General features: G+C 40.5%; 3 protein-coding genes, 1 pseudogene and 3 gene segments (V, D, J or C); 6 read left to right on the top strand and 1 right to left on the bottom strand.

The window, feature by feature from the left end:
* Positions 1-12,767: 12,767 nt before the first annotated feature.
* Positions 12,768-20,899, top strand: LOC128511941 (immunoglobulin lambda variable 3-21-like). The segment is given in 3 exon segments: positions 12,768-12,810; positions 20,263-20,469; positions 20,562-20,899. Coding segments are annotated over 3 exon segments (588 nt in total).
* A 5,417-nt stretch (positions 20,900-26,316) lies between these two features.
* On the top strand, positions 26,317-27,748 carry LOC128512260 (immunoglobulin lambda variable 3-21-like). The segment is given in 3 exon segments: positions 26,317-26,357; positions 26,448-26,769; positions 27,012-27,748. Coding segments are annotated over 3 exon segments (375 nt in total).
* Positions 27,749-32,198: 4,450 nt separating this feature from the next.
* On the top strand, positions 32,199-40,443 carry LOC128512262 (immunoglobulin lambda variable 3-25-like; annotated as a pseudogene).
* Positions 39,951-45,958, top strand: LOC128511940 (uncharacterized). The gene is made up of 4 exons (XM_053484988.1): positions 39,951-39,993; positions 41,251-41,354; positions 45,315-45,528; positions 45,621-45,958. Exons 1-4 carry the CDS (start codon positions 39,951-39,953, stop codon positions 45,956-45,958), a joined length of 699 nt encoding a protein of 232 aa, XP_053340963.1.
* Positions 45,959-46,863: 905 nt separating this feature from the next.
* On the bottom strand, positions 46,864-49,308 carry LOC128512256 (uncharacterized). The gene is made up of 4 exons (XM_053485449.1): positions 48,918-49,308; positions 48,553-48,708; positions 48,380-48,472; positions 46,864-47,890 (listed from the first exon to the last, which is right to left on the bottom strand). The coding sequence occupies exons 1-4, from the start codon at positions 49,257-49,259 to the stop codon at positions 47,573-47,575; spliced, it is 909 nt and encodes a 302-aa protein (XP_053341424.1). The 5' UTR covers positions 49,260-49,308; the 3' UTR covers positions 46,864-47,572.
* A 15,935-nt stretch (positions 49,309-65,243) lies between these two features.
* On the top strand, positions 65,244-125,433 carry LOC128512255 (immunoglobulin lambda-1 light chain-like). The gene is made up of 6 exons (XM_053485448.1): positions 65,244-65,283; positions 65,376-65,520; positions 67,245-67,369; positions 67,462-67,791; positions 124,487-124,516; positions 124,934-125,433. The coding sequence occupies exons 1-6, from the start codon at positions 65,244-65,246 to the stop codon at positions 125,254-125,256; spliced, it is 993 nt and encodes a 330-aa protein (XP_053341423.1). The 3' UTR covers positions 125,257-125,433.
* A 999-nt stretch (positions 125,434-126,432) lies between these two features.
* On the top strand, positions 126,433-126,902 carry LOC128511939 (immunoglobulin lambda variable 3-21-like). The segment is given in 2 exon segments: positions 126,433-126,472; positions 126,565-126,902. Coding segments are annotated over 2 exon segments (378 nt in total).
* Positions 126,903-138,485: the final 11,583 nt, after the last annotated feature.

Here is a 138,485-nt window from a genome sequence, read left to right as displayed (position 1 = left end):
GTCCTGCACACATTGCTCAATTTTAGTAAGCTGTTTTTTCTCATCAGGTTTTGCTGAGACATATAACTGTGTATCGTCAGCATAACAATGAAAACTAATACCATGCTTACGGATTATGTTGCCCAGAGGAAGCATGTAAAGGGAAAAAAGCAGTGGACCTAAAACTGAACCCTGCGGAACGCCAAACTCCACTAGAGAACATGCAGAATAATCACCATTTAAGTCTACATACTGATAACGATGGGTCAGATAGGATCTGAGCCAGGAGAGGGCTGTACCCTTAATTCCCACTACATTTTCTAATCTGTGAAGAAGAATAGCGTGATCAACAGTGTCAAAAGCTGCACTGAGGTCAAGTAATACAAGCATAGTTACACAACCCTGATCAGAGGCCAATAGAATGTCATTTACTACTTTAACGAGCGCTGTCTCTGTACTGTGATGAGGCCTAAATCCTGACTGATACAGTTCATGTATGCCATTTCTATGTATATATGAGCATAGCTGCTCCGCTACTATCTTTTCCAGGATCTTAGAGATAAAGGGGAGGTTTGATATTGGTCTGTAACTGGACAGCTGACAGGGGTCGAGGTCAGGTTTCTTAATTATTGGTTTGATAACTGCTAATTTAAAAGATTTTGGAACATATCCAATGCTGAGTGAAGAATTAATTATTCTCAACAGGGGTTCTATTATTGCTGGTACTATCTGTTTAAGAAAATGTGTCGGTACAGGATCTAATATACAGGTTGATGAATTTGAAGAAGAGATGAGTGAAATTAGTTCATTCTCTTCAAGGGGAGTAAAGTATTCTAGGTTCTGGTCTGACATGGCTAGATTAACATCTGCATCAATTACATTGTTCGGTTTCAAAACCTCAATTTTATGCCTAATATTTACAATTTTATTATTAAAAAAGTTCATGAAGTCCTCACTATTGCATGATGTTGTTGTGGAGATTTCTGCAGTGGTCTTATTTCTGGTTAATTTGGCTACAGCATTAAATAAAAATCTAGGATTATTTTTGTTATTTTCTATAAGAGTGGAGAGATATGTTGATCTAGCTACACTAAGAGCTTTTCTATAGTTCAGGATGCTCTCCTTCCATGCTATTTGAAATACTAGTAATTTAGTTTGACGCCATTTACGTTCTAATTTCCGAGCGGTCTGTTTTAGAGTGCGCGTGTGATCGTTATATCAGGGAGCAAGTTTTTTATCTCTAATAATTTTTCTCTTGACTGGAGCTACATTATCTAGGGTATAGCGAAATGTCGACTCTAAATATTCAGTCGCCTGATCGAGTTCTGTGGGGTCAGACGGTGATCTAATCGTAGTTGGGAACTCTGGGAGATTACTGATAAAACTCTGTTTGGTAGTTAATGTGAATGTACGTTTTTTACGGTAGCGCGGCGCTGTGTGTACATTATTATTGTGACACACTTGAATTGAGACAAGATAGTGATCTGAGATAACTTCAGATAGTGGTATTGTGAATAAATTGTTTATACTTAATCCAAATAATATTATTAAATCTAAAGTGTGACCTGCTTTATGAGTGGGTCCTACTACACACTGATTTACTCCTACCGAGTCCAGTATAGACATAAATGCAGTTCTCAGAGGGTCTTCTGGGTTTTCAAAATGAATATTAAAATCTCCAGCAATTAACATTTTGTCTACAGAAACGACTAGGTTTGAGAGGAAATCTGCAAATTCACTAAGAAATTCCGAGTACGGCCCTGGAGGTCTGTAAATGACAATTAGCGGGATCGACTGAGCTGACTTAATATAGTTAAATACACTTATGTTACTATAAAGAATTTCAAATGAATTAAATTTGTGTCCGTGTTTTTGTACAATAGTCAAATTATCATTGTGAATAACTGCGACGCCTCCTCCTCTACCAGTTAACCGAGGCTGGTGTATGTAGCTGTATCCAGGAGGACTAGCTTCATTTAGAGCTACATACTCGTCCTGTTTAATCCAGGTTTCTGTTAAACAGAGTATATCAAACTCCTGATCTGTGATAATTTCATTAACTATAACTGCTTTAGATGCGAGAGATCTAATATTTAACAGTCCTAGCTTCAGATCAGAGGTGCCGGCTGCGCATTCAGTCTGATCCAAGTTTGTGGTCTTTATGTTAATTAAATTACTAAAACAGACTTTCTGAGTCTTTCTAAATTTGATTTTAGCTCGGGGAACAGACACAGTCTCAATAGAGTGAACCCCGAGTGACGACTCTATGCAGCTAGCAGACGGTTGGTTTAGCCTGTCTGTCTGCTCCCTGGCCTGGGCTCTGGATTGTCACCGATTAACTAGGCCTTTTCTAAGACTATGAGCTATACTACAAGAAATGAGAGCAGCACCTTCCCGAGTGGGATGGACACCGTCCCGCCCTAACAGGCCAGCTTTGCCCTCAAAGGTCTTCCAATTATCTATGAAGCCCACGTTGTTTTCGGAGCACCACCTGGACATCCAGCGGTTCAGCGACCATAACCTGCTGTAAGTTATGTCACCACGTCTCATTGGGATGGGACCAGAGCATACTACTCCATCGGACATCGCCTTCGCTAATTTAAACACCTCTATAAAGTTATTCTTACTAACCTCTGACTGACGAAGGCGTATATCATTAGCTCCAGCATGTACCACTATCTTGGAGAACCTGTGCTGTCCTAGAGCCCTAAGATTACCTGCTATGTCCGGTGCTCTGGCTCCCGGGATACACCTAACCACTGCCGCTGGTGCCCCTAAAGGTCTAGCTAATTTCACGTGTCTCAGTATAGAGTCTCCTATAACCAGAGCTCTTTCAGGTTTCTCAGTGGGTGCATCACTGAGGAGAGCAAACCTGTTGGACACGTGAAGCGCAGAAGAGGTGTGCTCCGGTGGGCTAGCCTTAGCGTTAGCTTTGGCTGAACGAGTATGCCGCCGAGTCGTCACCCACTCGCCCCGCTGTGAGGGCTCTAATGCCGGAGTCGGGGGCTGGTTATCTCCGCCTGTGGCACCCAGACTGTCCGCTACAGGAATAACACTGCTCTTACACTCTCTAACCCTCTCTAAAGTCTGGATGCGCTCCTCTAACGCTGATATCTTCTCCGTCAGAGTGCTCACTAACACACACCTATCACAAATAAAATTACCGCTAACGACGGTCATCCTGCACTCTACACACTGAACGAGCTGAATATTGGACATGATAACGTACCTGAGTCGGAGTTGTAGTTGTTTGGAGCTGAATTCCGTTTGTTGTTTTTAGAAAAAGAAACTCGCGCGTTCTCCAAAAAGCGCAGAAAAAGGCGAAGCCAAATAGTGAGAGATGTAAAAACTAGTTGCTATTAATATTATTATTGTATAAATGAAAAAAAGTATGTAATTTAAATGCTAACACAAACGCAAACTTTCGCGGCAACGATACGAAAACAGGAAGCTACGTCATGAATGAACTGTGATTAACCACATGTTTTGAAAAGCTAATTTAAATTTCACTTCCAGGCCTGATTACTGCCAGACCTGTTGAATCAAGAAATTAACTGAAGCATCAGGCGTGATCTAAAGAAATTCAAGATGAGATGAAAAACAGGGGAATTGGCATTTATTAGTCTGGAAAGTGTTACAAAGCCATTTCTAAAGTTTTAGGACTCCAGTGAACCAAGGAGAGGGCCATTATCCACACATGGCGAACACTTGGAACAGTGGTGAACCTTCCCAGGAGTGGTCGGCCTAACAAAATTACTCCAGGAGCACAATGACAACTCCTTCAGGAAATGATAAAAGGACCCATAACAACATCTAAAGATTTGTAGGCCTCACGAAAACCTGAGTGTTTATGATTCGACAATAAGAAAAAGACTGGCGAAATGGCATCCAGGGAGAGTTCCAAGGTGGCAGCTACTGATGACCAAAAAGAACACAAAGGCTCGTCTTACATTTGCCAAAACATACCTTGAATATTCTGTGGATTCATGAAACAGAAGTTGACCATTTTGGAGTCATCGCATTAAATCTGGTGTAAAACTAACACCGCATTTCTAAAAAAAAAAAAAAAAAACATCCAGCTTTAGGGCCCGAATGAATTGCCATAATGTATGGAACCATGAATTCTGTGCTCTAAAGGAGAATGTCTGGCCATCAGTTTATGACCTCAAGCTCAAGCAGCAGCACAATAATCTGAAACACACCAGCAAGTCTATCTCTGACTGTCTCAAAAAAAACATGAATTAATATTTTGGAATGGGCAAAATTTGTTTTCAAAAAGTCCCAACATGTACACAACTTCACATAATGTAAATTCTTAAATAGATGCTTTCTTTAATAACCGGTGGAGGTTTTGAGCTGTACACACATACATTCTTAGCTAAACAACTTTTAAAACTACACTTTGTAACACAATAACATTAATATTTTAAACATTTTGCTGGCCGCCATTTGAGAAACCAGAAAATAAAGAATAAACCAGTTGTTGGGTCAAAATAACTCAAGCAGATGTTCATTTGTAAATAACCCACTACATCTCATTAGACTCAGCATTATTTAACCCAACAATGTGTTTAAAGTACCTGACATATTCTAGAATTTTGACCATGTGTTAATATAATAATAATAAAATAAAATAAAAATAATAATAAAATTCATTAAAATATGAATGTTCCGTATTTTTTTTTCAATAATGTTGCAAAGAATTGTTGGACATTAAAATAAATAAACAAAATAAGACCCCAGTTCCCTTTTATGTGTCATAGATTAGGGGTGTGCAATACAGGTGGGCTGTGTTTCTCCCACCTGTTATCATCATGAAGCAAAACTTTACTTGGCCTTGAACAGGTTAATAAATATCTTTAAGATAACAGACATCGTCACATTCACTGGTCAACAGACATGTAACAGCACATAAGAAAATGTAGTTTGCATTAATAACTTTAAATGTCTCTTTTAGACAAATAAACTGGTCAGGCTATCTGTAATGAGCGCAGCACATTAGAAAATGTGTGTCAGTAAGTTTATCAGAAGGTCGTCCATGTTAGCTTTCATAGTTTCACACTGACTTATCGTACATCACGATGGAGAAACACACTCAGGATACACCTGCTGGTCCTCACACTGACATTTCAGCTTCATGTAAATGATGAACTTTTCTCTGAACTTCTCTAGAGTCTGTGTTCAGTATGTAGTGCACCACTGTCAGCTGTGGTGTGTGTTGTTGAGCGTCTCCTCCCTCTGTCCCTCCTCCTGTCTCTCTTATAGCACGTCCCTGCAGTCTCTCCTTTATCTGCTCCTCACGCTGCTCATCTCTTCACTCAGCACGAGAGTCCCATCACACACAGACACCATGCTGCCAGCGCTCTGCTCTCTCTTCACTGCTCTCTCATGTAAGATTTCACAACTCTGGAGCTCATCAGCATTTGGGCTCCATCTAATGTGAGCATGAAGTGATGTAACATGTGTGCTGTTTTTATTCCAGGTGTCAGTGGTGTGACTGTGGTGACGCAGAAGCCTCCTGTTCTCACACTGACTCAAGGACAGACGGCCACCATGGACTGTAACCTGGGGACTGTTACTGATAGTGATGCACGTTGGTACAAACAGGTTCCTGGAGGGGTTCCTCAGTATGTGATAAGACATTATCATGAGTGGAGTTCTCCTAAATATGGATCTGGTTTCTCATCTCCTAAATTCACATCAACACACTCCTCTAAATCAGATTATAAACTGATTATCAGTAATGTGGAGGTGGGAGACTCAGCAGTGTATTACTGTCACACATGGGACAGCTCTGCTAATGAGGTTGTAACACAGTGATGTACACCGTGCAAAAACCTCCTCACTGCTCACACTCACTTCTGCTTTCACACAACACTAGAAATAACAAAAACCTGACTCTCATACTGTAGTGGAAACTTAATGATGTTCACTGAAGACATAATTTTCCAGAGTAAAAGATCACAGATACAGTGTGACATTTCATTCCACATTAATTTGAAGTGATCAAATTTTTGTGTGTTTATCTCTATTAGGTAATGGTTATAAATATGAACTAGAGTAAAAATTAATTTTAACAAACTTTTAAGTCTGTGTTAAAAACTGATGTGTGTTTTTACGGTGTGGCAATAATGTGGAACTGGACTGTACAGAACAATGTGATCAGGAATCCGAGTCAGAGAAAATACTGTAAATTTTACTTACTAGAGCCTGATATCATTTCATTGTGAAATACAAAAACATTTCCGCAGATCAGAGTAATCTGGTCTGTTCAATTTCCAGCTTTCTAGGAATTAAAACATATAGAATATACAGTAGCAGTGCTTGTTTCTGCAGATCATAAAGAAAATGTACTGAAACTATAAACATAACATCTGATTTAATGTTTATACACCTAATACGGAGAAAAGTGCTGATGCTACATCATAACATCCATTAATTTAATTACATTTTTATTTTAATATTAACACTGTACATTTCACATTAAAAGTGGAACTCATTGCTCATTCATTTCTTTAGCTTTCTTTATTCCAGTTGCTCTAAAGGTGTAAAACGTTTCTCCTGAAATAAAAACACTGACAGAACACTTGGATCCACACTCACTGAATATCCCAGCGAAGGCAGGGGACGCCACCAGTGAGCTAGCAGCTAATCCAGAGTCAGAGAGGGTGGCTTACATGGTCAGTGTAAAACAACAGGTAGCTTCAGTATAGAAGAAACAGGAAAATCAGGACAGATCAGCGCAGTGTCGAGGGGGAAAGCACAGAAGGAATGAGGGAACTCGGTTTTACCATCTCACAGGGAAGACATGCTCCACAGCTCCCTTCTATATTGGAGCTTAGACAAAATGTCTCACACAGGAAGTGCAAAAACAAGACGCCCACTGAGCCGGAAATGCAAATCATGACACCCTCCAACACATCAACTCCATGCTGTATCCTATCACTACCTTATTGTTCTCCTGAATAAACTAACGTGAGCACTTACAGAACAGTGAGAAGGAAATTGAGAACCTACTATATAATTTACTTTAAAGTAATGTTCTTAGGCGACACGGTGGTGTAGTGGTTCGCATTGTCGCCTTGCACCTCCTGGGTTCGGGTTTGATTTCACGGCCGGGCGTAATTTCCATCTCTGTGTGCATGGAGTTTGCATGTTCTCCCCGTGCTTGATAGGTTTTCTCCAGGTACTCTGGTTTCCTCCCACAGTCCAAAGACCTGCAGATTAGGCTACTTGGTGTTCCTAAATTGCCTTTAGTGTGTAAATAAGTGTGTGTGTGTGTGTGTGTGTGTGTGCAATGGATTGGCACCCTGTCCAAGGTGTACCCTCTCCTCCACTTTCTCTTTTAGCCATTGCTTCGCATTGCAATCGTTCCAAGCTCGGGAACAAATCCCTGGACCGATTGCAGAGGTCGTCTCGGGAACGATTCACAAGCACAGATGAGGGTACATGTGTAAGCACTCATGCTCAAACGAGAAAGAGACGTAATTACAAAAACAGAGCGCAATGCGATACTAAAGTGAGAGAAAGATAAATAATAGGATGAAAACTATCCCGTGTGATTGAGTCGGAATCCCTCTGTCCCACGACATCATCTTCTTTCAACATCCGAACCATACGGCGTGGAGCCTGGTCCAGCAGAGAGCCCGCGAGCAAGCGGTAAGTTAATATTAAATACTAACGTCATTAACACTTTTGAAGAGAGTCTCATGTTATCACGGCATCTCCTGGTAATTTTCTGTGGATCTTGTGATGATCCTTCACATTAGCTCACAACAAAGTAAACTTTGAATGCTCCTCATGACTACTTACTTTAAAGTCCCAGATCATTTCCCTGTTTAAAAGAAAGGAATGTGATGAACTCAAGTGTTGTGCGTATGTAGTTATTAGAGTTACAGGTACCTGTGATTGCTTTGTGATTGCTGTGACAAAATGTGAATGTTGGAAAAAAGTAATTTGTACCAGCTGTTATGGTTGCAACCTTCAGCTAATTTTTTGCTTTTTTACTTTCTTGCAGGCAGGCACTGGAGAAAACACAGACTGAAACATCTAACAGTAGCACAGGACCAGCTAACAACCGAAGAACGAGGCAAAGTGAGATGGACAAAAGCAAGAACAAGAGACTCATGGTGCCTGGATGAAATCTCAAATTTAGACGAAGGAGCCCTGACTACAGATATACAGAGGAAGGAATGTCAAGAGGTTGAATAGGATGTTTATGCCAATGATGGACCTACTGTTTAAAGTCATGGTGCCAGTGTTTTTATTTCAGTAACACACCCTCTTGCTATGCAAGTACAAGTACAGTAAATATAGGAAACGCCACATCCTAATGTTTACATTTTTCTCATATTTGCCAGCTACTTTTCTGTTAGAACACATACATAAATTATATTTCACTTGAATAATTTTTAAGAAAACATTTTGCACTCTAACCAGTACATTTATTAATACATTTATAAAAAAAAAAAATACAATATAAACAAATTGCACACAAAACATGTTATTGATTGATGCATGGTGAGGTTTCAAATTCAACAGTTCTAGCACCTTAGCTTTAAAAAGCCTAAGTTTGAAAAGCTATATGTAACAAGGTAAGGAAAACAATGCACAAGTGTCTCTCTTATAGGAATGGTGTCTTCTTGATAGGAGAATTTGGCAGCCATTCCTGGTCTCTCCAGGTCACAGGGACATGCTGCCATCACACACCTGACCTCTTGTGAACCCAGATGGCTCCTAGGGAGAAGAGAAGTACATGATTTGATATTTATTATATATATCTGTGTCGCGTGCGCGTGGCTCGTGGGCTGTGGAGATGGACCCAGGTGCAGGTGCGGGTCATGAGCCCTCCAGTCCTTCTGTGTACTTAGAGGGCAGTTTACGATGCGTCGTAGCTGGGATACGTGGAAGGTGGGGTGGATGCGTCGCATGGACGAGGGAAGTAACAGCCGGACGGCACACGGGTTGATTAGCTTGGTTATAGTAAATGGGCTGATGAAGCTTGCGGGAGAGTGTCTTTAGGGGGATGTCCCTGGTGGCGAGCATGACTCTGTCTCCTACAAGATGCCTGCCTCTTGTATGACCTGGATGCCTGCAGAAGGGATCGTCTGGCTCGTACCCATGTACGCTTACAGCGGCGGACGAAATGTTGCGCCGAGGGGACCTCTACTTCCTCTTCTTAAGTTGGAAACAGCGGAGGTTGGTAACCCAGACAGCACTGAAAGGGAGAGAGCCCTGTGGAGGCAGAAGGTAAGGAGTTGTGAGCATATTCGACCCATGGGAGGAACTTACTCCAGGTGGTAGCATCACGAGTGGACATGCACCGGAGGGCGACCTCCATTGCTTGAGTCTTTCGTTCCGTCTGACCGTTGGATTGGGGATAAAAGCCAGAAGACAGGCTAGGAGAGGCTCCGATGAGTTTGCAAAAGGCCCTCCAAAATCGCAAGGTGAATTGAGGCCCACGATCTGAGACTATGTCAGTAGGAAGACCATGGAGACGGAAGACATGGAGGATCAACTGCTCTGCAGTCTCTTTGGCGGAAGGAAGTTTGGACAGTGGAACCAGGTGGACAGATTTGGAGAAGCGGTCAACGATGGTCATGATGCAGGTATTCCCGTCAGATGAGGGTAGGCCTGTTACGAAATCCAGCAAGATGTGTGACCATGGGCGATGAGGTATGGGTAGGGGTCTGAGGAGACCAGCTGGAGGGCGGTTGTTGGGTTTACAGCGGGTGCAGATGTTGCAGGCTGCCACAAAACTGGAAACGTCCTTCCCCATCGTGGGCCACCAGAAGCGCTGTTGAATGATAAAGAGTGTTCGGGCAGAGCCTGGGTGACAGGACAGCTTGGATCCATGACCCTATTCCAGGACCTGTGAGCGCAGACAAAGGGGAACAAAGAGACGATCCGGAGGGACATTGCTTGGGCCGGGCTCTTGAGTCGACGCCTGCTTGACTTTAGTCTCGATGTCTAGTTCTATGGCGGCAAGGAGACAATGCGATGGCAAAATGGAGCTGCATGGTGCGGGATCCTGTGGGGGGGAGAACTGACGGGAAAGGGAATCGGGCTTAGTGTTTTTAGAGCCTGGGCGGTAGGACAGGGTGAAGTTGAACCTGGAGAAGAATAATGACCACCGAGCTTGACAGGCATTGAGCCTTTTGGCGGAGCGTAGGTACTCCAGGTTCCGATGATCGGTCCATACTATGAAGGGGAGCTCGGTCCCCTCCAGCCAATGTCTCCATTCCTCCAGGGCTAGCTTGATGGCAAGGAGCTCTCGGTCACCTACATCATAGTTCCTCTCGGCCGGAGAAAGACGGCGGGAATAGAATGAACAGGGGTGCAGCTTGTTGTCTTGTGGGGACCTCTGGGAGAGGATTCCTCCAACGCCAGTGTTGGAGGCGTCCACTTCTACCACAAACTGGCGAGATGGGTCGGGTATGGTGAGAATGGGGGCTGAGGTGAACCGTCCCTTGAGGTCTGCGAATGCCTTGTCTGCCTCCTCGTTCCAGCAGAACCACGTCTTCTGGGAAGTCAGGGAGGTTAGAGGAGCGGCGACGGAACTGTAACCCCGAATGAAGCGGCGATAGAAGTTCGCGAACCCCAGGAACCGTTGGAGATCACGTCGGGAGGCTGGCGTGGGCCAGTGGGAAACGGCCTGGACGTTGGCTGGCTCCATTTCCAGTCTGGAGGGAGAGATGACAAAGCCTAGGAATGTTGTGGAGGTCGTATGGAACTCACACTTCTCAGCTTTCACAAAGAGATTGTTTTCTAGGAGCCTCTGCAGAACCTTGCGAACGTGGTGCCGGTGCTCCTCCAGTCCTTGAGAGAAAATTAAAATGTCGTCCAGATACACGAACACAAAGGAATTCAAGAAGTCACGGAGGACGTCATTGATGAGGGCCTGAAACACGGCAGGGGCGTTGGTCAGTCCGAACGGAACCACCAGATATTCGTAGTGCCCAGTGGGTGTGTTGAAGGCAGTTTTCCACTCGTCGCCCTCCCGGATGCGGACGACGTGATAGGCGTTCTGTAAGTCAAGTTTTGTGAAGATGTCCGCCCCTTGGAGAAGTTCAAAGGCGGTGGTCATCAGTGGTAACGGGTAGCGGTTCCTGACGGTTATCTTATTAAGCCCTCTGTAATCAATGCATGGGCAAAGGGACTGGTCTTTTTTCTTGACGAAGAAAAACCCCGCCCCAGCGGGCGAGGACGATGGACGGATAATTCCCGCAGCGAGGGAGTCCGCAATGTATTTATTCATGGCCTCTCTTTCTTGGCGTGCCAGAGAGTAAAGTCTGCCTTTAGGTGGAGAGGTGCCTGGGAGGAGGTCAATAGGACAGTCATATGGTCGGTGCGGTGGGAGTGACATGGCTCTGGTCTTATTGAAGACCTGCCTGAGGTCATAGTACTCGGTGGGGACATTGGAGATGTCCGGGATCTCATCGGGCGTGGCCGGAACGGAAGCCGGAGGAAGTGCTGAGTGCAGGCATTTCGTGGAGCATGAGGGACTCCAACCCGTGATGATGTGCTTGTTCCAGTCAATTTGGGGGCCATGGAGGGTTAGCCAGGGAAGTCCAAGGACCAAAGCGGCGTGTGATTTGTTCATGACGAAGAGGCAGATCTCCTCTAAGTGATTTCCTGACGTCCTTAAAGTTAGCGGATGGGTCGTGAGAGTGATGGGTGGAAGCTGGGTCCCGTCCAAGGCCTGAACGGCTAGCGGAGGGTCCAGCGGTACACAAGGGATCCTTAATGCCTTGACCGTGGAGGCGCTGACCAGGTTCCGGTCAGAGCCAGAGTCAATGAGCGCCTGAATAGGGTGGACCTGGCCGCCGACGATTAGGTTTACAGGGAGTAAAGGATGTGTTTGTGAGAGTCTGTCGGAAGAGGAAACCTCTAGTGCCCCCAGTCTGACTAGAGGCCGCCTCCCCTTTACTGGACAGTCTTTTAGCCTGTGTCCTGAAGCTCCACAGTAAAAACACGCCCCTTGCAGACGGCGTCGGCGTCTCTCCTCGTCTGAGATGCGGGTCCTGCGCAGCTGCATGGGCTCCTCCTGAGTCGTCTGTTTCGGAGTAGGAGATATGTGGTCCCATCTGGGTTGGGGGGGCCTTTTAGCGCAGGGCGCCCCCCTGGATCTCCTTCTTAACCGGAGGCGTGAGTCAATCCGCCCGGCGAGGTCCATGAGCTCGTGGAGGTCTGTGGGAAGTTCACGAGAGGTGAGCTCATCCTTGAGAGCTTCTGACAGCCCCTCCAGGAAGACATCCGCTAGGGCTCTGTCGTTCGACCCACTAGAAGCGGCTAGAGTGCGGAACTCAATGGCATAGTCGTAGGCAGAGCGGGATCCTTGACAGAGTCTCAATAACCTAGTTCCGGCCTCCCTGCCGACAAAAGAGCGATCAAAGACTCGCTTCATCTCCTTGGAGAAGTCCTCAAAGTTCTCACAGTGTGGGTCGTGTGCTTCCCAGAGGGCCGTGCTCCACTCCCGGGCTCTACCGGTTAGTAATGTGATGCCGTAGACCACCCGAGAACGTTCTGACGAGAAGGAGGAAGCTTGTAGCTCGAAAATCAGTGAGCACTGCGAGAGGAATGACCTACAAGTTCCTGGTTCTCCTCCATAAGTAGGGGGGGCTGGTAGGCATGGCTCTCGCAGTGTTCTGAAGCTCTCGCTGTGCTGAGAGCGAAGGCGCTGGAGCCAAGATGCGGGATCCGTAGCGTCGTATTGCCGGCGGGGCGTGAGGCAGAGCCGTGGTCGTGAAGGCGGTAGTGTTAGGTCGAAGCCGTGAAGTCCGTCCGCCATGTCGTCGTGCCAAAACGTGAAGCTGAGCCATAGTCGAGGACGTGAGAGCGGCAGTTCAGAGCCGTGTGATCAGTCAGCGAGGGCGTAGGGTTAAAACTGACGTGAAGCAAGGTCGTGGTCGAGAAACGAAAGTGAAAGTCCAGAGCCGTTAAATCCAAGCGTGGCGATAAATCCAAATCGTGAGGCAAGGGGCAAAAACGAGGAACAAAGCGAAATCGGCAACGTGAAAAACCATGAACGTTAATGCAAGAAAACTGCAGCGAAACAACACACAATAATCCAGCGGCGAGACAGCGCGCTGCGCTTCCTTATAAGCTGGATGAAATCAGCGCCAGATGAGAAACCGGTGTGCCGGAGGGGCGGTGCAGGGGCGTGTTGGGAGCAATGACAGCGTGGGAAAACATGGCCGCGTGATGAGAAGTCTGACAGCGTGAGAGAGGAAGTGTCAAAGGACAAGAGTGGTCTTTGATCAGCGCGAGACGCTGAGAGCATGACAATCTGTGCTATTTGTTAAACTTTATTATAGCAAGCATTATATTTATTTGTAGCATTTCTTGTATTTCTTGTATTATACTTAACTGTATTTCTTGCATTTATTTATTCATTGTATGATTAACCCACGGTGTACATAAACACTATATTTTGCGATAAAAAAGTAAATACTTGCAATAAATAAAAAACGCTTATGTGCTATGACCAAAGAAATTGAATGTTTAATAAGCACTTCTTTTCAATGTCACTGTAGAAATCAGAAGAGAATGTAGACAGCACCTGGTTCCTCACCTTACAGAGTCGAGTTGTAAAGTCATTCCTCAGTGCCTCGTGTCTGCCAGGCATGTGCACGCAAACCTGCGGGAGGGGGAGAGATCGTGCTCGGGAACAGAACGAAACAATTGTACCCAGTGAGAAAAGAGGCCTAAAAGTCTGGACCAATCAAGGAGACACATATGATAATTATAAAGCTTCACATGCCTTTTTAATTATTGACATGATAGTTAAATTATAATCAGTGAATTAAGCAAATTTACTTTTGCCTAAACTATATTCAGAGTCAGAATAAACACTGCTATTTGCAGACATTACAAAATATTAACTAAACTGTTGTCTACAGTTTATTCAGTTGTGTTTAGCTAGCTATCAGAGGTGGGTAGAGTAGCCAAAAATTGTACTTACTGTAAGTAAGAGGAGCTGTGCATCAAAATTATATTACTCAAGTGGAAGTAAAAGTATGTGTGTGTGCCCTGTATGTGATATGTGGATTGGCACCCTGTCCAGGGTGTACCCTGCCTCGTGCCCTAAGCCTCCTGGGATAGGCTCCAGGCCCACACGACCCTGAATACAGGATAAAGCGATATAGAAGATGAGTGAGTGAGTGAGAGTGAGTGAAGTAGATAATAGTAATAAAGTAGTAATCCAAAATATTATGTCAGTAAAAGTAAAAATGTTATTGGTAAAAAAATTACTCAAGTACTGAGTAAATGTTTCATTGTAATGTCTCTTCTTCTTCTTCTTTGTCTTTCGGCTGTTCCCTTTCAGGGGTCGCCACAGCGAATCATTTGCCTCCATCTAACCCTATCCTCTGCATCCTCTTCTCTCACACCAACTAACTTCATGTCCTCTCTCACTGCATCCATAAATCTCCTCTTTGGTCTTCCTCTAGACCTCCTGCCTGGCAGTTCCAACCTCAGCATCCTTCTACCGATATATTCACCATCTCTCCTCTGAACATGTCCAAACCACCTCAATCTGGCCTCTCTGACCTTATCTCCAAAACATCTAACGTGGGTTGTCCCTCTTATAAACTCATTCTTGATCCTATCCATCCTTGTCACTCCCAAAGAGAACCTCAACATCTTCAGCTCTGCTACCTCCAACTCTGCCTCCTGTCTTTTCTTCAGCGCCACTGTCTCTAAGCCGTAGAGCATCCCTGGTCTCACTACTGTCCTGTACACCTTTCCTTTCATTCTCGCTGATACTCTTTTATCGCACAACACACCTGACACTTTTCTCCACCCATTCCAATCTGCCTGTACCCGCCTCTTCACCTCCTTTCCACACTCTCCGTTGCTCTGGACCGTTGACCCTAAGTACTTAAAATCCTGCACCTTCTTTACCTCTGCTCCCTGTAGCCTCACCGATCCTCCTGGGTCCCTCTCATTCACACACATGTATTCCGTCTTGCTGCGGCTAACCTTCATTCCTCTGCTTTCCAGAGCATACCTCCACCTCTCCAAATTTTCCTCCACCTGTTCCCTGCGCTCGCTACAGAGCACAATGTCATCTGCAAACATCATAGTCCATGGGGACTCCTGTCTTACCTCATCTGTCATCCTGTCCATCACCAGAGCAAACAAAAAGGGGCTTAGAGCCGATCCTTGATGCAGACCCACCTCCACCTTGAACTCTTCTGTCACACCTACAGTACATCTTACCACTGTCTTACAGCTCTCATACATGTCCTGCACCACTCTAACATACTTCTCTGCCACTCCAGACTTCCTCATACAATACCACAGCTCCTCTCATGGCACCCTGTCATACGCCTTCTCTAAATCTAAAAAGACACAATGCAACTCCCTGTTACCTTCTCTGTACTTCTCCGCCAGCATCCTCAAAGCAAATACTGCGTCTGATGTACTCTTTCTCGGCATAAAACCATATTGCTGCTCACAAATGCTCACCTCTGCCCTTAACCTAGCTTCCACTACTCTTTCCCACAGCTTCATTGTCTGGCTCATTAGCTTTATACCTCTATAATTGCCACAGCTTTGCACATCTCCCTTGTTCTTAAAAATTGGCACCAATACACTTCTCCTCCATTCCTCTGGAATCCTCTCACTCTCCAAGATCTTGTTAAACAAACTTGTCAAAAACTCTACTGCCACCTCTCCTAAGCACTTCCATACCTCCACAGGTATGTCATCAGGAACAACAGCCTTTCCACTCTCCATCCTCTTCAACGCCCTTCTCACCTCACTTCTACCAATATTTGCAACTTCCTGTTCCACAACAGTCACCTCTTCTACTCTTTGTTCTCTTTCGTTTTCCTCATTCATCAACTCCTTAAAGTACTCCTTCCATCTTCCCATCACCCTCCTGGCGTCTGTCAGTACATTTCCATCTCTATCTTTAATCACTCTAACCTGCTGCACATCCTTCCCATCTCTATCTCTCTGCCTTGCCAACCTGTACAGATCCCCCTCTCCCTCCTTACTGTCTAGCCTAGCATACAAGTCCTCATATGCTCTTTGTTTGGCCTTTGCCACCTCTACCTTCACCTTATTCTGCATCTCCCTGTACTCCTGTCTACTCTCTTCAGTCCTCTCAGTGTCCCACTTCTTCTTAGCTAGCCTCTTTCCCTGTATACACACCTGGACTTCCTCATTCCACCACCAAGTCTCCTTGTCCACTTTCCCCTTACCTGATGATACACCAAGTACCCTCCTACCTGTCTCCCTGATCACATTGCCTGTAGTTTCATTGTAATGTCTAATTTATTAATTTTTTTAGAACAAAAAAAAAAAAATGTACAAATTCTGACATTTACAAGTAATAAAATAAATGAAATATATAATAAAATAAATAAAATAAATATCTTTACAAAATCGCAAATTAAGAAACACGAAACACAAATTTACTAATTTCACTTTTTTTTACAAAATTAAACTTTTGAAACAAATACTTAATTGTAGGTAACATATGTATGTTTGAGCAGAGTAAACTATTTCAAGTGTAAGATATACACTGTATAGTGGAACTTTGGATTGTGAGCATAATTTGTTCCAGTTTGTATATCAAAACGATCGGAATTCAAGGCGAATTTCCCAATAAGAAATAATAAAAACTTAGATGTTTTTGTTCCACAACCCAAAAAAATAAATACATAAAAATAATGAATACAAAATATAAAGTAAAAATAAAACAAATTAGCCTGCACTTTACTTTTGAAAAAAGTAAAAATAGATTCCGACAGATAAGTGTTTTCGTTAGTGTTTGTGCGCCCATGCGCTGTGTATATGTGTGTATGTGTGTATGTATGCGCTGTATACACTCACCTAAAGGATTATTAGGAACACCATACTAATACGGTGTTTGACCCCCTATCGCCTTCAGAACTGCCTTAATTCTACGTGGCATTGATTCAACAAGGTCCGGAAAGCATTCTTTAGAAATGTTGGCCCATATTGATAGGATAGCATCTTGCAGTTGATGGAGATTTGTGGGATGCACATCCAGGGCACGAAGCTCCCGTTCCACCACATTCCAAAGATGCTCTATTGGGTTGAGATCTGGTGACTGTGGGGGCCATTTTAGTACAGTGAACTCATTGTCATGTTCAAGAAACCAATTTGAAATGATTCGAGCTTTGTGACATGATGCATTATCCTGCTGGAAGTAGCCATCAGAGGATGGGTACATGGTGGTCATAAAGGGATGGACATGGTCAGAAACAATGCTCAGGTAGCCTGTGGCATTTAAACGATGCCCAATTAGCACTAAGGGGCCTAAAGTGTGCCAAGAAAACATCCCCACACCATTACACCACCACCACCAGCCTGCACAGTGGTAAAAAGGCATGATGGATCCATGTTCTCATTCTGTTTACGCCAAATTCTGACTCTACCATTTGAGTGTCTCAACAGAAATTGAGACTCATCAGACCAGGCAACATTTTTCCCAGTCTTCAACTGTCCAATTTTGGTGAGCTCGTGCAAATTGTAGCCTCTTTTTCCTATTTGTAGTGGAGATGAGTGGTACCCGGTGGAGTCTTCTGCTGTTGTAGCCCATCCGCCTCAAGGTTGTGCGTGTTGTGGCTTCACAAATGCTTTGCTGCATACCTCGGTTGTAACGAGTGGGTATTTCAGTCAAAGTTGCTCTTCTATCAGCTTGAATCAGTCGGCCCATTCTCCTCTGACCTCTAGCATCAACAAGGCATTTTCGCCCACCGGACTGCCGCATACTGGATGTTTTTCACTTTTCACACCATTATTTGTAAACCCTAGAAATGGTTGTGCGTGAAAATCCCAGTAACTGAGCAGATTGTGAAATACTCAGACCGTCTGGCACCAACAACCATGCCACGCTCAAAATTGCTTAAATCACCTTTCTTTCCCATTCTGACATTCACTTTGGAGTTCAGGAGATTGTCTTGACCAGGACCACACCCCTAAATGCATGGAAACTACTGCCATGTGATTGGTTGATTAGATAATTGCATTAATGAAAAATTGAACAGGTGTTCCTAATAATCCTTTAGGTGAGTGTATGTAAGTGTGTGTGTGTGGGTTTGTGTGTGTGTGTGTGTTTGTGGGGAAAGATGAAGTAAAAGGAGAGGAGGAGTGACACCTCCCCCTCTCCTTCCTCTCATCTTCCAAAGTAATCCTTCTTTCTCTTTTATTTGAGAGGGTGGAGGACTACTGTGTGGTACGACTTAACAAGTAATCTCTCTAATGACACTCGAGTGTGCATACATTTTAATGAAATCACTGCTGTAAAGTAAAAATAAAACAAATTAACCTGCACTTTACTTTTGAAAAGAATAGCAACAGAGCAGTGTTTCCGTTAGTGTGTGTGTGTGTGTGTGTGTGTGTGTGTGAAGGCAAGAGGAGGAGGGAAAGGGCATGCTGTCCAATGATGCGCCCACACACACACACACACACACACAGTGCAGGCTGACAGACAGAGAGAAAGAAAATAGATCTTTAACCTCTCTAATAACACTTGTTTTTGCTTTACATATGCGCACACGTTTTATAATAAAAAGTACACATGCAGCAAAGAATGACTTTAACACATAGACATACAAACACAAAATAAAAAATTGGTTTACACGCGCACACATAGTCACAGTGTTATAGTAAACACGCGTGCAGGGATGATGAGTATACAAGTGACAGACACACACTAAGATTGAGTAGGGGAGACGATAAGACCAACAATAGACCCACAATTCTGCAGCACAAGGGAGAGAAAAACCATTGGCTCAGTTGTAATCACGTGATGCTTGGCGTCAAAATAAGAAGCGCATGCGTGATACATGATGCTCTGTACTCGTAAACCAAGACTTGTTCATTTTTCAAGTCAAAATATATAAAAAATTATTTGCTTATCTTGTGGAACACTCGCAAACCACGTTATTTGCAATCTGAGGTTTCACTGTATATTCAGTTGCCCTCGAAATGGCTCAACAAATAGAAATTACATAACAGGTGTCAGTTTAACATAAACTGGGTCCAGCAGAACAAATGTAAAAATATGTTTTTAGCCTCTAGCTTATTTGCTAATTATATATGTTAACATTGCAACATTAAAGAAAACAGCAAACAAACCGTGAATGTTTCCTTTGCTGTCCACGGCTGAAAATATGGTTATTGTTATAGTGACTGATTAGTCAAACAGATTTATCTGATTATTGTTGCAACGTCTAATTGGTGAAACACAGTCATGTGGTAGATCCACCCGCTGGCAAAAATAAAGAATGGTTGATGTGTAGAATAAATGATTAGAAAAGTAACGAGTCGAGTGTAGCCGAAATGTATCAGAGTAAGAGTAGCGTTTCTTCTTCACAAATCCACATAAGTAAAAGTAAAAAGAATGGTGCAGTAAAACTACTCATAGAAGTAATTTTTTGGAGTAAATGTAACGGAGTAAATGTAACTCATTGCTACGCACCTCTGGTAGTTATAGATGTGCCCAATCCATCAGTTACATTCACTACATGATTCCAGCATTCACAGTGATATCTGCATGTTAGATTTGGGTGGTTTTGAGTGGTTGGTGAAACTAAATGAGGTGCAAGTAAAAAAGTAGAATTTTCCCAAAAGTTGTTGCAATACATGTTTTAAAGCAATTATACGTGTTATGGAAAACTGGTGTAAAGTTTGTTTATTTCCCCTTCTGTTATCAACATGAAGCTATACTTTGCTAATACCCGACCAAATTGAAAAATACCTGTTGCAGACTGTCCTTCATCCTGATCACTGGTCTGACGAAGAGATTTGATGTAACAGCACATGATGCAGTTAATGTGTACACCTCTATGTCTGATTTTGTCCTTCTCTAACACACAAGCAATCAGGTGAGACATTTCTGTATGAGTGTAGCACGTGGTCAAGTGTGTTGCAGTAACACACTAAAGACACTGAAGTGGACATCCAGAACAACATTAATCTGTTAATCTGAGTTTACTTAGGAATGTTTTACACAGTCAGTTTCACACTGACTCATCGTACATCACAGATGGAGAAACACACTCAGGATACACCTGCCGGTCCCCACACTGACATTTTAGCTTCATGTAAATGATGAACTTCTCTGAATTCTACAGGACACATTCTACATGTAACTGACTTAAATTATCTGCAGGAACAATTACTTTGTAATCAGCACACAAGAATGAAGAGTGCATTAATATGTGCACTCTTTATTCAGGCTTATACTCTAATATGAAAGGTGTGTTAATAATAACAGTGCAGTGTGTGTTCAGTATGTAGTACACCACTGTGGAGATCATCAGCTTTGGTGTGTGTTGTTGAGCGTCTCCTCCCTCTGCCCCTCCTCCTGTCTCTCTTATAGCACGTCCCTGCAGTCTCTCCTTTATCTGCTCCTCACGCTGCTCATCTCTTCACTCAGCACGAGAGTCCCATCACACACAGACACCATGCTGCCAGCGCTCTGCTCTCTCTTCACTGCTCTCTCATGTAAGATTTCACAACTCTGGAGCTCATCAGCATTTGGGCTCCATCTAATGTGAGCATGAAGTGATGTAACATGTGTGCTGTTTTTATTCCAGGTGTCAGTGGTGTGACTGTGGTGACGCAGAAGCCTCCTGTTCTCACACTGACTCAAGGACAGACGGCCACCATGGACTGTAACCTGGGGATTGTTACAAAAAGTGGTGCACGCTGGTACAAACAGGTTCCTGAAGGAGTTCCTCAGTTTTTGCTACATAACTATCATGAATGGAGCTCTCCTCGATATGGATCTGGTTTCTCATCACCTAAATTCACATCAACACACTCCTCTAAATCAGATTATAAACTGATTATTAGTAATGTGGAGGTTGGAGACTCAGCAGTGTATTACTGTAACACATGGGACGACTCTGCTAAAGAGCATGTATCACAGTGATGTACACCGTGACAAAAACCTCCTCACTGCTCACACTCACTTCTGCTTTTACACATCATGAGAAACAACAAAAACCTGAATTTCATATCACTGATGTTGAAACGTACTAATTTTCACTGAAGACACAGAATTTGTCACAGTAGAAGATCACAAATACAGCTTGACCTTTTATTTCACATTCATGAAAAGTGATGTAATTGTCTATATGATCTTTATTACCTTATGGTTATAATCCTGAAGAACACAAAAAGAAAAGAAACACGGACTCGTAAGTCTTTGGACAAACTGATGCAGTGTATTTACAGTAATGTGGAACTGGAGGGGTCCGAACAATGTGATCAGGAATGTGAGTTAGAGATGGCATTGTAAATTCAACTTTTTATTTTACTTACCAGAGCCTGTCTGGTATCATTTCATGGAGAAACAATACAAATCTGGTAATCTGGTTTGTTCGATTTCCAGCGTCTTGAACACATCCAGCAGGGTAAAAGTGTGTGTGTAATGTATTATGTGAAGCAAAATATAGCTGTGCTTATTATGGCTCATACGTTTAAGGCTGGGTTACAGGGTGGCTGTACATAAGGTTGGGGTTCGAGCCCCAGCACTGCCAATTTGCCACTGTTGAACCCTTAAGCAAGGCCCTTAACCCTATCTGCTCCTGGGGTGCTGTATTCTGGCTAAAAATCTCACACTGAAAACCTGTAAAATGGATAATTACTTACACTAATGAGTAAAAACACTGAAAGAACACTTTGCAAAGTTTATTACTTTGAGGTTAAGGACAGATGTTGACGGCTCTTTCCTCCATGCAGTATCCTGTCACTACCTTATGCTTCTCCTGAACGAACTAACAGGATCACATACAGAACAGTGAGAAAGAAACTGAGAACTTTAATACAATTTGCTTTACAATAATGTTCATCCCAGGCCAGAAATATGTGTTTATACAGTTTACTATACATATCCTGATTCAAATGTAAGAAGAAAAAAAAGAAAAGAAATCCACAATGTGACAAATTTTTTACAGTCTCTTTGGTACATTGGGGCACATATCCACCAGTCCCCTGGCAGGTATATCTTTGTATCAATCTGTGCAGGTATTAAGGAAGTGAATGGATTTAGCTTAAAGAATAATGGTGTCAGGAACGGTGGTGACCAGAAGACGTAGCGGTTAGCGGTTAGGCCTTTGTAGCGTGGATGGTAAACCCAAACGCGGAAGCAACGCGAGTAGGCAGGATAACCATGCAAGTTATTCTAAGGACTCTCTCAGGTGGAGAGCAAGGGAAAAACACAAATTTAACCTTTTAACACACACTCGAATCAGAAAGCAAACCCAAGAAAGTGAGTACTCACAAAATGGCTGGCAAACCGTCAGATACGACATGGGCGAACTCAATGACTGAGCGATGTGAAGCGGCATCTTGTCTCTTTTTATGCTTCCTGTTTTGCGACCGTACTACTTCCGGGTCCTAGTGCCGGTCGCGGAGCGGGTGTGTTTGACAAATGGCTGGAATCAGTTATTGCATTTCAGCAGAATTAAAAGTAAAAGGTTTATGTAGTAATCTAATTCCATGCTTTTATCAATAAACTGCTCTTACCTGTATTTCTGCAACCAGTTTCAGAATGTAGAGGTCTGAGTCCTGCAGTTTGGACTGGGACTAGAACTGGGATTTTAGTCTGATTCATGCTGGAATCTGTCCACAGAGAGCTGAGACGCCAGAGCTAAATATTCAGTATAATCTGTGCTAAACTCCACAATACTGAATTAGACCACTGTTTCTTTCTCTCCCTGCTGATGTCACTAGGCTGAAAGTGGTTCACAAATCATGAACAACTAAAGAGACACCATCAGTGCATAACTGCAGTATGAGGCTTTCATACACACCTTCATCAGTGGTGGCAATGTAAATGAATTATAAACAATTCATTAAGAAAGTCCACTTTTGCCTTAACTATTGTTAGAATCAGAATGAACACATTACACAATATCATCTGAACGGCTGTCCACACGGTTATTCAGCTTCATCCAGTCGACTTATATTCACTACATTTGTTACATGTTCAGTTTTTATACAGACAGATAGTTTCAGCATTTATTTGGGAATGTTTAACATTCATATGGACATTAGATAAGGACAATGAATGTTATGGTCCTGTCACCCTCTACAGTTTAACACTGGCTTATCTTAAATCCCAGATGGGAACGACACTCAGGATACACCTGCTGATCCTTAAACTGACATGTTATTTTTGTGTAAATGATAAAGTGCTTTGAAATGTAGAGGAACACATTCTGCATATTAGTGATTTTACAAAAAAAAAAAATTTTTTTTTTGATGATGAGATATATAAATGGAGTATTTTTAAGTAGAGTGTGTGTATCAACAGTTTTAATAATGACTATGCAGTGTGTGTTCAGTATGTAATACACCACTGTGGAGAACATCAGCTGTAGTGTGTGTACCATGGACTGTAATCTGGGCATGGACAGTGGTGCCCGCTGGCACAAGCACATTCCTGGTGGAGCTCCTCAGTATGTGTTAAGAAATTATCATGACTGGACCTCACCGACATATGGATCTGGTTTCTTATCAACACACTCCTCTAAATCAGATTATAAACTGATTATCAGTAATGTGGAGGTGGGAGACTCAGCAGTGTATTACTGTTGCACATACTGTACGACACCCCTGCCAAAGAGTGGGTATCACAGTGGTACAGTATATACCATGACAAAAACCTCCTCACTGCTCACACTCACTTCTGCTTTCACACAACAGCACAAGAACAAAAACAACAAAAACCTAAACTAAAGTTAAAAGTCAGTGTTCACTGAACTTAATTACATTAAAGATTTCAGATACCTCTTTATTGCATATTTATGAAAAGAAAAACCGATTGTTGATTTACTTTTAGGCATTCGGCAGATCTTCTTATCCAAAGTGAATCCATGATTCCATGTAGGTTTTTAACTCAGTTTGTTGTTTGGCTGTAATGATCAGTATAATCTACACAGAAATGTAAACAAAGATTTCATACGATTTAGTGATTATCGACAGTTTAACTGACACTTTAATAGTGTAATAAATTTATTTGGGCTCCATCTAATGCGAGCATGAATTGTTGTAACATGTGTGGTGTTTTTATTCCAGGTGTCAGTTCTTACACTAACTTGAGGACAGATAGCCAACAAGGACTGTAATCTGGGGACTGTTACTTGTGAAAATGCACGCTGGCGTAAAACGTAAAACATTTATCTATTACAATCTATCTATTTTGTAATCGACTTTTGTCGTTACCAACCTACATACTTTATTAAACACATGGTGTATTAAAAGAGAAACTTCCTTGGGCACTTTATTTTTGCAATTCTTAAACAGAAAGTCCAAATAAGTTCCCACAGGTGTGAAATATACCTGCGGTGGTGGCGAAGCAATTTTTAGCCATTCTTTGCATTATTATGTTTTAATAAATATATAGGAGTCAGGATTGTGCAATATAGAGTGATATTTGTTTTTGGCACAACCTAGGTAATAGAATGAACTCAAGTTTATTTCATTTTAATTAACTACACACACATGACTAAGTAAAAAGTTTTGAAAGGTTCAAAGAATTTATTTGTAAATTATGGTGGAAAATAAGTATTTGGTCAATAACAAAATTTCTGTGTATTTGGGATCATTGTCATGCTGAAAGACCCAGCTACGTTTCATCTTCAATGCCCTTGCTGATGGAATGAGGTTTTCACTCGAAATCTCACGATACATGGCCCCATTCATTCTTTCCTTGGGGAAAGTCGTCCTGGTTCCAGCCCCAAACCATGATGTTTCCACCCCCATGCTTCACAGTAGGTAAGATGTTCTTTGGATGCAACTCAGCACTCTTTATCCTCCAAACACTTATTTTGGTTTTATCTGACCAAATGACATTCTCCCAGTCCTCTTCTGGATCATCCAAATGCTCTCTAGCAAACTTCAGACGGGCCTGGATATGTACTGGCTTAAGCAGGGGGACATGTCTGGCACTGCAGTATTTAAGTTCCTGGATGCGCAGTGTGTTACTGATGGTAGCCTTTGTTACTTTGGTCCAGTTGATTTCTTCACACCAAGCTGCTTACCTATTGCAGATTCAGTCTCTCCAGCCTGGTGCAGGTCTACTATTTTGTTTCTGGTGTCCTTTGACAGCTCTTTGGTCTTGGCCATAGTGGAGTTTGGAGTGTGACTGTTTGAGTTTGTGGACAGGACTGAATCAGCTCCACTAACACAGATACACAAAACATACACAGAAACATTGCCAATAAGAGAGCCCAAGTCAACACAACTAAAATCAAAACAAACTAAACATAGAAAACAGAACAAATTGCCCACACACATGACAGTGGTAAAAACAAAAATGCTCGACCCAGTTTCCCAGTCTAAACAGCTATTTATAGATGGATTGATGGCTACCTCGGTTCAGGTGTGCACTCGCATCACCTGACCGAGGTGCCTGCTGGGAAACTGGGTCAGCCAACAAAAACTACGAAATAAAAAACAGTGACCTCTGGTGGTGGACCCTTACACCCGTTGTATTATTTGTATTATTTTTCATTTTAATTCATTTATTTTTTACTCAGTAGTGTATATGATTTAAAATGTAGTGAAGTACAACACTTTAAACAAAACATACTTGAGTAAAAGTAAAATTACAGATTTTAAAAACTACTTTAAAAAGTAGAAGTAAACAAAAGATCTACTCAATTACAGTAATGCGAGTAAATGTAATTCACTACTTTCCACCTCTGGTGGCCGATACACTTTAATATAAACTGAACAATAAATATGGAATAACATTTTAAACACACAACTGTGTAGTTTGTGCTGCTGAAGTTTGAATGGTTCTGAGGCAGCAGACATTTACACGCAATGTGAGAGGAGCAGCATTACTGAAGGAGCTCAGGGACAGAGAGACAGGAGCACTGGTGTGGACATTTTCCCCAAGAGACGACTCCTAATCAGTGAGTGGACGTCCTCTCTCACTCAGGATACACCTGCTGGTCCCTGATCTGTCATTTCAGCTCCATGTAAATGATGTGGTTTCTCTCTTTAACTTCTCACAGAGTGGAAGAACAACAAACTCTGTACGTTTATGTGCTAAAAACTTCCATCTAAAATGTATTTGAGTAAAACTCAGTTAAGCAGTAGGATTCCACAAATGATGTAAAAACTGAAGTGAGAACGATTTCAGTGTAAAGATGTGTACTTTATAACACATGACAGTGATGTCGTGGGTCAGCTGTGGTGTGTGTTGTTGTGCGTCTCCTCCCTCTGTCCCTCCTCCTGTCTCTCTTATAGCACGTCCCTGCAGTCTCTCCTTTATCTGCTCCTCACGCTGCTCATCTCTTCACTCAGCACGAGAGTCCCATCACATACAGACACCATGCTGCCAGCGCTCTGCTCTCTCTTCACTGCTCTCTCATGTAAGATTTCACAACTCTGGAGCTCATCAGCGTTTGGGCTCCATCTAATGTGAGCATGAAGTGATGTAACGTGTGCTGTTTTTATTCCAGGTGTCAGTGGTGTGATTGTGGTGACGCAGAAGCCTCCTGTTCTCACACTGACTCAAGGACAGACGGCCACCATGGACTGTAACCTGGGGACTGTTACTGATCAAGGTGCACGCTGGTACAAACAGGTTCCTGGAGGAGTTCCTCAGCATGTGATAAGACATTATCATGAATGGAGTTCTCCTAAATATGGATCTGGTTTCTCATCACCTAAATTCACATCAACACACTCCTCTAAATCAGATTATAAACTGATTATCAGTAATGTGGAGGTGGGAGACTCAGCAGTGTATTACTGTAAGACATGGGACAGCTCTGCTAAAGAGTACGTATCACAGTGATGTACACCGTGACAAAAACCTCCTCACTGCTCACACTCACTTCTGCTTTCACACAACGTGAGAAACAACAAAAACCTAAATCTGGTATAATTTAAACTGAAGTGGAAACTTATTTGATGTTTACACAGTAGAAGATCGCAGAGACATAAAAAAGTTCTTTGTCTTTACTGATCAGATGATATACATTTTAGAGCTTTTTACATTCTTTCATTTCCTTTGGGTTTAGTGATGCTGCCTGACAGATCCCATCTATGGCCATAAACTGACAAAGAAAATCCAGAGATGTTTGAAGAGACTTAGACAACACCAGGACTCCTGGCCACACTGGAAAAGCAAGAGCCATTTGAACACTGTATAGTTTTTGAAATGAACTATTTTAAATTACAAATCTACCAGCGATGTGGATAACCAAACATACCCCTCACACACACGCTTTACCCTAATGCCATGTGGAAAAAGGTACCAAAACCTTCCTGCCACACAACGAAGCTACTTTCTACAAACCATCAGATTCTACAATAATAAACATCTGGACTGACACGTCTGACATCTGTAAGTCATGCTTGACTACGCCCGGCTGCCACATCACACATGGATGAATAATGATCCCACTCATGTTACTCATTGTACTTGAGCAATTCCTGGGGAGTCAGTACACCAGAGACATGATTGGACTGCCTGCTTCACGTCTGAAAAGTTGGCCTCCCGGGAACTCCTTTAACGGCCCAAACATGGGAAATGGCTTGGAATAAGGTGCAAGGACTGTGACAATAACTTCCAGCCGAGTTCCTGTAATGTGCAATGGTGAATGATTGTATGTACAGTTCCCGCAGACAGATCCATCTCTTCTGCAAGTTGGTGACAAGTTATCTGTAAATGTGAATCACTTCTACACATTAGTAAAATTTGGAGTAAGATATCTATGTAATACTGTATAATCATTATATTCATTAAAGCTTCACCTGCTCCTGTTTCTGACACCGGTTTCAAGATATAGAGGACTGAGTCCTGTTATTTGGACTGTGGCTTTGACTAGACCTTCACTCCAACTCCTGCTGAAATCAGTCTTTCTTTGCAATCTCTGATTAGACAGAACTGATGTTTAGGTTTTAAGGCTGTCAACCAAGGAGACGCAACGGAACATGATTAGGAACAACATCTTTTTCAGTGTTAGTTTAATTAGAATAAGTTAATTACAGTGCAGTGGAAAGGTATTTAAAAGGTATTTCTGATTTGTTCTTTTTTTATATTTGTTACACTTTAAGATTGAGATCATTAGACAAATTTTAACCCATTTAGCAATTTAAACCGGGCTAACAAAAATAACTTGCATAATTATAAATTGCAGTTTTTTAAATAAAAAAAAGCTGATAAATGTAGCAGGATGAGCTGTCTCACCATATTGATCGGTTATATTGCCATACTCCGGGTTGGAGGACTTCCGGGTTACCTGGTTCGTGTCGGAGATTATTCCAGGCGCTAGCCAATCCGTTTTGCCGGTGGGCTGTTATAAAGGTAGCGGAAGAGCCTTTCATGTAGCGCGCCCGCCTCCTTTTGGTTGTGTACCTGACTTCTGGTCTTGCCACAGGTAGGAATGCTCCTCGCAGTCGCTTAGCTATGCTTTCGGGCAGTGGTACTTACTTAAATGTTTTCCTTAGGTTTCCCCTGGACTCATTAACCGTGAGGTATTTCCCTATCAGCTCTGTTTGTAGAGTGCGCGCTGTTTTATGGTGCATCTGACTTTCGCTTTCATATAAGGTAGGAATGCTTCTTGCGATCTCTCTTTTATGCTTTGGGACGGAGGCACTTAGATCTGTTTGTAGGCTTGTTTTGGCTTCTTCTACAGTGATGTACTTTTCTGTGGACTCTCCTGTGTGTAGTGTGCGCATCGTTTCGTTGCGCGTCTGATTTCCGCTTCAGTCTCAGGTATGAGTACTTTTCCTCATTTACTATTTATATTTTGGGAGAGGGGTTTTCATTGAAGTGAAACTTTAGGTTTCTCCTGACTCTTCTGTAGTGAAATCTCCGCCTATTGACTGTCCATTGTGTAGAGCGCATGCCTTTCGCTGCACGCCCAATGTTCCGTTTTTTTTTGTTTTAGTTTTTACCTAGCCGGTTGTGTTCTTTTGTTCACAACATTGCCTGACTGGAGTCGGTAAGTGGCTCGTTTCCTGTACTTCCTGGTTGTACCTGGATGGCTAGGGGTTGGTCATTCAGCATCCGGGAACAGGTATGTATGTTTTATTAGTACATTTTTATTGTTCCCCGTGGTATGTGCATGTTCAATCTGTTTTATTTCAATTAGGAACTATAGGTTGGAGTGGGTGCTGTGGATGGGTGCATGAACGCTGCTGCTTTGCTTTTTGCTTTGCTTTTTGTTTTGCTTTTTGCTTGTTGCTTTGCTTCCTGCCTTGCTTCTTGCTTGCCTTTTTGCTTTCTTTCTTTTTTTATTTTGCTTTCTTTTTTTTGTTTTGCTTTGCCTGTTTTGCGTTGCCTGAATGCTGCTTCGCATGACTGCTGCTTTTGCCTAAATGATTTATTTTTGTTTATTTTGTTTGCTTTACTGTTACTGGATAAATATACACTATATACTTGCTTCACTGTTGTGTTGCATGATTGCTGCTTCATTGATGGGCTGCTTGGCTATTTTACGGCGGTGTATGCATTTTGTTGAGTTTATTTTTAAATTATAAATTGTCTCTTTTTGGTTTTTCTCTTCTCTGTTTTTAACTACATGTTTCAATTTTGTAGAGTTGTGAGTTGAAGGTGGTGGCAGTGTGATGCGTTGGGGTCTGTTTCCCCTCTTCGTGTGCGTGTTGGTCACTCCTCTGTGTCGATTGTCACAGTGAATTGTGTGTGGGTGTGATTCACGTGTGTTTGGGGTGATTCTGGCCTGGATTTTCATCCCTTCTTTGTCGTTTATAGTCTGCCATCCACTGGTAAGCTCCAGCTCTAGCTTGATAGTACATTTTAACGTTCGCTTTCTTAGCTTTGCATATCCCTGATGTTGCTAAATTAAAACTAGTTTTATTATTGTTGTACCTACTGTTGAACTGTGGAATTGTATATGATTGTGAGAAAATAAACATTTATGTACGAAAACCACGCTCTTTGCATTTTCAGTGAACGTACCTGGGTGCCTTAGTTAATTAAATAATTAGGGTTGTTTATTTCCTTGGGTGCAATTCCCAAGGTGGCGTAATTGGCTACAGTAATTAACAGTAGGGGAGCGGCGGAAGGTGAGATAGCGCCCCCTAGCGCTCGCCACATAAAGTAATAGCCCCTTGTTAAATCATGAATGAACTGTGATTAACCACATGTTTTAAAAAGCTGATTTAAATTTCACTTCCAGGCCTGATTACTGCCAGACCTGTTGAATCAAAAAGAAATTCAAGAAATTCAAGATGAGATGAAAAACAAGGGAATTGGCATTTATCAGTCTGGAAAGTGTTACAAAGCCATTTCTAAAGTTTTAGCATTTATTTTGAACAATACAATATGCTTCCTCCTACCACAACTTACTAGAAAATAAGTCAAAATCCACATTAACTTACCATAAAATACTGAGTGCTCTGAGCATGATCCAGTTAAAAGTGAAGAATCCAGAAAGAATAAACCAACTGCTGGGTCAAAATAACACAACCAGGTGTTTGGGTTTTTTCCCCCCAATGAAAATGATCCTGAATTAGACAGAAACAGAAGACATTTAAAGACTGTCATTAAACATAGTCTAATCGCTCCTTCTGACAACTACAAAATATTATAAAATATACCAACAGACCTTTCACATTTAACTTTAGTGCAGATTATTTAGTAATATACTTGAAATTACATAAAATTACATTTATTGAATTTAGGATTTTATTTATGTGCCAACGAAACTCACTTTTCTCACACATTATAGCTGACCATTGGCACAGAATATAAAAACGTGAACTCCCCACACCCCTATATCAAAGTGTGATTTGGGGAAAGTGAATGAACATAGAAATGATCTTGCTCCTACCACAACTTCAACATTTAAAATTTAGTTAAAAATTCATATTAACTTACCATAAAATACTGCCAGCTTTAATTGGCGTGAACCTCGCTTCAGAAGTGAAGAATCCAGAAAGTTCATCATCCCGTTCCTCATTTCCAAGAAGAACGAACTTGACCTGGAACGTGAACAAAAGTGCACACTCGAGTATAATGCAAAAGGAACGCAGAGTTCAGGATGCATCACACAGCCGTGATATATTATGCCATAACTGTTGTATACCAAAGATTGGCAGTTAGAAATACCCATAATAAAAAACATCCTCTGTTTTAACCACCACAGAGACATCACAGAGAATGTGGTAGTTTTCAGGAGTTTTTTTCTGAGGTGAGGAAGCGTTGGATGGGGTACATGAGCACAGAGCACCTGAGTATTGCCTGGGGCTCAAATCATCTCCGAAAACGCCAGGGCAATTTTTTAAATAGATGCTTTCTTTAATAATCGGTGGAGGTTTTGAGCTGTACACACATACATTCTTAGCTAAACAACTTTTAAAACTACACATTGTAACACAATAACATTAATATTTTAAACATTTTGCTGGCCGCCATTTGAGAAACCAGAAAATAAAGAATAAACCAGTTGTTGGGTCAAAATAACTCAACCAGATGTTCATTTGTAAATAACCCACTACATCTCATTTGACTCAGCATTATTCAACCCAACAATGTGTTTAAAGTACCTGAAATAATCCAGAATTTTGACCATGTGTTAATATAATAATAATAAAATAAAAATAATAAAATGTATTAAAATATGAATGTTCCATATTTTTTTTTATAATGTTGCAAAGAATTGTTGGACATTAAAATAAATAAACAAAATAAGACCCCAGTTCCTTTTTATGTGTCATAGATTAAGGGGTGTGCAATACAGGTGGGCTGTGTTTCTCCCACCTGTTATCATCATGAAGCAAAACTTTACTTGGCCTTGAACAGGTTAATAAATATCTTTAAGATAACGGACATCGTCCCATTCACTGGTCAACAGACATGTAACAGCACATAAGAAAATGTAGTTTGTATTCATAACTTTAAAGGTCTCTTTTAGACAAATAAACTGGTCAGGCTATCTGTAATGAGCGCAGCACATTGGAAAATGTGTGTCAGTAAGTTTTTTTAGAAGGTCGTCCATGTTAGCTTTCATAGTTTCACACTGACTCATCGTACATCACAGATGGAGAAACACACTCAGGATACACCTGCTGGTCCCCACACTGACATTTCAGCTTCATGTAAATGATGAACTTTTCTCTCAACTTCTCTAGAGTCTGTGTTCAGTATGTAGTGCACCACTGTCAGCTGTGGTGTGTGTTGTTGAGCGTCTCCTCCCTCTGCCCCTCCTCCTGTCTCTCTTATAGCACGTCCCTGCAGTCTCTCCTTTATCTGCTCCTCACGCTGCTCATCTCTTCACTCAGCACGAGAGTCCCATCACACACAGACACCATGCTGCCAGCGCTCTGCTCTCTCTTCACTGCTCTCTCATGTAAGATTTCACAACTCTGGAGCTCATCAGCATTTGGGCTCCATCTAATGTGAGCATGAAGTGATGTAACATGTGTGCTGTTTTTATTCCAGGTGTCAGTGGTGTGACTGTGGTGACGCAGAAGCCTCCTGTTCTCACACTGACTCAAGGACAGACGGCCACCATGGGCTGTAACCTGGGGATTGTTAGTGCTGCATGGTGGTATAAACAGGTTCCTGGAGGAGTTCCTCAGTATGTGTTAAGTCACCATCAGTCCTGGAGCGCTCCTAAATATGGATCTGGCTTTTCATCTCCTAAATTTACATCAACATGTTCATCTGCATCAGACTGTAATGTGGTAATCAGTAATGTGGAGGTTGGAGACTCAGCAGTGTATTACTGTAACACGTGGGACGGCTCTGTTACTGAGTACGTATCACAGTGATGTACACCATGACAAAAACCTCCTCACTGCTCACACTCACTTCTGCTTTCACACAACATGAGAAACAACAAAAACCTAAATCTGGTATAATTTAAACTGAAGTGGAAACTTATTTGATGTTTACACAGTAGAAGATCGCAGAAACATAAAAAAGTTCTTTGTCTTTACTGATCAGATGATATACATTTTAGAGCGTTTTACATTATTTCATTTCCTTTGGGTTTAGTGATGCTGCCTGACAGATCCCATCTATGGCCATAAACTGACAGAAAGAAAATCCAGAGATGTTTGAAGAGACTTAGACAACACCAGGACTCCTGGCCACACTGGAAAAGCAAGAACCATTTGAACACTGTCTAGTTTTTGAAATGAACCATTTTAAATTACAAATCTACCAGCGATGTGGATAACCAAACATACCCCTCACACACACGCTTTACCCTAATGCCATGTGGAAAAAGGTACCAAAACCTTCCTGCCACACAACCAAGCTACTTTCTGCAAGCCATCAGATTCTACAATAATAAACATCTGGACTGACACGTCTGACATCTGTAAGTCATGCTTGACTACGCCCGGCTGCCACATCACACATGGATGAATAATTATCCCACTCATGTTACTCATTGTACTTGAGCAATTCCTGGGGAGTCAGTACACCAGAGACATGATTGGACTGCCTGCTTCACGTCTGAAAAGTTGGCCTCCCGGGAACTCCTTTAACGGCCCAAACATGGGAAATGGCTTGGAATAAGGTGCAAGGACTGTGACAATAACTCCCAGCCGAGTTCCTGTAATGTGCAATGGTGAATGATTGTATGTACAGTTCCCACAGACAGATCCATCTCTTCTGCAAGTTGGTGACAAGTTATCTGTAAATGTGAATTACTTCTACACCTTAGTCAAATTTGGAGTAAGATATCTATGTAATACTGTATAATCATTATATTTATTTAAGCTTCACCTGCTCCTGATTCTGACACCGGTTTCAAGATATAGAGGACTGAGTCCTGTTATTTGGACTGTGGCTTTGACTGGACCTTCACTCTAACTCCTGCTGAAATCAGTCTTTCTTTGCAATCTCTGATTGGACAGAACTGATGTTTAGGTTTTAAGGCTGTCAACCAAGGAGACGCAACGGAACATGATTAGGAACAACATCTTTTTCAGTGTTAGTTTAATTAGAATAAGTTAATTACAGTGCGGTGGAAAGGTATTTAAAAGGTATTTCTGATTTGTTCTTTTTTTCATATTTGTTACACTTTAAGATTGAGATCATTGGACGAATTTTAACCCATTTAGCAATTTAAACCTGGCTAACAAAAATACCTTGCATAATTATAAATTGCAGTTTTTTAAATAATGATTTTAATTTGTAAGGGAAAAAAGCTGTTTAAACCTACACTGAAAAAAATGATTTTTTGGTGTGGTAAAATTTATTAAATTAACCATCATAATTTTTACATTGTAAAAATACATTTCGAGGAGAACTAGAATTTTCTAAGTAAAAGTTTAAATACCTACACATTTAATTCGTGTAATAAATTAACTAAGTGGAAAGAGTTAAATATTATTATGTATTTACTTGTAACATTTACATGTTTTATAGTCACTGCACATAAACCTAATAATATTAAGTAAATTTTACTTTTTAAGTTTAGTTTAAATTTCAAATTAAACCGCGCATGCGTGTTTGGAGACGCTGCACCCGCGCTGTGGATCAGTCGGTTGGGGATCATCACGGAGGTACAGCACGGCGTGGCTGGAGCTGAAGTTTGGCGTGTTCGAGGTAAGTTTACCTTTCTGTTTTGGATGTAATTCTCACTTTCATGACCCCCAATTAATGTTCATCTCAATCTCAGGACGTACAATTAGCAATATTTCAGTTTTTAATAGTGTGGAGATTCACAAAACACCGTTTTTCGTGTAAAAACCTGAACCTACGGAGCCCCACAGGAGTCCTGTGGTAAAAATAAAAATAAATAAATAAATAAAATAATAACGAACCGAGCGCGTGGTTTAATAGAACGAGATGCGTGTTTCTTACCCCCACCTCTCGTGAAAACGGCGTGTTCAGAGAAAGGTCCGCCAGTGAGATGTCCTTTCTGAACAAACTGAGTCAGGTGTGTTAAAGCATTAAATGGTAAAAGAGCATTAGCGATAAACGTTTTTTTTTTTTTTTTGAATCCGAATTTTATTAATAAGTTACAAGTTAAATTTCAACTGTAATGAACCCGTACATATGTTCATACAGTATTGACAGAAGCTCTAATTTGTCCAAATCACATTGCAGACAAGAAAAAGAAGTAGAGTCATCCTGTGACTTTGCATGCTTCATCTTTCCACACATGATTCTTGCTTCTCACTTTTTCCTTAATCCCTCACTATTCTATCTTGTATTTTTCTAACAATGTCAGAAACGTTGTGTTAGTAGCACTGCTTGACATGCTTGATGCCTTTCTCTTTTGTAATTTTCTTTGGATAAAGGCAAACTTACAAAAGATGAAGAAATGGCTAAATGTAGTTGTACTAATAAAAGATTATGTAATGATACAATGTAAATATTTTCACAGAAACAAAGCGTAGAGCTGAGACGTAAATCTGAAGAGGATCTCTGATGATTGCCTGGTAAAGCATTGTTTTCTTATTAATTATACAATTTAAAATGTTAAATTTACTATAAGATAAAGTTAGATGAAGGGGTGGACATTTCCTGCTTAGTGATGACCATCTACAGTTTATCTAGATCAAACAGTAGAGCATGGTGCTACCAAGGTCATGGGTTTGATTCCCAGGAAAAGCAAGTAATTGTAAATTACAAGTTATAAATAAAAACTTGTACCTTGAATATAGTGTTTGTTGCATTGGACAGAAGCATATACCAAATGCAAATGAATACATAAATCTGAGTAATGATTTGAAGAATTTTCATGTTTGGACTAACCCTTTAAATACAAACTCAGCATTCATCATAGGATTTCCTGACACTGTAAAGGTGCAGAGTAATCTATGGAGTGTAGCCATCTCATGCCATGTTTTAGAATGTTTTACTGATGCAAGATTATTGCTAAAGCAATTTAACCCAAGTTTAACAATCTGAAGTATATGAAGTGATGGTCATTTTTTATAATCAATCATTTTTATTATTATTTTTTCTCTGTGATAATGAAGTCATCACAGGTGATTGAAGCAATTCAGATTTTTTTTGTTTCTTAAAATATTTTTTTTTTTTAATTTACTTGTAAATTTTATGCAGGAGGACAGACGAAGTGATGCCAGTTTGCACATTCTTAAAATCCTTGTTGTCCGTGCTGTTGAAGGGGAGGAACCGGTTGGTGTATCCATAATATTTGAAGGAAAGGAAATTTTGCAAGAATGTGGCAATACTGCAAATGCATGTGCACTGCTTATGGGAATAATTTATGCCATAAACCTTGCAGACCCCCGAGCACTGCGCTACACATTTGAGCTATTTCAGAAAGTTCTTTTAGAACTTGGTGGGATTAAGCTATCACCAAAAGTGCAAGCTTTAAAGATAGTTATCATCTTAAAACATTTGATATGGCTTGACTACTTGTCTGAACATGTTCAGTGTTTACATGTTCAGCTTAAAATGTTTTAATGCGTTAAGTTTCAATGGCATACTTTTAAGTGCACTAGTCCAGAGTGCTGATTTGAATGTTGCAACTTCACTGCTACAGAGGGCTATTAAGTTTTAAAGTTTATTCTACAGTTTGTTTAATGTATTTTCTGCTGTATTTTATTTCTAAATGAATGCTGTATTTTATTAATTAATTTATTTATTATTATTATTTTACACAATTTTGTTTAAAACAAGTATTTCAGGCCCTGGTGCTGTGCAGATGTTCCTATGGATGCAAAATTTATCTGAATGCACATTTATTAAAAAGACAACCTGTATCTAGGCTGTGAATGTCAAAAATATTTGGTAATGTTGGTGAATAAACTGTTTAATTATATTTTAGTTGTGTGATTTATGAAAGATATAGATGAAACAATTACTTAAGTTTCTTTGCAAAACATAAATTAGCAATGTGTACATTATTATAGGGAGTAATATAAATTAATAAACCCAAGTAAGGGAAAATCTCATAAAACAAAATGATAGTAAGATTTACTTAATAATTTCATAAAATCAAGGTTCCTGCTGATACAACAATAAATTAACTTTACTAGATTATTTTAAATAAATCTAACTTGTGCATTAAATATAATTATGTAACTTTTACTTAATTTTTTTGATTGTTAATTTAATTGTTAATTTAATTGTTAAGTAGATTTTACCTGACAATTACGGGTGAGTTTTACTTAATATTGGAGCAATAAAATTTACTTAAAATTTATGTGTGCAAATTGTTACGAGGATTTTATTAAGTAAATCTTACAAGTTATTTTTTTCAGTGTACCTTACCCTATGTGATAAAGTAATAGCCCCTTATTAAATCATGAATGAACTGTGATTAACCACATGTTTTGAAAAGCTGATTTAAATTTCACTTCCAGGCCTGATTACTGCCAGACCTGTTGAATCAAGAAATCAACTGAAGCATCAGGCGTGATCTAAAGAAATTCAAGATGAGATGAAAAACAAGGGAATTGGCATTTATCAGTCTGGAAAGTGTTACAAAGCCATTTTCAAAGTTTTAGGACTCCAGTGAACCAAGGAGAGAGCCATTATCCACACATGGCGAACACTTGGAACAGTGGTGAACCTTCCCAGGAGTGGTCAGCCTAACAAAATTACTCCAGGAGCACAATGACAACTCCTTCAGGAAATTATAAAGGGACCCATAACAACATGTAAAGATTTGTAGGTCTCACGAAAACTTAAAGGTGAGTGTTTATGATTCGACAATAAGAAAGAGACTGGCGAAATGGCATCCAGGGAGAGTTCCAAGGTGGCAGCTACTGATGACCAAAAAGAACACAAAGGCTTGTCTTACATTTGCCAAAACATATTTTAAATATTCTGTGGATTCATGAAACAGAAGTTGACCATTTTGGAGTCATCGTATTAAATCTGGTGTAAAACTAACACCGCATTTCTAAAAAAATAAAAAAATCATCCAGCTTTAGGGCCTGGATGAATTGCCATAATGTATGGAACCATGAATTCTGTGCTCTAAAGGAGAATGTCTGGCCATCAGTTTGTGACCTCAAGCTCAAACAGCAGCACAATAATCTGAAACACACCAGCAAGTCTATATCTGACTGGCTCAAAAAAACATAAATTAATATTTTGGAATGGGCAAAATTTGTTTTCAAAAAAGTCCCAACATGTACACAACATGTACAGTACTAACCCTAACCCTAACCCTAGCCTAGCCTCTGAGTGTCCCCTAGCCTCTGAGTGTCCCCTAGCCTAGCCTCTGAGTGTCCCCTAGCCTAGCCTCTGAGTGTCCCCTAGCCTAGCCTCTGAGTGTCCAGTTTCAGCTCCACGCATAGTTGGTGTGTCCTGTTATGTGTTTGTCCTCCTCCTGCCGGTGTCTCGCCACAGGAAATGTAATTTGTCCCTCTGCCTGTGTCTCGCCACAGGGCGTGTTATGTCTCCCTCTGCCTGTGTCTCGTCACAGGGCGTGTGTTTGTCCCCCAGTCTGTGTCTTGCCAGAGAGCCCCTGTTAGCACAGAGTTAAGTATTGTTTGAGTTTGTTTTGTTCCTTTGTTTGTGTCTTTATTTGTACTTTGTGTTTAATGTTCATTAAAGACTCTTTTTTTTGATTACACACCCCTCTGCCTCTGTGCCTGTCCTCACTGCCCACGGCGATCAACACCTGCCTTAACACCCCGTTCGTGACAGACCCCAGTTCCTTTTTATGTGTCATAGATTAAGGGGTGTGCAATACAGGTGGGCTGTGTTTCTCCCACCTGTTATCATCATGAAGCAAAATTTACTTGGCCTTGAACAGGTTAATAAATATCTTTAAGATAACGGACATCGTCACATTCACTGGTCAACAGACATGTAACAGCACATAAGAAAATGTAGTTTGTATTAATAACTTTAAAGGTCTCTTTTAGACAAATAAACTGGTCAGGCTATCTGTAATGAGCGCAGCGTATTGGAAAAGGTGTGTCAGTAAGTTTATCAGAAGGTCGTCCATGTTAGCTTTCATAGTTTCACACTGACTCATCGTACATCACAGATGGAGAAACACACTCAGGATACACCTGCTGGTCCTCACACTGACATTTCAGCTTCATGTAAATGATGAAGTTTTCTCTCAACTTCTCTAGAGTCTGTGTTCAGTATGTAGTGCACCACTGTCAGTTGTGGTGTGTGTTGTTGAGCGTCTCCTCCCTCTGCCCCTCCTCCTGTCTCTCTTATAGCACGTCCCTGCAGTCTCTCCTTTATCTGCTCCTCACGCTGCTCATCTCTTCACTCAGCACGAGAGTCCCATCACACACAGACACCATGCTGCCAGCGCTCTGCTCTCTCTTCACTGCTCTCTCATGTAAGATTTCACAACTCTGGAGCTCATCAGCATTTGGGCTCCATGTAATGTGAGCATGAAGTGATGTAACATGTGTGCTGTTTTTATTCCAGGTGTCAGTGGTGTGACTGTGGTGACGCAGAAGCCTCCTGTTCTCACACTGACTTAGGGACAGACGGCCACCATGGACTGTAACCTGGGGACTGTTACTGATCAAAGTGCACGCTGGTACAAACAGGTTCCTGGAGGAGTTCCTCAGCATGTGATAAGACATTATCATGAATGGAGCTCTCCTCTATATGGATCTGGTTTCTCATCTCCTAAATTCACATCAACACACTCCTCTAAATCAGATTATAAACTGATTATCAGTAATGTGGAGGTGGGAGACTCAGCAGTGTATTACTGTCACACATGGGACGACTCTGCTAAAGAGCATGTATCACAGTGATGTACACCATGACAAAAACCTTCTTACTGCTCACACTCACTTCTGCTTTCACACAACACTAGAAATAACAAAAACCTGACTCTCATACTGTAGTGGAAACTCAATGATGTTCACTGAAGACATAATTTTCCAACGTAAAAGATCACAGATACAGTGTGACATTTTATTCCACATTAATTTGAAGGGATAAAATTTTTGCGTGTTTATCTTTATTAGTTAATGGTTATAAATATGAACTAGAGAAAAAAATTATTTTAACACAGACTCTTAAGTCTGTGTTAAAAACTAATGTGTGTTTTTACGGTGTGGCAATAATGTGGAACTGGACTGTACAGAACAATGTGATCAGGAATCCGAGTCAGAGAAAATACTGTAAATTTTACTTACTAGAGCCTGATATCATTTCATTGTGAAATACAAAAACATTTCCGCAGATCAGAGTAATCTGGTCTGTTCAATTCCCAGCTATCTAGGAATTAAAACATATACAGCAGTGTCAAAGTGTGTGTCTATTGTATAATTTGAGGCAATCACCTAAAGTTAGAATATACAGTAGCAGTGCTTGTTTCTGCAGATCATAAAGAAAATGTACTGAAACTATAGACATAACATTTGATTTAATGTTTATACTCAAAATACGGAGAAAAGTGCTGATGCTACATCATAACATCCATGAATTTAATTACATTTTCATTTTAATATTAACACTGTACATTTCACATTAAAAGTGGAACTCATTACTCATTCATTTCTTTAGCTTTCTTCATTCCAGTTGCTCTAAAGGTGATGCAGAAATAAAATGTAACCCTGCAAAACTGTAAAACCTTTCTCCTGAAATAAAAACACTGACAGAACACTTGGATCGACACTCACTGAATATCCCAGCGAAGGCAGGAGCTAGCAGCTAATCCAGAGTCAGAGAGGGTGGCTTACATGGTCAGTGTAAAACAACAGGTAGCTTCAGTATAGAAGAAACAGGGAAATCAGGACAGATCAGCGTTCTCAGAGGCGAGGGGGAAAGCACAGAAGGAATGAGGGAACTCGGTTTTACCATCTCACAGGGAAGACATGCTCCACAGCTCCCTTTTATATTGGAGCTTAGACAAAATGGCTCACACAGGAAGTGCTCCAAACAAGATGGACACTGAGCCGGAAACGCAAATCATGACACCCTCCAACACATCAACTCCATCCTGAGTCCTGTCACTACCTCATTGTTCTTCTGAATAAACTAACGTGAGCACTTACAGAACTGTGAGAAAGAAATTGAGAACCTACTATAGAATTTACTTTAAAGTAATGTTCTTAGGCGGCACGGTGGTGTAGTGGTTCGCATTGTTGCCTTGCACCTCCTGGGTTCGGGTTTGATTTCACGGCCGGGCGTAATTTCCATCTCTGTGTGCATGGAGTTTGCATGTTCTCCCCGTGCTTGATAGGTTTTCTCCAGGTACTCCGGTTTCCTCCCACAGTCCAAAGACCTGCAGATTAGGCTACTTGGTGTTCCTAAATTGCCTTTAGTGTGTGAATAAGTGTGTGTGTGTGTGTGTGTGTGTGTGTGTGCAATGGATTGGCACCCTGTCCAAGGTGTACCCTCTCCTCCACTTTCTCTTTTAGCCATTGCTTCGCATTGCAATCGTTCCAAGCTCGGGAACGAATCCCTGGACCGATTGCAGAGGTCGTCTCAGGAACGATTCACAAGCACGGATGAGGGTACATGTGTAAGCACTCATGCTCAAACGAGAAAGAGACGTAATTACAAAAACAGAGCGCAATGCCATACTAAAGTGAGAGACAGATAAATAATAGGATGAAAACTATCCCGTGTGATTGAGTCGGAATCCCTCTGTCCCACGACATCATCTTCTTTCAACATCCGAACCATACGACGTGGAGCCTGGTCCAGCAGAGAGCCCGCGAGCAAGCGGTAAGTTAATATTAAATACTAACGTCATTAACACTCTTGAAGAGAGTCTCATGTTATCACGGCATCTCCTGGTAATTGTCTGTGGATCTTGTGATGATCCTTCACATTAGCTCACAACAAAGTAAACTTTGAATGCTCCTCATGACTACTTACTTTAAAGTCCCAGAGCATTTCCCTGTTTAAAAGAGAAGAATGTGATGAACTCAAGTGTTGTGCGTATGTAGTTATTAGAGTTACAGGTACCTGTGATTGCTTTGTGATTGCTGTGACAAAGTGTGAATGATGGAAAAAGGTAATTTGTACCAGCTGTTATGGTTGCAACCTTCAGCAAATTTTGTGCTTTTTTACTTTAATGCTGGCAGGCACTGGAGAAAACACTGGAGAAACATCTAACAGTAGCACAGGACCAGCAGAAGAACGAGACAAAGTGGACAAAAACAAGAACAAGAGACTCATGGTGCCTGGATGAAATCTCAAATTTAGACGAAGGAACCCTGACTACAGATATACAGAGGAAGGAATGTCAAGAGGTTGAATAGGATGTTCATGCAGATGATGGACCTACTGTTTAAAGTCATGGTGCCATTGTTTTTATTTCAGTAACACACCTTCTTGCTATGCAAGTACAAGTACAGTAAATATAGGAAAACGCAGCCATTTGGCAGCCATTCCTGGTCTCTCCAGGTCACAGGGACATGCTGCCATCACACACCTGACCTCTCGTGAACCCAGATGGCTCCTAGGGAGAAGAGAAGTACATGATTTGATATTTATTATATGTATCTGTGCTATTTGTTAAACTTTATTATAGCAAGCATTATATTTATTTGTAGCATTTCTTGTATTTCACTGTACTTAACTGTATTTTTTAAATTTATTTATTCATTGTATGATTAACCCACGGTGTACATAAACACTATATTTTGCGATAAAAAAGTAAATACTTGCAATAAATAAAAAACGCTTATGTGCTATGACCAAAGAAATTGAATGTTTAATGAGCACTTCTTTTCAATGTCATTGTGGAAATCAGAAGAGAATGTAGACAGCACCTGGTTCCTCACCTTACAGAGTCGAGTTGTAAAGTCATTCCTCAGTGCCTCGTGTCTGCCAGGCATGTGCACGCAAACCTGCGGGAGGGGGAGAGATCGTGCTCGGGAACAGAACGAAACAAAAAAGTCTGGAACAATCAAGGAGACACATATGATAATTATAAAGCTTCACATGCCTTTTTAATTATTGACATGATAGTTAAATTATAATCAGTGAATTAAGCAAATTTACTTTTGCCTAAACTATATTCAGAGTCAGAATAAACACTGCTGTTTGCACACATTAAAAAATATTAACTAAACTGTTGTCTACAGTTTATTCAGTTTTGTTTAGCTAGCTGTCAGAGGTGGGTAGAGTAGACAAAAATTGTACTTAAGTAAGAGGAGCTGTGCATCAGGATAATATTACTTAAGTGGAAGTAAAAGTATGTGTGTGTGCCCTGCGATGGATTGGCACCCTGTCCAGGGTGTACCCCGCCTCGTGCCCTAAGTCTCCTGGGATAGGCTCCAGGCCCCCCGCGACCCTGAATACAGGATAAAGTGGTATAGAAGATGAGTGAGGAAGTGAGTGAGGAAGTGGTAAAAAGTAGTTATCAAAAATATTCCTTAAGTAAGAGTAATGTGTGTGTTTTTGGTGAAAAAAACTACTTAAGTACTGAGTAACTGTTTCATCTGACATTTACAAATAATAAAATAAATGAAATACATAATAAAAAATAAATAAAACGAAATCTCTTTACAAAATAGCTAATTAAGGAACACGAATTTCCCCATAAGAAATAATAAAAAATTAGATTTTTCGTTCCACAACCCCCCAAAAAAAACACTGCCTCATTGGGAAAATTAACAAAAAAACTCTCGAATGACACTCGAATGTGTGTGTGTGTGTGTGTGTGTGTGTGTGTGAATGCATGTGGAGGAGGGAAGGGTTCACTGTCCAATCATGCGCCCCCATACACACACAGTGCAGGCTGACAGAAAGAAAGAAAGAAAATTGATCTTTAAGCTCTCTAATGACACTTGCTTTTGATTTACACATGCGCAAACGTGTGTTATGATAAACAGTACATGCGCGTCAAAAGACACACACAAACAAACACAAAATAAAAGATGATTTATATGCACATACATGGTCACGGTGTTGTAGTAAACACGCGTGCACGGATGATGACTATACGAGTGAGAGATGCGCACTGAGACTAAACAGGGGAGACGATAAGAGCGTGATACATTATACTCAGTACTTGTAAATCAAGACTTGTTCATTTTTCAAGTCAAAATATAATAAAAATTATTTGTTCATCTTGTGGAACACTCACAAACCACGTTACTCACAATCTGAGGTTTCACTGTATATTCAGTTGCCTTCGAAATGCCTCCACAGATAGAAATTACATTACAGGTGTCACTTTACCATAAACTGGGTCCAACAGAACAAATGTAAAAAAAAGATATTTTTAGCCTCTAGCTTATTTGCTAATTATAGATGTTAACATTGCAACATTAAAGAAAACAGCTAAACTAACCGCAACGTTTCCTTCGCTGTCCACGGCTGAAGATATGACCACATGCAGTTATTGTTATTGTTATTGCGGCTGATTGGTCAAACGGAGTCATGTGATTATTGTTGCTACATCTGATTGGTGAAACACAGTCATGTGGTAGATCCACCCGCTGCATTTCTCTGGCAAAAATAAAGAATGGTTAATGTGTAGAATAAATGATTAGAAAAGTAACGAGTCGAGTGTAGCCGAAATGTATCAGAGTAAGAGTAGCGTTTCTTCTTCACAAATCCACATAAGTAAAAGTAAAAAGAATGGTGCAGTAAAACTACTTTTTATGGTGCAGTAAAACTAATTTTTTGGAGTAAATGTAACCGAGTAAATGTAACTCATTGCTACGCACCTCTGGTAGTTATAGATGTGCCCAATCCATCAGTTACATTCACTACATGATTCCAGCATTCACAGTGATATCTGCATGTTAGATTTGGGTGGTTTTGAGTGGTTGGTGAAACTAAATGAGGTGCAAGTAAAAAAGTAGAATTTTCCCAAAAGTTGTTGCAATACATGTTTTAAAGCAATTATACGTGTTATGGAAAACTGGTGTAAAGTTTGTTTATTTCCCCTTCTGTTATCAACATGAAGCTATACATTACTAATACCCGACCACATTAAAAAAATACCTGTTGCAGACTGTCCTTCATCCTGATCACTGGTCTGACGAAGAGATTTGATGTAACAGCACATGATGCAGTTAATGTGTACACCTGTATGTCTGATTTCGTCTTTTCTCTAACACACAAGCAATCAGGTGAGACATTTCTGTATGAGTGTAGCACGTGGTCAAGTGTGTTGCAGTAACACACTAAAGACACTGAAGTGGACATCCAGAACAACAATAATCTGTTAATCTGAGTTTACTTAGGAATGTTTTACAGAGTCAGTTTCACACTGACTCATCGTACATCACAGATGGAGAAACACACTCAGGATACACCTGCTGGTCCCCACACTGACATTTCAGCTTCATGTAAATGATGAACTTCTCTGAATTCTACAGGACACATTCTACATGTAACTGACTTAAATCATCCCTGGAAACCGTCAATGAATCAATTACTTTGTAATCAGCACACAAGAATGAAGAGTGCATTACTTTGTGAAAGGTGTGTTAATAATAACAGTGCAGTGTGTGTTCAGTATGTAGTACACCACTGTGGAGATCATCAGCTTTGGTGTGTGTTGTTGAGCGTCTCCTCCCTCTGTCCCTCCTCCTGTCTCTCTTATAGCACGTCCCTGCAGTCTCTCCTTTATCTGCTCCTCACGCTGCTCATCTCTTCACTCAGCACGAGAGTCCCATCACACACAGACACCATGCTGCCAGCGCTCTGCTCTCTCTTCACTGCTCTCTCATGTAAGATTTCACAACTCTGGAGCTCATCAGCATTTGGGCTCCATCTTATGTGAGCATGAAGTGATGTAACATGTGTGCTGTTTTTATTCCAGGTGTCAGTGGTGTGACTGTGGTGACGCAGAAGCCTCCTGTTCTCACACTGACTCAAGGACAGACGGCCACCATGGACTGTAATCTGGGGAATATTACTGATCAAAGTGTACGCTGGTACAAACAAGTTCCTGGAGGAGTTCCTCAGCATGTGATAAGACACCATCAGTCCTGGAGCTCTCCTGCCTATGGATCTGGTTTTTCATCTCCTAAATTTACATCAACATGTTCATCTGCATCAGACTGTAATGTGGTAATTAGTAATGTGGAGGTTGGAGACTCAGCAGTGTATTACTGTAACATATGGGACGACTCTGCTAAAGAGCATGTATCACAGTGATGTACACCGTGACAAAAACGTCCTCACTGCTCACACTCACTTCTGCTTTCACACAACATGAGAAACAACAAAAACCTGAATTTCATATCACTGATGTTGAAACTCACTCATCTTTACTGAAGACAAGGAATTTGTCACAGTAGAAGATCACAAATACAGCTTGACCTTTTATTTTACATTCATGAAAAGTGATGTAATTGTCTATATGATCTTTACTACCTTGCGGTTATAATCCTGAAGAACACAAAAAGAAAAGAAACACGGACTCGTAAGTCTTTGAACAAACTGATGCAGGGTATTTACAGTAATGTGGAACTGGAGGGGTCCGAACAATGTGATCAGGAATGTGAGTTAGAGATGCCATTGTAAATTCAACTTTTTATTTTACTTACCAGAGATTGTCTGGTATCATTTCATGGAGAAACAATACAAATCTGGTAATCTGGTTTGTTCGATTTCCAGCTTCTTGAACACATCCAGCAGGGTAAAAGTGTGTGTTTAATCTATTATTTGAAGCAAGATATACTGTAGCAGTGCTTATTATGGCTCATACACTTAAAAAAATGATTTGTTGGATTTACATAAAAAAGTAGTGTCAAGTGGTTCCACGCAAGGAAGTTAAGTAGTTTCTACAATTAACAATTTAGTTGTATGAACAATAGAAATTCAGGTAAAGTTGACAAAACTTTTTAAAGTAAATCCAAACAATTCAGATTTGTCACAATTACACATTAACTATATGTAAACTTAGCTTAATAATTGTTACATTTACAAACTGTTAATATGTAAGGTGAACACATGTTTTATAGATTTTATTTACTTCAAGGTTTCCACTTGTAGAGCTAATAGTTAAATAATCACAAGCATATTTCCAGAAACAAAACATGTTTATTTTATTTCTTGCAATAGACAACCAGGTCCTTGGAAACAATTAGACTACAACATAATCATTTAAATAGTAAACATTCTTTACAAGTTCTTTTAAAGTGCAACTGTCTTCAAGAAATTATAAAAATCTTACTTTGATCAAATGTCTGTTGAAATTAAACAGGATACCTCCAAATGCTGCACAACTCCCTGTCTGATATTTCAGATCCTTTGTGCCAACAATTAACACTGGACTCTATTTTTGTAAATGACCACAAACAGCTTAAATGTCACAGTTTGTTAAAAAAAAAAAAAAAATTCTATTCAACTGCCTACATTCTTCCCAAAGTCATACAATGTGCAACTGCCTTCAAATATAATAATAAATAATTTTAATTAGAAAAATAAAACAAAAGGAAATTTTGTTCAAGTCAGGGAGCACACCATAAAATGCTGCGACATTAAATTTTTTTATATTTAAAATGTTTGGAAGCTTTGGTAAAGGAAACATTAAAACTGGCCTCCATTTTTTTGTAAACAACTTGCAAACAATTTCAAGTTCACAGTTCCTAAAAACAATAAAACAAGTCTGCTTAAGATAGGCAGCATGCTCCAAAAAGTTGCAAAACTCCAAATGGCCATCAACAATGGTAACATTAAAACTGGCCCCTAATTTTTAAAACCACAGACAATTTAACCGTCACAGATCTCGGAAAAACAAAATGAAAGAAATAAAGATGTGATGATTCAATCAACAAGTTTGTTTTTGAGCACCTGTATTTTGTGTGAAAGTTTCTGTGCATCAAGTCCTAGTAACACTTTTTGAAAGAACTCAAAAGTGTACTTTAGGTCTGGTGGATAGCTGAGATTCAAGCTGTATATGACTCCCAAAAGAAGAGCACAAGCCTTGGTGACATCGGCAAGATTTTGAAGGACTTTCACTCCCTCAACAATGAGTCCAACATCTGATGGTAGGTCACAGACTTCTGCATCTTCAGGTCTGATGATGTAAATTCCAATGACTGTGTTGGCCATGTCTCTTTCTGCATTCTCAGAGTCTGCGTCCTATAAAACACAAAAACAGTAACACTGTTCAGTCATTTTAACTGCATCTTGCATCAAAAATGCAGGTTGCAAATTTAACATAGCTTAGCAGTGCATCCAGAAAAAGCAAATAATCAGAGAATTATATATCATTGTCCATTCCGTAATATTTACATCAATGAGTTGCCAAAAGAAGAAGGAAGAAAGAAGGGCAGAGCACACTAGATTTCAAAAGTTCTATAAAGCAATGATAAAGCACCACTGATGTTCCTGCAGCCGCACCAAAGTTACGTATGAACTATTCGGGTTAAGTTTTTCATTAATAGACTACTCAATTTGGTTGTTTTTGTTCTTGACCGAGTTAAATATACTTTGTGTATTTATATTTCTTGACTATATTATGTGAATTTGGCCCATATACTGTATGAGCACTTTATTGTATTGTCTAATGATTTTGGGGAATAATTTTTCACTTTAAATATGCACAAAAGATTGTCTGAGAATACTTACTGCATACTCCTTCATGAGGTTTTCATAGTCTTCATTTAGATACACAGAAAGTGCTCTGACAATGCACGCTCTCCGAGTTGAGATGGTATCATTCTGTAGACGAGTAGAGACATTAAGTAGAGGCTAATCACTATGTAAATTATACCCAAGCATCATAAATACAGATCACATACCTGGTCAATGGCAGCCATTAATTTGCTAATTTTACGTCCTGCAACTCCTCCTTTTCTTCGGTAGATGCTGGTCAGCTTGCTTGTGTAACAATCCAGTTTTGACATAAATGTTTGAATTAGTGGGATGGTGTTGATTCGAGTGAACTCAGCAGCAATCTATGGATTTAAGAGACATAAAATTATTGTAAGGACAGTTTTCTTGTTTAAAAATATATATCCTGGGTTATTCAATGACATCTGAACACAAAACAGCATTTATGCTAACTCTGCATGGACATGAATAAAGAATAATTTTACATAAGGGAATTTGTTGCACCATTTAAAACTACTAAAGAAATAAATACAGTTATATAATCATATTTTACCTCATATTCACAAAACAGAGCAGGCCATCTGCTTTGGAAGTCAACAATGAAGGGCACATCTTCAATTACTTCATGTCTTCTGTAAGCAAATGTTTTTTCCATTTTTTGTTTAATAATTTGATAGTTGTCATTTTTCTGAACCTCAGACAGCAATGCTAAACGTTCTTCTTCTAGGCTTCGTTTGTTCTCTCCAGCTGGATAATCAGGATAAAAATTGACTTCAGCCTTCCTGGGCTTTTTGACTTTCTTGGTATTTGTATTTTCACCATGTTTGTGTTTTAAAGAATTTATCTTTACTTCGGGACAACCTGCTGCTCGCAGAGTACGACGATAGTTCCCCATCTTCCACTGCAGACTGACCTTCCAGCCATAGAACCCACCAACAGAACCCCTTTCCTGAAGGCTTGGATGCTTTTTAATCAGAGCTTTTGCAACCTCTACATATTCTTCACACCTCGGGTACACTTTGTACTTCACTATTTCCGCAGCCAAGGATTTCAGAATTTCAGATTTTAGTTTAGGCTTTGAGTCTATGTTAAGTAAAGTACCAGCATTCAAGAATGCTTCATTGGCTTTCTGTAGTTCTAGCTCTACCTCATAGGGAAATGCAGGGATTGGAAAGTTAATTGGCCAGGTTTCACTCCTTAGCTTTGCAGATGAAGACATGGTCTCAGAACCTGCTGCAGAAGAATCATTTGATGGTGTTGGAGAAACTGACATGCTAGGTGTCTGAGATGAAGTTGATGAAAGAATATCAGTGTCTGCTGAAGAAACAGAACAGATATCATGTGCACTTGCTGCACATTGTGCTACCACTTTAACTGTTCCTTTGTCGTGGAGATCCACAGTTGAGGTAAGAATGAGGAAATCATCAAAGTCAGCATCAAGATACTGCAGCCTGAAATGTCCTGAGACACCACATTGCTTCTTAATCTCAGATTCAAGTTCTTCAACAGATTTGGGTATTCCAGAGGGCAGTGTCAATTTCATTGAGTCACCATCTCCTAGAACAATTTTTAACTTCGCTGGATCAGTCATTTTCTTTGTTTGATTCATCACTCTTGGGGGAAAAAAAAAAAAAAAAAAGGTTATGCAGCATGTATGTACCTTTTCGAGGTAACCGTGCGAACAGATTCAACTTTGTAATCAGAGAGAGGATAACGATCTGCCAATTTACCCAGCTCTATAAACATAACATCCCTTGGGTGTTGGTCCAATTCAAAGGATCGATAGTGTTCATTGTACCAGGAACATAACTTTTTTGCTATAAAAGCAATTCCATCTTTCAAAATACAAATCTGCACAATTTCTGCTAAATCAGGCAATCCACTAATTGTTTCATGCACAATGATCATGCCCTTTGTGTACTTTATGCCATCAGAAACTACTGTCTGAGCTAAATTAATAGCAAAAACATTCGGGTATTTCTGATTAAAGGTGTAAGCAATGTCTTCATGAAGAACATCGACAGGAACAGTTGAAATGCGAGTAACCTCTACAGGTGATTCATCACACTGGGATGACTGTATAAATTGACCAACCATGAGCTGATGTTTCCTGGCCAAAGTCTTAGTGATGTTTTTGAAGCAGTTTGTATGCCTAGCTACCTGTTTGAAAAAACTGTGCTTGGCTTCGAATCTCATTGTCCAGAAAAAAACAGGTGGACCAAAGAGAGAAATCATTGCTGGATAATGTTCCAGAAAGTGATGCTTTGGCAAAAGCTTTCTTTCTGGAAAAAGTAATTGAAACCTATTGCGGTGCTCAGAAATTTTGCTATCCAAGTATGCAAAAGACTCGCTAGTATGCACAGGACATACAAGAAGCTCAACAATGTCTTTTAAGAGAAGAATGAGCTCCCAAGCAGGTTCATCCTGAGGTATAAGTTTTCCAACAATTAATGGTATTAGCCGCAAGAGACACCAATTCTCATGTGCGTTTCCCCCAATAGTTTTTTTTCTCACAAAAGTGAGGGGAAGCACATGAGGGCGATTGGTCTTATCTCCCCATTTGAATGGAAATTCCTGAATCAGCTTATTAAGTTTGTCAAAGGTGAAATATTTCTTCTTTATACATATTTCAAAGTACCCTGCCAACTCAACAGGTACTATACCCTCTAAGAGATCATGGGCCACATCTGGGGGAAAACCTGCAGTGACTTTAAAGTATGAGAGGTTCACAGATAAAGGACAAGCATTTTTTACACCAAAACATGCTTCTCCTTTCTCACATGCATCTGCAACATGTACGTCATGCTGCTCTTCAGATCGGAGAGGGAAAACACCATCTCTGACCTCTTTTGACTGAATATCTGTGCGAGTGGCATTGCAAAACCTACAAAAATATTCCCCTGAAAAATTCTCAACAAAACCTGCCAAAGCATGTGCACCAAGACTGTCCGCAACCACGTATTGTACTGTGCCTTTGATAAATGTTTCCAGGTGATTGACAAACACACCTCGTTGCTCTAAAGTGATGAGGTCGTTCACAAGAGGCTCAAGAATTTTTTCATAGCCAAAGGCCTTCACATCATCACTTTTACATAATAGAGCGAGATTAATTGTGGACAATGATGAACTAGAGCCTGGTGGTAAGTTTCCTAAGATCCAATAAACTGTACAGATTTTATGCTTTTTGCGTGATGTTCCTAATGGATTACACACCTCAAAGTCATCTATGTACATACACAAGGAGAGTCTGAGCTCAGTCCCTGAGAAAAACTCATTATCTTTAAAGTGTTGACCATCTTTGAAAGATCTGTAAGATCCATCATGTATAATTTGTTGCCCTGTATGACCATTAACTACTTTATTAAGTATGTCTTTCTGATTAAGCAGCTGTTGTAATGATTTTATGATAGGTATATATTGGAAGGATCTATGTTTTTTAGACTGAAGAATCATTTCAACAGGATCAATTATATCAAAATTATCTCTGTAGTATTTCATGCGCTTGAAAGCAGTGGCTAAAGGACCATCTTTTGCAGTAGCTTTCAGCAGAGGATTGGATGATGAGAGTGAACTGATGAGTTCTTTTATGACCAGCTGATCTACACAAAGATTATGTTTCTGGAAGGTATCAAGAATGACTTGAGTTGATGAGGCTACTGAGGCAGAACTGATCATGTACTGCAAATCTGTGATAAGTTCATTAATGGCATTACTAGGAACATGAAAATTATTTTCAAGTTTTAGCAAAATGGATGCAAATTTCAGCTCTATGGTCTTGGACAAATCTTGTCCTTCTGTGACAATATCCTCATTATCTGAAACATCTGCATTCTCCTGTTCAGCTAGCAATGCATCATCATTGAATTTATCTGAGAAATTCTGAGTACCACTTTCTCTAACAACACCTGGTTTGAAGTCCTGAAGAGAATAAGTATTGTGCTTCCTATTTTTATGCGACTTGAATGTGCCACACACATTTGTCTGAAAAGAACAGTGCTCAAACATACAATGAACCGTTTCATTGCTTTTTAGGTGGTTATAGATGTGACTAAAATACTCCCGTTCTGATGCTATATTGCTGCAAGAACACACGTGACAACTGAATGTGGCTAACCTTACTGGTACTTCAGTGTTCTCTTTAGCATGATAACGATTAAGATGGCTGTGTAGCGCATTCCATGTTTTAAATCTACAGGGACAATCAGAATAAGTGCACGGGAAATGTTTACGGCGTCCATAATGTCCATGCATTAATCTATAGTGCTTCAACAACTGATATCTAGTTGACACTGTTATTTTGCAGTCCTTACACTGCCACATGCTTTCCTTGAAAAATTAGCATAAATGCCTAAATATTTTTTTTAAGCAAAACACAAAATAAATTAATAACGTAAGTTAATTACACTCTGTGTACACCTACATCACTTTTTCTTGACAGTATTTATCAGGATGGGCAAGAAATATTCATAAATATTAAATATTCATACCTGACATAATCACTATCGTCTTCTCCTTAAGGTGTTTCACGCTTTCGCTTGTCTTCCGTTCCGTTGCTCCGCCTCCAAGGTGAGCTGCTATGGTATCCGCAAAGGTCCAATTTTATGGAGTTTAGCGTTTTACTCAACCATGTTAAGTTGACCAAACAAACACTTGTTAAGTAAAACCGACAGTACTACAATTTTTTGTATAAATAACTTAGTTAACTTACGTTAATGTAGTTACTTGCACTATTTATGTACTGTGAACAAGGATGGGTTTAGTAAAACTAACTAAAGCGATAGTTCATTTTTTTGAGTGTATGTTTAAGGCTGGGTTACAGGGTGGCTGTACATAAGGTTGGGGTTCGAGCCCCAGCACTGCCAATTTGCCACTGTTGAGCCCTTGAGGAAGGCCCTTAACCCTATCTGCTCCTGGGGTGCTGTATCCTGGCTAAAAATCCCACACTGAAAACCTGTAAAATGGATAATTACTTACACTAATGAGTAAAAACACTGAAAGAACACTTTGCAAAGTTTAATGAGGTTATGGATTAATTTCTTTGAGGTTGAGGACAGATGTTGACGGCTCTTTCCTCCATGCAGTATCCTGTCACTACCTTATGCTTCTCCTGAACGAACTAACAGGATCACATACAGAACAGTGAGAAAGAAACTGAGAACTTTAATACAATTTCCTTTACAATAATGTTCATCCCAGGTCAGAAATATGTGTGTATACAGTTTACTATACTGTACATATCCTGATTCAAATGTAAGAAGAAAAAAAAAAATGAACTCCACAATGTGATCAGTTTTGTACAGTCTCTTTGGTTCATTGGGGCACATATTCACCAGTCCCCTGGCAGGTATATCTTTGTATCAATCTGTGCAGGTATTAAGGAAGTGAATGGATTTAGCTTAAAGAATAATGGTGTCAGGAACTAACCCGTGTTGACCAGAAGACGTAGCGCTTAGCGGTTAGGCCTTTGTAGCGTGGATGGTAAACCCAAACGCGGAAGCAACGCGAGTAGGCAGGATAACCATGCAAGTTATTCTAAGGACTCTCAGGTGGAGAGCAAGGGAAAAACACAAATTTAACCTTTTAACACACACTCAAATCAGAAAGCAAACCCAAGAAAGTGAGTACTCACAAAATGGCTGGCAAACCGTCAGATACGACATGGGCGAACTCAATGACTGAGCGATGTGAAGCGGCATCTTGTCTCTTTTTATGCTTCCTGTTTTGCGACCGTACTACTTCCGGGTCCTAGTGCCGGTCGCGGAGCGGGTGTGTTTGACAAATGGCTGGAATCAGTTATTGCATTTCAGCAGAATTAAAAGTGAAAGGTTTATGTAGTAATCTAATTCCATGCTTTTATCAATAAACTGCTCTTACCTGTATTTCTGCAACCAGTTTCAGAATGTAGAGGTCTGAGTCCTGCAGTTTGGACTGGGACTAGAACTGGGATTTTAGTCTGATTCATGCTGGAATCTGTCCACAGAGAGCTGAGACGCCAGAGCTAAATATTCAGTATAATCTGTGCTGAACTCCACAATACTGAATTAGATGACGGTTCCTTTCTCTCCCTGCTGATGTCACTAGGCTGAAAGTGGTTCACAAATCATGAACAACTAAAGAGACACCATCAGTGCAAAACTGCAGTATGAAGCTTTCATACACAATCTTCATCAGTGGTGGCAATGTTAATGAATTATAAACAGTTCATTGAGTAAGTCCACTTTTGCCTCAACTATTGTTAGAATCGGAATGAACACATTACACAATATCATCTGAACGGCTGTCCACACGGTTATTCAGCTTCATCCAGTCGACTTATATTCACTACATTTGTTACATGTTCAGTTTTTATACAGACAGATAGATTCAGCATTTATTTGGGAATGTTTAACATTCATATGGACATTAGATAAGGACAATGAATGTTATGGTCCTGTCACCCTCTACAAGTTTAACACTGGCTTATCTTAAATCCCAGATGGGAACGACACTTACAGTAGGATACACCTGCTGATCCTTAAACTGACATTTTATCTTTGTGTAAATGATAAAGTGCTTTGAAATGTAGAGGAACACATTCTGATTTTACAAAAGAAAAATGAAATTTTTTTTGATGATGAGATAATTAATTGGAGTATTTTTAAGTAGAGTGTGTGTATCAACAGTTTTAATAATGACTATGCAGTTTGTGTTCAGTATGTAATACACCACTGTGGAGAGCATCAGCTGTGGTGTGTGTACCACGGACTGTAATCTGGGCATGGACAGTGGTGCCCGCTGGCACAAGCACATTCCTGGTGGAGCTCCTCAGTATGTGTTAAGAAATTATCATGACTGGACCTCACCGACATATGGATCTGGTTTCTTATCAACACACTCCTCTAAATCAGATTATAAACTGATTATCAGTAATGTGGAGGTGGGAGACTCAGCAGTGTATTACTGTTGCACATACGACACCCCTGCCAAAGAGTGGGTATCACAGTGGTACAGTATATACCATGACAAAAACCTCCTCACTGCTCACACTCACTTCTGCTTTCACACAAGAGCAAAAACAACAAAAACCTAAAGTTAAAAGTCAGTGTTCACTGAACTTAATCACATTAAAGATTTCAGATACCTCTTTATTGCATATTTATGAAAAGAAACACCGATTGTTGATTTACTTTTACGCATTCGGCAGATCTTCTTATCCAAAGTGAATCCATGATTCCATGTAGGTTTTTAACTCAGTTGTTTGGCTGTAATGATCAGTATAATCTACACAGAAATGTAAACAAAGATTTCATCTGATTTAGTGATTATCGACAGTTTAACTGACACTTTAATAGTGTAATACATTTATTTGGGCTCCATCTAATGCAAGCATGAATTGTTGTAACATGTGGTGTTTTTATTCCAGGTGTCAGTTCTCACACTAACTTGAGGTCAGATAGCCAACAAGGACTGTAATCTGGGGACTGTTACTTGTGAAAATGCACGCTGGCGTAAAACATAAAACATTTATCTATTACAATCTATCTATTATATATTAAAATTTTGTAATTGACTTTAGTCGTTACCAACCTACATACTTTATTAAACACATGGTGTATTAAAAGAGAAACTTCCTTGGGTACTTTATTTTTGCAATTCTTAAACAGAAAGTCCAAATAAGTTCCCACAGGTGTGAAATATACCTGCGGTGGTGGCGAAGCATTTTTAGCCATTCTTTGCATTATTATGTTTTAATAAATATATAGGAGTCAGGATTGTGCAATATAGAGTGATATTTGTTTTTGGCACAACCTAGGTAATAGAATGAACTCAATTTTATTTCATTTTAATTAACTACACACACATGACTAAGTAAAAAGTTTTGAAAGGTTCAAAGAGTTTATTTGTAAATTATGGTGGAAAATAAGTATTTGGTCAATAACAAAATTTCTGTGTATTTGGGATCATTGTCATGCTGAAAGACCCAGCCACGTTTTATCTTCAATGCCCTTGGTGATGGAATGAGGTTTTTACTCGAAATCTCACGATACATGGCCCCATTCATTCTTTCCTTGGGGAAAGTCGTCCTGGTTCCAGCCCCAAACCATGATGTTTCCACCCCCATGCTTCACAGTAGGTATGATGTTCTTTGGATGCAACTCAGCACTCTTTATCCTCCAAACACTTATTTTGGTTTTATCTGACCAAATGACATTCTCCCAGTCCTCTTCTGGATCATCCAAATGCTCTCTAGCAAACTTCAGACGGGCCTGGATATGTACTGGCTTAAGCAGGGGGACATGTCTGGCACTGCAGTATTTAAGTCCCTGGATGCGCAGTGTGTTACTGATGGTAGTCTTTGTTACTTTGGTCCAGTTGATTTCTTCACACCAAGCTGCTTACCTATTGCAGATTCAGTCTCTCCAGCCTGGTGCAGGTCTACTATTTTGTTTCTGGTGTCCTTTGACAGCTCTTTGGTCTTGGCCATAGTGGAGTTTGGAGTGTGACTGTTTGAGTTTGTGGACAGGACTGAATCAGCTCCACTAACACAGATACACAAAACATACACAGAAACATTGCCAATAAGAGAGCCCAAGTCAACACAACTAAAATCAAAATAAACTAAACATAGAAAACAGAACAAAATGCCCACACACATGACAGTGGTAAAAACAAAAATGCTCGACCCAGTTTCCCAGTCTAAACAGCTATTTATAGATGGATTGATGGCTACCTCGGTTCAGGTGTGCACTCGCATCACCTGACCGAGGTGCCTGCTGGGAAACTGGGTCAGCCAACAAAAACTACGAAATAAAAAACAGTGACCTCTGGTGGTGGACCCTTACACCCGTTGTATTATTTGTATTATTTTTCATTTTAATTCATTTATTTTTTACTCAGTAGTGTATATGATTTAAAATGTAGTGAAGTACAACACTTTAAACAAAACATACTTGAGTAAAAGTAAAATTACAGATTTTAAAAACTACTTTAAAAAGTAGAAGTACACAAAAGATCTACTCAATTACAGTAATGCGAGTAAATGTAATTCACTACTTTCCACCTCTGGTGGCCGATACACTTTATTATAAACTGAACAACAAATATGGAATAACATTTTAAACACACAACTCTGTAGTTTGTGCTGCGGAAGTTTGAATGGTTCTGAGGCAGCAGACATTTACACACAATGTGAGAGGAGCAGCGATACTGAAGGAGCTCAGGGACAGAGAGACAGGAGCACTGGTGTGGACATTTTCCTCAAGAGACGACTCTGAGTCCTAATCAGTGTGTGGACGTCCTCTCTCACTCAGGATACACCTGCTGGTCCTCGATCTGTCATTTCAGCTCCATGTAAATGATGTGGTTTCTCTCTTTCACTTCTTACAGTGTGGAAGAACAACAAACTCTGTACGTTCATGTGTTAAAAACTTCCATCTAAAATGTATTTGAGTTAAACTCAGTTAAGCAGTAGGATTCCACAAATGATGTAAAAACTGAAGTGAGAACGATTTCAGTGTAAAGATGTGTACTTTATAACACATGGCAGTGATGTCATGGGTCAGCTGTGGTGTGTGTTGTTGAGCATCTCCTCCCTCTGTCCCTCCTCCTGTCTCTCTTATAGCACGTCCCTGCAGTCTCTCCTTTATCTGCTCCTCACGCTGCTCATCTCTTCACTCAGCACGAGAGTCCCATCACACACAGACACCATGCTGCCAGCGCTCTGCTCTCTCTTCACTGCTCTCTCATGTAAGATTTCACAACTCTGGAGCTCATCAGCATTTGGGCTCCATCTAATGTGAGCATGAAGTGATGTAACTTGTGTGCTGTTTTTATTCCAGGTGTCAGTGGTGTGACTGTGGTGACGCAGAAGCCTCCTGTTCTCACACTGACTCAAGGACAGACGGCCACCATGGACTGTAACCTGGGGACTGTTACTGATCAAAGTTCACGCTGGTACAAACAGGTTCCTGGAGGAGTTCCTCAGTTTTTGCTACATAACTATCATGAATGGAGCTCTCCTCGATATGGATCTGGTTTCTCATCTCCTAAATTCACATCAACACACTCCTCTAAATCAGATTATAAACTGATTATCAGTAATGTGGAGGTGGGAGACTCAGCAGTGTATTACTGTAAGACCTGGGACAGCTCTGCTAATGAGTGGGTCTCACAGTGATGTACACCATGACAAAAACCTCCTGACTGTCATACTCACTTCTGCTTTCACACATCACTAGAAATAACAAAAACCTGACTCTCATACTGTAGTGGAAACTCAATGATGTTCACTCAAGTAGATCACAGATACAGTGTGACCTTTTTATTCCTCATTAATAAAATTTTAACACGGACTCTTACAACTTTAAAGAACCTGATGTGTATCCATACAGTGTGGCAGTGATGTGGAACTGGACTGGATGGAATAATGTGATCAGGAATGTGAGTCAGACAGACCATTGTACATTTACTTACCAGAGCCTGTCTCAAAGTTAAGTTCCTGTCAGTAAGTTCCTGTTAGTCCTGTCTAGTGTCAATTTATTCTGAAAAAGTACATACCAGATGACATATCTGCAGATCAGAGCAGTCTGTTCTGTACACGTCTCAGCATCTTTCTTATAGGTTAATGACGTTATTGCTTTATTTCCTTGAGGTTGAGGGCAACCCACCCTACCCTTCCATTCTCTGATATATCGTCCATGACAGCTCTTTCCTCCTTGCAGTGTCCTGTCACTATCTTCTGGTTTTCCTGAATGAACTAACAGGAGCAAATACAGAACAGTGAGAAAGAAGCTGAGAACTTATAATATACAGTAATTCCCCTTGCAATAATGTTCATCCAAGGTCATGTTGTAGAGTTCAGATTACACAATTATTCAAATGTGAATAAGAAATGGAAATTTAATAGCCCACCACAGGACCAACCAAATAAACACATCACTACCCACTGCTTTCATGAAAAGATTGGAAGTTGAGTTATAATTAGCTAATTAAGCAAATGCACTCTTGCCTAAACTACATTCAGGATCAGAATAAACACTGCTGTCTACACAATTACACAACATTATCTAAACGATTATCTACACCGTTATTTTCTCTTGTTCGGCTACTTAACCAGCTGACGGATCTATCAGATACATTCACTTCATGGTTCCAGAGTTTACTAAGGAATGTTTTACAGTGATATCTGCACGTTAGATTTGGGTGGTTTGGGGCAGTTGGTGACACTGAATGACGTGCAAAGTAAAAAAATGTGTCTATGCCGTTATTTTTTAAAACAAAGTTTGTTTTTAAACCTGGTGGTCCTCACACTGACATTTCAGCTTTATGTAAATGATGAACTTCTCTGAATTCTACAGGACACATTCTGCATGTAACTGACTTAAATCATCTGCAGGAACAATAACTTCATAATCAGCACACAAGAATGAAGTTGAAAAAAAACAATGCTTGAGGTGACGTAGCTTCCTGTTTTTGCCGCAAAAGTTTTGCGTTTGTATTAGCATTTAAATTACATAACTTTTTCATTTGTACAATAATAATATTAATAGCAACTAGTTTTTACATCCTCATACTATTTAGCTTCGCCTTTTTTCTGCGCTTTTTGGAGAATGCGCGAGTTTCTTCGTCTAAAAACAACAAACGGAATTCAGCTCCAAACAACTAAACTCCGACTCAGGTACAATATCATGTCTAATATTCAGCTTGTTCAGTGTGTAGAGTGCAGGATGTTTAGACATTCTTCCTCCGTCGTTAGTGGTACTTTTATTTGTGATAGGTGTGTGTTAGTGAGCACTCTGACGGAGAAGATATCAGCGTTAGCGGAGCGCATCCAGACTTTAGAGAGGGTTAGAGAGTGTAAGAGCAGCGTTATTCATGTAGCGGACAGTCTGGGTGCCGCAGGCGTAGATAATCAGCCCCCCACTCCGGCATTAGAGCCCTCACAGCGGGGCGAGTGGGTGACGACTCGGCGGCATACTCGTTCAGCCAAAGCTAACGCTAAGGCTAGCCCACCGGAGCACACCTCTTCTGCGCTTCACGTGTCCAACAGGTTTGCTCTCCTCAGTGATGCACCCACTGAGAAACCTGAAAGAGCCCTGGTTATAGGAGACTCTATACTGAGACATGTGTAATTAGCTAGACCTTTAGGGGCGGCAGTGGTTAGGTGTATCCCGGGAGCCAGAGCACCGGACATAGCAGGTAATCTTAGGGCTCTAGGACAGCACAGGTTCGTCAAGATAGTGGTACATGCTGGAGCTAACGATATACGCCTTCGTCAATCAGAGGTTAGTAAGAATAACTTTATAGAGGTGTTTAAATTAGCGAAGGCGATGTCCGATGACTCAATATGCTCTTGTCCCATCCCAATAAGACGTGGTGACATAACTTACAGCAGGTTATGGTCGCTGAACCACTGGATGTCCAGGTGGTGCTCCAAAAACAACGTGGGCTTCATTGATAATTGGAAGACCTTTGAGGGCAAAGCTGGCCTGTTAGGGCGGGACGGTGTCCATCCCACTCGGGAAGGTGCTGCTCTTATTTCTTGCAGTATAGCTCATAGTCTCAGAAGAGGCCTAGTTAATCGGTGACAATCCAGAGCCCAGGCCAGGGAGCAGACAGACAGGCTAAACGAACCGTCTGCTAGCTGCATAGAGTCGTCACTCAGGGTTCACTCTATTGAGACTGTGTCTGTTCCCCGAGCTAAAAACAAATTTAGAAAGACTCAGAAAGTCTGTTTTTAGTAATTTAATTAACATAAAGACCACAAACTTGGATCAGACTGAATGTGCAGCCGGCACCTCTGATCTGAAGCTAGGACTGTTAAATATTAGATCTCTCGCATCTAAAGCAGTTATAGTTAATGAAATTATCACAGATCAGGAGTTTGATATACTCTGTTTAACAGAAACCTGGATTAAACAGGACGAGTATGTAGCTCTAAATGAAGCTAGTCCTCCTGGATACAGCTACATACACCAGCCTCGGTTAACTGGTAGAGGAGGAGGCGTCGCAGTTATTCACAATGATAATTTGACTATTGTACAAAAACACAGACACAAATTTAATTCATTTGAAATTCTTTATAGTAACATAAGTGTATTTAACTATATTAAGTCAGCTCAGTCGATCCCGCTAATTGTCATTTACAGTCCTCCAGGGCCGTACTCTGAATTTCTTAGTGAATTTGCAGATTTCCTCTCAAACCTAGTCGTTTCTGTAGACAAAGTGTTAATTGCTGGAGATTTTAATATTCATTTTGAAAACCCAGAAGACCCTCTGAGAACAGCATTTATGTCCATACTGGACTCGGTAGGAGTAAATCAGTGTGTAGTAGGACCCACTCATAAAGCAGGTCACACTTTAGATTAATAATATTATTCGGATTAAGTATAAGAAATTTATTCACAATTCCACTATCTGAAGTTATCTCAGATCACTATCTTGTCTCAATTCAAGTGTGTCACAGTAATAATGTACGCACAGCGCCGCGCTACCGTATGAAACGTACATTCACATCAACTACCAAACAGAGTTTTATCAGTAATCTCCCAGAGTTCCCAACTTCGATTAGATCACCGTCTGACCCCACAGAACTCGATCAGGCGACTGAATATTTAGAGTCGACATTTCGCTATACCTTAGATAATGTAGCTCCAGTTAAAAGAAAAATTATTAGAGATAAGAAACTTGCTCTCTGGTATAACGATCACACGCGCACTTTAAAACAGACCGCTCGGAAATTAGAACGTAAATGGCGTCAAACTAAATTGCTAGTATTTCAAATAGCATGGAAGGAGAGCATCCTGAACTATAGAAAAGCTCTTAGTGTAGCTAGATCAACATATCTCTCCACTCTTATAGAAAATAACAAAAATAATCCTAGATTCTTATTTAATGCTGTAGCCAAATTAACCAGAAATAAGACCACTGCAGAAATCTCCACAACAACATCATGCAATAGTGAGGACTTCATGAACTTTTTAAATAATAAAATTGTAAATATTAGGCATAAAATTGAGGTTTTGAAACCTAACAATGTAATTGATGCAGATGTTAATCTAGCCATGTCAGATCAGAACCTAGAATACTTTACTCCCCTTGAAGAGAATGAACTAATTTCACTCATCTCTTCTGCAAATTCATCACCCTGTATATTAGATCCTGTACCGACACATTTTTTTTAAACAGATAGTACCAGCAATAACAGAACCCCTGTTGAGAATAATTAATTCTTCACTCAGCATTGGTTATGTTCCAAAATCTTTTAAATTAGCAGTTATCAAACCAATAATTAAGAAACCTGACCTCGACCCCTGTCAGCTGTCCAGTTACAGGCCAATATCAAACCTCCCCTTTATCTGTAAGATTCTGGAAAAGATAGTAGCGGAGCAGCTATGCTTATATTTACATAGAAATGGCATACATGAACTGTATCAGTCAGGATTTAGGCCTCATCACAGTACAGAGACAGCACTCGTTGAAGTAGTAAATGACATCCTATTGGTCTCTGATCAGTAACTATGCTTGTATTACTCGACCTCAGTGCAGCTTTTGACACCGTTGATCACGCTATTCTTCTTCACAGATTAGAAAATGTAGTAGGAATTAAGGGTACAGCCCTCTCCTGGCTTAGATCCTATCTGACCCATCGTTATCAGTATGTAGACTTAAATGGTGATTATTCTGCAGGTTCTCTAGTGGAGTTTGGCGTTCCGCAGGGTTCAGTTTTAGGTCCACTGCTTTTTTCCCTTTACATGCTTCCTCTGGGCAACATAATCCGTAAGCATGGTCTCAGTTTTCATTGTTATGCTGACGATACACAGTTATATGTCTCAGCAAAACCTGATGAGAAAAAACAGCTTACCAAAATTGAGCAATGTGTGCAGGACATAAGAAATTGGATGCTAATTAACTTCCTTCTGCTAAATCCGGATAAGACAGAAGTTCTAGTCATAGGACCGCATACAGCTAGGAGTAAAATTTTAGATCACACCGTAACTTTAGATGGCCTTTCTGTTCCATCAAATGCAACAGTGAAAGACCTTGGTGTGATTATTGATTCCAGCCTTTCATTTGAAGCTCATGTAGATAATATTACCAGGATAGCATTCTTTCACCTTAGAAATATTGCCAGGATAAGAAATTTATTGTCGCTAAACGATGGAGAAAAACTAGTTCATGCTTTTATCACCTCTAGGTTGGACTATTGTAATGCCTTACTGTCTGGTTGTTCAGCTAGATGCATAAATAAGCTTCAGCTAGTCAAAAATGCAGCAGCGAGAGTCCTCACTAGAACCAGAAGATATGAGCACATCACCCCTATCTTATCTTCACTGCATTGGCTCCCTGTAAAATTTCGCATTGATTTTAAAATACTACTTTTGACATATAAAGCATTAAATGGTCTCGCGCCGCAGTACCTGAGCGAACTGCTAGTGTCTTACGATCCGCCACGCCTACTTCGATCACAGGATGCAGGCTGCTTATCAGTACCGCGTATTATGAAAAATACAGCTGGGGGCAGAGCTTTTTCTTACAAAGCCCCAAAATTATGGAATAGTCTTCCAAATAGTGTTCGGGACTCAGACACAGTCTCAGTGTTTAAGTCCAGGCTAAAAACCTATTTATTTAGTCAAGCATTTTTATAAATAGATTTGCCATAGGTAAAGGAGCAGATCTGGGGGACTCATGGACGTAGAGTAGAGTATTATGGTGAACTGGTATGTTTGGAAGCTGTCTTCCTCACTCTCATTGATCCCTCAGGTTTGCTGACGGTGAGGTGATTGTTTGCTTTACATCTCAGGAAGCCCTCATGTTTGTGTTTCCTTCTGGCTCTCCCTTTTAGTTATGCTGTCATAGTTAGTCCTGCCGGAGTCTCTGCTTGCACTCTACAGTTAATATACATTCACATTATACATTGTGTGACTGTGACCATACCTAACTGCCATCTCTCCTCTTCTTCTCTTCCCCCCCCCCTCTTTCTCTTTCCTCTCTCCTCCTGTCTCCCCCTTTCACTCTTTCTCTCTCTCTGTCAAGCTACACATGTCGTTCCCGAGCTGCCAGTGATCCAGACTCCCTCTGCCCTCCGGACCTGTCTGACCCATCCTGGTGCCTCGCTTCTGGCTGAAGATCTCGTCACATGGATGCCCCGTGTGTCTCTCTGGGATGCGTCTGGTGTCTGGGGATGATTATCTCTACCTAGAAAATGGTTCTGGCCTTGACTGGTGTTGGCAACTGTTTCTCTGGGGACTTGACAGTTCGATATTTCAAGACTGGAACTGCTTACAAGTCTACCTGGGTCTTCAATAACTACCTGGACTCCATATTAACATCAATTAACATCAGCTATTATAGCTGAACTGCCTCCCACCCTACACACTGTATAAATGCAGATCATTTACTGCTTTCTGTTTCACCCAAATGAGGATGGGTTCCCTGTTGAGTCTGGTTCCTCTCAAGGTTTCTTCCTATTACCATCTCAGGGAGTTTTTCCTTGCCACTGTCGCCCTCGGCTTGCTCACCAGGGACAAACTGACCATTTTGATTCATAAAAATTCACATTTCATACAAACTTAAATAATTCTTTTGATTGTGTAAAGCTGCTTTGCGGCAATGAAAATTGCTAAAAGCGCTATACAAATAAAATTGAATTGAATTGAATTAAATTTGTCACACATTAACGTGTGAAAGGTGAGTTAATAATAACAGTGCAGTGGAGTGTGTTTAGTATGTAGTACCCTACTACGGAGATCATCAGCTGTGGTGTGTGTTGTTAAGCGTCTCCTCCCTCTGTCCCTCCTCCTGTCTCTCTTATAGCACGTCCCTGCAGTCTCTCCTTTATCTGCTCCTCACGCTGCTCATCTCTTCACTTAGTACGAGAGTCCCATCACACACAGACACCATGCTGCCAGCGCTCTGCTCTCTCTTCACTGCTCTCTCATGTAAGATTTTACAACTCTGGAGCTCATCAGCATTTGGGCTCCATCTAATGTGAGCATGAAGTGATGTAACATGTGTGCTGTTTTTATTCTAGGTGTCAGTGGTGTGACTGGGGTGACGCAGAAGCCTCCTGTTCTCACACTGACTCAAGGACAGACGGCCACTATGGACTGTAACCTGGGGACTGTTACAAAAAGTGGTGCACGCTGGTACAAACAGGTTTTAGGAGGAGTTCCTCAGTTTTTGCTACATAACTATCATGAATGGAGCTCTCCTAAATATGGATCTGGTTTCTCATCACCTAAATTTACATCAACCACCTCCTCTACATCAGAATATAAATTGTTCATTATGAACGTGGAGGTTGGAGACTCAGCAGTGTATTACTGTCACACCTGGGACAATTCTGTTAGTGGAGTTGTATCACAGTGATGTACACCATGACAAAAACCTTCTCACTGCTCACACTCACTTCTGCTTCCACACACCATGAGAAACAACAAAAACCTGAACTTCACCTCAATGAAACTGAAGCAGATACTCACTTGATTTGCATTGAAGAGCCTTGAAGATTTTCATTGTTAATTTGTCTACATAGACTGGACAGTTATGCACAGTTAAAATGCACTGTATACGGTTCTAACCATATTTCCAGTTTTGTTTTTTTGGCTCTAAACATCTTACCATGTTCAGGTGATCTACATACAGTACGAAAGCTCTTATAATGATTTCCTCTGTTTAATTCTTGATATATTTTTGTAACAATATCATTTAGTATGAGATTCAATTTAAGCATTAACTAAGACAAACTGGTTCCAGATGTGATGATGGCTATTGTAAGCTTTGAGATTGTTATTATGCTAAAAAGTGAAACGTAGCCACTGTAAGAGGTTATTTAAACTCTGCGTTCATTTATTTACTACCCGTCCTTGCCAGCATTGCCATGGCATTATGCTCCCACCACCTTGCTTTATCATAAGAATATTATTAGCCAGTAGATTAGCTTGACCTGGGTTTACTCAATATAACGCTTGAGACTTCATCCTTTAAAGTTAAATTTTTGTCTCATTAAATAAAAGAATGATTTTGCTCATGCTCTAAGAGTATTACCATATGTCTTTAACTCAGGAGCAGTTTCTATTTAAAACACTCAACTCTAAATGGAGCATTTCAAAATTATACTTCCAGCAGGTTCTGTTCATTGTGTAGAGGACTTCTACAGTAGTTATTGTTCCATCCATCCATCTAGAAACCTCTGGAGGCCAAAGGTGACCATTATATTTATTCCTATTTCTACCACTGTGGTAGGACTTCTGGTCAATATACACAAGAGCATTCACACTATGAGAAATTTGGAAACGCCAGTAGCCTAATCTACATGTTTTTGGACTGTTGGAGGAAACCAGAGAACTGGTTATAATAATAACCAGAGTTATTATTCTGTAAGCACTTTCCTGAAAAAAAAAAAAAAAAAAAACTTCTAGCCAGATTACTGAGTTTGTTAAAGCAAGCAGCTTTTGGAAGAATCCTGCTAACTTCTATTTTATGAAATTCTTAAATAATGATGAGAGAGAGAAACAACTGTTCACCCTAATCACCCTAATCAGGACAATCCAAGTCCTAATCAGTGTGTGGACGTCCCCTGTCACTCAGGATACACCTGCTGGTCCTCGATCCATCATTTTAGCTCCATGTAAATGATGTGGTTTCTCTCTTTCACTTCTCTCTGAGTAGAAAAGCATCAAACTCTTTGAATCTTAAATCTTAAAAACTTCCATCTAAAATGTATTTGAGTTACCCTCAGTTAAGCAGTAGGATTCCACAGATGATATAAATATTGAAATAGGTAAAACATGTAAACTATAATTCAAAACAATTCAGTGTAAGGTAATGTCGTGGGTCAGCTGTGGTGTGTGTTGTTGAGCGTCTCCTCCCTCTGTCCCTCCTCCTGTCTCTCTTATAGCACGTCCCTGCAGTCTCTCCTTTATCTGCTCCTCACGCTGCTCATCTCTTCACTCAGCACGAGAGTCCCATCACACACAGACACCATGCTGCCAGCGCTCTGCTCTCTCTTCACTGCTCTCTCATGTAAGATTTCACAACTCTGGAGCTCATCAGCATTTGGGCTCCATCTAATGTGAGCATGAAGTGATGTAACATGTGTGCTGTTTTTATTCCAGGTGTCAGTGGTGTGATTGTGGTGACGCAGAAGCCTCCTGTTCTCACACTGACTCAAGGACAGACGGCCACCATGGACTGTAACCTGGGGACTGTTACTGATCAAGGTGCACGCTGGTACAAACAGGTTCCTGGAGGAGTTCCTCAGCATGTGATAAGACATTATCATGAATGGAGTTCTCCTAAATATGGATCTGGTTTCTCATCACCTAAATTCACATCAACACACTCCTCTAAATCAGATTATAAACTGATTATCAGTAATGTGGAGGTGGGAGACTCAGCAGTGTATTACTGTAAGACCTGGGACAGCTCTGCTAAAGAGTACGTATCACAGTGATGTACACCGTGACAAAAACCTCCTCACTGCTCACACTCACTTCTGCTTTCACACATCACTAGAAATAACAAAAACCTGAATTTCATACTGTAGTGGAAACTCAATGATGTTCACTGTAGTAGATCACAGATACAGTGTGACCTTTTTATTCCTCATTAATAAAATTTAAACACAGACTCTTACAACTTTAAAGAACCTGATGTGTATTCATACAGTGTGGCAGTGATGTGGAACTGGACTGGACGGAATAATGTGATCAGGAATGTGAGTCAAACAGACCAATGTACATTTACTTACCAGAGCCTGTCTCAAAGTTAAGTTCCTGTCAATAAGTTCCTGTTAGTCCTGTCTAGTGTCAATTTATTCTGAAAAAGTACATACCAGATGACATATCTGCAGATCAGAGCAGTCTGTTCTGTACACGTCTCAGCATCTTTCTTATAGGTTAATGACGTTATTGCTTTATTTCCTTGAGGTTGAGGGCAACCCACCCTACCCTTCCAGTCTCTGATATATCATCCATGACAGCTCTTTCCTCCTTGCAGTGTCCTGTCACTATCTTATGGTTCTCTTGAACTAACAGGAGCAAATACAGAACAGGGAGAAAGATGCTGAGAACTTATAATATACAGTAATTCCCCTTGCAATAATGTTCATCCAAGGTCATGTTGTAGAGTTCAGATTACACAATTATTCAAATGTGAATAAGAAATGAAAATTTAATGGTCCACCACAGGACCAACCAAATAAACACATCACTACCCACTGCTTTAATGAAAAGATTGGAAGTTGAGTTATAATTAGCTAATTAAGAAAATTCACTCTTGCCTAAACTACATTCAGGATCAGAATAAACACTGCTGTCTACACAATTACACAACATTATCTAAACGATTATCTACACTGTTATTTTGTCTTGTTCAGCTACTTAACCAGCTGACGGATCTATCAGATACATTCACTTTATGGTTCCAGAGTTTACTAAGAAATGTTTTACAGTGATATCTGCATGTTAGATTTGGGTGGTTTGGGTCAGTTGGTGACACTGAATGACGTGCAAAGTAAAAAAATGTGTCTATGCCGTTATTTTTTTAAACGAAGTTTGTTTTTTACACCTGCTGGTTCTCACACTGACATTTCAGCTTTATGTAAATGATGAACTTCTCTGAATTCTACAGGACACATTTTGCATGTAACTGACTTAAATCATCTGCAGGAACAATAACTTCATAATAAGCACACAAGAATGAAGTTAAAAAAAAACAATGCTTGAGGTGACGTAGCTTCCTGTTTTTGCCGCAAAAGTTTTGCGTTTGTATTAGCGTTTAAATTACATAACTTTTTCATTTATACAATAATAATATTAATAGCAACTAGTTTTTACATCTTTATACTATTTGGCTTCGCCTTTTTTCTGCGCTTTTTGGAGAACGCGCGAGTTTCTTCGTCTAAAAACAACAAACGGAATTCAGCTCCAAACAACTAAACTCCAACTCAGGTACGATATCATATCTAATATTCAGGTCGTTCAGTGTGTAGAGTGCAGGATGTTTAGAAATTCTTCCTCCGTTGTTAGTGGTAATTTTATTTGTGATAGGTGTGTGTTAGTGAGCACTCTGACGGAGAAGATATCAGCGTTAGAGGAGCGCATCCAGACTTTAGAGAGGGTTAGAGAGTGTAAGAGCAGGGTTATTCCTGTAGCGGACAGTCTGGGTGCCACAGGCGGAGATAATTAGCCCCCAACTTCGGCATTAGAGCCCTCACAGCGGGGCGAGTGGGTGACGACTCAGCGGCATACTCGTTCAGCCAAAGCTAACGCTAAGGCTAGCCCACCGGAGCACACCTCTTCTGCGCTTCACGTGTCCAACAGGTTTGCTCTCCTCAGTGGTGCTCTTGTCTCACCCACTGAGAAACCTGAAAGAGCTCTGGTTATAGGAGACTCTATACTGAGACTTGTGAAATTAGCCAGGCCTTTAGGGGCGCCAGCGGCAGTGGTTAGGTGTATCCCGGGAGCCAGAGCACCGGACATAGCAGGTAATCTTAGGGCTCTAGGACAGCACAGGTTCTCCAAGATAGTAGTACATGCTGGAGCTAACGATATACGCCTTCGTCAATCAGAGGTTAGTAAGAATAACTTTATAGAGGTGTTTAAATTAGCGAAGGTGATGTCCGATGGAGTAGTATGCTCTGGTCCCATCCCAATGAGACGTGGTGACATAACTAACAGCAGGTTATGGTCGCTGAACCGCTGGATGTCCAGGTGGTGCTCCAAAAACAACGTGGGCTTCATTGATAATTGGAAGACCTTTCAGGGCAAAACTGGCCTGTTAGGGCGGGACGGTGTCCATCCCACTCGGGAAGGTGCTGCTCTCATTTCTTGCAGTATAGCTCATAGTCGCAGAAGAGGCCTAGTTAATCGGTGACAATCAAGAGCCCAGGCCAAGGAGCAGACAGACAGGCTAAACCAATCGTCTGCTAGCTGCATAGAGTCGTCACTCAGGGTTCACTGTATTGAGACTGTGTCTGTTCCCCGAGCTAAAAACAAATTTAGAAACACTCAGAAATTCTGTTTTAGTAATTTAATTAACATAAAGACCACAAACTCAGATCATACTGAATGCACAGCCGGCACCTCTGATCTGAAGCTAGGACTGTTAAATATTAGATCTCTCGCATCTAAAGCAGTTATAGTTAATAAAATTATCACGGATTAGGAGTTTGATATACTGTTTAACTGTTAAATACTGTTAAATTCTGTTTAACAGAAACTTGGATGAAACAGGACGAGTATGTAGCTCTAAATGAAGCTAGTCCTCCTGGATACAGCTACATACACCAGCCTCGGTTCACTGGTAGAGGAGGAGGCGTCGCAGTTATTCACAATGATAATTTGACTATTGTACAAAAACACGGACACAAATTTAATTTTAATTCAAATTTAAATTTTGAAATTCTTTATAGTAACATAAGTGTATTTAACTATATTAAGTCAGCTCAGTCGATTCCACTAATTGTCATTTATAGACCCCCAGGGCCGTACTCTAAATTTCTTAGTGAATTTGCAGATTTCCTCTCAAACCTACTGTAGTCGTTTCTGTAGACAAAGTGTTAATTGCTGGAGATTTTAATATTCATTTTAAGAATCCAGAAGACCCTCTGAGAACAATAATAATATTATTCGGATTAAGTATAAGAAATTTATTCACAATACCACTATCTGAAGTTATCTCAGATCACTATCTTGTCTCAATTCAAGTGTGTCACAATAATAATGTACGCACAGCGCCGCGCTACCGTATGAAACGTACATTCACATCAACTACCACACAGAGTTTTATCAGTAATCTCCCAGAGTTCCCAACTTCGATTAGATCACCGTCTGACCCCACAGAACTCGATCAGGCGACTGAATATTTAGAGTCGACATTTCGCTATACCCTAGATAATGTAGCTCCAGTCAAAAGAAAAATTATTAGAGATAAGAAACTTGCTCCCTGGTATAACGATCACACGCGCACTTTAAAACAGACAGCTCGGAAATTAGAACGTAAATGGCGTCAAACTAAATTGTTAGTATTTCAAATAGCATGGAAGGAGAGCATCTTGAATTATAGAAAAGCTCTTAGTGTAGCTAGATCAACATATCTCTCCACTCTTATAGAAAATAACAAAAATAATCCAAGATTCTTATTTAATGCTGTAGCCAAATTAACCAGAAATAAGACCACTGCAGAAATCTCCACAACAACATCATGCAATAGTGAGGACTTCATGAACTTTTTTAATAATAAAATTGTAAATATTAGGCATAAAATTTAGGTTTTAAAACCGAACAATGTAATTGATGGAGATGTTAATCTAGCCATGTCAGATCAGAACCTAGAATACTTTACTCCCCTTGAAGAGAATGAACTAATTTCACTCATATCTTCTGCAAATTCATTAACCTGTACATTAGATCCTGTACCGACACATTTTCTTAAACAGATAGTACCAGCAATAACAGAACCCCTGTTGAGAATAATTAATTCTTCACTCAGCATTGGTTATGTTCCAAAATCTTTAAAATTAGCAGTTATCAAACCAATAATTAAGAAACCTGACCTCCATTCCTGTCAGCTGTTCAGTTACAGGCCAATATCAAACCTCCCCTTTATCTGTAAGATTCTGGAAAAGATAGTAGTGGAGCAGCTATGCTCATATCTACATAGAAATGGCATACATGAACTGTATCAGTCAGGATTTAGGCCTCATCACAGTACAGAGACAGCACTCGTTAAAGTAGTAAATGACATCCTATTGGCCTCTGATCAGGGTTGTGTAACTATGCTTGTATTACTCGACTTCAGTGCAGCTTTTGACATTATTGATTACGCTATTCTTCTTCACAGATTAGAAAATGTAGTAGGAATTAAGGGTACAGCCCTCTCCTGGCTCAGATCCTATCTGACCCCTCGTTATCAGTATGTAGACTTAAATGGTGATTATTCTGCATGTTCTCTAGTGGAGTTTGGCGTTCCGCAAGGTTCAGTTTTAGGTCCACTGCTTTTTTCCCTTTACAGTACATGCTTCCTCTGGGCAACATAATTCGTAAGCATGGTTTTAGTTTTCATTGTTATGCTGACGATACACAGTTATATGTCTCAGCAAAACCTGATGAGAAAAAAATGCTTACTAAAATTAAGCAATGTGTGCAGGACATAAGAAATTGGATGCTAATTAACTTCCTTCTGCTTAATCCGGATAAGACAGAAGTTCTAGTCATAGGACCGCATACAGCTAAGAGTAAAATTTTAGATCACACCGTAACTTTAGATGGCCTTTCTGGTCCATCAAATGCAACAGTGAAAGACCTTGGTGTGATTATTGATTGCAGCCTTTCATTTGAAGCTCATGTAGATAATATTACCAGGATAGCATTCTTTCACCTCAGAAATATTGCCAGGATAAGAAATTTATTGTCGATGCAGAAAAACTAGTTCATGCTTTTATCACCTCTAGGTTGGACTATTGTAATGCCTTACTGTCTGGTTGTTCAGCTAGATGCATAAATAAGCTTCAGCTAGTCCAGAATGCAGCAGCGAGAGTCCTCACTAGAACCAGAAGATATGAGCACATCACCCCTATCTTATCTTCACTGCCTTGGCTCCTAGTGAAATTTCGCATTGATTTTAAAATACTACTCTTGACATATAAAGCATTAAATGGTCTCTCGCCGCAGTACCTGAGCGAACTGCTAGTGTCTTACGAACCGCCACGCCTACAGTACTTCGATCAAAGGATGCAGGCTGCTTGAGTATTATGGTGAACTGGTATGTTTGGATGCTGTCTTCCTCACTCTCATTGATCACTCAGGTTTGCTGACGGTGAGGTGATTGTTTGCTTTACATCTCAGTTCCCCCTCATGTTTGTGTTTCCTTCTGGCTCTCCCTTTTAGTTATGCTGTCATAGTTAGTCCTGCCAGGGTCTCTGCTTGCACTCTACAGTTAATATACATTCTCATTATACATTGTGTGACTGTGACCATACCTAATTGCCATCTCTCCTCTTCTTCTCTTTCCCCCCCTCTTTCTCTTTCCTCTCTCCTCCTGTCTCCCCCTTTCACTTTTTTTCTCTCTCTGTCAAGCTACACATGTCGTTCCTGAGCTGCCAGTGATCCAGACTCCCTCTGCCTTCCGGACCTGTCTGACCCATCCTGGTGCCCCGCTTCTGGCTGAAGATCTCGTCACATGGATGCCCTGTGTGTCTCTCTGGGATGCGTCTGGTGTCTGGGAATGATTCTCTCTACCTAGAAAATGGTTCTGGCCTTGACTGGTGTTGGCAACTGTTTCTCTGGGGACTTGACAGTTCGATAGTTCAAGACTGAAACTTCTTACAAGTCTACCTGGGTCTTCAATAACTACCTGACTCCATATTTACATCAGTTAACATCAGCTATTATAGCTGAACTGCCTCCCACCCTACACACTGTATAAATGCAGATCATTTACTGCTCTCTGTTTCACCCAAATGAGGATGGGTTCCCTGTTGAGTCTGGTTCCTCTCAAGGTTTCTTCCTATTACCATCTCAGGGAGTTTTTCCTTGCCACTGTCGCCCTCGGCTTGCTCACCAGGGACAAACTGACCATTTTGATTCATAAAAATTCACATTTCATACAAACTTAAATAATTCTTTTGATTGTGTAAAGCTGCTTTGCGGCAATGAAAATTGCTAAAAGCGCTATACAAATAAAATTGAATTGAATTGAATTAAATTTGTCACACATTAACGTGTGAAAGGTGAGTTAATAATAACAGTGCAGTGGAGTGTGTTTAGTATGTAGTACCCTACTACGGAGATCATCAGCTGTGGTGTGTGTTGTTGAGCGTCTCCTCCCTCTGTCCCTCCTCCTGTCTCTCTTATAGCACGTCCCTGCAGTCTCTCCTTTATCTGCTCCTCACGCTGCTCATCTCTTCACTTAGTACGAGAGTCCCATCACACACAGACACCATGCTGCCAGCGCTCTGCTCTCTCTTCACTGCTCTCTCATGTAAGATTTTACAACTCTGGAGCTCATCAGCGTTTGGGCTCCATCTAATGTGAGCATGAAGTGATGTAACATGTGTGCTGTTTTTATTCTAAGTGTCAGTGGTGTGACTGGGGTGACGCAGAAGCCTCCTGTTCTCACACTGACTCAAGGACAGACGGCCACTATGGACTGTAACCTGGGGACTGTTACAAAAAGTGGTGCACGCTGGTACAAACAGGTTTTAGGAGGAGTTCCTCAGTTTTTGCTACATAACTATCATGAATGGAGCTCTCCTAAATATGGATCTGGTTTCTCATCACCTAAATTTACATCAACCACCTCCTCTACATCAGAATATAAATTGTTCATTATGAACGTGGAGGTTGGAGACTCAGCAGTGTATTACTGTCACACCTGGGACAATTCTGTTAGTGGAGTTGTATCACAGTGATGTACACCATGACAAAAACCTTCTCACTGCTCACACTCACTTCTGCTTCCACACACCATGAGAAACAACAAAAACCTGAACTTCACCTCAATGAAACTGAAGCAGATACTCACTTGATTTGCATTGAAGAGCCTTGAAGATTTTCATTGTTAATTTGTCTACATAGACTGGACAGTTATGCACAGTTAAAATGCACTGTATACAGTTCTAACCATATTTCCAGTTTTGTTTTTTTGGCTCTAAACATCTTACCATGTTCAGGTGATCTACATACAGTACGAAAGCTCTTATAATGATTTCCTCTGTTTAATTCTTGATATATTTTTGTAACAATATCATTTAGTATGAGATTCAATTTAAGCATTAACTAAGACAAACTGGTTCCAGATGTGATGATGGCTATTGTAAGCTTTGAGATTGTTATTATGCTAAAAAGTGAAACGTAGCCACTGTAAGAGGTTATTTAAACTCTGCGTTCATTTATTTACTACCCGTCCTTGCCAGCATTGCCATGGCATTATGCTCCCACCACCTTGCTTTATCATAAGAATATTATTAGCCAGTAGATTAGCTTGACCTGGGTTTACTCAATATAACGCTTGAGACTTCATCCTTTAAAGTTAAATTTTTGTCTCATTAAATAAAAGAATGATTTTGCTCATGCTCTAAGAGTATTACCATATGTCTTTAACTCAGGAGCAGTTTCTATTTAAAACACTCAACTCTAAATGGAGCATTTCAAAATTATACTTCCAGCAGGTTCTGTTCATTGTGTAGAGGACTTCTACAGTAGTTATTGTTCCATCCATCCATCTAGAAACCTCTGGAGGCCAAAGGTGACCATTATATTTATTCCTATTTCTACCACTGTGGTAGGACTTCTGGTCAATATACACAAGAGCATTCACACTATGAGAAATTTGGAAACGCCAGTAGCCTAATCTACATGTTTTTGGACTGTTGGAGGAAACCAGAGAACTGGTTATAATAATAACCAGAGTTATTATTCTGTAAGCACTTTCCTGAAAAAAAAAAAAAAAAAAAACTTCTAGCCAGATTACTGAGTTTGTTAAAGCAAGCAGCTTTTGGAAGAATCCTGCTAACTTCTATTTTATGAAATTCTTAAATAATGATGAGAGAGAGAAACAACTGTTCACCCTAATCACCCTAATCAGGACAATCCAAGTCCTAATCAGTGTGTGGACGTCCCCTGTCACTCAGGATACACCTGCTGGTCCTCGATCCATCATTTTAGCTCCATGTAAATGATGTGGTTTCTCTCTTTCACTTCTCTCTGAGTAGAAAAGCATCAAACTCTTTGAATCTTAAATCTTAAAAACTTCTATCTAAAATGTATTTGACTTACCCTCAGTTAAGCAGTAGGATTCCACAGATGATATAAATATTGAAATAGGTAAAACATGTAAACTATAATTCAAAACAATTCAGTGTAAGGTAATGTCGTGGGTCAGCTGTGGTGTGTGTTGTTGAGCGTCTCCTCCCTCTGTCCCTCCTCCTGTCTCTCTTATAGCACGTCCCTGCAGTCTCTCCTTTATCTGCTCCTCACGCTGCTCATCTCTTCACTCAGCACGAGAGTCCCATCACACACAGACACCATGCTGCCAGCGCTCTGCTCTCTCTTCACTGCTCTCTCATGTAAGATTTCACAACTCTGGAGCTCATCAGCATTTGGGCTCCATCTAATGTGAGCATGAAGTGATGTAACATGTGTGCTGTTTTTATTCCAGGTGTCAGTGGTGTGACTGTGGTGACGCAGAAGCCTCCTGTTCTCACACTGACTCAAGGACAGACGGCCACCATGGACTGTAACCTGGGGACTGTTACAAAAAGTGGTGCACGCTGGTACAAACAGGTTTTAGGAGGAGTTCCTCAGTTTTTGCTACATAACTATCATGAATGGAGCTCTCCTCGATATGGATCTGGTTTCTCATCTCCTAAATTCACATCAACACACTCCTCTAAATCAGATTATAAACTGATTATCAGTAATGTGGAGGTTGGAGACTCAGCAGTGTATTACTGTCACACATGGGACAACTCTACTAAAGAGGATGTATCACAGTGATGTACACCGTGACAAAAACCTCCTTACTGCTCACACTCACTTCTGCTTTCACACAACACGAGAAAAATCCTAATCTCTTATTATTAAAAGTTAAAGTAGAAACCAAAGATCATGGATATGGTATGATATTTAATCCACATTTATAAACACAGACACAGATACCTTTACAATAAGTACAGCAACATGCAAGTATCTAACGACAAGTATTTAAATTAGGTTTTCATTTTTACATCCACATGGTCCACCAATCTTTTTTCCATCAGTAGGACATTTTAAATTCTTAGTGCTATAGCAACAAAGCACATTTAGCAGGTTATGTTTCATGTTAAACTGCATTTCAGTAGCACGCGTTTTCATGTTCATGACAATTACATGTATGGTTTTCTATTAGATCCCTTTAATGCATGTAACAACTGAAACTTTGACACTGAAATCACATACATTTTATTTGTTTATGTATATTATATGCAACTCATAAATTTTTACAGCCAAATAAAAAAAAATCTAAAAAATCTGATAGAATTGATGCAGCAGGTAATTAATTAATTATCAAAATACCATAAAATGTGTTCAAACAGTCAATTTTGCTTCACCCTCATGTGTTTGTTTTTGGCTCACACTCGTAATGTTCTCAGTCACTTTTGACCAGAGCATTTTATTTAATTATAAATCCATTATAAATAATGCATAAATTATACATAATACATAAATAATGTTCAAGTAGATTTTTTTTAATTAACTTTAGATCTTTTAAAGTTTGGAACATGTATACGGGGCCAGGGGTAGATTAGTGGTTAAGGCATTGGACTACAGTTTGGAAGATCCCAGGTTCAAACCCTACGACCACCAGATTGTCACTGTTGGGCCTTTGAGCGCGGCCCTCAACTGCTCAGATGTGTAATGAAATAAAAGGCCTCATTTACCTGAGCTCATACCACTTGTTTTGTAAGGGGAAAAAAACATTATATAGATATTGCTCAGTGGCTCAGTGGTTGGTGGTTCGCCTGCCATGCGGAAGGCCCAGGTTCAATTCCCAGCCACTGGATGCAGTGCCGGTCCCAAGCCCGGATAAAATGGGAGGGTTGCGTCAGGAAGGGCATCCGGCGTAAAACCTGTGCCAAGTTGTAGTGCGGACTGGATATTCCGCTGTGGCGACCCCTTACCGGAAGCAGCTGAAAGACCAACAACATTTTGCCTACAACAAATACTAAGATGAAACCTATTGTACTTTTTATCACAAAGTAATTCACGAAAATTTTTACCAAAGTCACTTTTTTTGGAAAAAGTTACATTTTTTAAACTGTGGCAAAAATAACAACTGGTTGTGTTCCCGGTCAAAACTGAACAGTATGATATATTGAAAAGCCGAAATGTACACCGGGAAAACCTAACTCTATTACAGATATAATGCTTGACCCATACACTGTATGACCATATTTACAATTAATTAAAAAAGTAGTCCTGCTGTCATTTCTTGGACACCCCCCAGTTTATGTGGCTGAATTTATATGTTGTTGGGATAAAAAGAATAATATCACATCCCCTTAATACCTCCAGAATTCAGGTGTATATCTTTTTTTTGGTTAACAGACCATTCCTCTTTATTTAAATTGTTAGATATAAGGTAAAAAGAACTCACAGTGAAAAGAATATATTATTTAAAATAGTTTGTGCAATTAGTATATAGAATGTATTTCTTTTATTTCTTTTTTGTGTTTACAGAAGATCTCAGCAACGTGTGCTACTATTGTGGTAGTGGTGCTGAAGACACACAATGGGTAACTTTGAATTAAACATGCCCCCTTTTGGGAGTGTTGGAGCTGAGGGTAAAGTGGTGTAGTTGGTTGTTACCATGGTTCCAGTCCTGGTTGCATGACCTCGTTGCATGTCATGTCCCCTATGCTAGTTAGCACTGTGGCCTCGCACCTCTGGGGTTGAGGGTTCTATTTCCACCTCAGGTCTGTGTGCACGGAGTTTGCATGTTCTTCTCATGCTTGGTGGATTTTCTCCTGTTACTCCGGTTTCCTCCCAAAATCTAAAGGTATGCACTTTAGGTTAGTTGGTGTCCATAAATTGCCATGTGTGCATGCATTGCAATGGATTGGCACAGTGGCAAACTGGCCATCTGGAGCAGCAGGAGTTTTCCCAGTGGGCCGCTGGCCAATGTCAGTACACAAATATATTAAAAACTGATTAATATATCAGCATGTGTTTGTGTGCACGCGACTGTATTGTCCTCTCTCCCTATTAATTAGTTTTGGTCTATTCTATACGTGTCCTGAAATTTCACTTCTAGTTTACATGGGAAATGTTGTGAAATGCTGAATATTAACAGATCATACTTTTTGCATAAAGAGAAGTTCTGACAGCTGTAGCATTACAGTTAAGCATACCGAGGCTGGATCCAGCAGCAGGATCAGTGATAATGAGCCAGCATATATACTGTACACTGTACACTGTTTCGCACTAGTAAACTAGTTACGTATTTTAATTATTATGGTAGTCAATATTAATTCGAAATAAGGCTGAGAAACAATATTTTTAATTAATTTTGACTACCATAATAATTACTAGCACAAGTTAATGCTGCTACTGATTTTATTCCAGTTTACCTGTTCATTTTGATTGTGATTCTTTTCCCTTGGCTCTGGTAGATCAGGAAAGAGGTGTTGGTCATCATCAGCAGGCACTGGTTCATCATCACTGACCTGCTGCACATTTCAGTTTACACTGATGAGTGGTGTATCTTACACTAAATTAGGATGATATCCCCTGACCAGCTAAAATATTGTCTTTATTGTTTTATATGTTGTTTATCTTAATGTTCCTTTGTTTCTTTGTTTTACAAATATGACCCAGTTCAATGTCCTGCAGTTGAAAAGAAATACTTGTGCCCAGCCTGCATGTAAAATACTGACTGTTAATACTAAGAAAGCTAAAAAATACTTTTATTAATTATAATGTTACTATTTCTTGGTATCATTGTTAAAAAATAGGCTTCATCATTTGATGATCTGTTTGTTAGTTAAATGTTAAATAAATATAAGAGCTGTCTAAAGAGTTTAAATCAATTTAAAGTGGTGTTTGTTAACTTTTAAAGTGTGTTTGTTTAAATTTGTGTTTAAAGGATTTAAAGAGCTGTTTTTAAATAAATTCAGCCACATAAACACAAGAGGGGTGGACTTTGTGGCATAGCTGCTTGTCATCATTAAAGGATCTGCTGAGAACATCTTGTTAACGCAGGTGAATGTTGAATGTTGACGAGCACAAGGCTGGAGATCATTATGTCAGGCTGATTGCGTTAGAATGGCAGACTTGACATGTTAAAAGGAGGGCGATGCTTGAAATCATTGTTCCTCCATTGTTAACCATGGTGACCTGCAAAGAAACGCGTGCAGCCATCATTGCGTTCTATAAAAATGGCTTCACAGGTGAGGATATTGTGGCTACTAAGATTGCACCTAAATTAACAATTTATAGGATTATCAAGAACTTCAAGGAAAGAGGTTCAATTCTTGTTAAGAAGGCTTCAGGGCTTCCAAGAAAGTCCAGCAAGCGCCAGGATCGTTTCCTAAAGAGGATTCAGCTGCGGGATCGGAGTGCCACCAGCTGCGGGATCTGCACGCACAGTGAGGCGAAGACTTTCAAAAGATGGCCTGATGTCAAGAAGGGCAGCAAAGAAGCCACTTCTCTCCAAAAAAAAACATCAGGGACAGATTGATCTTCTGCAGAAAGTATGATGAATGGACTGCTGAGGACTGGGGCAAAGTCATATTCTTGGATGAAGCCTTTTTCCAAATGTTTGGGGCATCTGGAAAAAGGCTTGTCCAGAGAAGAAAAGGTGAGTGGGGTTTGAGTCAGGATTTGGCCCAGAAGTTGATTGAGAGCCCAGTCGAATTGCAGAGGTTGTGAAAAAGAAGGGCCAACACTGCAAATACTGACTCTTTGCATAAATGTCATGTAATTGTCGATAAAAGCCTTTAAAACGTATGAAGTGCTTGTAATTAGATTTCAGGACATTACAGAAACAACTGAAACAAAGATCTAAAAGCAGTTTAGCACCAAACTTTGTGCAAACTAATATTTGTGTTATTCTCAAAACTTTTGGCCACGACTGTACAGAGTCGTGGCCGGGAATCAAACCCAGACCCTGGAGGTACGAGGCGACAGTGCTAACCACTACACCACCATGCTGCTTTTGGAAGTAACTATTGTCTACAAATACTGTATGGATATGTAATATTTTACCCATGAATAACCATTGTGCGGTAGGTCTACATTCTTACCATATATGGGGTAATATATTACAAAGTAGTATATTACTGTAATTAGTTGTATATATTAATTTGTAATGGAGTAATGTAATGCACTAATATTCCTTAATTTAATATTTACATTACGGTTAATAATCAAGGAACTTGCTATACATAGCTTAAATTATCTGCATAATGATCTCTGCTGAATACTGGGTGAATTGATTTTTCTCAACACATTGGGCTGTAGCATGCAGCATTTCAGTGAGATGACTTGACACTGAAGTGACTAAATATTAAAAGTCAAATGGAGATCCTAAACTATTTCCCTACAGTAAGTTTATATCGATGGAAATCAGCAGTAACCCATGTGGAGTCACTTGCCTGGGCAGTGAAGAGCTGATTAGAGGAACAGTTTGATGATGATAACCTGACATACGGCATTTGACATCAAGTGAACAATCATCATCCTCATCTCCATCATGAGGCCAGGTGATGTGCTGGAGTACAACCTATATTGTAGGCAAAAACACAAAGATCAGGGGCTAAATCAAGTTGTCCTTGAGGCATTATATTCACACAAGTTCAACATTATTATGTCTATAGCTTTATAATAATATTTACAATAGTGGACAAAAGTAAAAGTCACTGCTTTCATAACCATCTCAAACATTTAAATAATGACTTTACAGAAAAGAAGAACTTATTTTGGCTATTAAATGGAAAAAGTTAATTGTTCCATCAATTAACTGAAGCAGCAGATTTTAATTAACACAACTCTTCAGCCAGACCTGAACTAACTGGTGACGTCACCTTTTCTGTGCACAAAGAGAACTAATACATGGCACATTCTGTCTAAATACATTTGGCCACGTGCTGTATCTCTTGCTCTCTCTCTCTCCTGTGTGTGTGTGTGAGTGTGTGTGTGTGACAAACTTTAGTCTGGGTCTCATGCTCTCTAGCCCAACTTTAACTAAACTTTGACTTAACTCCTTTATCACAGTAAAATGACTCGAATATCTGACAGTATATAATTACTCCAACACACTGCAGGTGCACTGACCGGGCCGCTGCCCACTGCCATCACGGTGAAGCACTTTTGTCCCGCAGGTCTGTTCTGTCTTCTAGCTAGACTCATTGGGAGTCGGTATCGAAGACGTCCACTTTTCTGGGTCACGTGACTGACGGATGGATCCTGTTTTGCGTCTTTTTCCTCATCATTGTCAGAGTCTTCCTTCTTTGTTTATACTCTGTGTCATCCTCAACCTCAGACTCTTCCTCCGCTAAACCCTCCTCACTGTCAGCCCGGCTTCTCTCCTCCTGATCATTGTCATTGTCAAATATAATTCCAGAGCTTCATGTGCAGTATATTGTGCTGCCAAAGACTAAACTTTAAATAAGGCTGTGAAAAAGCTTTGTATAGCAGAGCTGCAAGAAAGTTGTCTGATTGAAACAATATTGCAGTTTTTCAACAGGTGGGGCAAAAATTATGTTGTTGATAGGTTCCCGTGCGCGCCAAAAAGGGGCATAAGAAGTGTTTGTGTCTGTGTATTAGTGTGTGTGTGTGTGTGTGTGCGCGCATGTATGTTTGTGTGTCTGCTTAAAGACGCCTGCATGTTTAGCTGTGGGAAATAAGTGTAGAAATGTGCTTGAGCTCTGTTTTATATACACTAATTGTAGTCTTACCTATTCATTTACAATAACCGGTCATTTTAAACCAGGAACACCATGAGTGTATAAAAGTTCCAACACAATTAGATTTATAAAAATATTTCTAATTTATTTTATTATGTTCAAATGCCATGCACGAACAAAGTCATTGAATCTTGTAAATCAGTTGGATTTGACCAGAACACAGCATGAGGGTTAATTAACTTAATTGTAATTTAAAAGAATAAATCAGCACTGACTAACTGTGAGCTAAACATGTGTCTAAAAATAACTGTAAGTGCATCATCCTGACCTGATGGGTGTAATATACTAATAAAAGTGCAGTGTGTTCCAGGGTGTTTATCAGAACATGTCTCACAGTCAGAGACATTAATGTCTTTGTGTTATCTGTATAAGTGTCCAGATAATACACCAGGCTCTATGGCTCTGTCATTCTCAATAGTTTCACACTGACTTATCGTACATCACAGATGGAGAAACACACTCAGGATACACCTGCTGGTCCTCACACTGACATTTCAGCTTCATGTAAATGATGAACTTTTCTTTGAAAAACAGATTGACATGTTTATTATGTGACTGACGTCAATCAAAATGATATTACTGTAACAGCTATATTGAGATGAGATCTCTATTTAACAAGAGTGTGTCTATCAGAGTGCTCATGGTGTGTTAATAATGAAGTATGTAGTATAACACTGTGGAGATCATCAGTTGTGGTGTGGCGTCTCCTCCCTCTGTCCCTCCTCCTGTCTCTCTTATAGCACGTCCCTGCAGTCTCTCCTTTATCTGCTCCTCACGCTGCTCATCTCTTCACTCAGCACGAGAGTCCCATCACACACAGACACCATGCTGCCAGCGCTCTGCTCTCTCTTCACTGCTCTCTCATGTAAGATTTCACAACTCTGGAGCTCATCAGCATTTGGGCTCCATCTAATGTGAGCATGAAGTGATGTAATATGTGTGCTGTTTTTATTCCAGGTGTCAGTGGTGTGACTGTGGTGACGCAGAAGCCTCCTGTTCTCACACTGACTCAAGGACAGACGGCCACCATGGACTGTAACCTGGGGACTGTTACAAAAAGTGCTGCACGCTGGTACAAACAGGTTCCTGAAGGAGTTCCTCAATATGCAATATTTTATTATCATGGTGATTCCTCTCCTAAATATGGATCTGGTTTCTCATCACCTAAATTCACATCAACACACTCCTCTGAATCAGATTATAAACTGATTATCAGTAATGTGGAGGTGGGAGACTCAGCAGTGTATTACTGTCAAACTTGGGACAACTCTGCTAAAGAGAATGTATCACAGTGATGTACACCATGACAAAAACCTCCTCACTGCTCACACTCACTTCTGCTTTTACACCACATGAGACGTAACAAAAACCTGACTCTCATACTGTAGTGGAATCTCAATGATGTTCACTGAAGTAGATCACAGATACAGTGTGACCTTTTTATTCTTCATTAATGAAAATTGATATAATCTTAGTTCATCTAGTCTTTATTATCTAATGGTTATACAGATGAACGAGAGTAAATATAAATTTAAACACAGACTCTTACAACTTTAAAGAACCTGATGTGTATTTATACAGTGTGGCAGTGATGTGGAACTGGACTGGACAGAATAATGTGATCAGGAATGTGAGTCAGACAGACCGTTGTACATTTACTTACCAGAGCCGGTCTCAAAGTTAAGCTCCTGTCAGTACGTTCCTGGTTCATATTGGAATTCATTCATATTTCTACATCTGTAGAATTTACAGTAAAAAAAAATTAATTAGCTTTACAGAGTAAGACCTTAAATTTAACAGTTAAAAACATATTGAAATATGGTTTATGGCAGTAAAATTTATGATATACTGTATTTATAAAAAGGAAACTCTCCGAGAAGGTATTTGTTACTAATATCATGAAGCATCATTTTATATTTTACTAAAATTTTGTTGATAAAATTTAAAAATCAGAAAAATATCTGCTTTGTAAAAAATAAACTGTAAATTTTACGGTAAAAAACTGACCTTTAACCCTTTCCTTCCGTAATTAAAATTACCCCTTTTCCATAAGACCTCGTTCATGTTAGCTGTTGCCCCCCTTGTGCCAAACCCATTACAAAATACATGAACATATTTAACACCCCCAGTGCAGTGTGCACTTAAAAACCACAATGCAGGACAGAGGACATAAACAATTTTAACATGTGTGTGATAAAATAATTTTTTTTGTGTAAAGTTGTAATAAAAGCCCTTCTATAAAATTATATGCTTAGATTGTCTGCCCAAAACGCTTAAAAATGTCCACCCTGACATTTGTATATTTGATGTTGAGAATTTAAAGATTGTTTTACTGTCTTTATTAAAAAAATAATACATGGGACCATGCTGATGTTCAAGTCTTGGATAAATTTTGATGGGTTTTGATAATTTGATTTAGGTTTGTCAAAGAGGTGATGAAAATGTGATGGGCAGGTTTGGTCTTCAGGACAGGAACATAGAACAGATGGTGGTGGACTTTGCAAAGAGAATGGAAATGGCAGTAGTAAATACTTTCTTCCAGAAGAGACAGAAACATAGGGTGACATAAGAGCGGAGGTAGAAGCACTCAGGTAGACTACATCTTGTGCCGACGTTGTAATCTGAAAGAGATCAGTGACTGCAGAGTGATGGTAGGGGAGAGTGTATCCAGACAACACAGAATGGTGGTGTGTAAAATAACCCTGGTGGTGAGGAAGGCGAAGAGGACAAAGACAGAGCGGAGGACAAAGTGGTGGAAGCTGAGAAAGGAAAAATGTTGTGAAGTCTTTAGGGAGGAGTTGAGACAGGCTATGGGTGGTCAGGAGGGGCTTTCAGTTGACTGCAGCCAATGTGATCAGGGAGACAGGTAGGAGGGTACTTGGTGTATCATCAGGTAAGGGGAAAGTGGACAAGGAGACTTGGTGGTGGAATGAGGAAGTCCAGGAGTGTATACAGGGGAAGAGGCTAGCTAAGAAGAGGTGGGACACTGAGAGGACTGAAAAGAAGAGAGTAGACAGGAGTACAGGGAGATGCAGAGTAAGGTATTTACAAAACTGCTTGGCTAAATACTGTAAATAGGCTTTTATTCTAGACGTAAACACTGAGACTGTGTCCCTAACATTAATTGGAAAACTGAGTCCCGAACATTAATTGGAAGACTATTCCATAATTTCGGGCCTTTGTAATAATGTAGTTATAAATATGTAGTAATATGTAGTTTTCATACTAGGTGGTACTGACCAGTAGCCTGCATCCTTTGATTGAAGTAGGCATGGTTGATCGTAAGACACAAGCAGTTCACTCAGATACTGCGGCGCGAGGCCATTTAATTTAATAATGCTTTATACATCAAAAGTAGTATTTTAAAATTACAGAGAGCCAATGCAGTGTGGATAAGATAGAAGGGATGTGCTCATATCTTCTGGTTCTCGTGAGGACTCTCACTGCTGCATTCTGGACTAACTGACGTTTGTTTATGCACCTAGGTGAATAACCAGACAATAAGGCTCCAACCTAGAGGTGATAAAAGCATGAACTAGTTTTTCTTCATTGTTTATTAACAATATATTTAATCTTCATCATATCTTGGCAATATTTTACTCACTTACTCACTCATTGTCTATACCGTTTTGTCCTGTATTCAGGGTCGCGGGGGGCCTGGAGCCTATCCCCGGAGGCTTACTGCACGAGGCAGGGTACACCCTGGACAGGGTTCCAATCCATCACAGGGCACACACACACATACAATCACTTACACACTCATTCATTGTGTTCACACATCAATTCATACATTGTGGGCAATTTGGGAACACCAGTTAGCCTAATCTGCATGTCCTTGAACTGTGGGAGAAGACCGGAGTGCCAGGAGGAAACCCACTAAGCATGTGGAGAACATGCAAACTCTCCAATATTTTAGTATATTTTATATCTTGGCAATATTGCCAATATTTTCTGGGCAATATTTTTAAGTACATTTCAAAAATACTATCCTGGTAATATTATCTAGTCGAGGTTCAAATGAATCTATAATCACACCGAGGTCCTTCACTGTTGCACTTGATACTGTAGAAAGGCCATATAAAGTTACAATGTAATCTGAAATTTTATTTATTCATTTTTTATTTACCTTTATTTAACCAGGCAAGACAGATTAAGAACAGGTTTCTTATTTACAACCGTGGCCTGGCAAAGGCTGAGCCTTTTGGGGGAAGTAGTGAAACTGATAAAAAAAAAACATTTTAAGAAATATAAACGAAATAATGAAAAACTTAAAGCAAAAAAAAACTTAAATAAGTAATTTTAGTAAATAAGTTACATAATAATAATAATAATAATAAATAAAAAGAAAAGGAAAAAAAAATTATATATACATATATACACATATACATACATATACACACACGCACACTATATATATATATATATATATATATACACACATACATACACACATACATAAATATACACATATACACATACATTCATACACATATACGAAAAATGTAAACAGTGAAGCAGCAATGAATAAGTTAAGTCTAAGCTAGTTTAAATAACAGCTACACACATCTTTAAAGTGAGCTGAGATCCGAGATTGAAAAACAGACTTAGGAATGAGATTGTCCAGTTTTAACGTTTTTTGCAGGTCATTCCAATCTCTAGCAGCAGCGTTCTGAAAAGAGGACCGGCCAAATACAGAAGAAGCCTTAGGAACTGTCAGCAGAAAAAGGTTAATGCAAATGATGAACTTCTCTGAATTCTACAGGACACATTCTGCATGTAACTCACTAACTATAAATTATCTGCAGGAACCGTCATTGTAACAAGTACTTTGAGATTAGGACACAAGAATAAAGAGTGCATTAATACGTGAAAGGTGTGTTAATAATAACAGTGCAGTGTGTGTTCAGTATGTAGTACACCACTGTGGAGATCATCAGCTGTGGTGTGTGTTGTTGAGCGTCTCCTCCCTCTGTCCCTCCTCCTGTCTCTCTTATAGCACGTCCCTGCAGTCTCTCCTTTATCTGCTCCTCACGCTGCTCATCTCTTCACTCAGCACGAGAGTCCCATCACACACAGACACCATGCTGCCAGCGCTCTGCTCTCTCTTCACTGCTCTCTCATGTAAGATTTCACAACTCTGGAGCTCATCAGCATTTGGGCTCCATCTAATGTGAGCATGAAGTGATGTAACATGTGTGCTGTTTTTATTCCAGGTGTCAGTGGTGTGACTGTGGTGACGCAGAAGCCTCCTGTTCTCACACTGACCCGAGGACAGACGGCCACCATGGACTGTAATCTGGGGACTGTCCTTCACTGGGGTACATGCTGGTACAAACAGGTTCCTGGAGGAGTTACTCAGCATGTGTTGAGACACCATCAGTCCTGGAGTGCTCCTAAATATGGATCTGGTTTTTCATCTTCTAAATTTACATCAAGATGTTCGTCGCTAGCAGACTGTAATTTAGTGATCAGTAATTTACAGGTAGGAGACGCCGCAGTGTATTACTGTAAGACATATGATGAATCTGGTGATGAGTACGTACCACAGTGATGTACACCATGACAAAAACCTCCTGACTGCTTACTTCTGCTTTTACACAACATGAGAACCAACAAAAACCCAAATTCTACATCTTTGGAACTGAAATGTAAACTCACTTCTTCACTGTGTCTTTACTTTCTTTACATATAGATACACAGATGGGGGATGACATTGTTCTCCACATTTTGTAAAACCAAACACAAATGGTTCATGATTTCATCTATGTTCTCAGCTCAAATTTTTTATATACTCAGACTGAACGCTCAGTCTGATATACACCTGGTAGCTTTAGCATTTAATTCTAAGTCCATACAGGGAATTTCTTTCGCCAATAATTCATGCATTGTGATGAAAAAAGCAGCATTGCATCGAAAATGATCAGATTAAGAATTTTTTTTATTACACAATGCTGAATTGATATATTTTTATTTACATCACATCCCTTATTGAGAAATTTGGAGAAGCTCCTTTCTCAGGAATTTAATTTCAAGTTTCCACAAGGTGTTAAAATTTGAAGTTTGTCGTTGCAAGCTTTCTTTCAAGCTCAAGGACGTAGGATTCATTTTTCCAACTGGATCCTGGACTTTCTGATGAGCAGACCCTAAGTGGTGAAAAAACAATTAACCATCTCCCTCACACAAGGTCCTTGCTCACTTTTTTCTCATGATGGTGATGCAAGACACAGCTTAAATATCACGTCTGCAAATTCAGCTTCTACTGGCTGTGATCATAACCTCTGTTAAACTATCAAACAGTCCAGGGTCTCAGGACGTTACACAGCAAACACATGAAACATTGATTTGCATTAATCAAAAATAAAGCATACTGATCCCTTTGATATTTGGTGAAAAGTTCATTTTAAATTAATCTGCCTCTTATAGATTAACATCAAGATGTCCATCGCTAGCAGACTGTAATTTGATGATCAATAATACACATACATTATTAATGGGTTCAACAGCCAATTTTGCTAAATTTGCTTATTTGTCATTTAAAATGAATCAGCACTGTGAGCTGAACGTGTGTCAAAAAAATAACTGTAAGTGCATCAACCTGACCTGGGCTGCGTTTCCCGTACAACGATGTAGCTCTTTGCTTAACCACAGTTGTACGATGCAACGTTGAAGAAAATAACTAACTAGTCACGACTGTTTCCCAACACCATAGTACCTGTGTCGCATGTCCATCGTTAGAACCATTTTGGTTTAATTTGTCATTCTTCTTCTTCGATACAATGGCGGAGTAGTGCCATAGGCACATATCGCCCCCTACTGTAAAGTGTTTTTTCTCTCTTCGGCTCGCATTCAATGCGCTTTCGCAGTGACGTTACGTAGAAGTGGTGTAATAATGTCACGAACGCAACATTCATTATTTTCATTATTATATATACAATAAAACATATATAGGCATATACAGTTTAAATGTGCTCTTTTCGAATAACAAAGTCTATAACTTTTAGTTATATTTCATTTGAACTCATTTTTATTTGGTATTGATACATAAGTACAATTAAAATAAAAAGAAATTATGGGTTTTAAAAATGCTGGGATTGTGTTGTGACCACCTGTTACCTATTTTGTTTAAGATCATTTTCTATATAAGTCCCTTTACATGAAAAAATGACACGAAAACCACAATTTACTAAAAAAGAGCTTGCAGTTCTTTTGAAGGAGGTGGGAAACAGTAAAATTCTGCTTTTCTCCAAATTAAAAAACACAGTTACAAATTCTGACAAAAAAAATGGAATGAAATCGCACAAAAAATGTATGCTTCTGGAAATGCGTATGAGAGAAGCCCAGAGGAAGTCAGAAACAGGTGGAGGGACTTTGCAAGTGTGACCAAACAAACAAGTCCAGTGGTGGCCTGAAACTGAACCCCTCCAAAAGCTGCTATGTAATTGTAGTTACAGCAATTCTACACAACATTGCAGTCAAGGAAAATGTCCCGCTTTTTGATGAGGAAGATGACACTTCTGATGAGGATGATGATGATAATGATGATCCTTCGAACACACATCAAGGCAGAACGCATCCTGCAGGAGCAGAAGTCAGACAACTGTTAATTCAGAATATGTTTGGTTCGTTTTTTTACAGTTTGGATCCTGTATTTTTTTTGTTTAAATTAATCTCGAATGAACTTGTGTTAATAAATATTTTGTTTATTTGCCTACATGGTTTCCCCCTGCAGACGTACTTTAAATACTTTTGCATTGTTTTTAATTTATTTGGTTACATTAATTGAATATATATTGAGTAATATTTTAAATAGGCTTACACTATGGTAGTGTAAAAATCTTTAATTTTCTTAGTGCTTAACACTTTGTGCAGTGTATATGTTGAATACGTGAACAGTACAGATAACATTCATTATAAGTGAACATCTAACACTACAAATATTGTTATAAGAAATTTCTCTTTGGGGGTGTTTTAACAAAGATACTTACTTGAAAACTCACCTTTTCTTCGCACAAACGGAACCAAGGCTGTGTTCCAACCGGCATAAATAATGCTTCCCTAGGGCACTACGAAGGGAGAATAATTGCGATGGTATCGCTGTTATATCGTTTCGAAGTGAATTTGTAATCAAAATAACCGAAAAATGAATAACCTAATATCTGAGCACCAAAACATTAAGTTTTCCAAATCGCTCGAAGTGGTTGGGAATATTTTAGAAACTAATAGAGCGTAGGGTCGTTAACTGTAAATAGAACACACCCAGCCGCGGCAGGGAACTATGCTTCTAACCACAGATCGAAGGCTGTAGTTTCAACCACGTAAGTTTGCGACGCTGTTTGCGAATGTTCGTTTGAACTATGGTTCTGAGAAACACTAAATTGTTGAACTATGTTGGTAACGACAGAACTTGCGACCATAGTTGGCTAACGATGCTTTTGGGAAACGCACCCCTGATCGGTGTAATATACTAATAAAAGTGCAGTGTGTTCCAGGGTGTTTATCAGAACATGTCTCACAGTCAGAGACATTAATGTCTTTGTGTTATCTGTATAAGTGTCCAGATTATACACCAGGCTCTATGGCTCTGTCATTCTCAATAGTTCCACACTGACTTATTGTACATCACAGATAGAGAAACACACTCAGGATACACCTGCTGGTCCTCACACTGACATTTCAGCTTCATGTAAATGATGAGCTTTTCTTTGACAAATAGAGTGACATGTTTTATATGTGACTGACGTCAATCATCTACAGAAAAAAATAATACTACTCTATTTAACAAGAGTGTGTCTATCAGAGTGCTCATGGTGTGTTAATAATGAAGTATGTAGTATAACACTGTTGAGATCATCAGTTGTGGTGTGTGTTGTTGAGCGTCTCCTCCCTCTGTCCCTCCTCCTGTCTTTCTTATAGCACGTCCCTGCAGTCTCTCCTTTATCTGCTCCTCACGCTGCTCATCTCTTCACTCAGCACGAGAGTCCCATCACACACAGACACCATGCTGCCAGCGCTCTGCTCTCTCTTCACTGCTCTCTCATGTAAGATTTCACAACTCTGGAGCTCATCAGCATTTGGGCTCCATCTAATGTGAGCATGAAGTGATGTAACATGTGTGCTGTTTTTATTCCAGGTGTCAGTGGTGTGACTGTGGTGACGCAGAAGCCTCCTGTTCTCACACTGACTCAAGGACAGACGGCCACCATGGACTGTAATCTGGGCATGGACAGTGGTGCCCGCTGGCACAAGCACATTCCTGGTGAAGCTCCTCAGTATGTGTTGAGAAATTATCATGACTGGACCTCACCGACATATGGATCTGGTTTTTCATCTCCTAAGTTCACATCAACACACTCCTCTAAATCAGATTATAAACTAATTATTAGTAATGTGGAGGTGGGAGACTCAGCAGTGTATTACTGTTGCACATACGATACCCCTGCCAAAGAGTGGGTCTCACAGTGGTATATACCGTGACAAAAACCTCCTCACTGCTCACACTCACTTCTGCTTTCACACAACAGCACAAGAACAAAAACAACAAAAACCTAAACTAAAGTTAAAAGTCAGTGTTCACTGAACTTAATCACATTAAAGATTTCAGATACCTCTTTATTGCATATTTATGAAAAGAAACACAGATTGTTGATTTACTTTTAGGCATGGGGCAGATCTTCTTATCCAAAGTGAATCCATGATTCCATGTAGGTTTTTACTGTATGTAAAAGACAGCCTGATTGGCTGTAATGATCAGTATAATCTACACAGAAATGTAAACAAAGATTTCATACGATTTAGTGATTAAGGACAGTTTACTGTAAGTGACACTTTGATAGTGTAAGACATTAATTTGTGCTCCATCTAATGCAAGCATGAATTGTTGTAACATGTGGTGTTTTTATTCCAGGTGTCAGTTCTCACACTAACTTGAGGACAGATAGCCAACAAGGACTGTAATCTGGGGACTGTTACTTGTGAAAATGCACGCTGGCACAAACAACTCCTTGCAGGAGTTCCTCAGTTTGTGTTAACTCACCATCGGAGCTCTCCGACATACTGTATGGATCTGGTTCTCCTAAATTTACATCACAGTGTTCATCTTCATCTGATTGTATTTCGGTAATCAGTAAAGTGGAGGTGGGAGACTCAGCAGTGTATTACTGTAACACATGGGATGACTGCTAAAGACAACATATCACAGTAATGTACATTATAACAGAAACCTCCCCACTGCTCACACTCACTTCTGCTTAACATAACATGAACTCATTGGAACCAAAGTGAAACCTTATGTGATGGTCAATGAAGACACTAAATTTTTTACAGAATTCAAAGATCATGGATATGCAATCACTTTTATTCAAGATTTTCTGAAAACAGACATAGATAGATAATTTTTTTCAGTCCAGTGTCATGCACACTCGGTCCGCGACCAGCACTAGGACCCGGAAGTAATGTGGTCGCGAACCAGGAAGCATAAAAGGAGACAAGATGGTGCAGCACATCGCTCAGTCATTGAGTTCGCCCATGCCGCTTCGGATTCATTCGCCAATTTGTGGGTACTCACTTTCTTGGGTTTGCTTTTAGATTGAGTGTGTGTTTATAGGACACGGGTTAGATTGTGTCTTTCATTTGCTCCCTATTTGTGAGAGTCCTTAGACTAAATCGCGTGATTATCCTGCCTATTCGTGTCCTTCCGCGTTTGGGTTTACTATTTGCGCAACAAAGAGCTAACCGCTAAAGCTACGTCTTCTGGTCACCTAAGATTAGTTCTTGACATCCAGTTTGTTTCCTCTAATGAACTCCCAATGATCAGGTGATTTACAAATTAAAGATTTACCAAATATTGCCTTTGATTTGTGTGAAATTAGTGGCACTCTCTAACAGATATCTGCTATTGTGATAAACTGTCAGACAGTAAATCCCTAATATGTTTGATTTTACTTTCCAGGCCAGAGTCCTTTACAATGATTTCCGTGGAAAAGGTTTAATTACTGAATTGTAAGACTTTCTTCCCAATCTGTGGACCAACATGGATTTATAAGATGTGGCAGTAAACGGGTAGAACTAATATACATATATATACATACACACACACACACACACACACACTCACCTAAAGGATTATTAGGAAAACCTGTTCAATTTCTCGTTAATGCAATTATCTAATAAACCAATCACATGGCAGTTGCTTCAATGCATTTAGGGGTGTGGTCCTGGTCAAGACAATCTCCTGAACTCCAAACTAAATGTCAGAATGGAAAAGAAAGGTAATTTAAGCAATTTTAAGCGTGACATGGTTGTTGGGCCAGACGGGCCGGTCTGAGTATTCGACAATCTGCTCAGTTACTGGGATTTTCACGCACAACCATTTCTAGGGTTTACAAAGAATGGTGTGAAAAGGGAAAAACATCCAGTATGCGGTAGTCCTGTGGGCGAAAATGCCTTGTTGATGCTAGAGGTCAGAGGAGAATGGGCCGACTGATTCAAGCTGATAGAAGAGCAACTTTGACTGAAATAACCACTCGTTACAACCGAGGTATGCAGCAAAGCATTTGTGAAGCCACAACACGCACAACCTTGAGGCAAATAGGCTACAACAGCAGAAGACCCCACCGGGTACCACTCATCTCCACTACAAATAGGAAAAAGAGGCTACAATTTGCACGAGCTCACCAAAATTGGACAGTTGAAGACTGGAAAAATGTTGCTTAGTCTGATGAGTCTCGATTTCTGTTGAGACATTCAAATGGTAGAGACAGAATTTGGCGTAAACAGAATGAGAACATGGATCCATCATGCCTTGTTACCACTGTGCAGGCTGGTGGTGGTGGTGTAATGGTGTGGGGGATGTTTTCTTGGCACATTTTCGGCCCCTTAGTGCCAACTGGGCATCGTTTAAATGCCACGGGCTACCTGAGCATTGTTTCTGTCCATGTCCATCTCTTTATGACCACCATGTACTCATCCTCTGATGGCTACTTCCAGCAGGATAATGCACCATGTCACAAAGCTTGAATCATTTCAAATTGGTTTCTTGAACATGACAATGAGTTCACTATACTAAAATGGCCCCCACAGTCACCAGATCTCAACCCAATAGAGCATCTTTGGGATGTGGTGGAACGGGAGCTTCTACATATATATATATATATATATATATATTTTTTTTTTTTTTTTTTTTTTTTTTACAATATGCCTATATGTTAATAGTGGTTCAAACAAAATTTACTTTTATAGGCGTTACCCATAGCAAAATTTTGTTGCTCAGAATGATATTTTTCTAGTCTTATTAGACTGAATTGAGCTTTTTCATTTCAAGCCTGACTTTGTCTTTTCTATTTTTATTTCTAAAGCTGACTAAAAAGAAACAAAGAGAGACAACTGAGATACAACCCGAGAATTTTTTAATTCAATTAAATTTTATTTGTATAGCGCTTTTAGCAATTTTCATTGCCGCAAAGCAGCTTTACACAATCAAAAGAATTATTTAAGTTTGTATGAAATGTGAATTTGTATGAATCAAAATGGTCAGATAGTCCCTGGTGAGGAAGCCGAGGGCGACAGTGGCAAGAATAAACTCCCTGAGATGGTAATAGGAAGAAACCTTGCGAGGAACCAGACTCAACAGGGAACCCATCCTCATCTGGGTGAAACAGAGAGCAGGAATTGATCTGCATTTATACTGTGTGTTAGGAGGAGGCCAGTTCAGCTATAACAGTTGATGTTAATTAATTTTAATATGGAGTCCAGGTAGTTATTGGAGGCTCAGGTAGACTCGTAGGAAATTCCATTCCTGAACTATCGAGTGACTGCAGCCAAGTCAAGTCCTCAGAAAAACAGCTGTCAACATCAGTCAAGGCCAGAACTGTCTTTATGGTAGAGTGAAGACACCGTCCCCAGACACGAGACGCATCCCAAAGAGACACATGGGGCATCCATGTGACGAGATCTCTAACCAGAAGCGGGGCATCGGGATGAGTCAGACAGGTCCAGAGGGCAGATGGTGTGTGTGTGTGTGTGTGTGTGTGTGTGTTGTTATAGTAAACAGTACACGTGTGCACGGATGTTGATTATACCAGTGAGAGGCGCACACTAAGACCCAGCAGGGGAGATGATTACCCACAATTCCCAAAAAAGAGAGAAAAACCAATGGGTCAGTTGTGATCACGTGACGCTTGGCGGAGATAGAATAAACTTAAATGTGCAAAATCCATTATTATTGTGTAATAAATTTACACAATATAACAGACAACAGCAAAATCTGGCAAATCAAGACACTAAATGATACAAAATGTCACACTGCTCAACTCAAAGTACGTATGATTTGTACAGGAGTTACACAAAGTCCACAGCATTGTGACAATCTTCCAGTGAAAAGAATCAGTCAAAAAGGAGATGAAAATTTTTTAAGAGAATATTAGTTGCTTGCTGTATGTAAAGGCTACAGGAACGGGCCAATGCCAGGAAAAGTTCTCTCTCACCGGCTACATCAGTCTTTTCTTGAGGTGGAGGTCCAACAAGTTTGTCCGAAGTCTGCAACTCCTGAAGCTGCTTAGTATCTACTGGAACAAAAGATTTACCTAAACACCATTCAGCTACTCCATTCCCAACTTTTTGAAAGTAGAGAGGTGAGCTTGAGCTTGCTCATGGGCTGGTGTTTACCTGACTGATGATGTGGTGCTGATGGAGACATTTTCCTGCAGTTTCTTTGTTGAGATTCTTGTTCTCCTCCAAGGTTTCTGAGGCGGCATGATTCTGTAAAAAACCCAGTTAAAGTAAAGTGTATATAATTACTAAGATAACCTTTCCACAAACAAACTGACATGTCCTGGCATTTGTGTATTTTTCAGTTACTTATAAACATATAAATGGCTAAAGTTCGATTACACCGTATTCAGCACAAACTGGGCTTCAGTAATATAAGAGAGCATGTATGTACAAGTTTGTATTTTTGAGAAAAAAAAAGAGTTATGCGTGATTATTAAAAACAAAACAAAAAAATAAGTCAAGAGCACAAAACACATTCATAACATTTGTGTACAAGACTTTTGCGACCTGGATCTTGTAACTTGGAGTTTTTACTTCAAAATGATGTGACGATCATCCTGCTCACTCACTCACAGAAAAAAAAAAACCTCCATGTACATTTTCTATGACACTTTTTGACAAAAACATATTTCTTTGTTTGTAGGTTATTTAGAATAAATCAAGAATCACTTGGAATGGTTAAACCTGTGATAATGGATACAACACCAATCACTTGATGAATCGCAGGATTCTCTTCTAATCGTCTTTTTCAAGAGTCTCTTTAACTGGGTGGCTCGCAATCTTAGGATCACAGCTTAACTCAGTGTCAGAAAAGAAACTGACCTGTTTATACAAACAGGGTCACAACATTACAGGCAATTAACATGACTGTTAGACTCAACATATCTTTCATATGTATTAGTTTATCTTTTAAACTAATTAAAAATACTATTTAAGCATTTTCTTAATTGGAGGATGTCACTTGATGCACATAACGTAAAAATCAGTTACATAAATGATAAGTTGCTGATTTGCACTTTGGAGCTTTTCAGAAATACAATGCACAAAGTTACAACATGATGTGAAGACTAGATGCATATAAACTCGCATAAAACATTTAAAAACATTAACACTTAATTTAAAAGATTTAAACATCATATTTTGAAACACACTTTAAATGAACTACATCGGGGTTCACAAGGTTTATAATCAAGCATCGTCCACTTTAATAAACATCAATCATCGTGCTAAGATGACCCAAATCAGATTTTTACAAGTGTTACAACATTATCCAATGCATTATTTATGCATTTTAAATAAAGATGACTAATGTATACCTCTCTTTAAATCAGTGTTGACACTAGCAATTTGCAAAGCACATGTTTTTTCTTTCTGTGTCTATGCGTCGCGTATTGATGACATCATCACAGTGCGCCTCTCACAACAACCATCCAACATTCAATTCAATTTTATTTATATAGCACTTTTAACAACGGTCATTGTCTCAAAGCAGCTCCACAAAAATGATTTTTTTTTTTTTTTTTAGCAAAGAAAATATTTGGAAGTGTGTATGTGTGAGAAAAATGTGTCTAGATAATAATGAGATGAATGAATGATGAATGAAATGTCTCTGATGAGCAAGCCAAGGGTGACGGCGACGGTGGCAAGGAAAAACTCCCTGACATGGCAATAGGAAGAAACGTTGAGAGGAACCAGACTCAACAGGGAACCCATCCTCATCTGGGTGATAACTGATAGATATAACATCATGTGTGTTGTGCAGGTGAAAGTCCAATATAACAGAAGGTATTTAAAATAATATGAAGTCCAGTTCAGCACAGGGAGTCAGTAGGTGCAGAGGGCAGATGAGGTCTGGATCACTGGGAGCACAGGAGCAGCATGCGTAGCTTCAACCATCATAAAGCAGAATCCAGCTGGAGCTGGTCCTTCTCTGGATGTCTCAGGAAACCTTAGTCATTATAGTTATCCTAATCACTTTAAAGTCCACAGCACAGCAAATAAACTTAAATGCCCATTAGATTTAGCATTTTTGTTTTAATTATTTTAGTATAATTACTTCAATATAAAAAGTTTTTCTTCATTTTTAATTCACTCATTTCTAACCTGGGTTACAGTGTACATAAATAAAAGTAGACCCTTTACAGGTTCAAATGATGTACTACACTTATGTCTAGGATCAAAAATCATGAAGCATTTTAAGTTCTTTTGACAGTTACCAGAACAAATGCATGTGTACCCATCGCCGGGTACGCCAACCCCTAAGGGTTTTAACTGATGTCCCTAAAGTTACATGTTCTGGTTACTACTGTTAAACACTAAACACTCTATAATAAAACTACTGCTTTGCAAAAATTAATCATGCAGTAACTTACTATTTAAAAAAAGAAAAGGTAAAAAGTAACTTAATATGTCAAACCACGCTGGTTAACTTAGGACCAGCCTAATAATAATGCTGTAACCAGCTAAATGTTAATCTGAATTTACATGTATTGTAGGCTTAATTGGGGTGGACATGAAAAAGTGTTGAACATTCAGTGATAAATGTATAATCAAAAATAGGTTTGGCCTTAAATGTTAAGTGTATGCAGAAATCACTGAATGCAAACATTATCTCATTGTGTGTGTGTGTGCCCTGTGATGGACTGCCACACCAACCAGGGTGTACCCTGCCTTGTGCCCTACATCTCCTATAGGCTCCAGGCCCCCATGACCCTGTGGACAGGATAGAGCAGTGCAAATAATAAGTGAATGAGTGAGTCAATAATTCCTTTTTTACCCCCACCGTATATTGAAAATTAAACAAGGGTCACTACCAAGCCCTGAGAGACCTTAAAACTAATCGTAGCAGTGTGTGACCTGAACCAACCAGCTAAAACTGAACAACTTCTATCGTTTGTATCCTTTGTGTCCGGACTTCTTGAAATCTAAATACTCTTAAAAGGTTATTTCTATATTTTGTTTTACACTGTTTTGCAGTAAACTGTCAACATCCTTAGATTTTTTTTACATTTGAATCTCAATTAAATAAAGTGATTGATTTCATTAGATTCATGGTTTAGACAGCAAGAGAGTGACATTTGTTTAACAGGCTTAACATCTGAATTAACACAGAGATCAAATTGTACACACTCATGATCACAAATAAAAAATCTTTACAACAGATCCTATCGATATTAAAGTAGAAGTAAGAGAATACAAGATCTTGGGTCCACTAGAATAAGTTGGACTAGAGAAATGTTGTCAAAAATTAGGAATCAACAAGACTGAAAAATTCCATGGATGGGAAATATATTTTTTTTATTAAAATAAGATTAGTTTTTCTTAAAAAGAAGTCTTTCTAAGAGCAGTGTGTGTATTGTAGAGTTGGTGGTGTGTTAATAATGACAGTGCAGTGTGTGTTCAGTATGTAGTATAACACTGTGGAGATCATCAGCTGTGGTGTGTGTTGTTGAGCGTCTCCTCCCTCTGTCCCTCCTCCTGTCTCTCTTATAGCACGTCCCTGCAGTCTCTCCTTTATCTGCTCCTCACGCTGCTCATCTCTTCACTCAGCACGAGAGTCCCATCACACACAGACACCATGCTGCCAGCGCTCTGCTCTCTCTTCACTGCTCTCTCATGTAAGATTTCACAACTCTGGAGCTCATCAGCATTTGGGCTCCATCTAATGTGAGCATGAAGTGATGTAACATGTGTGCTGTTTTTATTCCAGGTGTCAGTGGTGTGACTGTGGTGACCCAGAAGCCTCCTGTTCTCACACTGACTCAAGGACAGATGGCCACCATGGACTGTAACCTGGGGATTGTTAGTGCTGCATGGTGGTACAAACAAGTTCCTGGAGGAGTTCCTCAGTATGTGTTAAGTCACCATCAGTCCTGGAGCGCTCCTAAATATGGATCTGGCTTTTCATCTCCTAAATTTACATCAACATGTTCATCTGCATCAGACTGTAATGTGGTAATCAGTAATGTGGAGGTTGGAGACTCAGCAGTGTATTACTGTAACACATGGGACGGCTCTGCTAAAGAGCATGTAACACAGTGATGTACACCGTGACAAAAACCTCCTCACTGCTCACATTTACTTCTGCTTTTACAGACAAACCTATGTGATGCTCACTGAAGACACGTTGACAGAATTCAAAGAACATGAAAAGTTATGACATTTAATTCCACAGACAAAGATAAATCCATATTTTCAGTGATTGCTATAATGACCTCAGTATGATCATGAGATCTACAATTAAGTTTTTCAACCAAAGCTCCTGTTTTATTGTATCCCAAAGGTGATCTATTGCAATCACAGCTGATGACTGGAAAAGCCACTGAAGAACACTGAATACAGTAATTTTCATTATTTCTTATTAAGCCATTAAGTGGGTCTGATTAGACATTTCTGCAATGAGTGTGGCACTTGGGAAAGTTTGCAAGTTATTGATCAGAATCAGAATCAGAAAGAGCTACGTTTCCACGTACGTTTGCATGACATACATTTGCAAAATAAAGGAATTTGTTTTGGTGACAGAGCTTCCAGAGATGACAAAACAAACCACACAAGGAGGAAAAAAAGTTAACAACAATTAAAGTAGGATGTGGGGTTTTATCATATAAGTCAAGTAAACATTAGTGGTATTGAACTTATATTTATTGCACGGTGAGAAGAACGTTTAACTGTTAATGAGGTAAATTGCCAGGGTGAAAAAACTGTTCTTGTGCCTGACTGTCCTGGTGTTCAGTGCTCTGTAGGGCCAAAAGTTTAAAGAAAAGCTGATATTCCAAGGCCCTTTCCTTCACTCTGGATATACAGTATACAGTTCTTGCAGCGTGAGCAGGAGAGTGCCGACAATCCATTTAGCAGTCCGAACAATCCTTTGTAGTCATCTGATTTTGTAGCTGAGCCAAACCAGACAGTTATTGAAATGCACAGGACAGATGAGTAGAACTGTGTGAGCAGCTCCTGTGTCAGGTTGAACTTCCTCAGCAAAAGAAGGAAAAGGAAATACAACCTCTGATGGGCCTCTTTAACAACAGAGTCAATGTGATTGTCCTACTTCAAGTCCTGAAAGAAGATCATTCCCAGGAACCTGAATAACTCCACTGCTGTCACAGTGCTGTTTATGATGGTGAGTGGGGGGAGCGCAGGGGGGGTTTCTCCTAAAGTCCATGATCATCTCCATTGTTTTGAACATGTTTAGCTTTGGGTTGTTGTGACTACGCCAAACAGCCAGCTGCTCAACCTCACTTCTACTGTATATGCAGAGTTATCACTGTCCTGGGTGAGGCTAATAATAGTAGTGTCATCTGCAAATCTTAGGAGCTTGACAGAGGATCTGTAAAGGTGTATTCATTTGTTTAGAGGGAAAAGAGCAGTGGAGAGAGAACGCTTCAGTACTGGCGGTGTGACTGTTGGACATGAATTTCCCTAGTCTCACTAGCTGTTGGCTTTCTTTCAGAAAGCTGGTGATCAAGCTAAGAGCAAAGAGCTGGGTTATTTGGGTCTGGAACAGTGTTGGGATGATTGTATTGCTGTTGTGAATTCTATAAACAAGACTTTCGCATAAGTCCCTTGCATTTCCTGATGTTGCAAGATGAAGTGCAATCCCATGTTGACTGCATCATCCACAGACCTGTTTGCTCTATAAGCAAAGTGCTGGGGTCCAGTAAGGGTCCAATGATGTCCTTCAGATAAGCCAACACCAGTCTTTTAAACAACTTCATGACCACAGATGTTAGGGCAACTGGTCTGTAGTTACTGTCCTGTGATTTTAGTGGGTTTTTTTTTTTTGGAATGGTAAGTAAGTTAGAAATAAGTAAGCGAGTAAGAAATAAGTAATTGTGGTAGTTCTACAACTATGTCGCACTCGACAAAGAGAAAACAAGGAGCCACTAATCGTATGTGACTATACCAGTGGAAATTAACCTGTATTTTGAAGTTCACTGCCTTGATTACAAAGTAAAAGAAAAAAAATAAATAAATAGGTTATTAAATAAATAAAGAACACCTCAAACGGACGAATTAGCTTTTTTTTTTTTTTTTTTTTTACATAAAAGCAATTGAACCAAAGCAAGTCCATATAAATTAAGCCAGGTTTGTCCGTGTTGGAAAAAGCTCATGATGCAGAGGAAAATTGAAGCATACTCATAGAGGCAAAAAGAATAAAAAAAACTCCCATATAGCAGTGAAGAAAAGTTTGAAACACTTTCATGAAAGAGCCAAACAGTTTAGAATACTCTCTAAGACAGGCGGGTGAAGACCTGCCCCAAAAAGGAAGAAAGGCACTGCTGTAAAGAAAGAGAGAGACAAAACAGCAGCAGCGTTCCCTTCAGCATGGTGCCCAATGGCAGTCATAATAGCTAAGATTTTACACTTTTTCTTATCTTCCACTTTTAGCCACAACTTACCTAAACAAAAACATTTGTTTATTATATGCTTTTAAATATCAAAAATACAAAAGAATGGATAAAAAGTCCACTTACATTAACCTATGAAAGTACTAAGAGACAATTTTACAAGTGTACATGAAGCAAACTTAAAAGACAAAATAAAGAAACACAAACGTGTTCCATTATCCTTGAAAATGCTGGAAGTCAGACCAAGAGGGACCAGAGTGCATCATCAGCATAAGCATAACCCCGAAACAGAAACTACCAGCATTTTATTGCACAGTTTTGGTTGCCAGATATGGAAGAAAAAAAACGTACCCTAGGAGAATACCACGTACAGTAGGTGTATACTGCCAACTAATGATTATTTCAAATTTCACAGACAACATTCACATAGTGCTTCATCTAAAATGCATGAACAATACAACAAGCATATTACATTTGTAACACAATGTAACATTGTAACACACACTAACCGGCATTCTAAGAAAACTGTATACCTTTGTGGTATCCAAGCATTAGTGAAATGCCGGGATACAGGGAAGTAATTTTTTGCATATTTGTCACACTTAAATGATTCAGGTCATTAAACAAATTGTAATATTACACAAAGATAATCCAGTATCACGGTGTGCGTCTGTGATCGGCGTAAATCTTACATCACTCCTCGCTCACTTGGAAGCTCACTAGTTAGGCGGCCTCCCCTCCTGCAGGTGTGTGAAGGGGTGGGGCCGCTGGATGAGTAATCTCCATTAAGGGATTCTCCCCATGCTATAAAACATAGCAGGGAGTGTAGCCCAGGGTCTGTTGGGTTGTCTGTGTAAATCTGGAGAACTGTGGAGCTGAGTCACACGGTGAACATGAAATGTGCACTTGGGTCTCACAGGCGGAATGTAGAAGCCACCTGGGGAAGAGATGCAAGTGCGTGCGAGCTTCACAGGAGGGGCGGAGAAGCCACCAGTTTAAGGCTTGCAGGAGTGGCCCACCGCCAGGAGATATCGTTGAGGACCCGTTCCTAGCTAAAACCGCCTGATTGCTGGACTTCAGGCGCGTCCAGAGATCCCACAAGAGAAGAGCCATCACGAGTAACCCGCTGCCCACGTAGGTTTATACTGCCTCTGCCCGCTGCCACAGCTCACCAGCCTGTGCCTGCATGCCAGTAGGGCATTGCCCACAGAACAGCATGTGGACACCTTTCCACCCCTTTATTACTTCCTCCTTTCCTTAAAACCCTTTCCTTCCCCTTTTTGCCAAATAAAGTTTTTCCCTTTTCCATAAAACCTCGCCTTGTGGTTGAAATGCCACCCATGTGCCAAACCCGTTATACCAGGTAATTTAAAAAATACCATTTAAAATATTTCATTTATTAAGGGGTGTCCAAACCTCCCCCGCCCTATGTAAAAAAGCAACTGCCTCCTGCTAAGTCAGGAATGAACTGTCATTAGCCACAGGATTTAGAAAGTTGAGTTCAAATAAAAGTAAGAAATTCCACCACCACAAAAAAATACTGCAAATTTCTGACAAAATTGTATGATATATTAATATATTGTTAAAATATCATAACATGTGTTCAGCCAATTTTGCTTAATTTGCTTATTTGTCATTTAAAAGAGTACAAATTAATCAGCACTGATTAACTGTAAGCTGAATGTGTGTCAACCTGACCTGATAATACACCAGAAACTATGACTCTGTCATTCTCAATAGATTAACACTGACTAATCGTACATTACAGATTGAGAAACACAATCAGGATACACCTGCTGGTCCTTACATTGACATTTAAGATCCATGAAAAATAGAGTGACAAGTTTCATACTGTATGTGATTGACGTCAATCATCTAAAGAAAAATATTTTACTGAAACAGCTATTCAGAGATCAGATAATTATAAAGGAGTCTTTTTAACAAGAGTGTGTCTATCAGGGTGTTGCTGGTGTATAAATGATGACAGTGCAGTGTGTGTTTAATATGTAGTACACCACTGTGGAGAGCATCAGCTGTGGTGTGTGTTGTTGAGCATCAAACACAAAGTGGAAATGTTAAAGTGCTTAAATTATCTGATATTCTCTTATAAAGACAGATTTATTTTTTAAATAACGCTCCAACTTTTAATTAAATATGTATTACCTATTCACATTTTATATTAGTGTTATTTTGTGTAATGAATGTCTCCCTCTGTGTGTGGAATCAGAAAAAAGCCACTCTAGTGTGTTTGGCCAGCGAGGTGGCCGGTGGTTTTGCTGATGTGCGTTGGCTCGTGAACGGGAACTCGGTCACCAGTGGAGTCATCACCGGCTCTGCACTGCAGCAAACCAATAAGAAATTCACACTGAGCAGCTATTTGACCATCGACAGCTCCGAGTGGGAAAACGCGAAAACCATAACATGTGAAGTGTCTGCTGGAGGAAAAGCTGCATCGGTGAAGATTAACAAGTCTTTGTCCTTATCATCAAATAAATAGAAAACAGAGTTTTAACAGCAGGAATAAATCAAGTTTGTGCATCATGCTGCTTTGCATTACTCTACTGAATAGACAGTGAGACTTGTATTTTTGTAAGTATTGAAATAAAAACCTGCATACAGCAGTAATTATGTATATTAGGTAGAACAAAAGATTATAAGGAAGATTAAACCAAATTAAGCAACATCCAGACAGTCTTATCAAAGCCAGTTCATTCATGTAAAAGTGGCCGATAAATATGGAATAACATTCTAAACACACAACTGTGTGTTTTTTTTCTGCTGAAGTTTGAATGCTTCTGAGGCAGCAGACATTTACTGTCATGAAATAACAGACTCCATAAACAAAGATGCAGAAAACCAGAACGGGTGCTTTTATTGATAATGAAAGAGGTATGGTTGTGGATGAGATGTGCATGAGGAGAGTCTTATCTGGTATGGTGTCGGAGCTGATGGACATATTTACATTTACATTTAATTCAATGGGGGGGGGACTCATATAATTACAAACGAGAAGAATGATGGACACAGCATAAAGGTGAGAGAGTCGATTAGACAAGAGTATAAGTAAGACAAGTGAGTAGCCGATCATAGAGTCCTTTTCCATAATGGGGACCTGACGCTGGTGACAGGAAGTGAGGTGTGTGTGTTTAGAATTCGGGTAATTGGGACGTTGACTGAGGGCGGAGCCTGGTGTTTTCGTGACAGAACCCCCCCATTCACTGACCGCTCCTAAGGGCCGCTGAAAACAAAGCCAGGGTGGACGACCCCTACCTCTGGGACCAGGCATTCGTGGGTGTAGTAGAAATACGTTTCCATTTTGATGCAAATGGCTTCGACCCACTGCAGTGCCTTTCCGGTAAGGAGGGAGATGATGTAAGCAATTTTTGATCGGTCTGTGGGAAACCTGTAATGGTGCATCTTGCAGGTTAGAGCACACTGAAGGAGAAATCCGTTGCAGTTATTTGCCGCACCAGAGTAGGGCGGTGGGGGTGGACGGGGATGGACTGGGCTGTGTCGTAGAAGAAGTAATTGAAAGTGCCGAAAGTTGTGTGGGTGAGGTGAAAGCTTGGCATAGTCAGTCCACCAGCTCTTGTATTGGGTCCGTGCTTATCGGGTTCATTTTTTTCTTCTGTCACGGAATAACAGACTCCACAGACAAAGATGCAGAAAACCAAGTGTGTATGTGTAGAATTCGGGTGATTGGGGATGTTGACTGAGGGCGGAGTCTGGTGTTTCTGTGACATTTACACACAATGTAAGAGGAGCAGCATTACTGAAGGAGCTCAGAGACAGAGAGACAGGAGCACTGGTGTGAACATTTTCCCCAAAATATGACTCAGAGTCCTAATCAGTGTGTGGACGTCCTCTCTCACTCAGGATACACCTGCTGGTCCTCGATCTGTCATTTCAGCTCCATGTAAATTATGTGGTTTCTCTCTCTCCCTAAATGGAAGAACAACAAACTTTATACATTCATGTGTTAAAAACTTCCAACTAAAATGTATTTGAGTTAAACTCAGTTAAGCAGTAGGATTCCACAGAAGATATAAAAACTGAAATAGATACACCATGAGAACTTTGATTTGAAGTAATTAAGTGTAAAGATGTAAAGATGTGTACTCTATAGCACATAACAGTGATGTCATGGGTCAGTTGAGGTGTGTTGTTGAGCGTCTCCTCCCTCTGCCCCTCCTCCTGTCTCTCTTATAGCACGTCTCTGCAGTCTCTCCTTTATCTGCTCCTCACGCTGCTCATCTCTTCACTCAGCATGAGAGTCCCATCACACACAGACACCATGCTGCCAGCGCTCTGCTCTCTCTTCATTGCTCTCTCATGTAAGATTTCACAACTCTGGAGCTCATCAGCATTTGGGCTCCATCTAATGTGAGCATGAAGTGATGTAACATGTGTGCTGTTTTTGTTCCAGGTGTCAGTGGTGTGACTGTGGTGACGCAGAAGCCTTCTGTTCTCACACTGACTCAAGGACAGACGGCTACCATGGACTGTAATCTGGGGACTGTTACTGATAGTGCTGCACGTTGGTACAAACAGATACTTGGAGGAGTTCCTCAGTTTGTTATAGTCTATTATCATGGTGCAAAATCACCTGTTTATGGCTCTGAATTCTCGTCTTCTAAATTTACATCAACATACTCCACTAAATCAGATTATAATGTCACTATCAGTAATGTGGAGGTTGGAGACTCAGCAGTGTATTACTGTAAGACATGGGATAGCTCTGCTAAAGAGTGGGTACCACAGTGATGTACACCATGACAAAAACCTCCTCACTGCTCACACTTACTTCTGCTTTCACACTTTCGCACAAGACACAGCAAAAACCTGAATCTTAATCATCGAAAATGAAGTGGAAACTTATGATGCTTACTCATCACAAGTATTGAATGACAATTAATTTTACATTCATTCTTTGCGGTCAGAACATTGTAATAATGCAGGTCCGAGAGGCCAGGTACATTAGACACAAACAAAGCCCTTTATTTTATTTTATTTTAAACATATCTTTAACATTCTGGTCTATTTGAATATAATTGTATTATATTGTAATTGTAAACTCACGTGACAGCGCATCACTTTCATTCAGCTCAGAAGCATCCGTGACAACAGGCAAGTGAAAAACCTTTCCACCAGCTAAATCATTACCCAAAATAAGAGAAACTCCTTTAATTGGCAACTGAGGACGAACTGCGACCTTAACAAAGCCAGACACAATATCACAGTTAAGATAAACCATATGTAACAGAGCTTTTACCACACCAAGTTCAATTCCCTAAACTAAAACATCGGCACCACAACTAGACTGGTCAGACAAAGGCAAGATACCTTCCAAAATAAATGACTGAGCAGCGCCAGTGTCTCTCAGAATACGAAGTGGCGTAGGCTCAGAATCCGTGGCAGAGAGTGAAACCATTCCATCCAAGATAAAAGGTTTAAACGCAGCATCCACCGACGAAAGTGAAATTGAACTTTCAGCTGGCTGTGGTGGTACATGAACTAAAGCCACACTCTTAGTGTTCTGTGCTTTACGACGGTTCTTATGAGATAATGCGGGACAGGTAGCAATGAAATGTCCAGATTCATGACAAAAGAACATTCACGGGAATCACTACCATTCTTAGATGCGCTAGCGGAAACTTTAGGGCTACGCTTAGTAATATCGCGACGCGGGGGCAAAAACACAGTTTTGTGAGTGAGCAAAAACTCATCAGCCAAAACGGCAGCATCAGCAAGCGACGAGACTTTTTGTTCATTTAAATAAACAACTATTTTATGCGAAATACAGTCTTTAAACTCTTCTAACAGTATCAGTTCTTTTAACTGGTCAAAGGTGGTGACTTTACTGGCTGCACACCACTTGTCAAACAAAGCGCATTTTTCACGGGCGAATTCTACAAATGTTTTGCTGGCGGATTTGGCATGTTTTCTAAACTTCTGTCGATAAGCTTCGGGAACAAGTTCATATGCCTGTAACACAGCTGACTTAACAGTTTTATAATCCACACTTTGTTTAAGTGTTAAGGCAGAACACACTTCCTGAGCTTTACCCACAAACTTGCACTGTAAAAGCAAGGACCAAATACTCCTAGGCCACTGAAGAGTGGCAGCGATGCGCTCAAACACAGGAAAATAAGTATCCACCTCACTTTCTCTGAACATAGGGACCAAAGCAATGTGTTTACTTACATCAAATCCAGAACTTACAGACACAGTGGGTCCTAGCACAGGTGATAACTCAGATACAGGCACGGGTGTAGGCACAGGCGAGGATGCGCGAACAGGTACAGGAGACACAGGTGCACTGGTGGGCCCAAACCTTAAGGCCAACTCCAGCTCCAGCTCTTTTAGCCTTATCTCCTTCTTAGTTTCCAGCTCCAATATTTGGAACTGTAGCTGCTGAGCTTTGTACTGCTGTCGACTCAACTCCAAGTCCAGCTGTTTTAATTGCAGCGCAAGCATGGGGTCCTCTAATGGTGAGCTTCCTACAGCGGGATCTATGCGTGCGGGATCCTTGGGCCTGGCGCCAGGCTCCGCTGCAGCCAAATCCTCTGGATCACCTGAGTGAGTTGCAACACCCGCCTCTGGACGCTCACACACAACGCGCTGTTTAAACAGCTCAGCGTAGAGCAGCTTCTTAATATCGCGCTTCGTAGCACTCCGTGACACTGAAATCTGATAAAAATCGGCGAGCAATAACAAGTTATCCTTTTGGCACTTCTCAAACTGCTCTACCGTGGGGCAAATGGTAAACTGGTCCAAGTTAAACTTTGTAGCCATTTCTAAGAAGAGCAAACTAAACACTCCCCTACCACAAAGACAAATGCCGCCAGACAAACACAAGTGCCCCGGTCTAGGTCGGGCCGTAACAGGAGTGAAAAGAAAAAAAAAGGGGGTGAGACCAAAAGTGCGTTTGCTTAGTGTTTATTTTACAAAAAGGTGAATAAGCAAATCCCCAAAAGGTGGCTGTGAGCTTCAGAAGCCGACAAGGCCAAAACAATAAACAAAATTCCCTCTACCTAGTACCTAGAGTGACAACTTACCTGCACCAAAAATAAAGAAACAGAAATACAAGATTCTTCCCTTACTCCCTAACTAACCACAAACCAAGAAGAAACAAGGGCAAACAAAATGGCGTCGACTCCTTACTAAGCCACTCAAAAAAAGAGTTAAATACAAATATATACAAAAGTATTTACAAACAAAACAAAACAAACAAAACAAAGAGGGCAAACACAAAAGCGTAGTCAAAACAAGCAAAAGGGTCATGCACGGAATAGGCGAACAAAAACCAAGCAACTATCAAAAGGTCAAAGTCTAAGAGTAGTCAGAACATAGCAAAGGGGTCATACACAGAATAACATTTAGGATAAAGTATTGGATAAACAGTAAGCAAAAAAAAAGGTCATCCCGTGTTTTCCTGCCATCAACTTATTTATTTATTTAAATATAGTTGAGGTGGAAGCGCGGGGTTATATGATGACACCCAGATAGAAGAGACGCTTCCAGGCCATCTCTTTCCTGGGACATCATCCTTCCTGAAAAGCTACTACTTCCTTTCAAGCTGTGTAGACTTTTTATCTTCCCTGAAGGGAAAAGCTTTTCAGGCAGCAGGTCAGGTTGGTGCCTCATTGCACACCATGGCGGTTTTGCACGCCTACCAGGCTGACCTGCTGAGAGACTTGAGTAATGGCGGGGCTCTTCAAGGTACAGTAGGGCGTATTGGAATTACGCCAAGCCACAGACTTGTCTCTTCGTGCAACAAAGCAGACCGCTCGTGCTATCGGCCATTTTATGGCTGCGATGGTTTCCGCGGAGAGGCACTTGTGGTTGAATCTCAGGGGCATCAAGGAGAAGGATCGTGCATTCCTCCTTGATGCCCCCATCTCGCCTCCCGCCCTACTTGGCGTCGCCATTAACTCGGTTGCCACTAGGTTCATGAGGCGAAGTTATATAACAAGCCTTCGGGAAAATCATTCCTCTTCGTGCTCAAGAGTCGGGACTGTCGGCCACCCATTCTCGATCGGGTCTGACTGTTGCGAGGCATTAAACACACAAGGAGAGTGTTTTTGAGCCGGGCACCCCCTTGTAAGATTGGAGTGCATCATGCAATCCACCTCAAAAGAGGTCAGACTGGCATATTGTCTTCTTCACAAAGAAGCCCTGAGGTTCATGTGCCCAGGACCATGGGGGTGGCCCCTCAATGGGGAGAGACATGCAGAATTCCTTTCAAAGAATGAAGTGTTCTCCCTGGAACCCCCAGGAGATCGGTGTTCTTGCTCCGCCACCACTGGTGTTTCGGGCAACACCAGTCTCCAATATAATGTAAGCTGTTTGTTTTTTTCCTGCCATGTTTCAGGATGCCGAACATCTAACATCCTCCCTGTTTAACCAAGCCGCCGAGACTTTGCCCCTTTCTAAGAAACTGGCAGCGTGGAAGCTACTGCCAAGTATATCTCCTTGGGTACTAAGTACTGTAGAGAGAAACTACAGGATTCAGTTCTTACATCACCATCCGAGTTTCAATGGCGTGGTCTCCACCTCAATGAAACTGGAAAGTGCGCTGAGGTTCGCTTTCGGGGGCGAAGCTTACCAGTATCGGGTCCTTCCATTTGGTCTAGCTCTCTTACCCGCACATACACAAAATACATGGATGTAGTTCTGGCTCTTACGACTCCAGAGCATCCGTATTTAAATTACATGACTGGCTGGCCTAGTCTCAGTAGCTAGCGCTTCGACATCAGCATGTCAACCTAGCTAATCTTTGTTTCTTAGGATTGAGATCCAACGCCATGAAAGCATGCTCTTTCCTGTTCAGAGGACAACATATTTGGGTGTCACATGGGGTTCGAGCGTAAGCTCGCACAGCTGTCTCCTGCTCGTGTCGAATCAATTCTCAACACCCTCAAGGAAATCAAGCTAGACCAGAAAGTGACCATCACTTTCAGAGATCTTAGCTCTCATGGCAACTGTATCCACAGTGACACCTTTGGGCCTTTTGCACATGAGAGCATTTCAGTTGTGGCTAAGAACCAAGGGATTTCACTCTAGGGCCTATCCCCAATAAAGGCTACGCGCCAGGTGCTTCGTACCCTTCCTATGTGGTTCAGACCCCATTTTTGACTCTGGGTCCCACTCTAAGTTCTTCTTGTCGTCGCAGATGCTAACGACAGACGCTTCCCTCATGGGTTGGGGTGCGGTCTTAGATGACCGTCCAGCCCAAGGGAGCTGGAGAGGCCATCTTCTTGCGCGGTACATCAAGTGCCTCAAAATGATGGCTCTATTTCTGGCACTAAAGCACTTCCTCCAGCAGTTGAGACTACCATGTCATATCTTAATCGCCAGGGCGGACTGTGCTTGCGCCGCTAAATAGCTAGTGCACCAGGTTTCTGTCCCTCAGGGCGATTTACATTCTGGGAAAATTTCATGTAGCAGAGGTGGACCTCTTTGCCTCGCAAGATCAGCAAATTTCCTCTTTACTACTCTCTGACTCTTTTAGCCCCTGCGTCTGGACGCCTTGGCAGTCACTGAACGGGACCAACTAAGTCAAGCTGGTTTTCCAGCCAGCGTAATTAAGTCTATTCTAAGTGCTAGGGCTGCCTCCCCTAGAAGAGCTTATTCCCTCAAATGAAATGTATTTGAAAGTTGGTGCATGACGAAGCAGGTAGACCCAGTCCACTGCCGAATTGTTTCAGTGCTGGAGTTTCTGCAGGAAAATTTGTCCTCGGGCTTGTGCCCCTTTGTTGAACCACTAGAGTCAGCGCCTTAGGTTTCTGACCCCCAAAGATGTTTTTTCTAAATGGCCGTTACCTCTCTTAGAAGATCGGAGATCTGTCAGTCTCCCCATCCTGCCTAGACTTTGCCCCTGAGCTAGTCAGGGCCATTTTGCATCCTCACTAACTATCTTCCGAAAGTTTCATTCCCAACATGCACCCTATTGTTTTTGAAGCTTTCTGACCTCTGCCTTTACAGCTTCGGAGCAGGAGAGACTTCACTTACTGTGTCCAGTACGTGCTCTTCAGATTTACGTCCACCGCATCAGCTAGTGGCATAAGTCAGAGCAGCTTTTGCATGTTTTGGGGCGGCAAGCTGCGTGAGAGATGCTATTGCCCTCTCCTATGAGGCGCGTGGGCTCACTTCGCCTCTGGGAATCAGGGCTCATTCAACCAGGGGGATCGCCTCATCTATTGCACTCGCAAGAGGTATTCCCCTGCAGCAAGTGTGTGACGCGGAGGGTTGGTCCTTTCCGCACACATTTGCCAACATGCACCCTATTTGTTTTTGAAGCCTTCTGTCCTCCGCCTTTACAGCTTCGGAGCAGGAGAGACTTCACTTACTGTGTCCAGTACGTGCTCTTCAGATTTACATCCACCGCATCAGCTAGTGAAGCTCCCCCTCAGTCTCTCTGTGTTGGCCTTCAGGAAGCGAAGGCACTTTCCTGATTGCAACAGAGAGAACAGTCCATTGTTGGGATGGCTGAGGTCTTTAACTATCTTCCTGGCCCTGATCCAGCTCAGCTTGTTGTAGATTGATTGAAGGTCAGGGAGCTCGGTGCAGATAATGCGCTCAGCTGATCGCACCACCCTCTTTAATTCTATTTAATTAATTTCAATTTTATTTGTATAGCACTTTTAACAATTGACATCGTCGCAAAGCAGCTTTACATAATCAAAAGAATTATTTAAGTTTGTATGTAATTTAAATGTGTATGAATCAAAATGATAAGACTGTCCCTGATGAATAAGCCGAGGACGACGGCGACAGTAGAAAGGAAAAACTCCCTTAAATGGTAATAGGAAAAAACCTTGAGAGGAACCAGATTCAACAGGGAACCCATCCTTATCTGGGTAAAACAGATAGCAGGGATTGATTTGCATTTATACTGTGTGAGACTGGTAGTTCAGTATAACAGGAGATGTGTTACAGGTAAAATGGAGTTTAGTTCATTCTAGGGGACTCAGGTAGACTCTAGGTAACTCCAGTCCTGACCTATCGAGCGACTGAAGTCACATGTCCTCAGAGAACAGCAGTCTGCAGGACCTTCTAAGTGGAAAGGACCGTCTTCATGGTAGTTAGTCCTGCCGGAGTCCCTGCTTGCACTCTGCACTAAATATACATTCACATTATACATTGTTTGACTGCGACCATAGTTACCCCTTTTTTAGAGCTTGTCTTTCCAGCATGGTGCTGTTCCCAAACCAGGTCTTGTTGTAGTGTAACAGTGGTCCAGTGTCATTTTGCCCCTGGTCGGGCAGATGATATGCTGATAAAAGTTTTGTGTGCGCGTTTGAGGTTGCATTGTTGAAATCCCCCGCCACAATATGCGCAGCATCCTAGTGTTGTGTCTGGTGCTGTGTGAGAGCTTCATGCAACTCACATAAGGCATTGTCAGTTTCCGATTTTTGTGGTACATAAATGGCGCTGATTATGACTCATGTAAACTTCCAAGGAAGGTAAAAAGGACAACATTTAATGGTCAATAGTTCCAGGTTGGGTGTGCAGGAGTGTGTGAGAGAAACAATGCTTGTGCTGTTGCACCAGCTCTTGTTCCCTTTCAAAGGCTACACTCGATGCTGCGTGAAAACGCTATGGGAATATTTTTGTTGTTAATATGTATAATATGTTGCCGGTTGTGAAGCATGTGTGTACCAAACACGCCAAATTTTGGCTTATATAACCTCGGTCAGGTGACATCATCTGATTAGATGCACCTGCAGGTTATAAATAGGAGTGAGTCGGCAACATTCCTCAGATCTTTTTCTTCACTGCATTGTGCGCGTGTGTGTTTCAGCAAAGCATAACAAAAATATAAAACAAGCAGAATTAAATATGTACATATATGTACATATATGCGTGCGTGCATATATGCGTGCATATATGTACCTATAGACATATATGTGACATATATAAAATTGGCCGTTTTCCTATATTATATGTACATATATGTACATATATGCGTGCGTGCATATATGCGTGCATATATGTACCTATAGACATATATGTGACATATATAAAATTGGCCGTTTTCCTATATTATATGTACATATATATGTACATATATACGTACATATATACGTGCATATATGTACCTTTGTGCATATATATGCACCTATATTTTTACCTAGATATTAGTAAAATTATTAAAATCTATAGCTGTTAGACAACATAAATAAAAGCCCAAAATGTAGAAATTTTGTTTTTTTATTTTTTTAAGAACAATCAAATAGTAAAAGAACAAAAATAAGACAAAAAAACTCAACAGGAAGAAAACATATATATATTTTGAGGATCTTCTCAGCTTCGTGAGCTTTGAATTGATAGATGTGCCTGTCTGCCCTCGGGTGGCTGCCGGCCACTTCTTCAATGTAGCATCTAGAAAAGACAAAAATAATAAGACAGTATAATAATAATAAATGATTATTTATTAAAACGTTTATAAACATCTGTAAACTCCATAAGGCATTAGCTTAGCCACCGGGAAATATCATGTTTGTGCTACATACAGAAAGGCAGCATGTTAGCATGATTTACCTAAACTATGTAAATGGCATTGAAAGCCAATGTGTCACACAAGCTGACAAGAGCTAGCTGAAGTGAGGAAAATATTTACTAATATTAGTTTAATATTATCAGAATAAGAGTTATATAAGACTTAATAACTTACCCAGTGTGTCCTCCTGGATTCTCTCTTCAAAATGCGCCCTGTTCGTCGTCAGGGCCACACAGTCTTCTTCTGAGGTAAATGTAAACTCCTCCCACTTTCCAGAACATTCTGAAGAGTTTCCTTGTCCGGGGGCGTGGCCTAGTATGTAAATTAGCCGGACTGATTTCCGTGTGATTGGCGTGTGGGCATGTCCTGCCTCGGGTCATTAGCAGATAATGCGACAGAAATTCTAAAATGTGTTTTTTATTTAGTTAGTTCTTAGTTATTGCCTTGATAATAGAAATATGAGCGCATCATGTATGACAGTTGCCAAAGTGAGATATGAGCTTAAATGACCAGATCCTGCCATGAGCTATATAGGAGACATATCTTGTATGTACATATAGGGCTTATATGTGGATATAAAGAAGCAATACAGGAGACCTATATGGCCTGTATATGCACATATATGCACCTCAATTTTGCCTATATGCAGCATATATATTATAATATATATGCATATATACTGCATATAGGCTTCATATATGCGCATATATCCCCATATAGGTGAGGATAAATGCGCATATATACTGCATATAGGCCTTCATATATGCGCATATATCCTCATATAGGTCAGGATATATGTGCATATATACTGCATATAGGTGAAGATATATGTGCATATATCCTCATATAGGTCAGGATATATGTGCATATATACTGCATATAGGTGAAGATATATGCGCATATATCCTCATATAGGTCAGGATATATGTGCATATATACTGCATATAGGTGAAGATATATGTGCATATATCCTCATATAGGTGAGGATATATGTGCATATATACTGCATATAGGTGAAGATATATGTGCATATATCCTCATATAGGTCAGGATATATGTGCATATATACTGCATATAGGTGAAGATATATGTGCATATATCCTCATATAGGTGAGGATATATGCGCATATATACTGCATATAGGTGAAGATATATGCGCATATATTCTCATATAGGTGAGGATATATGTGCATATATACTGCATATAGGTTTCATATATGCGCATATATCCTCATATAGGTTCTTTCCATGTGGGATGTCCCCCTGCTTGGGAAAATTTCCTTTCGGAGGGCGATATGCATACGTTTTGCTTCGAATGTTTGGGTGAGAAGCACGCTCTCGAAGGGCTTAATGGAGAGTGTGAGCACTGTGATCTTCTCCCTATGAAGCTGCTTCGCGCACGCCTCGCATTCTTTAGGGAACCACGAGCCGCACTGCACTCATGGGGATCACAAGAATATCTGGCCAAGGCGCGAGAGACGGAGTCCCTCCTTTCTCTCGCCCTCTCCCCCGATCCCGATGTCTCTACTTCCACTTCACGAGCACACTCCAGTGCTTCTCGCGGGTGTGTTGAAGAGACTTGTTCTCCTGCTTCTGTGGAAATGGAAGTTGCTTCCTCAGAACTATCGTCTAAAGATGATAGAGAATATGAGGAATTGCTTGAAGTTATAACGCGTGCAGCCGAACGACTGCATATTGACTGGCCACAGGAGCAGGCTCTAAATTACTAACAATCTAAATTAGATGACAGATTTCTGTCGGGTGGCCAGGAAATGGAGCCAAAACGCCGCTCTCTCCCATTTTTTGATGACCTCCACAACAAGTTATCTCATTCTTGGAGAAATCTTTTTTCTTCCCGTATTTTTGTACCATCGACTTCGTTTTATTCGAACATCGTTGATGCAAAAGCACAAGGTTATGTGGTGATGCCCCAGATAGAAGAGACGCTTGCGGGCTATCTCTTTCCTGGAACATTATCGTCATTAAAGAAACCAACACTTCCCTCCAAGCCGTGTAGAACTTCTTCTACCCTGGTAGGGAAAGCGTTCCAAGCAGCAGGTCAGGCCCTCACTTCCTTGCACACCATGGCGGTCTTGCAGGCGTATCAAAAAGATTTGAGCACGAGCGGCACACTGAATCATAAAGCATTCAATGAATTATGCCGGGCTACTGATTTATCTCTGCGTGCGACTAAACAGACAGCCCGTGCAATCGGCAGTTGCATGGCCTCCTTGGTGACCGCTGAAAGGCACCTGTGGTTGAACCTGACAGGCATCAAGGACAAGGATCAAACATTCCTCCTTGATGCCCCTGTCTCACCTTCTGGCCTATTCGGCGACGCTGTGAATTCCATCGCCACTAGGTTCCGAGAAGCTAAACTGTATGAACAGGCTTTTAAGAAATTTCTCCCACGCCATGCTCAAGAGTCGAGGCCCTCGGCCACCAAGCCTTGACCAGATCTGAATCTCGCCAGGCGAGAGGCACAGAAGGAGAGCGTTAGCAGCTGGGCACCCCCCCGTCAGGACTGGGGTACGGCTCGTCGCCCGCACAGGCCGCCTCCAAAAGATCAGATCGCCGCACTGTTTTCTTTCAAAGACTAAGTCCTGAAAGCCTACGCGTCGAGGACTGTGGGGGTCACTCAACGCTCTTTCCTATAAGACCATGCCCCCCCCCCCCCCGGGCACCCCCAGAGATATGTTAGCGCCTCGGTTATATCCTGCTATATTCCAGGATGCCGAACCACTAACACCCATCCCCATAACCCATAAAAGTTTTGCCACAACACAGGGCCTGGGGATTTTATACAAGGGCCAATCCCCGAAGGCGAATAAGGGTTACGCTCGAAGGACGTCGTACCCTTTCTATGTGGTTCAGACCCTGGTTTCTCGCAAAATGCTAACGACAGACGCTTCTCTTACCGGCTGGGGCGCGGTCTTGGATGGCCGTCCAGCTCAAGGGCGCTGGAGAGGTCATCTTCTCGCATGGCACATCAATTGCCTCGAACTGATGGCTTTATTTTTGGCCCTACAGCACTTCCTCCAGCAGCTAAGAGGCTACCATGTTTACATTTACATTTAGGCATTTGGCAGACGCTCTTATCCAGAGCGACTTACAAAAAGTGCTTTAATGTTTACATCATTGGATACATACCTACACTGGCTTAACTAGGTTAATAACTAAGTGATCTAGTGCGGGTGGACAACACATTGGTAGTCTCCTATATAAATCGCCAGGGCGGACTGCACTCGCGCCGCTTAAACGAGCTAGCGCATCAGGTTCTGCTCTGGGCACAGGACAAGTTCCTGTCCCTCAGGGCGATTTACATTCCAGGGCACATGAATGTGGAAGCAGATTTACTGTCCAGACAAGCTGTGACACACAGGGAATGGAAACTCCACCCCGACGTAGTCAGCCAAATCTGAGAAAGATTCTTTACAGCAGAGGTGGACCTCTTTGCCTCCCAAGAGACAGCACAATGTCCTCTCTACTACTCTCTGACTTATCCAGCTCCCCTGGGTCTGGACGCGATGGCCCATACGTGGGCTAATTTACACCTTGCGTTTCCCCCAATATCTCTACTCCCGGGAGTCCTGGCGAGGGTCCGTCAATGTTTGCGCCTCTTACTGATAGCGCCCCGTTGGCCGGCCAGAGTATGATTCTCGGATTTAATATCTCTCCTTGATGGCTCACCTTGGATGATTCCATCTTCTGTCTCAGGCGCAGGGGACAATATTTCATCCCGACCCGAGCTTTGGAACCTTCACGTTTGGCCCCTGAACGGGACCAACTAAGTCAAGCTGGTCTCCCAGCCAGCGTTATTGACACTATTCTAGCCGCTAGAGCTCCCTCCACTAGGAAAACTTATGCCCTCAAAAGTTGGTGCATGACTTCGAAAGTTGGTGCATGACGAAGCAGGTAGACCCAGTCCACTCCCGAATTGTTATCGCTATCTCAGCCTGCCACGTTCCAATCGAGGGGGTTACTGTGGGAAAACACCCTTTAGTTGCCCGTTTTATTCGTGGAGCTAAACGGTTGAGGCCACCCACTAGAGCCACGACCCCTTCATGGGATTTATCTATCATGCTCGAAGGTCTAATTTACACTCCTTTCGAACCGCTAGAGTCAGCGCCTGACAGGCTTCTGACTCTTAAGATGGTTTTTCTTATGGCCATTACCTCTCTCAAGAGGATTGGGGATCTGCACGCCTTGTCAGTCTCCCCATCCTGCCTGGACTTTGCCCCTGGGCTAGTCAAGGCCATTTTGCATCCTCACCCGAACTATCTTCCGAAAGTTCCATTTTCAAACATGCACCCTGTTGTTCTTGAAGCCTTCTGTCCTCCGCCTTTTACAGCTTCGGAGCAGGAGAAACTTTACCTATTGTGTCCAGTACGTGCTCTTCGGATTTGCGTACCGCACCAGCCAGTGGCGTAGATCAGAGCAGCTCTCTATATGCTATGGAGGCTGCAACCGGGGGGCAGCCGCCACTACGCAGACCTTGTCACATTAGGTGAGAGATGCTATTGCTCTCTTCTATGAGGCACGTGGGCTCACTTCGCCTCTAGGAATCATTCAACCAGGGGGATTGCTTCATCTATTGCATTAGCAAGAGGTATTCCCCTGCAACAAGTGTGTGACGCAGCGGGCTGGTCCTCTACGCACACATTTATTATTGTGGGCAGTATAAGGTACACCTGTGCACTACTCATGATGTCAGATCAGCATCTTGATGTGGCACACCTGTGAGGTGGGATGGATTATCTCAGCAAAGCAGAAGTGCTCACTATCACACATTTAGACTGATTTGTGAACAATGTTTGAGAGAAATAGTAATATTGTGTATCTGGAATAAATTTTAGATCTTTAAGTCCATCTCATGAAAAATCGGAGAAGAAACAAAGGTGTTGCGTTTATATTTTTGTTGAGTGAAGTTCCCGCCTTCTCAGGGAACAGGGTTACAGAAAAGTAACCCGAGACGTTTACCATTAAACACATGCCGCCACCCATTTATTTCTCTGATTCTAGTGTCCTGTCCATGCGGTGAGCAGAGAAAAACTCAGCCGGTTTGATGGCATGGTCCGGCACCGCCGGGTTCAGCCAAATAATATTTGCATAATCCCGTTGTAATTAACACACATTTACAGCTGGGTGAAGACATCAACCACATGCAAAAGCTGCATGCAGGTGCACCTATTATCCAAAGAAGAAAACACATGTCATCATTTACAGTACATTTTGTTATGTTACAGCCTTATTCCAAAATGGATTAAATTCTTTTTTTTTTCTCAAAATATTTTACACACAACACCCATAATGACAATGTACAAAAAGTTTACTTGAGGTTTTTGCAAATTTATTAAAAATAAAACCTGAGTAATCACATACACATACATAAGTATTCACAACCTTTGCTCAATACTTTTTTGATGCAACTTCGGCAGCAATTACAGCCTCAAGTCTTTTTGAATATGATGCCACAAGCTTGCCACCACCATGTTTCACTGTAGGGATGGTATTGGCATGGTGATGAGCAGTGCCTGGTTTTCTCCAAACGCGATGCCTGGCATTCAAACCAAAGTGTTCAATCTTTGTGTCATCAGACCAGAGAATTTTGTTTCTCATGGTCTGAGAGTCCTTCAGGTGCCTTTTGGCAAATTCAAGGTGGGCTGCTATCTGCCTTTTACTATAGAGTGGCTTCTGTCTGGCCACTCTACCATACAGTATAGGCCTGATTGGTGGATTGCTGCAGAGATGGTTGTCCTTCTGGAAGGTTCTCCTCTCTTCACAGAGGACCTCTGGAGCTCTGACAGAGTGACCATCAGGTTCTTGGTCAACTCTCTGACTAAGGCCCTTCTCCCCCGATCGCTCAGTTTAGATGGCTGGCCAGCTCTAGGAAGAGTCCGGGTGGTTTCGAACTTCTTCCACTTACGGATGATGGAGGCTACTGTGCTCATTGGTACCTTCAAAGCAGCAGAATTTTTTCTGTAACCTTCCCCAGATTTGTGCCTCGAGACAATCCTGTCTCGGAGGTCTACAGACAATTCCTTTTACCTAATGCTTGGTTTGTGCCCTGACATTTATTGTCAACTGTGGGACCTTATATAGATGGCCATATCACATTTAAATCACTGATAATTGCCTACAAAGCCAAAAGGGGACCACATTGGAGCAGAAACCCCTTGCAATTCCCTGCCGTGCCAGAGAAGGGCGCTGGTTGCGCCAGGGGGCTAGTTATCATGGGCGTAGAAGAAGCTGTCTCCGGTAATGGTGGGGATGTTACTACCCAGCGTAACTGCGCAACCAGCTCATGGGTAGGATCGGTTTCGCTCATCCTGTCTTGTTGTTATGGTCCGGGCTTTTGTAACAGATTCGGACTGACGCAGGAGGGTAAGCCTTTCAGGAGAGCAATGTTTATTTATGCAGCAGGCACGGTAGGGTCAAGGTTGAGCACTATGATATTAATACTTGGAAATATCGGTAGTCACTTTACATGAGAGGAGCCTTAAAGATCGCTTCTTTCTTTTCTTGTCGACATGGAGGATTGGGGATGGCACGGTCGGTTCTGAGGACACTGAGAAAACGGCGAGGGAGATGTGCCCACACTCACACACGGACCCACGAAGACCAGGGAAACAAAACAGGATAACCCACTTCTGAGGAGAAACAAGGAGAACAGGTAAGTAATTTAGACACTTATTCGAGTCTTACTCGTTTGGTGATTCGGTCCACGTGTGGCGTGCGCTTTTGAGAGTTTGTCCTCATTGTGATCAGGTGGTGGTGATTAGTACTCTGGAGATGGGGGCGTGGTGTTTTTACCTTGATTCGGAGCCTGGCCTGATTGTGACACATACTGTGTATCCAATAATACTAAATCATAAGATATAATCTTTAAATGATATATAAAAGACGCCTTTTACAATACTTAAATTAAAAAACCCTCCTGATGGTCAGTTACCCTGTAAAACAGAAAAGGCATTTATTTAATGACACTTCAAAGCACTAATGAAAGTAAAATTAGGAGTTGACAAAAGTAAGAAATTGTATGGCCTCACCACATGCTCTGTCATCATCAAACATCTATAAAATTAAACATAAATAAAACAGGTCCTGGTAAGTACTGTATTAAAATACAACAAATTATGTGTAAATACGTTTAAATAAACTTTGTTTATTTTTACTTCAAAGGGGTGAACTGGTTTTTAAAAGCTGTTAGTCCACCACCCTAACCTTATAGCTATAGTGTACTGATAAAAGTGCAGTGTGTGAGTGTGTTTATCAGAATCGGAGTGTCTCACAGTCAAAGGAACTGAAGGATCCAGATAAAACACTAACCTGTATGTTCCTGTCAGCCTCAATAGTTTAACACTGAGTCCTAAAACTGAATCTTAAATGACAGATGGAGAAACACACTTAGGATGCACCTGTAAGTCCTTGGATTCTGCTTCATGATGGTTTGGATCTATACATGCTGCTCCTGAGCTTCTTGTAATCCAGACCCCCCAACCTGTCACCACCACCCCCGCCCCCCCTCTGTCCTCTGCACCTGCTGACCCATCCCTGTGCTGAACTGGATTCCATGATAACTTGGACAACCTGTGTTAAACTGAACTTCTAGCATCCTAAAACATAATGTCGTTATATAATTTCTGTTACCTGTTATCACCCAAATGAGGAGGGGTTCCCTGTTGAGTTTGGTTCCTCTCAGGTTTTCTTCCTATTGCCATCTCAGGGAGTTTTTCCATCGCCCTCGGCCTGCTTATCAGGGACAATCTTACAATCTCATTATTACCTAAACACATTTTCCTCACTCATACACACTTTCATAAATTTTCTTTTCATTTTGTGAAGCTGCTTTGAGACAATGACCATGGTTAATATATAAATATTATTATACAAATAAAATTGAATTGAATTGAATTAACGATTACGTTCAACTCAGATAATTAAAAAGGTGTTTTCTTTTGTAAAAAAAAAAAAAAAAAGGAATGTGGTTATCAGTGTTTCTGATGTATGTAGTGAGAGGTCAGTATGAAGTACACCACTGTGGAGAACATCAGCTGTGGTGTGTGTTGTTGAGCGTCTCCTCCCTCTGCCCCTCCTCCTGTCTCTCTTATAGCACGTCCCTGCAGTCTCTCCTTTATCTGCTCCTCACGCTGCTCATTTTTTCACTCAGCACGAGTCCCATCACACACAGACACCATGCTGCCAGCGCTCTGCTCTCTCTTCACTGCTCTTTCATGTAAGATTTTACAACTCTAGAGCTCATCAGCATTTGGGCTCCATCTAATGTGAGCATGAAGTGATGTAACATGTGTGCTGTTTTTATTCCAGGTGTCAGTGGTGTGATTGTGGTGACGCAGAAGCCTCCTGTTCTCACACTGACTCAAGGACAGACGGCCACCATGGACTGTAACCTGGACACGTTTGTTAACTTTGCACGCTGGTACAAGCAAGTTCCTGGAGGAGTTCCTCAGCATGTGATAAGATATTTTCATGAGTGGCACTATCCCAAATATGGATCTGGTTTTTCCTCTCCTAAATTCACATCAACACACTCCTCTAAATCAGATTATAAACTGATTATCAGTAATGTGGAGGTGGGAGACTCAGCACTGTATTACTGTCAAACTTGGGACAACTCTGCTAAAGAGAATGTATCACAGTGATGTACACCATGACAAAAACCTCCTCACTGCTCACACTCACTTCTGCCTTTACACCACATGAGACGTAATAAAATGGAAACTTGAATTTTTTTATTATTGAAGCTTAAGTGGAAACTGACTTCATGTCCAGTACTCTCTTTGAAATCTTAACATTTAAAAATCACAGACTTGGTCTGATAAATGTATTCCTCCTTCATTAAAACACAGATGTTTTTATGATTTCACCCATGGTCTCAATTATTATTATTATTATTATTATTATTAATGTTATTATTATTATTATTATTATTATTATTATTATTATTATTATTGATAATTTAAGTGACACTGTGATGTGTATTATAGAAAGTAATACACACCAGCCCATGAAAAGATCCTCAGTGTGTGGTTAAGGAAGGAATAAGAGCTAAAGACTTCATGCATGTGGATGTTTTTTTCTCTCTTGTTCGTGTCTCTTGATTTTCTAAGAAAGATGAGAGCACTGAATGGGATGTTAAAGGAGTGTGTGCTGATGGTAGACAGTAGAAGAGAGAGCTGAAGTCTGGAGGATGTTTCAGTTCTTCTGCTTTCACTTCTGTATCTGAGGAGGTTTTTGTACGGGTGAGGACACTGAATGAATCACTGTGGTATTCGGCCAAGGAACAAAGCTGATCGTCAACGGTAAGTAAAACTTCTCAGCTCTTTATATGTACATTAGACTTCTACACTGTATCTCATTCACACTGTGTTTTTTGTTTGTGCTTACATTAAGTTTAGTACATTAAATTATTTAGTTATATTTCTTGATTTGTAATATTATTTTAAAAAATATATTATTATTATTATTATTATTATTATTATTATTATTATTTTTAAATGCTAATTTAAATCTTCGGTGTGGAGTCTCACAAAAAAACACAAACTGTTATTCCATCCTTGTGTTAATTTGCTTCCTGATATTCTGCCATACAGAGATATGTATTGCTTTTTTCTTCTTGGCCATCCTCAATAATTTATATAAATCTGTATTATTCCTCTCTGCACATTATGTTAGTGTTATTTTGTGTAATGAACGTCTCCCTCTGTGTGTGGAATCAGACGTTGCTCTCCCGGCTCCTGTTCTGACCGTTCTCCCTCCGTCCAGTAAACAGCTGGAGTCTAAAAAAGCCACTCTAGTGTGTTTGGCCAGCGAGGTGGCCGGTGGTTTTGCTGATGTGCGTTGGCTCGTGAACGGGAACTCGGTCACCAGTGGAGTCATCACCGGCTCTGCACTGCAGCAAACCAATAAGAAATTCACTCTGAGCAGCTATTTGACCATCGACAGCTCCGAGTGGGAAAACGCGAAAACCATAACATGTGAAGTGTCTGCTGGAGGAAAAGCTGCATCGGTGAAGATTAACCAGTCTGAATGCAGTGAATGAACCTGATTACTGTTTATATATGTGTATTGTTTAGATGCAAATCTTAAAAAGAGCTGTAGTTTACTGTAGAAAATGATTCCTTATTATTGAGACTATAATGTAATGATGATGCAATTAGTTTGCTTCTGTGTTTGAGAAATAAGTTAAAGTTCAATAAAGTGCATGATAAAAAATAAATCAATTTGTCTGTCATTTTCCTCCCTATCATCAAATAAAATAAAAAGAGTTTTACAGCAGGATTAAATTAAATTCACACTTTACGCAGCTTTATATTACTTTACTGAATAGACCAGTGGGACTTGTACAAATGTATTTTTTTAATATTTCAGTGTAATCCTGCACACAGCAGTAATTATATATATCAAGAAGAATAAAAGATAATACAAAGAATTAAATCAAATTCTAATTAAATGTTTAAATTAAGTGTAGATAAATGATGTAAAACATGTCACTGTGTTACTGATCAACATCCAGTCAGTCTTATCAAAGCCAGTTCATTCATGTGAAAGTGGCCGATAGACTTTATTATAAACTGAACAACAAATATGGAATAACATTTTAAACACACAACTCTGTAGTTTGTGCTGCTGAAGTTTGAATGGTTCTGAGGCAGCAGACATTTACACACAATGTGAGAGGAGCAGCATTAGTGAAGGAGCTCAGGGACAGAGAGACAGGAGCACTGGTGTGGACATTTTCCCCAAAAGACGACTCCTAATCAGTGTGTGGACGTCCTCTCTCACTCAGGATACACCTGCTGGTCCTCGATCTGTCATTTCAGCTCCATGTAAATGATGTGGTTTCTCTCTTTCACTTCTCTCTGAGTGGAAGAACAACAAACTCTGTACGTTCATGTGTTAAAAACTTCCATCTAAAATGTATTTGAGTAAAACTCAGTTAAGCAGTAGGATTCCACAAATGATGTAAAAACTAAAATAGATATGAAAACTTTAATCGAAATAACTCCGTAAAAAGATGTAAAGATGTAAAGATGTGTACTCTGTAGCACATGACAGTGATGTAGTTGGTCAGCTGTGGTGTGTGTTGTTGAGCGTCTCCTCCCTCTGTCCCTCCTCCTGTCTCTCTTATAGCACGTCTCTGCAGTCTCTCCTTTATCTGCTCCTCACGCTGCTCATCTCTTCACTCAGCACGAGAGTCCCATCACACACAGACACCATGCTGCCAGCGCTCTGCTCTCTCTTCACTGCTCTCTCATGTAAGATTTCACAACTCTGGAGCTCATCAGCGTTTGGGCTCCATCTAATGTGAGCATGAAGTGATGTAACGTGTGTGCTTTTTTTATTCCAGGTGTCAGTGGTGTGATTGTGGTGACGCAGAAGCCTCCTGTTCTCACACTGACTCAAGGACAGACGGCCACCATGGACTGTAACCTGGGGACTGTTACTGATCAAAGTGCACGCTGGTACAAACAGGTTCCTGGAGGAGTTACTCAGAATGTGATAAGACATTATCATGAGTGGAGTTCTCCTGAATATGGATCTGGTTTCTCATCATCTAAATTCACATCAACACACTCCTCTAAATCAGATTATAAACTGATTATCAGTAATGTGGAGGTGGGAGACTCAGCAGTGTATTACTGTAACACATGGGACGACTCTGCTAAAGAGCATGTATCACAGTGATGTACACCGTGACAAAAACCTCCTCACTGCTCACACTCACTTCTGCTTTCACACAACACTAGAAATAACAAAAACCTGACTCTCATACTGTAGTGGAAACTCAATGATGTTCACTGAAGTAGATCACAGATACAGTGTGACCTTTTTATTCCTTATTAATGAAAATTGATATAATCTTAGTTCATCTAGTCTTTATTATCTAATGGTTATACAGATGAATGAGACTAAATATGAATTTAAACACAGACTCTTACAACTTTAAAGAACCTGATGTGTATTCATACAGTGTGGCAGTGATGTGGAACTGGACTGGACAGAATAATGTGATCAGGAATGTAAGTCAGACAGACCATTGTACATTTACTTACCAGAGCCGGTCTCAAAGTTAAGCTCCTGTCAGTAAGGTCCTCATAATCCAGTCTGGCATTAATTCATTGTAAAAAAAGTGCATACAGTACCAGATCACATATCTGCAGATCAGAGCAGTCTGGTCTGTACACGTCTCAGCATCTTTATTATAGGAGTTAAAACACATGCAGGAGTGTCTTTTAATTCCACGGATTACACAATTTTTCAAATGTGAATAAGAAATGGAAATTTAATAGTCCACCACAGGACCAAACAAGGAAACACATCACTACCCACTGCTTTTATGAAGAGATTGGGAGGTGAATTATAATTAATTAATTAAGCAAATGCACTTTTGCCTAAACTACATTCAGTGTCAGAATAAACACTGCTGTTTCATTATCTAAACGATTATCTACATCGTTATTTTGTCTTGTTCAGCTACTTAACCAGCTGACGGATCTATCAGATACATTCACGTTATGGTTCCAGAGTTTACTAAGGAATGTTTTACAGTGATATCTGCATGTTAGATTTGGGTGGTTTGGGGCAGTTGGTGACACTAAATGACGTGCAAAGTAAAAAAAATAGAACTTATTCTATGCCTTTATTTAACAAAGTTTGTTTTTAAGGGATTATAAGGGTTATGGAAAACTGGTATAGAGTGTTTTTTTCCCACCCATTATCAAGATGAAGATATACTTTACTGTCACATTGTGAAATATGTTTTGCAGATTGTCCTGCATTCTGTTCACTGGTGACTGGACTGATGAAGACATTTGATGTAACAGCACATAAGTTAATGCGTATGTCTGCGAGAAATTATTTTATCTTTCTCTAACACACAAACAATCTGGTGAGACATTTCTGTCATGAGTGTAGCATGTGGTAAAGTGTGTTCCAGTGTGTTTTCAATCAGGACACTGAAAAATCCCAGAGTCTATAATATTTACAATATGTGGACATCCAGAAAAACATTAATCTGACTCATCATACATCACAGATGGAGAAACACACTCAGGATACACCTGCTGGTCCTCACACTGACATTTCAGCTTCAAGTAAATGATGAACTTCACTGAATTCTACAGGACACATTTTACACGTAACTGACTTAAATCATCTGCAGGAACCGTCATTGCATCAATTACTTTGTAATCAGCACACAAGAATGAAGAGTGCATTACTTTGTGAAAGGTGTGTTAATAAAAACAGTGCAGTGTGTGTTCAGTATGTACAGTACTGTAGTACACCACTGTGGAGATCATCAGCTGTGGTGTGTGTTGTTGAGCGTCTCCTCCCTCTGTCCCTCCTCCTGTCTCTCTTATAGCACGTCCCTGCAGTCTCTCCTTTATCTGCTCCTCACGCTGCTCATCTCTTCACTCAGCACGAGAGTCCCATCACACACAGACACCATGCTGCCAGCGCTCTGCTCTCTCTTCACTGCTCTCTCATGTAAGATTTCACAACTCTGGAGCTCATTAGCATTTGGGCTCCATCTAATGTGAGCATGAAGTGATGTAACATGTGTGCTGTTTTTATTCCAGGTGTCAGTGGTGTGACTGTGGTGACGCAGAAGCCTCCTGTTCTCACACTGACTCAAGGACAGACGGCCACCATGGACTGTAACCTGGGGACTGTTACTACTAGTGGTGAACGTTGGTTAAAACACTTTCCTGGAGGAGTTCCTCAGCAGGTTCTAAACTATCATCATGGTGATAGCGCTCCTACATATGGAACTGGTTTCTCATCTCCTAAATTCACATCTACATACTCCTCTAAATCAGATTATAAATTGATTATCACTAATGTGGAGGTGGGAGACTCAGCAGTGTATTATTGTGGGACATGGGACAGCTCTGCTAAAGAGCGGGGATCACAGTGATGTACACCATGACAAAAACCTCCTCACTGCTCACACTCACTTCTGCTTTCACACATTATGGGAAACAACAAAAACCTGTATTTCAGCCCATTAAAAGTGAAGTAAAAACTCATATAATGTTTACTGAGGTTACTTTGAGTTATTTATCACATATCACATGTATACAGTACAACCTCTTACTTGATGTTTCACCATTCTACCTATGTTGTTTAGTCTTTTACCACCTCTGTATCTACAAAGAATAGCTTTAACCAAGATTTTTTTTTATTTTCGTTATTAGTGACACTTTTTTACTAGTGTGATGAAAGTGTCAGAGACAACAATGTGTACAACAGGTTCTACAAACTGGTTCCAGACGCAGTGGTAACTCATCTGACAGAAAGTATTGTGACCCCATCAGTGTTTGCTGATTATGTTACACATTATTTAAATGAATTTTATTTTTCAGAATTTGTTAAGTTTAAAATGTACACAACCTCCAAAGTGAAATTTCTCATTTAGAAATGCAATAAGACCCTTTTTTGGGGGGGGGATTTGTTCTTCCCTTAGGTCTAACCAATAATTAACCCTGCCTGTCTCACCGATCTCTTCGGATCTCAGTGTTGTAAAGTGAATATATTCAGTACTTGTGCACTTTGACTTTCACCCTGTGGAAAATCTCCACTGTGGATTTAACCTGCTCTACAAAGACTCACAACTTTACACAAATTTGAACTCGTGTCTTAAATAACTGTAAGTCCACCACTCTGACCTGATAGCTATAGGGTACTGATCAAAGAGCAGCGTGTGTTAATATGTTTATTAGTACATTTCTCACTAAAGTGTCCAGATAATACACCGAGCTATATGGTCCTGTTAGCCTCAATAGTTTAAGACTGACTCATTATAGACCACTGATAGACAAACACACTCAGAATGAACCTGTTGGTCCTCACGCTGACATTTTAGCTTTAAGTTTAACTCATTCATTTAATCATTCAGAGAAATAATGTCACTGTTGTAAGTATTTTCAGTTCAGACTGGTAAAAAGATTCTTTGTAAGAGCAGTGTGTGTATCAAAGTGTGAACGGTGTATTGATATTGATAGTGTAGTAAGTATTCATTATGAAGTACACCACCTTGAAAAGAAAAAAAGATTTGTCTATTTTGTGGCGTTAGACCTTTATAAATGTATAATGTGGTTCACATTTGTTCATTTGCACAGTGACTGTAGAGTGACCTCACATTTTCCTTAAGATGCTGGAAATCGTTGTGACTGTTAAGTTTAATAAACTTGGCCACTTCTAGGTGAAAAGTTATTCAACATACTAATTATGTTCATCGTTTTAAGTTTAACTCTTTGCAGGTTTCCTTATATCTTAATATACTTAAATAATACTTAGGCGTTCTTTATAGTAAATAATAATGCCAGAGAGTTATGAACAATGTAAAGATGAGTATAGTGAAACCTTGAATTATGAGCATAATTTGTTCCAGAAGCAGGCTTGTATTTCAAAATACTCATAAATCAAATTGAATTTTCTCATAAGAAATAATGGAAACTTAAATTATTCATTTCATAGCCCTACAAAAAATACATAAAATAATTAATACAAAATATATGGTAAAAAAAAAATTAACCTGCACTTTACTTTAAAAAAATAAAAATAAATCCCCACAGATAAGTGTTTTCGTTTATATGTGCGTGTGTGTGTGTGTGTGTGTGTGTGTGTGTGTGTGTAAAGCTAAAGTAAGATGAGAGGAGAAATCAGGTGTGGGGGTGGGGGTGTAAAGGCGAGAATGTGTGTGTGAAGGGGCATGGTGTAAACCAAGACTTGCTCGTTTTTCAAGTCAATTTATTAAAAATCTTTGCTCATCTTGCGGAACACTCGCAAACCGTGTTACTCGCAATCCAAGGTTCCACTGTATATACACTCAACAAAAATATAAACGCAACACCTTTGTTTCTGCTCCGATTTTTCATGAGATGGACTTAAAGATCTAAAATTTATTCCAGATACACAATATTACCATTTCTCTCAAACATTGTTCACAAATCAGTCTAAATGTGTGATAGTGAGCACTTCTGCTTTGCTGAGATAATCCATCCCACCTCACAGGTGTGCCACATCAAGATGCTGATCTGACATTATGAGTAGTGCACAGGTGTACCTTATACTGCCCATAATAAAAGGCCACCCTGGAATGTGCAGTTTTTTTGCTTTATTGGGGGTCTGGGGACTCAGAACCGGTCAGTATCTGGTGTGACCACCATTTGCCTCATGCAGTGCAACATATCTTCTTCGCATAGAGTTTATCAGATTGTCAATTGTGGCCTGTGGAATGTTGGTCCACTCCTCTTCAATGGCTGTGAAAAGTTGTTGGATATTAGTGGGAACTGGTACACGCTGTCGTATACGCCGCCGGTCAAGCACATCCCAAACATCTCCAACCTCCAGACGCCATAGAATGTGAGCATTTGCTCACTCATGTCTGTTACGGCGACGAGCTGGAGTCAGGTCAAGACCCCGATGAGGACGACGAGCATGCAGTTGAGCTTTCCTGAGATAGTTTCTAACAGTTTGTGCAGAAATTGTTTGGTTATGCAAACCAATTGTTTCAGCAGCTGTCTGAGTGGCTGGTCTCAGACGATCTTGGAGGTGAACCTGCTGGATGTGGAGGTCCTGGGCTGGTGTGGTTACACGTGGTCTGCGGTTGTGAGGCCAGGTGGATGTACTGCCATATTCTCTGAAACGCCTTTGGAGACTGCTTATGGTGGAGAAATGAACATTCAATGCACGAGCAACAGATCTGGTTGACATTCCTGCTGTCAGCATGCCAATTGCACGCTCCCTCAATGCTTGTGGCATCTGTGGCATTTTGCTGTGAGACAAAACTGCACATTCCAGGGTGGCCTTTTATTGTGGGCAGTATAAGGTACACCTGTGCACTACTCATGATGTCAGATCAGCATCTTGATGTGGCACACCTGTCAGGTAGGATGGATTATCTCAGCAAAGCACAAGTGCTCACTATCACACATTTAGACTGATTTGTGAACAATGTTTGAGAGAAATGGTAATATTGTGTATCTGCAATGAATTTTAGATCTTTAAGTCCATCTCATGAAAAATCGGAGCAGAAACAAAGTTGTTGCGTTTAATATTTTTGTTGAGTGTATTATTGAACTAAGGCTGGGTATATATTGCAAAGCTGAAAATAAGTGAGAACACTGACATGTTAGATTTAATTATAAGTCAGAAGATTGGACTCAGTTACGGTAATTCAGTAAAATTTGGAGTAAGACATCAATTTAATAAATTTAGTATATATGTTTGACCTCCACCTGCTCCTGTTTCTGATACCTGTTTCAGGAGGAGTAAGTCATTGTTATTTGTGGCTTTGACTGGACCTTTACTCTGACTCTTGCTGAAATATATTTTTCTTTGCAATCTCTGGTTGAGCAGAATTGATGCTAAAGCTAGATGTTCAGTACAATCTATGCTAAGCTTACTTACGCATTGTCTTCTTCTTTTCCGTCTTTTGGCTGTTCCCTTTCAGGGGTCGCCACAGCGAATCATATGCTTTTATCTAACCCTATCCTCTGCATCCTCTTCTCTCACACCAACTAACTTCATGTCCTCTCTCACTGCATCCATAAATTTCCTTTTTGGTCTTCCTCTAGACCTCCTGCCTGGCAGTTCAAACCTCAGCATCCTTTTACCGATATATTCATCTCTCTCCTCTGAACATGTCCAAACCACCTCAATCTGGTCTCTCTAACTTTATCTCCAAAGCCTCTAACATGGGTTGTCCCTCTGATAAACTCATTCTTGATCCCATCTATCCTTGTCACTCCCAAGGAAAACCTCAACATCTTCAGCTATGCTATCTCCAACTCTGCCTCCTGTCTTTTTTTCAGTGCCACTGTCTCTAAGCCATAGAGCATCGCTGGTCTCACCACTGTCATGTACACCTTTCCTTTCATCCTCGCTGATACTCTTTTATCTGCAACTTTTCTCCACCCATTCCAACCTGCCTGTACCTGCCTCTTCACCTCCTTTCTATGCTTTCCGTTGCTCTGGACCATTGACCCTAAGTACTTAAAGTCCTGCACCCTCCTTACCTCTGCTCCCTGTATCCCCACCGTTCCTCTCATTCACAAACATGTATTCCATCTTACTGCGGCTAACCTTCATTCCTTTTGCTTTCCAGACCATGCCTCCACCTCTCCAAATTTTCTTCCACCTGTTCCCTGTTCTCGCTACAAAGCACAATGTCATCTGCAAACATCATAGTCCATGGAGACTCCTGTCTAACCTCATCTGTCATCCTGTCCATTACCAGAGCAAACAAAAGGGGCTTAGAGCCGATCCTTGATAATGACCCACCTCCACCTTGAACTCTTCTGTCACACCTACAGCACATCTCACCACTGTGTTACAGCTTTTATGCATGTCCTGCACCACTCTAACATACTTCTCTGCCACTCCAGACTTCCTCATACAAAACCACAGCTCCTCTCTCGGCACCCTGTCGTACGCCTTCTCTAAATCTACAAAGACACAATGCAACTCTTCATTACCTTCTCTGTACTTCTCTATCAGCATCCTCAAAGCAAATACTGCATCTGATATACTCTTTCTAGGCATGAAACCATATTGCTGCTCACAAATGCTCACCACTGCCCTTAACCTAGCTTCCACTACTCTTTCCCACAGCTTCATTGTCTGGCTCATTAGCTTTATACCTCTATAATTGCAACAGCTCTGCACATCTCCCTTGTTCTTAAAAATTGGCACCAATACACTTCTCCTCCATTCCTCTGGAATCCTCTCACTCTCCAAGATCTTGTTAAACGAACTAGTCAGAAACTCTACTGCCACCTCTCCTAAGCACTTCCATACCTCCACAGGTATGTCATCAGGACCAACAGCCTTTCCACTCTTCATCCTCTTCAACGCCCTTCTCACCTCACTTTTACTAATATTTGCTACTTCTTGCTCCAGTACCTCTTCTACTCTTTGTTCTCTTTTGTTTTCCTCATTCATCAACTCTTTAAAGTACTCCTTCCATCTTCCTATTACCCTCCTGGCATCTGTCAGTACATTTTCATCTCTATCTTTAATCACTCTAACCTGCTGCACATCCTTCCCATCTCTATCACTTTGTCTCGCCAACCTGTACAGATCCACCTTACCCTCCTTACTATCCAATCTAGCATACAAGTCCTCATATGCTCTTTGTTTGGCCTTTGCCAGCTCTACCTTCACCTTATGCTGCATCTCCCTGTACTCCTGTCTTTTTCTTAGCTAGCCTCTTTCCATGTATACACTCCTGGACTTCCTCGTTCCACCACCAAGTCTCCTTGTCCACTTTTGCCTTACCTGATGATACACCCTGAAGTACCCTCTATCCTGTCTCCCTGATCACATTGGCTGTAGTTGTCCAGTCAAATGAAAGCACCTCCTGACCACCCATAGCCTGTCTCAACTCCTCCCTGAAGACTACACAATATTCTTCCTTTCTCAGCTTCCACCACTTTGTCCTCTGCTTTGCCTTTGTCCTCTTTACCTTCCTCATCACCAGGGTTATTTTACACACCACCATCCTGTGTTGTCTGGCTACAGTCTCCCCTACCAACACTTTGCAGTCACTGATCTCTTTCAGATTACAACGTTGACACAAGATGTAGTCTACCTGAGTGCTTCTGCCTCCACTCTTATATGTTCAATTCAATTCAATTCAATTTTATTTATATAGCGCTTTTAACAATGGTCATTGTCCCAAAGCAGCTTCACAAGAAAAAAAATGAAAGATTTTTTTTTTTTTTTTTAAGAAAGAAAAGGAAGTGTGTATGTGTGAGAAAAATGTGTCTAGATAATAATTAAATGAATGAATGATGAATGAAATGTCTCTGATGAGCAAGCCAAGGGTGACGGCGACAGTGGCAAGGAAAAACTCCCTGAGATGGCAATAGGAAGAAACCTTGAGAGGAACCAGACTCAACAGGGAACCCATCCTCATCTGGGTGATAACAGATAGAAATAACATCAAGTGTGTTGTGCAGGTGAAAGTTCAATATATCAGAAGTTGTGTAGATTCAGTTCAGCAGTAGGTGCAGAGGGCAGATGGGGTCAGATCACTGGAAGCACAGGAGCAGGATGTGTAGCTCCAGCCATCATAAAGCAGAATCTAGCTGGAGCAGGTCCTTCTCAAGATGCTTTAGAAACCTCGCAGGGTTGGCCTTTGTCTACTGAAGCTGGCACAATCTCCAGATGTCTCAGGATGGGTAGAAAAATACAGAAAAGATGGAGAGAATTAGCGTAGTTGCCATTCCGGATAAGTGTAATGGAGTATGAGGTTATGGGTTGAGTTACGCGTATGCCAGATTAAAGAGATACGTCTTGAGCCTACTTTTGAATTGGGAAACCGTGTCTGCTCCCCGAACAGTGTCTGGAAGGCTATTCCAAAGCTTTGGAGCCAAATATGAAAATGCCCTGCCCCCTTTTGTAGATTTTAAAATTCTGGGAATTACCAGAAGTCCGGAGTTTTGTGATCTTAAGGGACGTGATGGATTATAGCGTATCAAAAGACTGGTTAGGTATGAGGGAGCTAAACCATTTAAAGCCTTGTATGTAAGTAGTACTATTTTGTAATTAATTCTAAATTGAACAGGTAGCCAGTGCAGGGATGATAATATAGGTGTTATATGATCATATTTTCTGGATCTAGTGAGAACCCTGGCGGCTGCATTTTGGACTAACTGTAGCTTGTTTATTGAGGATGCAGGACAACCACCTAGTAGTGCATTACAATAGTCCAGTCTGGAGGTCATGAATGCATGAACTAGCTTTTCTGCATCAGATACGGATAGGATACTCCTAAGTTTGGCAATATTTCTAAGATGGAAAAAGGCTGTTTTTGTGATATTGGAAATATGATTTTCAAAAGACAAGTTGCTGTCTAATATCACGCCCAGGTCTTTTACTGTTGAGCTAGTAGTAACAGTACATCCTTCTAAACGCAGGCTGAATTGTGAAAGCTGTTGTGTGCTGGTTTTTGGGCCGATGAGCAATATCTCTGTCTTATCTGAATTTAGTAAAAGAAAGTTATTGGTCATCCAATCTTTTATGTCCTGGACACACTCTGTTAATCTAGACAACTTGGGTATTTCATCTGGTTTTGTTGAGATATATAATTGGGTATCATCAGCATAACAATGGAAACTAATCCCATGCCTTCTAATGATGTTTCCCAGGGGAAGCATGTAAATTGAGAACAGGAGAGGTCCTAAAACTGACCCTTGTGGGACACCATATTTCACTGGCATTACATCAGACGGTACTCCATTTAGATCTACAAAATGGTATCGATCAGACAGGTATGATCTAAACCATTTTAATGCCTGCCCCTGAATACCTATATGATTTTGTAGGCGGTCTATGAGAATATTATGATCTATGGTGTCGAATGCAGCACTTAGATCAAGTAAGACTAATATTGAGATGCAGCCTTGGTCTAAAGCTAAAAACAAGTCGTTTGCAATCTTAACTAGTGCAGTTTCTGTACTATGATGTGGCCTGAAACCTGACTGAAATTCTTCTAGGATGTTGTTTTCCTGCAAGAATGTGCATATTTGAGCTGATACTACTTTTTCTAATATTTTTGATATGAACGGAAGGTTTGAAATCGGTCTATAATTTGTTATTTCAACCACCTAGTAGTGCATTACAATAGTCCAGTCTGGAGGTCATGAATGCATGAACTAGCTTTTCTGCATCAGATACGGATAGGATACTCCTAAGTTTGGCAATATTTCTAAGATGGAAAAAGGCTGTTTTTGTGATATTGGAAATATGATTTTCAAAAGACAAGTTGCTGTCTAATATCACGCCCAGGTCTTTTACTGTTGAGCTAGTAGTAACAGTACATCCTTCTAAACGCAGGCTGAATTGTGAAAGCTGTTGTGTGCTGGTTTTTGGGCCGATGAGCAATATCTCTGTCTTATCTGAATTTAGTAAAAGAAAGTTATTGGTCATCCAATCTTTTATGTCCTGGACACACTCTGTTAATCTAGACAACTTGGGTATTTCATCTGGTTTTGTTGAGATATATAATTGGGTATCATCAGCATAACAATGGAAACTAATCCCATGCCTTCTAATGATGTTTCCCAGGGGAAGCATGTAAATTGAGAACAGGAGAGGTCCTAAAACTGACCCTTGTGGGACACCATATTTCACTGGCATTACATCAGACGGTACTCCATTTAGATCTACAAAATGGTATCGATCAGACAGGTATGATCTAAACCATTTTAATGCCTGCCCCTGAATACCTATATGATTTTGTAGGCGGTCTATGAGAATATTATGATCTATGGTGTCGAATGCAGCACTTAGATCAAGTAAGACTAATATTGAGATGCAGCCTTGGTCTGAAGCTAAAAACAAGTCGTTTGCAATCTTAACTAGTGCAGTTTCTGTACTATGATGTGGCCTGAAACCTGACTGAAATTCTTCTAGGATGTTGTTTTCCTGCAAGAATGTGCATATTTGAGCTGATACTACTTTTTCTAATATTTTTGATATGAACGGAAGGTTTGAAATCGGTCTATAATTTGTTATTTCATTCGCGTCCAAATTAGATTTTTTAAGAAGCGGCTTAATAACTGCCAGCTTCAAAGGTTTAGGGACGTGACCTAGATATAATGAAGAATTAATAATGTTTAGAATTGGCTCTCCAACTGTAAGCATCACTTCTTTTAAAAATCTGGTTGGTATTGGGTCTAACAGGCACGTTGTTGATTTAGCTGAGGTGATAAGTTTATACAGCTCTTCCTGTCCTATACCTGTAAAGCACTGAAAATCTAAATGTGAAGCTCTTGGCTGAACTAGATCATGAGATGCTATTAGAGGTTGAACCTCTGTTATTTTCTTCCTTATGCTATCGATTTTTTCATTAAAGAAGTCCATAAAATCTTCACTACTAAAATGTTGTGGAGTACTCTCTGCAGGCATCTTAGGTTTTGTTAGGCAGGCTACTGTACTAAATAAGAACTTGGGATTGTTTTGGTTTCTTGCTATCAGTTGGCTAAGATGCTCAGTCCTAGCGGTTTTTAGAGCCCGTCTATAGCTGCACATACTGTCTTTAAACGCAATTCGAAAAACTTCTAATTTAGTTTTTCTCCATTTTCGCTCAAGGTTACGGGTTGCTCTCTTTAGGGCGCGAGTATGACTATTGTACCAAGGAGCAAGTGTTTTATCTCTGACTTTTTTTAATCTGATGGGAGCAACAGTGTCTAATGTACTGGTAAAAATAGTACCCATGCTGCTGGTCACTTCGTCTAGATCGTCTGCATTTAGGGG

The sequence above is a fragment of the Clarias gariepinus genome, chromosome 24 (genome assembly GCF_024256425.1).
Source record: "Clarias gariepinus isolate MV-2021 ecotype Netherlands chromosome 24, CGAR_prim_01v2, whole genome shotgun sequence".
Taxonomy (NCBI): Eukaryota; Metazoa; Chordata; class Actinopteri; order Siluriformes; family Clariidae; genus Clarias; species Clarias gariepinus.
Note: the sequence above shows the minus strand (reverse complement) of the source record. Positions and strands in the feature narration are given on the sequence as shown.

What these genes read in the sequence shown, in the direction of transcription:
- LOC128511940 (XM_053484988.1), top strand. Translation starts at nt 39,951, where the DNA reads ATGTGGAACTGGACTGTACAGAACAATGTGATCAGGAATCCGA. An exon ending in GCACGGATGAGGGTACATGT is followed by an intron (nt 41,355 to 45,314) that starts GTAAGCACTCAT and finishes GTGTGTGTTCAG; the next exon opens with TATGTAGTACACCACTGTGG. An exon ending in TCTCTTCACTGCTCTCTCAT is followed by an intron (nt 45,529 to 45,620) that starts GTAAGATTTCAC and finishes TTTTTATTCCAG; the next exon opens with GTGTCAGTGGTGTGACTGTG.
- LOC128512256 (XM_053485449.1), bottom strand. Translation starts at nt 49,259, where the DNA reads ATGGGGAACTATCGTCGTACTCTGCGAGCAGCAGGTTGTCCCGAAGTA. An exon ending in CTCTGTTTTGTGAATATGAG is followed by an intron (nt 48,709 to 48,917) that starts GTAAAATATGAT and finishes TTAAATCCATAG; the next exon opens with ATTGCTGCTGAGTTCACTCG. An exon ending in TAATGGCTGCCATTGACCAG is followed by an intron (nt 48,473 to 48,552) that starts GTATGTGATCTG and finishes ACTCGTCTACAG; the next exon opens with AATGATACCATCTCAACTCG.
- LOC128512255 (XM_053485448.1), top strand. Translation starts at nt 65,244, where the DNA reads ATGCTGCCAGCGCTCTGCTCTCTCTTCACTGCTCTCTCAT. An exon ending in CTCTGCTAAAGAGTACGTAT is followed by an intron (nt 67,792 to 124,486) that starts CACAGTGATGTA and finishes TCACTGTGGTAT; the next exon opens with TCGGCCAAGGAACAAAGCTG. An exon ending in AACAAAGCTGATCGTCAACG is followed by an intron (nt 124,517 to 124,933) that starts GTAAGTAAAACT and finishes GTGTGGAATCAG; the next exon opens with ACGTTGCTCTCCCGGCTCCT.